At 39.0% G+C, this 144,179-nt stretch overlaps 1 protein-coding gene across 3 annotated transcripts; it reads right to left on the bottom strand.

Moving 5' to 3' along the window:
- Positions 1 to 128,416: 128,416 nt before the first annotated feature.
- Positions 128,417 to 131,844, bottom strand: LOC108995873. Of its 3 annotated transcripts, none has more exons than XM_018971515.2 (6): positions 131,668 to 131,844; positions 131,508 to 131,578; positions 130,222 to 130,270; positions 129,994 to 130,100; positions 129,229 to 129,311; positions 128,417 to 129,084 (listed from the first exon to the last, which is right to left on the bottom strand). In XM_018971515.2, the coding sequence occupies exons 1-6, from the start codon at positions 131,714 to 131,716 to the stop codon at positions 128,799 to 128,801; spliced, it is 645 nt and encodes a 214-aa protein (XP_018827060.1). In that variant the 5' UTR covers positions 131,717 to 131,844; the 3' UTR covers positions 128,417 to 128,798. The 3 variants fall into 3 exon arrangements, with proteins under 3 accessions (XP_018827060.1, XP_018827061.1, XP_035546412.1); XM_018971516.2 differs by having other exon boundaries at positions 130,222 to 130,309; positions 131,668 to 131,843; XM_035690519.1 differs by lacking the exons at positions 131,508 to 131,578; positions 131,668 to 131,844 and adding an exon at positions 131,017 to 131,460 and having other exon boundaries at positions 130,222 to 130,309.
- Between the last annotated feature and the right edge of the window lie 12,335 nt (positions 131,845 to 144,179).

Genomic DNA, 144,179 nt, shown 5'->3' with positions numbered 1-144,179 from the left:
GCAACCTGCAAGAGGGAGGGTGCTACAGGAGATTGACTTGTTGATCTGAAGGCCCCACTAGTAGTGTCCAGCTCTCAAGTGCCCGTCGGCATAGTAGGCGTAATATGCGGAGGATCCTTGATCTCCTGACAGAAAAGACATCAACAGACCACAAAGGATATTGTTTGGGAGAAGGAAATCAGAAAACCACACCACATTAATGGCACCACTACCCGGGCTACACGCCACATTAATGATACCATCACAAAGCCACGCTGCATTAAAGGAATCTGACACAAGGAACAGTACGAAGGATGCAGACTCCATGGGGGCAGATACGATCTGTCTTCCAAGCTTATAGTATAAATAGCAGCTCCCAAGTACAAGAATAGTCTCTCTAATCTCTAGACTCTTTAACTTATTTACAAACTTCCAAGAATATTTACTAACTTTGGCATTCGGCACTCCCCGACCCCAAGGTCATCATCTCCTAGTTACCATCCCTCCCATCTTTTGCAAACCCATTTCGAAAGACCTGAGTTGTCGGAGCCTGCCCCAAAGGTGTGCAAAAGACGACGTTAAATTCTAAATAATTACAATACAGATAGTCCAACAAAAAAAAAAAACTGTAAAAATAATTAAAATATGACTACAAGCAAACTTTCTTTACAACTAAAACTATCTTCAAGCAATAAAACCATCAAGCCCCAAAATTCCAAACCTCAAGTGACTAAACCAAGTCCACTTTGGAATCTTTGGCCCAAAAGCTATCACCTTAAAAGAATGGACTTTCTACAACTCTGGAAAAAAAAAATATAAAATGAAGTGGTGAGCTGTCACATGCTCAATAAATAGCAATTTAATGGGGGTGTGGGAGTGTACCATAATCACACAATATTCCTTCACCAACAGTCACTCGGAACTTACTTCGAGACCATTACTATCCATTAACTTCTACACTAAAAAAGATCTCACTTAACTCTAAAACATCCTTAATAACATGAATTTAAACTTGTCCCAAAAATTCTCCTCTAAAATTGATAAATTCCAAATTTCTAGATTGCAAGCATACTGCTGGACAACACGTATACCAACCTCTATTCCCTTATTATTTCAAAGTAAATAAGGTCTAAACTAAACAATACAACAATGACATAAACATGGATTAATTCTAAGTAATACCCACCACTAACACTAGAATATTAAATTCATCTTCAACACACCCTAAATGCATAATCAATTAAGTATATTCTCAATAATTTAAAACACCAAATCTTAACTAATCTCATATTCAAAATTCATTAAATATACAACTAATTATGAGGTAGAAGATTTTACCTAATATGTCGTTGGTGGTGATGAAACAATAAGAAGCAGTGGCTACGGGTTTTATTAAGGATATGGAGAGGATACTTATTGTAACACCCCGCCAAAAAAGGCCATTAAGACTTAACCATTAGTTTCCTTAATCTTAGTTAGAGGGAGATTGTTATTATTATTGGGAATTCTTTTTTATGAGAATCACATTTTTTATTTTAGTTTTATTGGAAGGGTACTAGTATTATATACTAATTGCTAATAAGTCAATAGTGGAGTGACACTTGGCATTTTTATTGGGCTAAGCAAAAAGGGCTATGTATGGATGGATTTAGGTGTGAGCCCAATAGTGCTTATCTTCGGCCCTCAATCGTAAATGATGTGATGGGCCAAGGATAGATTCTATAAGCCAAGACCCATGTGGATTTAAGAAGCTTAGACCTTTCTTGGCAAGTGATGATTTGTATAATTTCCTATATTTTATCATTTCTAAATTTTAAATTTTAGTCTAAATTTATTTATTTTTGTTAATTTTAGGTTTTATTGTTGTCATTTATATTTTATTTCAGATTTAAAGAAAAAGAAGACCCAAATTTTAGCAGTCTATCGTTTAAGAACTCTTTCTCATGTAAATGAAGATTTATCTCAATATGAGGGCTGATTATTGGAACTATTTTGAGGATAAAGATCAAAGTTGAAATTAAAAGTGAAGAAACGTACGTCGCTGAAAAGAAGTGCAACAAAAAAATTGGAGGACGTTGAAGGCGAAAAGAAAAAGAAAGGAAGAGAGGCTGAAGCGTGCTGAACGACAAAAATAGAGGAACGTTGAAATTCAAAAACAAATATTTGAAAAAAGGGATGTGGGGAGGATTCTAAAAGCTGGGGGGGGGGGAACGCAAACCAAAAAAAAAAGAAAAAAAAAAGGATAAGGCTGAACCTAGAAGAGGTGACGAGATGGAAAATTGAAGAAAACGTGGACGATGCTCAACTGCAAGAAGTATTTTTGCAGTGTTCATTTTCTTTATTCTCTTGGCAAAATTATGGTGAATTTGTTGATATTGAATTTAATTTTCAGTATGAACTAAATTTTCTTTATTCTAAGAAAACTATGTAATCTAGCTTCAAACTATGCTTGTTTTTCCATACTAATTCGAAGTAATTCTCTTATATATCTATATTTGTTTGATTTATTCGGAGTTTATTACTTCTAATTGACTGGCTATTAATTAGATGATTCTAATCTTGTGATTTGCTATTGAAAGAGGAAATTATAGGATAGAACTTAGATAATTCAACATAGGTAAATATAGAGAACGAAAGATTTATATGAACCTATGTAGTATTAAAATTGCTGGTCATAATGCTTTATTGTTTCATTAATTTACAGCAAGCCTACATGAGACCTTTGGGCCTAACTTGGTGATGGCAAAGGCCTTTAGCCCAACCTTAGAAAGACATACCATTTTGACCCAATCTTGGTTGACCTTTGAGGCCTTATATGAGCCCCCAATCTGGACATAAGGTCCACTCATTAGCCCACACCTAAAGCTCACAACCAAGAGACTTACACAAAGGGCCTTACAAACCCGTCAAGGTCTAAAAGCCTTGTCTTCGATTTTCACACTTCTAGTTCAAGCCCACATACACTTAATCATAATTAAGCTTCTAACATGAGTTAAGAGCATTAATCAACTTACACATGATTAGTGACATCTAAACCTTGTTTTAAGATTAATGTTTCTTCAAATTATTTCTCAAATTTTTTATCTAAAATGTATTGATTTTATTATTGACTTTCATTAATCTTATACTAATTTAGAAGTTTAGACTTGACCCAATAGTCAACACATGTCAATAGAAGCAAAGCTATGTCAATACCCAAATGATCACTAATAGGCACCTTGATGCATCGCCATGTGTACTTCATCCAATCAGCCCCTAGCCCATGCCATTTCCAGCATAGTTTCATTTATAAGTTCACCAATCACATACCATCTCATCACTTATGAACCAGACCAAGTATTGGTCGAAATTCCTCAAAGAAACCGAACCAAAGTCCAACCATTTCCTTAGGAAAACTAGTTGGAACCAAATCGAGTGCCTTAGTTGCTTCAAGATTTCCCTCCAATCCCTTAGAACTCCCTCAAATAATTATGGGATTTTGACCAAGATTTCCCCCAAACAATTGCCAAAACCGATTGGCAATGGTACATTGAACCACTTGGCAACCTACTCACTTACTTCCCTTCCATGAGCTATATACACACATCATCACTTGGCAGCCAATCGCTCCACCTTCCACCAACTAAAAAGGCCATCAAGAAGTGTCATCATACCTGCACAACATAGCCATGGAGAAAGGACAAGAAGATAAGGTAAGCAAGTGATGAAAGCTGGATAATTTTTGAAGACCCTACCCAACGACAATCTAGCATGATCTCACTTGCCATTCATTTCATTTTTGTTTTGTTTTTCTGAACCAAACCAGCCCCTGCAACCATGGCCTCATTGCAGCACCTGAAAATGTAGAAATGATGGGAGCTTGAACACTATTCACCTGCACAAGTGATGACTCAAGCTAAATTTTTCTCACCACAGTCCACCGCCCACTCAACCAATCACCAAGCACTTTTTAATCCAAGGCCAACATTCCTTCCCCTCTTGAAGCCTATAAATACCTCCCTCACTTCTTCATTTCTCCACTTAGTGTGCATAAGAGTGAAACCGAGTGAGTTTTGAAGTGATTCTTGAAGTGAGTGTGTTTGGGAACTTTAAGGGCCACGACTGTTGTAAGTATTTTGCTTATCCTTTGCTTAGTGTTAGAATGACATATTAGGTTTTAATTTATGCCATGAGAATGATTTTTATTTCAGTTTAGTTGAGGTTGCCATGCATAGTTCAAAACAGAGTTAATTGGGATCATTGATTTCATAAAATTGTTTTTTAAGTTGAGTTTTTAGTTATGGCATGTTGTAGAATAATTTTATGTGATTCAATAATGTCTTAGCATGAATCTTGAAGTTTTAATTTTGAAGTTAAAAGTATTTCATAATAGGTTTTAATTTTGTCTTGTGTTGATCATCTAAGCATGCATCGGTTTTGATTAGTTTATGCTTAACTTATGGAAGTTTTGATTAATTTACCTAGGCTTAAAGAATGTGCATTTAGAAAAGTCTTATGATTGGGATAAGAGTGAAAAAACATGATTTGATTAAGTTTTTGAACTATCTCTTGGTGAATATAGCTAGAAACATCATGCATGCTTAATGGACGATTTAGTGGTGATTAAGATCTTGAGCCATGTTTAAGTGTCGGGATGAACTTGTATGACCTAAACCTAAGTTTTTAATTTGTCATTAAGGTTGTAATTATTGGTGGTACTTGATGAAATTGAGTACACATACATATCCAAGGGGTTAATTAGTTAAAATCACACTTAGGCATTAATGGAATGTATGCCACGAGTTGGGTGTGATTAGTATAGTTGCACATTGATTCTCAAAATTATAAAGACATAGATGGTTTTAGAACATAGATAATATGAGCTTTATGAAATTTGGTTAATTTTGCAGCTCATTCTCAAATAGTGAAAATTTAGGGCTTGAGTGACAATTTTGAAAAATTTAGAAGTATTTTTATAAATATCAATTTTGAACCCTTTTTATAATGAACATATTCCTTAGAAGTACAAATCCTAGTTTGGTATAACCTTATTTACAGCTGCTACGATTTTTTTCCAAACTCGGACAGTTTGTAAGTTCACCTCTAACTTACACTTTGATAATTTATTTATGATTTATTGATAAATGTCAGATTCATAATATAAATGTCATTTGAACATGAAACATAATGTTCTATAATACATTGAGTATATGACTAGTTGCTTACAGATGTGCAATTTTTGTCATTTCCGCATGTTATGCAAAATTGTCATTTTTACATGAAGCATACTTACAAACGCATGTCATGAAAAATATTCTCAAATATAGCATGAAAACTTAATTTTGTCATGACCCCAAAGGTTAGGATAGGGATTTATCCTAGTGGAACTCATCTGTCCACTTTGGAGTGAGTAAAAATAGAGTTGTAACCCCTGGGTTGACGAAGATCAATCAATGAGTTTCGAATGGATTCTTTTTAAACAATGTCTGAGCAAAGTCAAAATTTTTATAAACCTTTTAAGGAGGTTCTGGGACATAGGTCTGGCTATTCTAGAGAGCTAGGCCACTCTGTTATGCCGGCATCATCTATAGTTCCTCGAGTGACAAATGAAGAGTATGAATGCCTTACTGAGGAAAATCAACAGAATCTGAAAAATGCAAAGTATTACAAAAACCGGATGTTTGATATTGAAGGTGGTTTCGTTGCTATGAGGGACCATAGGAGTATGAGCAACATGTCAACATTACAATGTCAGGAGGACACAATTAGAGTCTCAAAGAGAGACTCAATCCATAGATCCTTAGCTCCAATATATGTCAGCAGTTACTCATGAGTATTTTGCATTTTGTATTTTGACCTACAGCTACACTTTTGATGAAGGTGTCATGGGGAGATCAGTAGAAAAAATACGTTTGTTCGGCACAGGTAGGGAAATCTTCTATTGATGGAGAGGGTAAAGAAAAATAGGTAATTTGGTAATTCCTCTATCTATTACAAATTCTATGATGTGTAGAGCATGACTTTTATTTTCCATTTCAGCGCAGCTAGTTTATGACAAAAATAATGGGTAGAGTGTGGGATCGATTAAATAATATGTGGGGTTTATGTTAGTGTTAATGATATGCTCTGTAAGCTGTGTGAGAGTAGCATGATCTGGTTGCACCATAAGGGATTGACATTAGAATTAACATAGTTATAGTTAGAGCATTTTTGGCCTTACATTCCTTATGATGTTGGGGAAGTTAAATTTTTTATCATGTATCACATTAAAGTAAGCTTTGTTTGCTAAGAATAAAAGTGAGCATACTGCTCATGTAAATGATGTTCTGAAGGTTTGATTAATAGGAAACGTTTTTAATAATCGAATTTGTTAAGATAAGGCATAAACGTGAGGTTTTCAAGTGAGGCATGTTAGCAGAATCATTGAATTTATTATATCAGTAATCTCAATGTTGGATAATAGGGACAACTTGTTAATGCACAACGAGAAGTATGAGCGCTTAAATATAAAGAGCACTATATTAGTAAAAGAGTTTATGGGTTATTCATGAAAAACCATGCTGAGTGGACTAAAAAAAGAGCTATTGCAGGGATGAGGAATCTGACACTTAAATGGAATATGTGAATCTAATCTAAATATACTAGCATGGAATCTGTGAGCTTAATCTATAATTATTTTATTGCATGTTAATTAATTTTATGGGTGGTAGGTAAAATGGCCAGTGAATGATTGTGGACAATTTTTGAACTCATAAGTTTTTCCTCATCTAAACTGACAATTCCATTGGGTGCTATTCATGTATGTTTGTCTAGATGATTTCTTTGGATTGCAAGTTTTTTCTCATCAGCTTCATTCCATCTAGTTAGTAGATATATCGTGTAATTACCTTTTTCCCCATCTATGTTATAGTCAACATCGAAAACTAACTATTGTCATATATACACATGTTTGTTCATGGACCTACTCACAGTACAGCATAAAGAACATCTTACCTTATGTGAAACTTCAGAAATTTCATAAATAATATGGATAGAGAAAACAGAAAAACTTACTGCTGACTTTATGCATGTGTTGTATATTGCAATAGGTCAAATCACCTTCCAAGGGTACCCTACCTGTAGTGCTGATTTTGTTTTGCTCTAGCCAAGACCACAACAACTCCCAGACCCGAAAGATTTTCTCATGTGGAGTATCATGTACATGCATGTAGAGATTTTGACATATAGATGAGTACTACTGGCATGTATAGATAGTAAGTATTTAATAAGAACTAGCTAGTGTGAGTGCTAAATTAGTAAGTAATTGATGTGTTGAACTCATGAGTTCAATACATCAATTACTATGTACTAGAAAATGAGCAGTTTATATATGTGTAGTGTTGTCTCAAGTCTTCATGAAGGCAATCGGGTTATTTTGCATGAATGCTAGAATTGTGATATATGCAAAATGTTGTAGATATAATTATATTGCTAATGACATATATTTGTATGCATATGCAAAAAGTAACAATTATATATATAGACCAAATTCATAATGCAAGGGATTATGTGAAAACCCTATATATATATATATGTATATGTATATATGTACGTGTAAACCCAATGATCATCTAGAAGGAGCAGATTATTTCTACCCAAATAGGCAAGGGATAATTAACGTCACAAACAACTCATGAATCTTGTTTTTATGGTACCTTGCAAATTGAAATGTAATGAATCAATTAGGACATTTGTTACTAATGGATCCATTATTTCTAAATTATAATCAATCAATTCAGTAGTACCCCTCCCCAATTTTACGAACAAACACCACTGCAAATTATATTGGCAAAAATGATGATTTTCGGTGCCTATTACGTTCTACGGAATACCCCTAACAGTCATACTGTTTAATATTGGTCAAAACCCAATTTTCGACAACCTCTATTGCGCCGAAAAACCCAACAATTTCGAAGAAATTGAAATTCCTCTCGGTGCTTCCAATCACCGTAAATACTTGGTATTGCGATCTAATCTACAACTTCCTTCACTTTCTCTCAGCATGTATGGAATCGTAGCTACGTTTCCTAGCGTCTCTTAACTCCCCGATAAAAATCACTTTCTACGATGAACCAATCCCCCAGGCACCACCACGGATATTGCGGTGGCATAGTCGATTGGGCCCAAAACATTTTGCACTAGCTATGGGTCATCGTTGTTTCAAAGGACAAAATCGTTGAGAATTGCCTCTGTATTTACGGAGGAGCATTGCAGCGAAAAAAGTGGCTTATGTCAGGCTCGAATAGTAGCTATTTATCTGCGCTCGATAAAATGCCGCGTTTAATTTTTTACGGCGATTCTGATGCTTATAACAGTGACATATGACCACCACAAAAAGTGTATATTCTTGTAGTGATATTGTATATTAATTGTCATTAACGGGAGTATGTAACTTTGTATTGCATGTCCCGACGCTCTTAATCTCTGTTCTACTCCAAACAGAGGTTGAGGGTATCACACTTATATATGTTGGTTTAATTGTCTCAATTGATCGAGGTTGAGGGTCGCTCTCTGCTATGAGGACTAATCTTGGATTGTAGGTCTTTTTGGGTTTTCATTTTCATGTATTTTGCATCATGTGTCTTTTCTAACTAGATCGTTACATAAAAATCATTCTTTTATTAAAAACTAAAATATAAAAAACATCCAAAGATACAACTACTAAGAATTTATTAGGAAGGAAAATTTTCAATATCCTGATATGCCAACATTCAAATTATTTATGTTCCATTCAGATGATTGTTGGACGAAATTTAAATATCATTCCAAAAAATATTTTACGTCTAGGGATGATTTTTATTTCGTCCAAGAAAAAATTGGTGTAAACTATGAGAAAAGCGTAGAGCCGGTCAGGTGTTTAGCTCTCTTTTACACCAACCAAATAATATCTCAACAAATATAAGACGTATGTGATTTATGGTGTATACTAGTGTACTAAATCAATTCTCTTTCATTTCTCTCCTCTCTCCCCCGTCTCCTCTCCCCTCTCCTTTCAGTGAAACTCTTCTCTTTCCCCTCCTTTTATCTCATCTCTACCCATGCCCTCTCCTGGAAAGAACCCTTCTAGTAAGTTTATTCTAGCCTTTTAGGGTTTGATTTATTCATGGTCATGCAATTTGTGGGTTCGAGACAATAACTTGGCTTTGTGGGTTCGATTTCTGCAATTTTTTGTGGGTTCAAGATAGTAGATCAAACTTTGTTTTGTGAGTTCGATTTCTTCATTTTTTTGTGGGTTCCAAACAGTAGATTAAACTCGATTTTGTGGGTTCGATTTCTCCAATTTTTTTGGGTTCACCACAGTATATCAAACTCAGTTTTGTGGGCTCGATTTCTGCAAATTTTTAGGGTTCGGTTTTATTCATGGTGATGCAAGTTCTCTTTCTTGAATGCATATTTGTCGCCTTGAGAAAAAAGAATTTTTTCGAAGAGAATGTCGAGGAGTAATTTTGTTATTTGATTGTTTCTTTTGCAATGGCAGACTATTTTTTGCAATGGCATATTGATCAACGGACAATTCATTAGAGATGTCATTGTTTGTTTGATGGATAAGCCATTATGCAGGACAAGGACAAAATAGTCTTTGTGAAGATTTTGAAATTGTTGAGGGGGGGAGCAACAATCGGAGAAGGATTATTTGCTTAGAGAGAGAAAGAGAGTGTATTTTGGAGAGAGAGAGAGAGGGGAGTAGGTGACGGGGGTGGAGAGAGAGAGAGAGGGGGGGGGAGATCACATAAACAAAACAAAAAGTCGAAGATCACCTGCATGCAGATGTAAACTTGATATTGCTAAAATGCCTACATGACAGCTCCTGATTGGCGGGTGTAAAAGGAAACTACACACCTGACCGGCTGGTAGCTTCTCCCCTAAACTTATTCCAAGGTTACTTATCTCTGAGGGGCTAGTTTAATATGACTAAACTCGAACAATAAGATCAATCCCAAACAATTAGCAATTCAACCATCAAGTTTCATATGCCAAATATCAAACCATGCAAGCTAGCTGCACGCGGTTAGCTCTTGCATGGACATACTACATACAGTGATGTGATACATTGACCTATTTTGACGTGGTACGTTGAATCTACCTTACAGTGTAAAGATATTTATAATCTTAACGTACAACATTAAGATATCATGTCAGTTTGTGAATTTATTTTGTACGGTTCATCTATACATATGAATCATTTCTCTTAATTTAATGATGGATTTTCTGTTAATAAATGTTATTTTCTTTAATTTCTTCCTCCAAGTGAAGATGAAATGTTTTTTTTTGTCCTTCCCCAGCAACCTTTACTTACTGTTGTTTCATCAAGGAATCTAGGTACCCGGCCCATTAAACAAGAGAGTAAACGAAAGCTAATTAAATAGCACCCGGCCCATAAAGATATGGAGCGCACCGTTTAATGTAGTTCAATAGAACGAGTCGTCTAGTATTTTCTGTGATTTTCTGTTATTGAGAGTGCCATATTGTCCGTGTCTGTTAAGAGTGTTGGTTATTCACAGATAGAAGGAATATATTACAGCAGGGAGAGGAAGAGAGGAAGGTTATCGAATATCTTGTATGAATTTGGCATGAACACAGGAAAAAAGAACAAAGATCGCCGTTCATCACCAAGAAAAGAAAGGCCGGCTTCCCACCTAATTTATGACCCAATTAAGAAAAAGAAAGGTTGAAAGAAAAGCATTTCTACCGTTTATGACCAAAGAAAGAGAAGGAAAGAAAGAAAAGGCTCTCTATTTATGGCCTTTGATAACCTTTCGCCCAATGACGCCGGCGCCGAGCAGACAAAGCCATTCCCATGGAGAAAGAAAGAAAAGCGTCGACGCTGGCGTATTGAACCTGTTCTTCTGTAAGCGAAACATCATCCCAGTTGGTACTAATCCCAATCTCCTGTGGTATGTTCACGTCCTTGAAACCCAAAAGACGATCGGCCAACTGCTCCACCTAGAGATCCCCACTCCAACCCAGCAACTTCACCTCGTCGCGAACATCAACGAGATTCGAGACTGAAAGGTGGTGCTCGGAATCGAGGAGCGTGCGTGGCTCTTTGTGGTCAAAGACGCCGATGAAGGTGTTTTTGTGGTAGGACAGAAAGCGTCGGAGGGCGAGCGGGACAATGGGCACATGTTGTATGTGGAAGATGAGGCAGTGATGGCCAACGCAGAGCTGGAGAGTTGCGGCAGAGTTGAGGTAGGGACGCCGCTGGATGCCAAGGCCAATGAGGCCGCCGCGCTGGTTGTTCTGTTTGCCTTTGTACCAGAGAGTCGCTCGAATCCATCTACGGACGATGAAGGGGTTAGAGGTGAGGGTGACGTTAATGAGGTGCCTCTCAAACAAGCGGACTCTAAACCTTCGGAGTTTGTCAGGGTTTGGGATGTCGATCGTTTCGATGGTTATGTGCTCGTCATTCATGGCTGCAAGAAACAGGTTCATGGGTTTGAAGTGGTTTTCTACGTCTGTAACTGTAAACTACTGTATGCACGGAGACGATGGATGAGGCAGGCTGCAATAATAGCGAGAAAGAGAAGGGGGTGAGGATCTAACTACGCGTGCGTGTATATATATATATTATAGAAAATGTTACTTTGAAACTTCATATATTTTAATTTTTTTAGTTAATAGTTAAGCAAATAATTATTAATGTATTAAAATTTTTTTCTATTTTTTAAATCTATTCGAAATAATAAAAAAATATGAATAAAAAAATTTAAAACAATTGAAAAGATAAAATTGTGGCACGTCTAGCTATCAATGTTAGGCGGCAGCCTAGCACTACTCATATATTATAAGGATAATGATAGGGTTACTATCCTCTTACTACCTATTTTGTAACACCCGGGCCTAGCGCCAAGCATATTATTATTATTATTATTATTATTGGATTAAGAATATTTTTTATGGGCCGAAAATATTTTTAAGACAAGTCGCAATATTATAGAGTTTTGGATCGAAGCCCAAAAGTCAGAGGAAAAGCCCATTTATCGTGTCATACCCATGAGCCCAAATACATGGAATGAACCAGTAAGCCCAAGCCCGTGTTACCTTATTTTTAGACTCCACGATTCTACACGTTTTACGTTGATTTTATCCCTATTCATGCACACGCATGTCTCCTTTTTTTCTCTAGGGTTTTTCGTATCGCCCTTTGATATATATTTAAGCACTTATCATCACATGCAAGTATGCCTTTATTTTCTCCTCGTTTCGTGTTTGTTTTGTTTCAAACATCTTTTATTTCGCACGTTATTTTCCTCGTATGTTTTATTTTTTTTCTTTTCGTCTATATTTCTTAATTCCCGTAAGTCTTCCTCTCGTCCACTCTATGCACGGACACGACATAGCCTTTCATCCGCGCACACGTCTCTCTCGGCTCTCTAGGGTTTTATTTTTTTTGGTCATCCATTCATCTATATATTTGTACGTTCTTCATCCTCAACGAAAACCTAGAGTTGTCGCTTCTTCTTTTTCACGCCTCAGCCTCCATCACCCACTATACCCACTCGTTGCTGCTGCACAATTCATCCACTCTCCACTGTGAACCTCAGTCCAGACCTCACCACCATGCCCACTACCTAGCCACATGAAGCTGTCGCCTACCATCCCGTAGCCTCTACTACAAGCTTCGGCTTCCTCTGTTTTTATATCCAAAAATAGAGTAGCGTTCAGCCACCATAAACCGCTGCAATACCCTCCACTGAGAGCCCCACCACGTTGTGACCCCACCTCACAAAAACCACCACGGTTAACTCTACCGCGAGCCACCCATCTCACGGAAAACCCAGTCGTTTATTCCCCTGTTTTTCCACCCGAAACAGAGGTTAACCCATTGAACCACTGCACCGCACCGCACCGCACCAGCCGCACCAAGCCGTCGCCACCCGCACGGAAAAGGGCACTGAACACCCTCAGGCCACCTCAGCCCGTAGCACCCCCTCACGGTGAGTACCTCCCTCGGTTACTCCCTCATTGCTCTTCGCCCTCTCTTGCTCAACTCTCCCTCTCCTTCTCTCGTACTTAGCGCAGCTCAACGGAAGCTCCGCCGCACTCCTGCTCTCTTCCGCGCCACCATAGCCCCTCCAGCCAGTCCCGTCGCGCCTTACCCCTCCACGCGTACCTCAGTTTCCCATGGGTAAGCTCTTGCCGCCGCATACTTGCGTTATTCCGTGTGTTTATTCATTCAGTCTCGTTCTTATAAGTTTTATACGTGCATAATATATTATATATATATATATATATATATAATGTTAACCTAATAGCTTAGTACTATTACCAATCTACCTTAGTGTACTTTTCAGATATTTGTTTTCGGATTATAGGTCTTTTTGGTTTATGTACTTTAAATGGGTTGTATCTTAAGTTTCATAAAATATTATTTTTGTAGAGATAATATTTTAATAATATTGTTAATTAAAGGAAATAAACCTATTTTTTAAGAGAGGAGTTTTTCATGGCGTATTTTATAAGATTTTTAAAGTAGTCTAAGTATTCTATTATTTTATAATACGTTGTCGGTACTTTAGATATTTTAAATATTACTTTTTATTGAGTTCCGTAATTGTCTTAACACTTGTTCGATTAAATCTCTTATTCGATACGAATTCGATTAAGTGGATATTGATGGTTTTAGAAAATGATTGTATTTTAGGAATTATGAGAATTTTAGGTTTTGAGGATTTAAAATAGGTTCCTTTAGCAATTTAGGTTTAAATATCGAAATAAATGATTGATTGGAATTTTCAGGAATTACGTGATTTTTATAGGTGACGATTAATATTTGTTCGGCATTTTGAGGAAATTTTTAAAAAGCTAAAAAGTCTAGGTAAGTGGGGTTCCTATGCTAGACTTTGCATTAAAATAAAATGAGCTAAGGTTATTTTTGGAAAATATACATATTTGATTATGAAAAGAAATTTGAACTATCTCAGTTATTTGTTCTGCATTACTAATGAGATTCTGTTTAAGAAGAAATTATTTTCTGTCATGACTGGTGTAAACATGAGCTTATTTTTGACATTTTGTTTCTGAACTTTGAAAAGAGAGCGAATATGAAATTTTGTGCATAAATTATGTTGTGATATGATTTTTTTCTGTTCTGAAGATTTTCTGTACTCTGATATGATCTGATGTGATTTCTGAAAACCTCTAGCATAACATTTTGTTTCTGTTTTTGTTCCGTTTGACCTTACCACGGGTGTAAAACTGTGGCCTCTGTTCAGGTTGGTACCAACTTTTCTGTTTCTGGTGCACTCACTTTGGAAACAAAGTGGTTTTCTGCGTGGTCTTTCCTATGTGCACATTCGGGGCTCCGAGAATGAATAAGGGAAGATTCACATTCTGTTTCTACTTGGTTATCTACCAGGATTTGCATAACCCTACTACGAGAGTTAAACATGGTATTTGTTCTGATATGATAAGATAAGATGTGATGTTTCGGTTTATGTTATGCCAAAGGGATTTTGATTATGAATATTTTCGAACTTTCGCTCTGATATTTTTTATAACATGCTCTTACACTGCATTTTGAAAACAATATTCTGATTCTACATTCTGAAAGAAAATATTTTGTTCTATATTCTGAACTCTATAAATGTTCATGTTTACACACTAATATATGTCCTCTGTTTACTGAGTTGTTGATAACTCACCCCTTATCTCCAAATATTTTTCAGATAATTTTGATGGTCCAGCTGGAGAACAAGAGTAGGAAATTTTAACAATGTGTGATGATCATAGTGGAAGAAGTGTCTGACGGTACAAACACTTATTTGAAAGTCGTAGTAGTAAATTGAGTTATTTTAGGTTATTTTGATTTGATGAATTAAGGATATTTTTGAGTTTTTGGAGAGTTTTTAATTTATGTTATTGAGAATTTCTTTATTGTCCTTATGAAGGAACAATGATTTTTGGATTGAGTAAATGAATTGATATTTTTTGAAAGTTTATGGATTTCATAATTGTGTTATTGAAGTTGATATTAAGTATTAAGAACTAACTCTCCGGACTTTTGGGATCGGGGCGTTACATATTTACTACTTATAGTTTATTTGAAATTTATTATTTTTTTATTATTTTCTTTTAAAAAGATTTTTAACATCCTTAATCATTAAGAAAAAAATTAAAATAATATATATAATTTTATTAATAGTCACTTTTTTAATTATTAAGTAAAATTAAAATTAAAAATTTTAAAAAATAAATAATAATAAATAAATAGTATGAGGATAGTAATACTGTCGTTATCCATATTATAAGTAGAGAGTTTCTTATGCTTTTTGAGGGTTTTTACTTTTTAGTTTTATAGCCATGCATCCTTTGATTGTCACGCCAAAATTTGGCAAGGACCTCTTATCTCAAATCACTTTTTTTTTTTTTCAGTTTTAGAGCCACGCATACTTTTCTTGTGTAGTTGATCATGGTTACGCTGCTAGCACGGATTAACCTCTTTAGAATTGGCTACACTGCTTTTGCCTTATCGAAACAAAAAAACAAGTCTTGATGATGAATTATTAGTTAGAAATGATGGATGGGCTCAATCGACTAGGACTATTCATTCCAATCCGGATGCGGATATTCAACTGTATCTAGGTATCTATCCGACATAAACCAACCCTATTTCGGGCAAATATCCAATTTACTCAAGTATAAAAAGCCGAATATCTTGTTACCCTGATGGTAATTGGATATTTGGTTTAAACTAACGGTTCATACACACACTATCTTTTCCTTCTTTTTGAGAACATTGACCAACACACTTAACTCTGTGTGCGAAATTGTACACTGGTCCCACGTCCCGCTGCCCAAGGGGAGTTACTGATAGTATTTTGGCATACTATGGTAGACCACGCTTGAGTCTGTAACTTGCACATCCACCCTAAAATTACATTGATACCATGCATCTGAATAGACATCTAATTAGTTGTTCTGAACTTATCTTTCACTTGATCTTATAAAAGCTTACATGTCTTATGCAACGTGAGATGCATGATATGCATAATACATACATAATAATAATATGCGAAATGAAACATAATGAATGACGTGCTTGCAAATATCATGACATGCGTGGTACATAAATATTAGCTTCCAAAAGAACTGGCTTTAATAATAATATATATAACTAGCTAACATATACTAATCTTAATTTATGATCAAATTACTTATCTTGTAGTGTTGCTTCCTAAAATATCTCCCACAAAATCGATCACGGTGCGATGGAGGAACGACAGTGGTTGTGAGTAGAAGATGTTGGCTTTGACGTGTTTTATGGTGGGGGAGATGAGGTTGCGACAGGCTGAAGATAAAAATTGATGCACTTACTGTGCATCAGTTTTATTCATAGGATGGTATGAGTTGGGTTTAGGGGTTTTAAGGTGAAAAATATTTTAGAATTGTAATTCTAGGGTGTTTGAAATTAAATACATGCTCTAGTAGTTCATTTAATGTAGGATTGAGAGTAACTGAGACTGTGTAGGAAACTTCAATCGGTGATAATTTTAAATTGAAATAAGTTTCTAATAGCCGATCATTAAATCCTAAAAGGAGTCTAACTCATTCAATAAATAATAAATAAGTTTTTAACATAGTCATTGAGCCCAATGAAAACTCCTAATCAAATAATTTATCGTTCGTGGGCTTATCCAATATATCTCATAAAATATAATTTAGACCTAATAAGAATTATAAATATTCTGACTTAAAATTAATAGGCTAAGTTGTTACAAATTCCCCTCCTTATAAAAATTTCATCCTCGGAGTTTGCTAGACCTCAAATAACTTACACACTTATGTGCCACATGCTTTTCATGTCTCTTTTACTCCCTAAACATTTAGTCAAACATAATCTCTGAAAATTCAAACTGTCCCGCATTTTAGCCTGATGCCTTACATGTTTACTAGTCCTTTAGGCATACATGTTAGCACGTTATGTGTCAACCATCATACACTCCAAATTCAATTAAGTCTAAACAAGTATCAACCTTAACAATGGGATCGATTTAAAAGCCTAATAATAATTTCACCCAACAATTATCTTAGCTCCACATACAACAGTAACTAACAATCTCCACATAAATAAAACTCTCCACATGAAGTAATAATAATATTCTCCAGCTAAAATAATAAGCTCAACAAATTGTAACCTAAAACTCTCCAAAGTTTGGATCCTAAGTCTTACACCTCGTTCTTCGCTATAATAAAGTCGTGTTACTATAAGATATTTACTGCCCATCACCATGAAATACCATACGCCATACATAAATCTATGTCATGACTTCAAAAACCCTCTATATTCATTCCTAATTTCTTTAGATAAAAATCCACAACATATAAGAGTATTTCCTCATGAACATATGCACCACTAATCTTAAAAGAAAAACTTCCTAACCTCACCTTAAAAACTTCCATATCTCATGCACTAAAACTCTTTCATGTAGTACGTGCATGCATCTAAAACTATCTTTGAAACTTAATTATAACAACACAGTAATAGTTCAAGATACTTACTGCAGAGTAGGACATGCTTTGGGTACACTTTGGCCAAGATTTGTTTTTTGGAAAAGAATCTTTCTTTGAAAAATTTTCCTATTTTTTTATGATAAGTCTTCAAAATCTTCGACCTGGGCTCTGATACCAACTGTAACACCCCACTCCTCACGGTTAAGAAATATGACATTTTTTTTATAAAATCACAGGAGCCGAAATGCTACTACTGAACTTGACTTAACAATATTTTGTTTATATTCCAAAGGAAGTTCAAGATACAAAGATTTTATATAGTAAATAAAGTCATTTTATATTAAAATACTAAAATCATATATGAGAGTGCGTTAAAGTATTTATTAAGAATTTCTCAAAGTTTGTGCTGTAAAAATCATAACTTAAAATTTCAGTACATAATCTAGGCCAATGTCACACCTTCATAATATTCTGACCTGGGTAGTTTAAAAATATAAAATAAACTAAAATGAGTCGATGACTCAGTAAGAAATTCATCATAACATAAACATACTTAACGTAAAATTTTTTATAAAAGTTTTCATGTTGAGAACTTAAAATCATGATCATTCATACGTATGCTTATGGCATTCATGACCTGTCTTGAATTATCTGAATTAACTCATTGATGTGACTGGCCAACACACTTAATTCTGTATGTGAGGTTGTGCACTGGCTCCACATCCTGTGGTCTCAAAGGGAGCTGCTGATAGTATTCTGACATATTATGGTGGACCACACTTGAGTCTGTAACTTGCACATCCACCTTGAAACTGCATTGGTACCATGCATCTGAATGACCATCTAATTAAATGTTATGAACTTATCTTACACTTGATCTTATCAAAGCTTACGTGTCTTATGCAATATGAAATGCATGATATGCATAATACATACATAACTATAATATGCGGAATGAAACATGATGAATGACGTGCTTGCAAATATCATAACATGCATGGTACATAAACACTGACTTCCAAAGAACTGTCTTTAATAATAATATATATAACTAGTTAACATATGCAAATCTTAATTTATGATCAAACTACTTGCCTTATAGTGTTACTTCCTAAAATTTCTCTCACAAAATATATCACGGTGAGATGGAGGGACAACGATGGTTGTGAGTAGGAGGGAGGAAGAGAAGATGGGGGCCTTGCCGTGTTTCATAGTGAGTGAGATGAGGTTGTGGCATGCTGAAGGTAAAAGGAGAGGTAAAAACAAAAAGTCTAGGCTTGAGGAGGTAGGTGCACATACAATGCATTAGTTTTATTTATAGGATGGTATGAGTTGGGTTTAGAAACTTTTAGGTGAAAAGGATTTTAGAATTGTAATCCTAGTGTGTTCGAAATTAAAAACATAGTTTAATAGTTCATTTAATATAGGATTGGAAGTGACTAAAACTGTGTATGGAACTTCAATCAGGGTTAATTTTAAAAATTTCTAATAGCCGATATTTAAATCCTAAAAGGAGTCTAACTCATTCAATAAATAATAAATGGGATTTAATTTAGTTATTGAGCCTAATTAAAACTTTTAATCAACCTCAATAATTTATCGCTTGTGGGCTTATCCAATATAGCGCATTAAATATAATTTAGGTCCAATAAGAATTATCAATATTTCAACCTTAGAATTATTGTGCCAGGTTGTTATAGTACGGCAAGTTCAAGCCTTCCCAAAGAGCCATCATCTCTAATTTCATGAAATCCCTTTCATCTTCATCATTCCAAAATAAGGTTGTTCAATCGGGTAAGGTTTTTCTCGACCAGGTTAGGGTTACTATTTCTGACCCGGGTTAAACACAGTGCCTAGTTTTAATAAAAAAAAAATTAAAGCCTTCAGTCGAATCAGACCTAACACCCCACCCCCAATCTTTTTATCTCTCTGCTCTCTCCTATCTCTCTCTCTCTACTCACTCTCTACTCTTTGCTCTTTGTGCTCTCTCTCTCTCTCTCCTCTCTCTCTCTAATTTATACTCTTTATTTCTCTCACTCTTGCCAAAACTTTGAAACCCTAGCCTTTGAGTTTCTGCCACCATCTCTGTTAAATCTTTCAGAATATGGCCATTAAGGTCCTCATCAATTAGGGTAATAATAGAAGAATTAAGAGAGGAATTACAAATGAAGAAGATGAAGATGGTAAGAGAATAATTTAATAAATTTCTGGTGATTCGAGGCAACCCAATCCTCCATAAGGTTTTGACAAAATATTGTAATAACATATTGAATTCCCTCCTTTTCTCTCCAGGCCTTAATACTCGCAAGCCTCTAACTGACTTACTATGAAAAGACTAAAATAGCCCGCTACAACATTGCACCCACAACCACCCAAACACAACATTTAAAGTAAAAGAAAAGCCATGTCGTTTAAAGCTTACAAAGACGATGTCGTTCAAGGCTTACATCATTTTCAAAACTAATAAGACCCTCTGATGATCAGATGCCTCTTTGGCTCAACTTCTTCTTTATTCCCCTTATCTTCGTCTTCCTTAGAGCATGCAAAAATCCTTCCTTTATTAATCTTCCTCTTCCTTCGAGTACCGTGACAATCACCCCCAGTTAAAGTACCTTGCCACAAGGTGTGGGTATAAAGTCTGAAGTTTCCATAGAACTGTTGTCTTCCAAAGAAGCTCCCACCTATTTGGCCAAGACCTTAGTCACTAGTCAATGGCCATGTCACTTGAGACGGAGCTCCAAAAAACCTTTTGGCTCCAGCAGAATTTCCCACAAATTATTGGTGGGTGGTAAGCCAGGAAGGGGCTGCATCTTTTCTTCTTTAGGCATAACACATGAAAGATCATGTGGATCTTGGAGGAGGAAGAGGGAAGGTCGAGATTGTAGGCCACAAATCCAAGCCTCTAGGTCACTTGGAAGGGCCCTTAGAAATGCGGGGCAAGCTTAAGGTTTTGGCGCACAGTTATTGATTTATGGCGACAAGGTTGGAGACGAAGGTAAATCCAGTCCCCTTCCTAAAACTCCCTTTCTGTTGTTTTCTTGTCTACATAAACTTTCATTCTATTTTTAGCCAGTTTGAGGTTTGCCTTTAAAAGATTCAAAATTTGGGATCTGTTATCTAATATTTGGTTCATGGTCTCGTTGGAGGAGATCGTAGGGACGTAGGTAAGAAATTCTTTTTTTTTTTTTTTTTTTTGGGGTGATACCCATATAACGCCTCAGAAGGTGTAACTTGGTGGAACTATGGTAGATGTTATTGTACCACCACTCCCGCCAGTGGTAGCCAATGGCTCCATCCTGTGGGCTTATGGCCTACATAGCACTTGAGGTATCCCTCCAAACATTTTTTAAGGGCCTCTGTCTTGTAACGCCCGTCCTTGAGGTGGGACTTTTATAAAATGTTTTAAAAAAGGATGACGGGAATTACCGTTCGATTTAAAACTTTTTACTTCCATACCCAGGGTGCAAGACTCTACATTTATAAAATAAAAAGTACTTTGACAACAAAAGAGGTTTACAGTAAAAAATATTAATTTTTACAATAAAAATGCCTCATACATTTAAACTCTCATGCCTAGACTTTCGTGCTCTTCCCCATGGGCCGTGTCCATCCTGACGTGTACTTCTCACTCAGTCCCAGTGGGGGGAGGGGCATACATAAAAACTAAAATGAGTTGATAACTCGTAAGTATTACTTCATACAGTTAAAATATAAAAACATAGGTTTTCAGTCATGCATTCATCATTCATACATACTATACATACATGCATACATGCGTTTTTTTGAAAACATCACTGGATGGGATTTTTCATCTAAAAAGGACTTTCTTTGCGTAAAACGTTTCTCCCGTCAGTGCCTTCATTTCTTCAAGAGTTCGTACATTCATACGTTCATACATTCATTCATTCATTCTCATCACTTTCTTTGGCCGGTAAACATTGTTACACCCCATGTGTTGGGGTTAGCGGTCTGCCTTTGGACCCGGACTCCGTCCATGGCCACGGGTTGGGAATCCCTTTTCAGTCAGGGGGCAGCACTAAGTGCACTACCAGTACTACTTACCCAACATTACAATCTGCCCATTCATTGGTACCCTTTTCATTCATTCATGTGGCCATTACGTATTTTCATACATTAAACGTTCAATCCTTTCAGTTCAATCCTTTTCATTTAATTAGTTCTTTCATGAAAAAAATATATTTTAAAAGCATGAGCTTAAACATCGTCTTTCGTGGCATCCAGAAGCATCAGTTCATGGCATCCATAAAAGCATCAATTCATAGGAACATTTTAACGTCAATTCATAGGGACCATTTTACAACACTTTCTTCGCATCGGCCAAAGCATCAGTTTAAAGCTCGAAGCACAGGCCTCAACATTTCTTTTCTTTTCTTAGAAAATACATACAATAAATATAGCGTATAGTCATCCATTCATTTGCGTACAATTAATACTTTAGTTGCGAAAAAAGGGGTTGCCAAGGAGGGCGGCCGTTACATACTTATACGTTTGAACACATAGCATTTTCTTTCTTAAAGCCTCATAAAGAGTAAGCGTTTCATTTTCTTTCGTAAAGCATCATAAAGGAAAAGCTTTCATTTTCATTTTTGTATATTTTAGAAAACTCTAGAAGAGTATAAACGTAACACTTACCTGGACTCCATGCTACTTGCGTATCATGCAGTCCATTTATGTGCGTGTCAGATGGCAACCTACATGGATACACATAACCTTAACGTCATTCTCTATCTAGTACACAAGCAACTAAAACTAGAATAGAACTACACTTCACTTGAAAACACTCTTCTTGTATCTCATGCACTTACATGCCCTTTACTATGCTAAAACCTTCGGGATCTACTTAAGGTCACCACATCTTCCAACTCAAGGTCTTGCCTCGAGTGCTCATCCACTAAAGTAAACCCATGATTCACCTTAGGATTAAGACACTAAGACTTCCGTCTTACTCTTCCTACTAACCACATTCCGACGCATGATTCCGACCAAAGGCAATCACGCATCCCGATCCTAGACAATACACCCGTCACTGCCTCTATGCATCTTAGCCCATACTAAACCCTCGTTCCCATCCATACAAGCCACATGGCTCTAAGCCAACTCTGAAACTTAAGCACTATGTAACTATGCTTAGGACATATTACCCATTACATACGATGAATCCGTCAGGCACATGTGTCTCACCAGATTACACATGTACCTTACCTTTTTATCACGTAAGACCAACATATAACACGTTGATCACATGCTTGTGTAAACAAACACCATACTCCGATACCAACCATCTCTTAACCTGGCTAGCATGACTCTTCATGCTACCTGTCCCATTTGACAGTTCATCCCAACACTTAGCACGACAAAAATCCTTTCATAACTACACCTTACGTCATGTCGTATAGCCCGAGACTATTCCCAAGCTACACCGTGACCTTGTCACGTCACCCAACATTCTGCTACGTCAACTCCTAACTCATCGTGAGTACGATCCTTCACGTACTCCTGTCACAACGTGACATCTTGTCACGTTCCTGCTACGCCATTCCTACACTTACTCCTCACCCATCATAATCACGACTGCCAATAGTCATGTCACTTCATGACATTCCCCAGTCATGCTTCTGCTGCGCACTCTTACACTCGTTCTACTAATTCACCCATACTTCCAGCCATAAGTGGAATACGATGACACCCGTCACCTCAGACTACAGGCTACACCATACCTACTTCGAGACAATGTTCCACAGTTCCCGACACTACTCATCACGCTCTACACCCATCAACCACACAATCATCCTTATCTCTGCGACACGCCACACGGTGTGTCACTACACCTCTTGGAGTACACTCATGTGTACTCCTTCTCACACGCTACACCACATTACCACTATGGCATACCCGCCATATGGTGCATCATTCTACCACATGGGGTGCACTCCACGTGTACTCCTTTCACACACGTTACACCTCACAAGTACACTGCACGTATACTCTTCCCAATCCACACAACGCCACATCATCACTACAACACATACTTCACAGCACAGTTCACAATACTTTAACGCACACTACATAGATATGCCCAACACTTCACATACACAGCACATCACATTTCCACACTACATAGCAAACTCCACAAATACCAATAGCACACTCCACAACCTAACCAATCAACTAACCAACATATAACATAAATAACAAGGGAGAGAGGGTTATACCATCGACGAGATAACTCGTGCATTGCTCGCTGATCGTCACAGTCGATGACATCGGAAGGGTCGTACATGTCGGCTAACCTATGTACGATGGTTGTCCACCATATAAAGTGGCGATTTGGACTTAGGGCTAGGCTAGGGAAGGCCAAGGGAGGCTAAGGGTGGTCTTCATGGTGGTTGGGGTGTTGGAGCATAGTGGATCTGGCCGTGTATAGTGCACCCGAGTGGGTGAGGGCTAGTGTGAAGCTACGGTCGGCTTGGGACTACAGCTGAACATGGAAGGGCTTAGGAAGTGCCGTGGAGGGGCATGGTGGCGATGGAATGACGGCACGGCGGCCTATGGCGGCAGATCTAAGCCAACAGGTGCAAAGGAGCCTTGGGAGAGTGGGGGTGCGTGTGTAGCCTAGGGAGCTCTATTGGGCATGGGGAGGCTACAGGGAGGTCAACGGTGGAAAGGGAAGCCGTTGGTGGTGGTGCAGTGGCCTGGGTAGCCACGCACGGCGGCACAATGATGGCAACCCGTACGTGAGGGAGGGAGAAAGCCTGTGCGGTGGAGGGAGCCTATGGCCTCAGGTCATGTGGAGGAGGAAGGGGGATGGATGGGGAAGCGCATGGAGGTGCTTGGTCGTCGTGGGTGGCCAAGTATGGCGGCGCAAAGAGGAGAAATGGGTTAAAAATCTATTTCAGCTACTTACCGTGAGGAGAGAGAAAGGGCCGCGCGTGGGGGCTTGGCTCCAACGGTGGGAGGTCGCCGGCATGAGGGGAGGCTAGTGGCGGTGGCAGTGAGGCCAGGCGGCGCACGGCGGCATCGGTCTGAGCAATGGAAGAAACGGCTTGGAGAGGGGCAGCGTACCCAGTACGCGTGAGCTGAGGGAGGAGAGAGAGAGGGGGGGAGAGAAAATGAGGAAGAAGGAAAAGGGGTCTGGGTTTTAATCCTGATCCCTTCATCTTGGGATCTTCAAAATGATCTAACGGTGGAGGATTAAAACACTGATTTGAAAATACGTAAACATTAACTTAATTAAAAGTACTTAGAGAAATTAAGGTAGAATATTATTTAAACGAACTTTAGTTTATAAAATAATATTCCTTCATCAATAATAAAATGATGAAGTCTTATTTAATATATTTAAAAGAATAAATCCATTTAATTAATTAAAGCTTTCAACATAATTTAAATCTTATAATATCTTAAATAGTTAAAATGATTTCTGACAATTATAATATTTTTGGAGCTCTTTAAGAATATTATAATTGTCGTATTTAAAATCAAGCTTAGTTCAATAACACTAGAAATACTCCTTATAAATATTTCCAACACATTTAAAACACTGGGCGTGCCTTAGAAGTCACATAATATATTTGAAAACAAGCCATCGAGGTTCAGCACGCATGACGAGGCGCGCAGTCGCTAGATAGAAGGCGCAGACAATCACATAATTTCTGCCCTCGGAATTTGCTTACGTCAGAAATAAGGAACGTATGTCAGAAAGAATGAACGTACATCAGAAAGAAAGAACGTACGTCAGAAGGAATGAGTAGAGTGTTACATGTCTAACCGTCGCTCTGTGGATGATAGATAGAGCTATAGTTGAGTGAGGTGACTTGTAGGTTAAATAGGTTATTCCAAAAGGAGCTTAGGAAAACTAAATCCCTATCTGGCACTATTGATCTAAGAACCGTGTAGTTTAAACACTGAGGCCCTAAACACCTGGGCCACATCTTGAGCTGTGTAAGGATGTGATAGTGCCATGAAATGACCATATTTGATAAACCGATCTACAACTACATAGATAACATTGAACCCCTTAGAGTTTGGTAATGCCTCTATAAAAACCATAGAGATATTAGTCCAAGCTTGTTGAGGTATATGGAGTGGCTACAACAGCCTTACTGGGGAAGTTGTCTCATACTTATTCACTTGACATATGTCACACTCTCTTACCCATTTCTTAATTTTCCTCTTCTTGTCAGCCCAATTTAAGTTCCTTTTGGCTCTTAATAAGTTTTAAGGTATCCTGAGTGTCTAGCCATTGGGTTTGTGTGTATGTAATTAAGAATCTTGCCCTTAAAGGGAGAATCAGCCACCACCATGAGCCTCCCTTTTTTAAAAATTAGCCCTTGCTGAAGAGTGACCCATTAGGAACCTCTTGTTTGTCCCTGAGTTTAGCAAGCAAATATGTCATCTCAAGGGAAACTAGGTAACTTTGTTTGAGTTCATCGATCTTGTAGAGAGTGGGAAAGGTGATATGGGCGAGCACCCCTTCCATGTTTTCCCCACACAATCTTCCTTCCTAACAAGAGCATTTGCAACCTTGTTTTCCTTACCCCTCTTGTACTCAATTTTAAATTCATACCCCAACAATTTTTGTTGTGCTTTAGTTCCCACCCTTTGTTCTAGGAGAAACTTCAAGGCTTGTTGATCTGTTTTAATTACAAAAGGCTACCCAAGAGATAGGGACACCACTTCTGTACAGCTGTTACCAAGGCCAACAATTCACTTTCATAAGTGGATAGGAGTAGGGCATTTCCCTTCAACATTTTGCTAAAAAAAGCTATCGGTTGTCCCAACTGCATTAAGATAGCTCCAATCCCTTTTCCACTAGCATCACACTCTATATTGAATGGGCATGAAAAACCTAGGATTTTAAGCACTGGGGTTGAGTAACAGCCTCTTTTAGCCTATTAAACACTTGGTCAGCTTCTTGACTCCACACAAACACATTTTTCCTAAGCAGATTGGTTAGAGGGGCTACCAACATACCATAGTTCTTAATAAACATTTTTTAGTATTGGGTGTTGACCATTCTAGCATAGAATTGATCTTGGTAGGATCTGCCTTCACCACTTGGAAGAGATGATGGGACTGAAATAATCCACTTTACTCATCTGAACCTTATATTTTGATAGCATAGCATATTGTTTTGTGGTGTTGCAGTAGCTTCAACACCTGTCTAAGGTGGTCTAAATGCCCAGCCTAGCTTCTGCTATAAACTAATATATCATAAATAAAAAACAAAACAAATCTCCAAAAAATATGGCCTAAATACATCATTCATTAACCCCTGAAAAGTGGAAGAGGCATTAGCGATCCCAAAGGGCATCACTAAGAACTCATAATGCCCTTCATAAGTTCTAAAAGTAGTTTTTGATTTATCTCCAAGCATTATCGAGATCTGATAGTACTCAAACTTTAAATCCAATTTAGAAAATATCACTGCCCAAATAGCTCATCCAGAAATTCATCTATCACTCGAATTAAAAATTTCTCTTTAACAGTTTCTTGATTAAGTGTTCGATAAGCAACACATAATCTCCAACTTCCATCTGCCTTATACATAATAGCACAGGAGATGAGAAAGGCTAGAACTAGGCTTGATAACTTCAATTTTTAGCAAATTCGTCACTATTTTTTCAATCTCAAATTTTTGGTACTATGGATATCTGTAAGGTCTAGTGAAAATGGGTTGGGTACCCTCTTTTAGTACAATTATGTGATCATGGCTTCTATGTGAGGGTAATCCCTTTGGTTCTTCAAAAACATCCTTGAATGTATTTAATAATTCCACAATTTCTTAATTGTCTACCACACCATGCTCGCCCACTCCCTCTTGACTTATCTGTAAGAACAGTCCCTTCCCCTTGGCTATAGAGGCCAACATAGCCTTGTTACGGCTTGTGGCACCCCTAGCCCCCACTTGAGATTGGACGGTAACTAAAGCGCCAAAACAAGTAACTCAAGCCTACATATCCCCATACATGACAGTTAATACCAATGCACCTAATATCTTACCAGCAGTATGTAGTAATCGCAGCGGAAATTCATAAATAATCTAAGTAAGGTCATGAGCAATTTCAAAAATCATAGTACCATTTAAACTTTAAAAATCACAAAAACATAATCGTTCAAACTCCCAAGTTCACCACCCTCAATGATACATAAAAAGACACCACTTTCTCGTGGGACATGGAGTCCCAACTGATGGATCCCCAAACTATGAGTGACCCTCTAGGCTTCCATCATATACTCCCAAGCTTGTCTTCTATAACCAGTTACATTGTCCATCCGGTCTCCTATAGTGAAGACTCCCTCAAACTCGAGCGGCTCTTGTGATGTATGATCCTTATTCAGAATGTCTTGTATTTCGTTAAGGTAGCGTGACATAGTCCTCAAGCTGGTAATAACAAAATGGAAATGGGCCTCAAGTGTGAGCTCATCCTGATGAGGTCAAGCAATTCGTCCATGTTGACTGGAATCTTGATGTCTTATTACAATTTCTATCATTCTAGATGGAGAATGGTAGTAGAAACTACCACAATGAGATTTCGAGAAATCTCAATAAGTTAACACATAACATACAAGCAAGTAATATCAGCATATAAAGGCAAACCATGAGGATGTATGCATGCACATGTACTTGACCCGAAAACTCAACTTATGCATTATGTCACAGAAATCGATGACAGAAAATCATGCTTGACTTTTTGGAGAAACACTTTCCTTCTTTTCATAACACATATTATTCATAGTCATATAGTCCCTGTAACATATAGGTGGACACCTCACGGCTCCCCTACACACAGTGAGCTCCCTGCTAGTTACCGCATCACTCTCGGCCCCCTTGACCGATGGTGACTACGTCAGAATTCTTATCATTATGCGGCAGTTTGTATTTCTCATTCACCACATCCATCTTATGGCACCCACTAGCGCTAGGTGCTACCTTGCCCTGAAGTCCTTCAAAAAGAACCCATTTGAGGTCCGTCGACTGTGGTTCATCGACCTAAGGGTTACTACTTATAATTTATACACTCCAGAGTGGACAAAGGAATTCCACTAGAACATACTCCCATCCCAGCATTTGGGGTCGTGACAAATTGTTTAACAAACTTTTCTTTTGAAAACTATGCACAACCCAAAATGAATGGGACATGTACTTAGGACTCTTTTTTTCACATGTAACTTGAAGATGTAGATGCCATGTACTATGTAATCATGTCATCTTATCAAACAACACATCAAAACATCTCACGTTACGGCTTGAAAGCATTAGAACATGCAATTTACTTATCACAAAAATATGGGCAATATAATCGATGTTTATCATGGCAAGAGAAAATTTCCTAATCATGGAAACTATACATTGCCGAAACATTTCAAGCATGTAGACATGGCAAGAATCATGTGAACAGAATACAAAGCATGTTATACCAAAGATCTCTTCATTTATGAGCTTTAATAAACAATGCCAAGTTTAAACTATACTAATCAACAATGCAAGGTTCACATGTCATACACAAATATTATCTAAGAGTAGGTTAAGAGTCAACTTACAAAAATCCGAATTAAAATACAAGTATCGTGACCAAACAAGTTGAAAATGTAGTTTAAACTATTAGACTTAGTGACAACACAAAACCCTAGTCCGAGTACGTGTGTGTGTGACCTGTTTAGGGTTTACTCCCTTACGGTTGTAAAGCTTTTCCCATGGCTAGAATGGCTCTTCACGTGCTCGGCCTAAAAGAAGTTGCCCTAGGCAAAATGATGTTCACACCTCCTTAACAAGGCTTGGTCATGGTATTTCACTAATTGTGCATAACGTGTGGGTGTATGTGTGTGTAGCGTCATGCATGGTGTTTCTTCTCTTAGCTGAAACATTTTCAAAAGAAAATCCTAACTCAACCCTAATAGTGGTCGGTTCTCTCATCCTCCTTAAGGTCTCTTTTTGCTCGTGTTTGGCTAGTGAAGGTTCAGTTCCCCTTCTTGTGAAAATCCTAGTTTCCTAAAGATGTCTTGTGCAAGTTAACACACAGATTTAACCATACGCCCCTTTCAAAGTCATGGCAAGACACTTAAAATTCAAGCCCCTCTTCACCCTCCATTCTATGCGGCCGTGTGTGTGTGTGTGAAGGTGAAATGGTCAAAGTGGAGGCTCGAGGGGTTCTTACCAAGCGAGCTCCTCCTCTTTGGATGGATTCTCAGCTTCCTCCCTTCACTTGTGGGGTTGGTTGGATGGAGATGTGGGAGACATAGGTGGTGTTTTGCTTGTAAGAAAATGGATAGGTGAGCTCCCTTCCAGGGTGGTTGTGTGAGAGAGAGGAGGAGACACAGAGAGAGACAAGTAATCTAAAAATGAAAAATGGCAAAGTGACACCTTGGTGTTCCCCTTTGGGCGCCGACCCTTAAACTTTCCTTTATACAATTCCCTGAGTTTTCATGCTAGTCCCATTTTCCTATGACATAGAGAATCTCAAGAGTTTGGATGCATGAATGCCAAGTGTCACAAGTCCTCTTGCCTTGGCCAAAACCCCTTCCCTTTCTTCTTCATGATTGTTTTTCCTTAGGAAGTCCAAGTGATCCTCACATATGAGTGACAAGTGGCTTATCATCTTGCTTAAAAATCTGAAACCCTAATTGCCTCTAGGGAGTGTTTCACTATGTGGTCCAGGTTCATTGAACCTTAGGGGCATATTTGTCTTTTGATGAAACCCAAATTCTAGACTAGGTCATCTTAGGCATGTGCATGCTTGTCATATGACAAGTGGCGTGTGAGTCTTGCCCTAACCACCAATCTCTTGCTCTTCCCCTCACAAAGATTCTTCTAGAGCCTTAGTGAGTGTGTGGGAGTGTGCCTTCCCCTTGCGTCTCTTCCTTTTCCCCATGCATATCTTCTAGGAACTCTCATGCTTTCCCTCCATACATGACAAGTGCCAAAAGGATGGTTGGCTTTTCATGTGAGGCATGCAAACTCGATGGCCGATGCCCTAGAAATCTCTTGGAGCCTTGTGCATCTAATTTGTAGTGTCCCCATGTGTCTTTTCTTTTCTCAAATCATTGCACATTGTTCTTGGAACTCTCCAAAATCCTATGGGTGGCGTGGGGGTCCTTTGGCTTACCGAAACCGTAATTTCTCTCACTCCCCTTACCCACTTTTACATCTATATACAAAGTAACCCAGAAGTGAGTTGTGCATGTGAGACTCATGGCATGTGGTTGGTGAGAATGGCGTGTACCCTACGTGTGGCCAAGCCATTTCTCTTCTCCCAATCTATCTTCTTCTTCTAGAACCTTAGGTGCATGTTGGCCAAGTGTCAATTGTGAGATAATCGAGGTGCCACTACCCTAGGTCTTCAAATGATGAGATTCTAGGGAAACTAAAAAGTCTTCTCCCACCATGTGGCGCCTCGCTTCTGAACCCTAGACCCCAATTAGGGTTTCAAACCCTAATCCCTTCTAGTGGCCAAAAACCCAATGGGCCTTTTGGGCATTCTTGTGGGCTTGGACTCTCAATGCACTAAGAACAAGAATAAGACCCATGGTCCTAAGTTTACTCCTCCTCTCTGCTGGGCCCAAAGATTAAAATTAGTGGTGACTAAAAGATATGAGAGGACTTGGCTAAGTCCGGGTCATCACACGGCCCTCATAAGTAAGTTGCTTAAATTTGAGTTGCTTAAGCTCTATCATCTTCTTTCCACTATTAAACTCCATTGAAAGTTTGAAAAATCCCAAATGATGGGCCCCAATGTTTCCAACCTATTGACTCCCCATACTATATCACATCCACCAAGATTAAGAATGTAGAAGGAAGGAAAGAATTGGTTACCTTGTATTTTGATGTTGACAGCATTGCAGTAGTCTTCACTTTGTATCACTGCCCCATTAGCCACTCTTAGTGAGAGTTTAGCTAGCTTATCCACCATTAATTTGGTCCTTTATGCCACAGATGGGTCTAGGAAGCTGTGTGCGCTTCTAGAGTTCACCAAAATGACAATATGCTCTCGACCAATCTTCCCTATCAACCTCATCATGTTAGGGCTACGGGTTTCTGCAATGGCATTTAGAGAAATTTCAGGTTCATCTTCACCGGGCTCTACCACCAATCCCTCTTCATTTTGCTGGTTTTCATAATTAGCCTTTTCTTTTTCTTCTTCTCCAGATTCATTACATCCTTGTAAAAAGTAAATCTTGGGGGTTTTGCATATGTGGGCTACGTTTCATCTTTCATCACAATGGTAACAAAGGCCTTTTCTTCTTTTCTCATCCATTTGAGTTGAAGAGATCTTTCTTGTAGGTACAAAGGGTTTATGCCATTTACTCCATCATTGGAAGAGCCCCCATGCATCGAATTGGCAGCTGCAGGTAAAGCCACATTGTCTCCCCCTAATTTAAAAAATGTTTTTGGTGCTGATTAGGTATTCTTCCTAGATTTTGGCTAGTCGAAAAGGCGCATTTAAACTAACTGGTTTTAACATCCTAATTGGTAGGCGAATTTCATACTTTAGCCCACTAAGGAAGTAACTGAGTTTTTGCTCATCAAAAACACCCTCCAGCCTGTTTGAGAGAGCCTCAAACTAGGATTGTAAACCACCACTGTGGATGTTTGTTTCAACCTCATCAAAGTCTCCATAGGATCGTCGTAAGCAGTAGGACCAAATTTGACTTGTAGAGCTCGGGTGATGGTTTCCAATTTATTCAAGTTGCCACTATCCCAAGCATCTTGATACCAGATGAGTGTTTCTCCTTGCATGTGGTAGGATGCCATCAATAATCAATGGGCTGGTTAAGTGGTGAGACTCAAAGTATTGATTTTCTTTAAACACCCAACCTACTGGGTTGTCTCTTCAAAGTGTGGAAAAGCTAACCGAACTCCTCTTGTGAATGCTCTTCTTGGGTCCATACCTTAAGATCTCTTTCTGAGTGGGCTTCCCTGTTAACCATTTGGGTCTAATTCTCAAAAAGGGTGCACATCATGTCTGCCAATTGCTCTAGACAATCCTTGATATTTTGAATGGTCACCTCATGAGCCTCCACTTGTCATTGCATGTTATCCTACTATCGTTTGAACCTGGTGCCGTCAACAATCTGGATTGTAGGCTCTGGGATACCACTTGTTAAAGCTCTCAAAATATGTCCATTGAGCTCCTCATCGATTAGGGTAATAATAGAAGAATTAAGAAAGGATTTATAAACAAAGAAGATGAAGATTATAATAGAATGAGCCAGAAACCATTCAAACTACTCAGAACTCGCCAACCTGGCACCCCTTGCCACCTCGCATCATTTTGGTAAGTCTACACTAAGATCTCCCTCCTCTTTCTCCTTTCCATCATGGTTCATGGTCTATCAAACCACAAAATTTGTTTTTTCTCTCAGTGTTTACAAATTCATCCTCTCTCTCACAAAAGTTTGTGTTGTCGTCGACCTCGACTCACCCAAATCTATTGCACATTTCTCCTTTTCTCGATGAGTTCCCAATATTTTTGTGTCGCATGACTATATTTTCCCCATGTGTGTGTGTCTCGGCCTTTGTCTCTTCCAAGGATGTTTATCCCACTTAAACTGAAAGTGGGCCCCAAGGCCTTAAGCCCGTTCGGCTAGGTGCCTTGATTTCTAAGAGGGCCGCTTTAAGAAATTAGTATATCATTTTAAATGGGCTAATATCTCATGTGGGCTTGATGTTTAAATTGTGTTGATTGTATTTTACAGAAAACCATTGTGTTATACTTTACATGGGCTTGATTTTTAATTGAATAAATATGTTAGCCCATAGACATAGTTTTAGAGAAAATATTCAAGGGATTTAAAGAATGTTTTAAAGTATATATTAGTAAGTATTAAATTTATGATTAGCCTATAATATTATTGAGTCTATTTTATGAAGTTAATATTTACATTATTTATTTGTCAGATTTTGATGAAATTATTATGTTATACTTTAAATAGAAAATTAAGGAATATGTTATGAGTTTTAATTAATATTATTATCTATTAATCTTAGTATAATTGAATATTTATTACAACTATTTCCATCGTATGATTTTAACCAATTAGAATGCTACGACATGCTTTCCTACAAATTTAGTAACATTTAGTAATTCATATAGGTAACAAACTACGAAGTGAGATTTTGGAAATAGCACTACGAAGTAAATAACATGATCTTAACTTTTATGTGTGTTGTAGTTATTATATTTTGCTTGAAAAAGGTTTGTTCACCTATGCTATGCTATGTTATGAAATGCTTACGTTATGTATGTTATGTAAAAATTCATATTAGCATGCCATGATCAATGTTATGCCATGCATGAGTAAGATATGGCATGAAAGTCATGAAGTCAACATGTGCATATGCATTACGATAAGATAACTAAGAATTCATATGAAAGATAAGTAAGTTAAGATTGGCCTTATGTTTTGGGTGGATGTGCAAGCCACGGATCTAAGCATGCTTCAACATATGTCATGTTATGATTCATGCGAAGCCGATCCAAGCATGGATTACTATATGATTTATGCAGTGCCACAAACCTAAGCGTGGTTCCTCATATGTATGTTATGATTATAGGTTGTCACGGACCTAAGCGTGGTTCACCATATGATTTATCTGCTCAATGACAATTGGACCAATGTATGTATGTTATGATGTCCACTAAGTAAGTGAAAGACAAGATCAATAAGTTATGCACAAAGATAAGAAATGCGCAAAGTCAATCATTCATGCATCCATGTTACATGTATTGCCATGATTATTTTTTATTCCTTCCCTAGTTACCACATGACCGAAAAATCTTACTTCTTGTAACCAGAACTCATACTTACTAAGCTTAGTGTACTGTTGATGATCCTGAAGGGTCCTCAAGACTATTCTCAAGTGATCCTCATGCTCCTCAGCATTTCGGGAATATATCAAAATGTCATCCATGAATACTACCACAAATAAATTAAAAAATGGTCAGAACACTCTATTCATAAGGTCCTTGAAAGATGTTAGGGCGTTTGCCAACCCAGAATGCATTACAGTAAACTCGTAATGACTATACTTGGTCCGAAAAGTCATCTTAGACACATCGCTTTCCCTAATCCTCAATTGATCGTATCCTATCTTGGGATCGATCTTGGAAAAGACTGCAGCTCCTTGCAGTTGGTCAAATAAGTGATCTATTCTAGGTAAAAGGTACCTATTCTTAATGGTCACCTTATTCAATTCCCAAGAATCGATGCACTCCCTAATGAATCCATTTACCAATAATTCCTGCAGTTGACTCTTTAGTCCCTTCAACTTCGTTGGACCATCCTATAGGGTGCCTTATGAATTGGAACAATCTCTAGTTCTAAGTCAATTGCAAACTCTATTTTCCTGGCAGGGAGCATCCCTGGCAATTCCTCAAAGACTCTAGAGAATTCTCTTACTACTAGTATGTCCTCCACTTCCTTATGCACTAGATAAGCCTCAGCTCCTTTTACCAATTCCTTCTAAGCTTGCTTTGATGTGATAACTTTCGCATCATAGTTTACTTCCCTTAAAGACCCTAGCTTCCATACCTGGCACTTAAGAAGCTACAATCCTCGAATGACAATTTATACTCGCAAAGTGCCTCAATAACCAATCTATCCCAAAATAAGGTTGAAACCTAGTGCACCGAGCATAATTAGATTGGCCTCCAAAGTTACTCCTTGTACTTCCAATGGACATCCCTTAACTACCTTAGTACCGAATATTGTTTTCTCATTTGGCGAAGCCACCTCGATCCCTTGGCTTATTGGTTGTGTTGGAAGGCTATCCAGTTTAACCAATATCGAAGATACAAATGACTAGGAATATCCCGAGTCAAACAAAGCATTGGCATAGATGTGCAACACTCTAACCCTTCTTGTCATAATTACCACTACTTACTACACTCAAGGAATTCCTACAAATGATATTGACTACGGGGAGTAAAAACCTTATACTTGTGATGATGCCAACTTCTTGTGCTACCATGACCTCCTCGTCAACTTCTCTCAAGATAAGTGTGGTACACTTTGGCTTGCACAAGCTACCTTAGACCTCCACATCCTCCTCCTAGCATTGTTCATTGCATCGAGGGTGTTTGGGGACAATCCCGACTGAAATGTCTCATTTGACAACATATGTAGCACACATTTCAGGCCTGACGACAATCTCCTTCATGAGCTCTATGACAAACATTACATACTGGCATCTTGGAACGACTGGTGATCACCCACCGACTCTAGATACGGACTTTTGCAGGGCTTCTGAACTACTCCCTTCACCTACACTCATTCTCCTCTTTAGAGTTGGGGATACAGCCAACGAATTTCGCTGCTCCTGTTCAGTTATGGATGGCTTATGAATAAGTTTTTGGGAATTTGTAATTTCTAGGCAAGCTACTTGCATCCTAATATTGGATTGCAAAACATCCTAGAATTGTTCTGCTCTAATGGCTTCTGTAGAAATAAGGTGAGGGACAAACCTTCCTAATTCCATAAATTTGGCAACGTATTGCTCCAATGTCATATTCCCTTGGGCCAAATTAGTGAAATCTTTGGATCTCTATTTCGTTATAATCTCTAGGAAACAACAATCATCAAATTCTTTCTTGAACATTGCCACGAGATCTGTCCTATGGCTCCTAGTTCCATGGTAAAGAGTTACCTCTGGATGTCCCACCACAGAGTTGCTTCTCCCTAGAATAAATAGCTCACATATAGCACCTTCTGGTCATTGGTGCACTCGCACATCTCAGACGTCCTTTCTATATCGGATATCCATCTCTTTGCTCTCACCAGTCCCCCGTTTCCAAAGAATCTCGTGTAGTGATGAGCCAAAAATCTTTCTTACATACACCCCCTCCTTCTCTAAAGGTTCCTACTGGCTGGACTTACATATGTTGGGAACACATCTCATATTGTTGTTCCAGCATGTCTAATATCCGATTTAGTACCTTAACTTAATCTCTTCCTTCATCAAACAATCCTCCTTCAAGGCCACTTGGTGTTCACTCTCCTTGCAGAGCTCTGGGTCGCACCATTGTTAATTCCTGCCATATAACCCAAGCCTATTACATACTATCCCACCTCACCTTCCTAAGCATAGATCAAGCCTAGTCCTAGAATATATAACTTATCATGCTATATCACTCCTATTTTCTGATACCAAGTTGTGGTGCCTCGCCCCTTATGAAAGACTAAGTGAGGTAAATGGTGCCAAGGATGTTGGTTGATTGGTCAACACCCAGAAGAATGGTTAGGCATGTAGTAATCCAGATGGAAGTACACGTGTATAGAATTCAGTTTAAGACAATGCAACATAAATATAAATGGAACATGTAATAACAATGTAAGCATGTATGTACCAAAAACTAACCTCCATACAAAAAGGGCTTCTCAAAGCATTACATCATTAGGGATACATAAGGTTAGTAGTCATAAGCAGCCGACTAAGTTACAAACGAGCACTCGGCAGAGTTATGAACATTCTACAAAAAGGGCACAGAGTGGTTATGACAAACACTAGTACTAAGACGGGTCCTAGTCTCCTTAGTCAAGATTCAGGCAGAATTGACTCATCTTCCTCAAGCGTCATACTGGGATTTGAACCTATATCAAAGTCTATGATCCCAAGAACAAAACCATTGGAAGGTTAGGCAGCTATGACAAGATTGTTAATAAAAGATAATGCTATCAAAGATGCCATGAAAATATTTCAAGTAAATATTGGAGAAACGTGTATGTGCATGAGAGGTATCACCCTCTCTCTTGCAGTTTTGTGCATCCTCAAGACCTGGGGAGGAATCACCCTCTTGGCAAAAACACATATTGTAACACCCCATTCCCATAGGATAGAGATGTTACTAACATTCATAACATAATGCCCGGTAAAGAGAATCATATCCTGAAATACCTCATTTATTGAAAAGCGATAAAATGTTAAAACTGATTTGAACATAATCCTCTCGAAAACTGAACGTAAGGTAAAATAACATAAACTAGTCCTATGAATGACATAAAAGAGATCTAATTCTTGTGTGAATATCACTTATTCCTTCCTAGTTCTTTGTACTAAAGCTACTCCTGGCCATCCAGCTCTGCATCGTCATAAACATCATCTGTAAAAATTAGACATGAAAGAAAACAGGAAGACAAACAAAAAGGAGTAGAATACTCAATAAATAGCACATCATACTGTAAAACTTAATCTGGCCTAGCATAGATTTAGTTTCTGAAGACTCTTAACAAAATACATATAGCATCACAAATTCCCAATCATACACGTAATATATCTTTCTGAAAAACTTCAAATATATACATATATCGTCATATATCCACATAGCATATATATATTCATCATCATGAGCATAAGCATACATAATCAGGGCAAATATGTAATGTGAATGCATAATAACTTGTTTATCTTGTCTTAACATGGAGTGAAACACGCTTGAATCCGTATTCCACTTAACTGAATAACATAGAGTGAAATACAGTTGATTCTGTGTTTCACTTAACTGGGTAACATGGAGTAAAATACGCTTGAGTCCGTGTTTCACTTAACTGAGTAACATGAGGTGAAACACGCTTGAGTCTATATTTCACTTAACTGAAATACGTGGAGTGAAACACGCTTGAGTCCGTGGCACCGTAACATTTCTTATCTTTCTTAATGCATGAGAATTTATTAGACTTCATGAACATTTTTAACATGGCATATTCTTGTACATGGCATAGCATAACATGACATATCCTTGTACATGGCTTAGCATAAGATGGCATAGCATAGTATGGCGTATTCTTGTACATGGTATAACATGACATATCATAACATGGCATTTTCTTATACATGGCATAGCATAACATGACCTGACATAACAAGCTCTGAACATTTTATGACATTCCATGGCATACATGATCTAAATACTATATGAACATGACATACATGATTTAAGTACTATATGAACATGGCATACATAATCTATGTATTATATGGACATGGCTTGTATAATTTGACTATTCCATTACATGGCATACTTGAATTACTACATGAACATCTCATAGCTTTCATATGATTTTAGTAACATTCAATCAATTGAACAACAAATTCATTCATTCAAGCATAATCTCATATTTCATAAAAGATCGTAAGAGGAATCTAACCTTGACTTGCCTCTTAGCATAGCGTAATCAACAATCATAAGCACATCATATTTTCATACAAAACAATAATAATCACAGTATGCATGCATATTTATATGATCAACTATTTACCTTTTAGCGCTGCTTCCTGATTTCCAACTTGTAGTGCATTACCTATACGAGGTACTAATCGTCACTAACTTTTCTAAAACAATGTGTCATAGCATTCTAAATACTTAAAATCATATATAATAATAATATTCAAAACTCATAACATGTTCTTTAACTTCTATTTAAATTATGACTTAATAATTTTATAAAATCTTAGTTAAAAGTCTATTAGAATATTAACTAAATAATGAACTCAAAAGATACTTTAAAAAAGATACTTTAAAATTATGCTTCAAAATCCCTTAAATACTTATTTATAAAAAAATAAGTATATGACTAATAATATTTATTCAATTAAAAGCTTCGGCCTACTTAATTATCAGCCCAGTTGAAACCTCAGGCTCGCATGAAATCAACCCACTTAACCTAATACTATAGTTTCTGAAATAATTCAAGTCCAACCAAATTTATAAACCAGTCAAGTTACAACTAAGCCCAGCCCCAATAAAACTCAGCCTAGTAGAAAGGGTATTTTGGAAAAACTGAAGCAAAAGAAGTAAAACGAGAAAACAGGCTTACGGGAGAGGGGGGTTGTGCGATGCTCACCGAGAGAGAGCTAAGTGCGACGACGGCTCTAGGTGGCTGGGAGTGATTGGCGACGTGGCTAGGGGGGTCCCTATGGTGGTGCGACACCGATAGAGGGAGAGAGAGAGAGAGTTTAGAGAGAGAACCAACAAACCGAAAACACTAGGGAAATAAGTTAGTGGCCGACGGCAATTGGCTTACTGGAAGGGAGTGGGTGCGACGGGACTAGGTTGGCCGGCGTTTTCTGTGGTGGTGTGGGAGGTGGTCTGTCGAGGTGACTGTTGGTTGCTGAGAGGGGCTACGGTGGTGCTTGCGGGAGTAAGTTTCCTTTCTCTGCATGAACGAGTTTTCACCAGGAATTTTTTTTTTTTTTTGTAATTCAGAGGCTTTGTGGGTTTCTTATAGGCGATGGGAGGGAACAACGTGAACCTTCAGGAGATTGGCTGAAATTTGAAGTTGCCTAGACTTTAGGAACCTATTCCTACGAGGATACAGATTCTGGCATGATTTGAAGAGTTTGAGTTGGAGTTAGTTTCAAACTGGAAACCGAATCTAATACGGGAACTTAATGGATAACCTATACAAAGGTTTTGATAGGGAAGGAATCACTAATTTAATCTATCTATTAGCACATTTTCTAAAATGATAATAAAAATATAAAGACAAAAAAAAATAAATAAATAAAATACTAGTTTTAAGCCCTAAATTTGGACCCGTATGTTACATATGTACATAGGCATGCCGAGGAATCACCCTCTCAGGATGTAGCCCTCTCTTTATGCAAACTAGATAAAAGCTCAATAGTACTAGTATTGCAAGGAGTTACCCATCTCTATATAATAGAAAACCTATAAAAACTAGTATTGGGTCAAGTATTATTCTTTGCTAAGAGGCATTCATTTCCACCATTGCTCATAGTCACACACTGAAACTTGTTACCCTGGGGATACCACTCAACCCGATTGCAACCAACTTGAAGACACCAACATGTGATATGTCGAGGGATCCCACATCCCCACTACTAGGTGAGACCAAGTACGACATCGTTCCACTCAATTCCCCACGTGACATTCTCTATCTCATGTACGTAGTAACGCTTCGCAAAATGGTCCCAGAGAATTCTTCGTCTTGTACCATGATGCTAGACTCTTGCTGACTCCACAAAATTACAAACAAGCGCGTGCACACACACTGACACACACACATGTATATAAGGCATCCAAACAAGATATCTTCATCAGTAGCAAAAAACAGTTAAAAACATCCAAAACATTGAAAGCATAAAACATCAGCGAGTAAATATAGCTGGAAACATAGTGCTGAAAATATTTATTTATGCTCATATAAAAAGGGAGAAAGATTACAGAAATAATGCAATATTTCTCACACACAATATTCACCCCACATTACCCAGTACTATCTTATAAGCTAACCTACTTTCTTACATCGAAAGTTCTCTCGTTGTCTCCTTGCTCCTTGCTTTTTACAGTAGTTGTCTTCTCAAACTCTTTAGTAAATAAGGTCTTAAAAGTGAGATCTTGTCCCATGTCTAGGTCCTTTAAATAGAGTGAGAATGTTAGATATCTTTTCTAACATATCATTGACTCCAGATGTAACAGCACGCCCATAATGATAGAGCCTAGGATTTTATAAGACATAGCCCAATGTAAATGCTAAGCATAATCAAACCCATAGAAGCCCTAGTGGATTAGTTCTAGCTCAATAAACCCAAGGTCCAAACTCAATCTACAACCAAGCCCAACCATATGGGCCGAATATTCACAAACGCCCAAAATCCATTTCTAGTCCAACCCACCATCCAAAATCTAGGACTAAAGGAATTTCCAATTTATGAAATCAAGTTGGAAGAAATTACAAAAATGCCACATTAGGAAGTTTCCTAGAAGGCGCCTAGAAGGAAGATTTCATTGGACTTCTTTATTTCACAAAACTTCCAATTTTACCCTCACTTGGTTGGTCATAGAAGTCAATTCCATCAAGGCACTCCACTTAGGTTCTGTACTCCTTAAGCTCCTTATTTATTTGGAATTAGATGGGATTAAACCATGGACAAACCGAAACATGACTTATCCTTATGCCATGTATGGTCAAACCTCACGCTCACTTTGTATTAGTCATAATAGCACAATTAAATGTGTCTTTCATAGAACTACACCTAAACTACCTAGTATCTAAGAGCCAATACAAAATCCCATGACAAAGACATGACTCACACGCATAAGGCCATATTATATATCACATGTCCATTTCGGGTAACACATGTCCAAACATAACCAAACTCCATCTCCATCTTACTTTGTCCAAATTAGACTAAGAAGATGTGCCACCAACATAGAATAACACTTGATCAGATAGGAATTTGTGGCCAATAGTAAAAAGACAAACAAATCATAGAATACAAGACATGCCCTTATGGCATGTCACTACAATCCATATTTGGACCTACCTACAAGCCAATGGTTGGAAGAAACTCTTTCCCAAGTCTTAGATGTTGGCCCCAGGCTAAGAATAGGAAATTTCCTAAGCCCCACTTAGGAAATCAGATTTGGCCCCACTTAATCAAAGCGTCAAGAAGCAAAAACCAAAACCACCTAAGATACCTATTCAGACAAACTGTGTCCCTTGAAAGCAAAATAAAATTTGTCTACCTCTCACACGTTGATAGCAGAAGAGGTTTTCATGAATTCCATCATATATTCGTATTAGAGGTGTTGTGTATTTATACACATACAAAGGGAATCAATTCTGTTACAACAGAAACAGACGGATAAAGCTAATACAGCTAATAGAGTATTTCTAGAATATTCTAATCCTATTTACAGAGAAATGACTTTATACTTTAATACGCCCCCTCGAGTCAAGTGGGTTGTCAACAACATTTAGACTCGATCGAAAAGAAACAAACTTATCAGAAACCAAAGGTTTAGTAAACACATCAGCAAGTTGGTCTTTTGAACTGCAGAAAGAAACTTGCAGTGCTTGAGCAGCAACCCTATCCCTTACAAAATGATAGTCGATGTCCATGTGCTTTGTCCGTGAGTGATAGACTGGATTCGCAGACAGATACGTGGCGCCTATGTTATCACACCAAAGCAAAGGAGGTTTAGACAATGGAATTCCCAATTCTTTGAGCATTGTTTGCAGCCATATCAACTCAGCTGCAGTAGATGAGAGTGACTTGTATTCAGCTTCCGTACTTGATCGAGCCATAGTCTTTTTCTTTTTGGAGCTCCAAGAAATAATATGATTGCCCAGAAAAACAGCAAATCCTCCTGTCGAGCGTCTGTCGTCTGGGCAGCCTGCCCAATCTGCATCAGTGTAGGCTTGCAGAAAAATATTAGATCGTGACTTAAAAAATAAGCCATGGTTGATTGTGCCTTTAAGATACCGTAGTATTCCTTTTACAGCAGTCCAGTGAGGAGCTTTTGGGCAGTGCATAAACTGACATACCTTGTTCACAGCAAAGGCTATGTCAGGTCTTGTGAGGGATAAGTATTGTAACCCTCCTACAATACTCCGAAACAATGTACTGTCCTCAAACTCAGGAGAATCATATTGAGAAAGTTTGATGGAAGCTGTCATTGGTGAGGTAATGGGTTTTGAATGAAGCATATTGCTTCGGACTAGTAGCTCTTTAATGTACTTCCTTTGAGATAAAAAAAGACCATTGCCAGAATAGTCCACTTCAAGGCCAAGAAAGAAAGATAATCGACCAAGGTCTTTAACAGGGAAAGCAGCAGACAAATCACAAATCAGTGAATCAATGGCACTTGTTTTTGATGAAGTAACAACAATATCATCCACATAAATGAGCATGAACATCTTTAAGTCACCATTATTTAGAACAAATAATGACGGATCTGTTTGAGATGCAGAGAACCCATATCCAATCAACCAGGAACTAAGTTGAGCAAACCAGGCTCTGGGAGCCTGTTTTAGACCATAAATGGCCTTGTGTAATTTGCATACATAGTGTGGAAATTTCGAGTCAACAAACCCTTGAGGTTGTTGCATGTACACAGTATCAGATAAATCACCGTGCAAAAAGGCATTCTGAATATCTAACTAGCGGAGAGGCCAGCCATTTGTAACAGCAAGAGAAATAACCAAACGAATTGTAGTGGATTTCACAACAGGACTGAAAGTATCAGTAAAATCAAGACCAGATTGTTGATGGTAGCCTTTAGCTACTAATCGGGCCTTTCTTCTTTCAAAAGAACCATCAGAGTGAAATTTGGTTTTAAAAACCCATCTACAACCTAAAACATTAAAGGAGGGTTGAGGAGATACCAGACTCCATGTATGATTTCGGATTAGGGCATGATACTCTTCAGCCATGGCTTCTTGCCATGCAGGGAACTTGCTTGCCATTGAGAAACTGGAAGGATCATCCGGAACAGCAACCGTGGTAAGAAGACAGTGACGTTGTGGGTAAAGAATCGTGCCATCCGTGAGCATTCATGGTCGTGAGTTGTTGGTTTGGCTACGAGTACTGACAGGAGAGCGAGGAGGATGAAGTAATGTTGAGGGTCTGGAAGGAAGTGTAGAGACGGACTGAGAGTTAGAGGACGAAGTGCCAGAGTTAGGGTTCGGAGTTGGAAGAATATTTGGAGAAGACGAAGAGATTGGGGAAGATGAATTCGAGGGATTGGGTTGAATTGGGAATTGGGTAGAAGAAACAGGAAGTGACGCGGAAGGGAGAGATGGGCCTGAAGTAGGGCCTGGGCCTAAGATAGAGTGTTGAAATAAAGGAAGAGAGACGTGGGTGGTGGACGAAGGTGGATCAGATGGGTTTTGAGAGATGGGCTTCGGCCTAGAGAGGGGAAAAGACTCCTCATTAAAAGTAACATCTCTGGATATATAGAGTCTTTGAGATGTTAGATCCAGACACTTATAACCTTTGTGACTGTTACTGTAGCCCACGAAAATACAAGATTTAGACCGAAACATAAGTTTATGTTTGTTGTAAGGTCGTAAGTTAGGCCAGCACTCACAACCAAACACTTTCAAGAATGTATAATCGGGTTCCCTTTTATGAACCAAAAAATATGGTGATTTATTTTGAAGAACTTTGGAGGGAAGCATGTTAATTAAATGAACAGCGGTTTCAAAAGCTTCAACCCAAAAATTTGTTGGAAGAGACGAATGGGCTAGAAGAGCAAGCCCAGTTTCGACAATATGTCGATGTTTGCATTCAACAAGTCCATTTTGCTGGTAAGCATGTGGACAAGAGAAGCGATGTGTAATTCCAAGTTGTTTGCAAAAAGATGTTAGTGGTGTAAATTCACCACCTCCATCAGTTTGAAGCACAAGTAATTTAGAATTGAATAGACGTTCAATGAAAGGTAAAAATTGAGAAAACACTGTGATAACATCAGATTTTAATTTCAAAGGGAAAAACCAAGTGAAACGAGTAAAGTGGTCTACAAAAGAGACATAATATTTGAAGCCATGTCTAGAAAGTACAGGTGATGGACCCCAAAGGTCTGCACTGATTAGCTCTAAGGGCCGTGTATAGTGGGCTGAGCTAGAAGAATAAGGTAGACGATGGGCCTTGGCTAGAGGACAAGCAGAGCATTTGAAACCGTCGTCTTTGAGAGAAATCGGCAAGCACCTGGAGTGCAGAACACGAGACACAAGATCCAGTGAAGGGTGACCAAGACGCTTGTGCCATTGTGAGAGAGAAGCTTTCTCACCAAGATGAACCGATACAGGCGACGAGTTTATTGGAGGGAAGACGTAGAGCCCATTACGGGTTGGACCGGTGAGGAGGGATGTCCCCGTCCGATTGTCCTTCACAGAGAAATGACTGGCATGAAACTCAAAGAAACAACCATTGTCTTTACAAAATTGAAGAACAAAAACGAGATTCTTAGTAATATGGGGAACATGAAGCAGTTTATGCAAAAGAAAGGAAGATGAGTTAGAGAGAAAATTTGAGTCACCGATGTGCTGTATTGGAAGACACGATCCATCACCCACACGAATTCCTTCATTACCAGTGTACTGCTCGCTGGATAGATTGAGATGAGACAAGTTGTTTGTGATATGGTGAGTAGCTGCCGAGTCAGGATACCAAGTGGTGTCACCCATTGAGTTTGGGTCTGAGTAATTTGTGGTGTAATTTGCAGAGAAAAATTGAGGGGCCTCAGTTTGGTATGAGTGGTCAAACCTATGGCGGCATTGAAGGGCTACATGACCAGATTTCTGGCAAACTTGGCAAGTCGGACGAGGACCACCACCAGGTGTTTGTTGTTGATTCCCAGAGAAATTTCCACGACCCCTGTTCGAATAATTTCCACGACCACGACCTTGTCTCCCACGAAAAGAAGATCTACCACCCTTCTGATTTCGACCTCCAGAGGATTGATGAGTGGTGTAGTTTGCTGAGGGTTCAAACGTTTGTTTGGAAGAGGATGAATGTGCAAGTCTGTTCTCATGGATGAGAAGCATTTGATATAATTCTTGAGAAGAAACTGGGTCAGACCGTGTAGTGATTGAGGTCACAAATGGTTCATAGAGAGAACCTAAACCTGTAAGGAGATAGGTAACTAATTCTTTATCAGGTAATGGATTACCTACGAAAGCAAGATTATCAGCAAGAGACCTGACTTTTCCAAAATATTCTGTGATGTTTTGATCTCCACGAGACAGGTTTGTTAATTGGAATCTTAGTTGAAATTCCTTAGCCTGAGAGTGTGAAGTAAACATAGAGTTAATGGACAGCCAGAGAGATCGAGAGGTAGTAGCAGATAAAACATGACCAATTACTGAGTCCGAAAGGGATGAGAACAGAACACTGAGAACCAGTTGGTCTGTTCTTGTCCAAGATGTAAAATCAGGGCTGATTTTAAGAGTTTCATTCGGAGCAAAAGGAAGAAATTTTCCTGGACAAGGAAAGGTGCCATCAACATATCCATAGAGATCTTGTCCTCTAAGGTAAGCTGATATTTGCACTTTCCATAGTAAGTAATTTTCAGTGGTAAGTTTGAAGGAAACCACATGAGAAAGAGAAGAAATAAGAGATGAGGAAGGTTGAGGGATGGGAGTGAGAGGCGTAGCCATGGATCGAGAGACTGCTAGTCGAGCAGCTCTGATACCATGATAGCAGAAGAGGTTTTCATGAATTCCATCATATATTCGTATTAGAGGTGTTGTGTATTTATACACATACAAAGGGAATCAATTCTGTTACAACAGAAACAGATGGATAAAGCTAATACAGCTAATAGAGTATTTCTAGAATATTCTAATCCTATTTACAGAGAAATGACTTTATACTTTAATAGCCAACACCCCCATCTTCTCAAAATATGACCTAGACACATCACTTTAAATGTTTAAGAGAAGTCGACCCATGTCAATGCCCCTAGCCAAATGTCAAATGACTTGAACACCACTCATAACCTAAAAACAAGCAACTGGGGTACCCCTAAGGAAAAACCAACGATTTGAGTCAAGTTTGAAAGAAATTTTCTGAAGATTCTCAATTCAATTAAAAGTCTTTAAGAGAGGAATCAGATCTGCAAAAAAGAAGCAAGGAAAGTGCTCTTAGGATACAATCAAATATGGAAATATTAGTCTAGCCCTAGCTGAATCTCATTAATGAGCTTTCTTCCAAATCTTCTACTATTCCCTTAACTCACTTCGTAGCCTTCAAGCCAAGATGAGATCTGAAAATTTTCATCTCCAAATGACATATAACCATGGTTTGAAACCACGGAAGAAGAAGAAAGAATCAAATAAAAACAAAGGGATAGCCAAATAGAGTTCATCGGCTTTAACACCTCACCCCTTCATATTCAAGCCCTTTCATCACTTACACAAGTGTCTCATCTCATCTTCCTCTCTCTATCTCTCACTTGTCTTATGAAAGAAAGAAAATCAAACAAACTGCCATGGAATCTAGGACAAACCACCATCAGCCATGGATTGAAGGATGCAAAACCTAGCATCACTTAAACCAAACCATGAACTATTCATAAATGTTTTTGCTTGCCTCCCATGTTGACTTTATTTCAATTCAAAAATTCTAGGATTGAATTCTCTATTTATTTTGGATTTTTATAAGTTTGAGACAATTATATTAAATCCTACTATGGTTTGATTTCATTAAGCTATATGATTGTGACATAAACAATTGTTTTCATGTCATTGATGTAATCTTTTACTATACTATTGTTTGTGAACATAGTATCGTCTTTAGATCTGATATTCATTTTTATATATGAAAACTGTGATTTGTAAAGGGATAATAGATTGTAGAATTAAATTTGAGAAAGTAGATGAATATAATGTCATATCTTTCAATTACAAATTTGGTGTTATAATTCTTAATTGTTTATATAATTAAGATTGAAAAGGTCAGAGTATTGGATTCGGTTGATAAAAGCCTGAAGCTTTACTTGTCTTTTTATCTGTGCCCTAATCTCATTTTAATTGCGTGCTTTAGGTAGAATTTTCATATTCTTGTCATATTGTCATTTAATTTTTTTCCCTTAATCTTGCATATTGTAATGTTTCTTTCAACTCCCTATGGATCGACACCCTAAACTATAGTATACCACCATATAATAGTTTCAGCGTAATCAAATTTTGGCGCTGTTGCCGGAGAGTACAGTGCAAGAATCGATACAAGGCATAATTTATTGCAGCAGCTTGTAAAGGCGATAACTTTGTTCCCTCTTTTCTTGTGCATTATTTCTTTCTTTCTTTCTTTTCATAGTATTTTTAGTTTTTAGTATTTTTTTACCTTACATGCACATATATAGAAATGTCTTGGGTAGGTTTACTCATAGGCTTGTGCAAGAGTTAGGCTGCGTTTGAATGTTGAACTGAGCTCAGCTAAACTCAATTCTTTATGAATAGTAGTAAGTTGAATAGTGGTAGGAGTTATGTGTGACTCATTTAAACTGAGTTTAAAATGTATTTGGATGTTAAGATGAGTTTAGTACTTTTTATGAGAAGTTGAAAAAGGTTGAGTACCACGTATAAAGATGTATTAAGTTGAAAAAGGTTATGGGTCCCACGTGTAAGGAAGTTTTGAGTTGAGATGCTTTAGTAATTTGAGAGTTTGGTGTTTGGATGTTAAACTCAGCTTAAAATTAGACTGAATTCAACTGAGTCCTGCAACCAAACGCAGCCTTAGAATCAATTTTTTTTAATCCTTTATTTGACAATCCATCTCGTCTCGAAAAAATGAGTGAAGACGAAAATCAACCCACTAGAACTCTTCAGGATTACTTCCATTCTACACACGCAATCACACCATCATGCATCATGTTTCCAGCCAACACTCATCAACTTGATTTTAAACTAGGGATGATATAGCTACTTCCCACCTTTTATGATTTAGAGAATGAAAATCCTTATTTGCACATTAGGGAGTTTGAGGAAGTAGTTGCTACTTTCCATAGTCATAATACTACAGATGATGTTGTGAGACTTAAGTTCTTTCTTTTCTCTTTGAAGGATTAAGCACAGAACTGGTTGTACTCACTAAGACCACAATCAATAGGACCATGGAATGAGATGACAGGTCTTCTTTAACAAATATTTTTCCCAACATAAGACCAATGTTTTAAAGAGGCAGATATCCACCTTTGCCCAAAATGATAGTGAGACTTTGTATCAAGTTTGGGAAATGTTTAAGGAGTTGTTGAATATGTCTCCTCACCATGAGTATGAGAACTGAAGCTTAATTAGTTATTTCTATGAGCGACTTACACCTAGAAAGCGTCAATTCATACAGATAATGTGTAATGGTGAGTTTTTGCAAAAACAATTCAGATAAGACCATAGAATATCTCAATAATTTTGCTGAAAAAGCTCACATTTGGACCGAACCTAGTGCTAGTGAGAGTACAAATAGGTCACGGCCTAGTGGAAATTCAAATAATGGTGGAATTTACCATCTTAAGGGAAAGGATAACCAAAAGCTAAAGTTGATATGCTTATTAGGGAGTTAGAGATGTTAAGGATTAAAGCCAGCACACATGGTTACTCATGTAGATTTCTTAGAACTGTGTTTTGTGTGTAGTGGGGTAGATCACCTAGCTCAAGAATGTCCCGCATTTGTTGAAATGAGGAGAATATATAACGAACAATGTAATGCCTTAGATATGTACAAGAAGTCTTTTGCACTTTTCTCCGATACCAACAATCCGGGGTGGCGTAATCACCCAAACTTTAGCTGGAAATCTGAAAGCTAGCAACATGCACAGCCATCTAGAACTTACGCTGCATCATATCATGCATCTTCTTCTTCTAAGAATCCTTTAAAAGATATTTTACATGCTTTTTTTGAAGCACATGATAAAACTAATCAAAAGTTTAAGTCTTTAATTACGCAGGTTGTTGAAGAAAGAGCGGTGCTACTCTGCCGCCTGAGTAGCACCGCTCATTTTGACCGCTAGGCTAAAATTTTGTTTTTATTTTTTTTTTTAATTTTCTTAATCATATTTTTTTATCATTTTAAAACACTTTTAAAAAATATAAAACAAAAAAATCAATACACTAATTGTCACATCCTTAACTATTAAGTAAAAAAATAAAAAATTAAAATATATGAGGTGTCAAAAAGATAGGCAAATTGAATGGGCAAAGTAGCATTTTTTTTAAGAAAACAAAGAGATAAAGAGTCATGTATCCAAGTTGATAAGCTCCATGAGTGTGAATGAGCATGCAAGTTCTCTTCTCAAACTCAATCCACACCCTAAGATCAACATATGGCCCAAGCAAATTTGAAGAATGGCAATGTCATTGTGACACAAAGGGGTAAAATCCTTACACATTCCAACAACTGATAAGTCTGAGGATGTTGAAGAGAATCAAAGCAATAGTGGTTCCGAACTGCCCAAGGAAGCCGAGGTAATAAAGAGCCTAGTTAAGGTATCATTTCCTCAAACTTTAAAATTGAATATACGAATATTGGATCCTAGCAATGAAATCCTGGAGAACCTCAAGCAAGTGAAAATTAACCGCCCTCTTTCGAATGTTATTAAACAAGTTCCTACTTATGCAAAAGTTTTCAAATATATGTGTACAGTTAAGAGAAAGCACCAAGAAGTTAGGTGTTACTGTGGTGAAGAATGAATTGGAAGAGTTAGTACCTACAAAGTTTGTGACTTGGTGAAGGATGTATATTGATTATAGAAAATTGAATGCCGCCACCCGAGAAGACAATTTTCCCCTCCCTTTTATTGATCAAATTCTTGAGCGTGTAGCTAATCACCCATTATATTATTTTTTGGATGGTTATTCTGATTAGTATCAAATTGAAATTATATTAAAAGACTAGGATAAAACCACTTTCACCTGCCCTTTTGGTACTTATGCTTTCCGTAGAATGTCATTTGGATTGTGTAATGCCCCTACTACTTTTCAACGTTGCATGATTAGCATTTTTAGTGACATGATTGAAAATTGCATGGAAGTTTTTATGGAAGACTTGACTATTTTTAGAACTTCTTTTGACGCATGCTTTCTGAATTTAAAGAGTGTTGACCCGTTGTGAGGAAAATGATCTAGTTTTGAATTGGGAAAAATATCACTTTATGGTAACTTCAGGTATTGTCCTAGGGCATATTATTTCTTTCAATGGGATATAGGTTGATCAATCTAAAACTGAATTAATTTATCAGTTACCTACACCTAAGACAATAAAGAATGTTAAATCATTTCTTAGTCATGCGGATTTTTATAGGAAGTTCATCAGAATTTTTCTACCATATCTAGACCGTTATGCAACCTCCTAGCTAAAGATGCCCCATTTGAGTGGACACAAGCCTATCAAGAGGCCTTTAAAACGCTAATTCGCAAGCTTACTTCAACACCCATAATACAACCACCTGATTGGGCTTTACCTTTTGAGATTATATGCGATGTTAGTGATTATGATGTAGGTGTTGTCCTTGAACAGCGAAGGGAAGGGAAATCCTATATCATTTACTATGTTACTAGAACTCTAAATAATACAAAACAAAATTATTCAACCACTGAAAAAGAGTTGCTAGCTGTATTTTTTACTTTGGACAAGTTTCGTGTTTACTTGATTGTTTCTCCTATTACAATTTTCACAAATCATGTAGTCCTTAAGTACCTTCTCACAAAGAAGGATGCTAAAGCGTGATTAATATAGTAGATTTTACTTTTGCAAGAATTTGACATCACCATCAAAGATAAGAAATGAGTTGAAAATGTAGTTGCCAACCATTTTTCGATTTGAGGACACCACCGACCACATACCAATTAGGGATAATTTTCCAAATGAACATTTATTGCCTATTTCTTCTTTACCATTTTTTTTTTTTTTTATGAAGAGCCGAGAATCACCTGTCCACGAGTGATCCCGTCCCGATTATATTAATTAACCCTCACTTATGGCGGAGGAAAACCGTGGTTACATACCAATACCTGGCGTTACAATATAAAAAATTCCGAAACCAGATATTTAAAAAACCTTGTATTTCTAGAGAAATGAAACAAAACAAATCCTCACCTGCAAAAAAACCATTAGCACAACAAGCATATACAATAAGATCTAACCAAACCAACACAACAATTACCATAATTTGCTTATATTGTGAATTATTTGGCTGTAGACGAGATACCGACAGATTGGAGCACACAAGACAAGAGGAAGTTCATGGTTGAGGTACACAATTTCTATTAGGATAAATCTTTTCCTTTTAAATATTGCCCTGACCAAATTATAAGGCATTGCATCCCTAATGAGGAGATAGTTAGAATCTTAGAATTTTGCCATACTCAAGCTTGTGGGAGCAATTTTCAATGAAAAAAACCACTGCAAAAATTATATAGTGTGGATTTATTGACCCACCTTGTTTAACGATACAAACATCTATTGTCACTCATGCGAAAGGTGTCAAAAGTTAGGAGGTTTGTTTAGTCGTAATATGATGCCCTTAAATCCGATTTAGTGATGAGAATTTTTTATTGTTGGGGTATTGATTTTGTGTGACCGTTCTCTCATTCTTTTGCATATCATTACATTATTGTAGTAGTAGATTATGTGTCGAAATGGATAGAGGAAGCAACTTGTAGGAGCAATGATAATAAGATGGTAATCAAATTAAATGTGTTATCTCGATTTGGTATACCACGTGCTATCATTAGTGATCGGGGAACACACTTTTGTAACCGTTCATTCGAGACTTTGATAAAAAAATATGGGATTCATAAAATTTCTACTACCTACCATCCTCAGACAAGTGGACAGGTAAAACTTGCCAATAGGAAAATTAAGTAAATCCTAGAGAAAACAGTAAACCTTGATAGCAAATATTGGTCATTAAGACTAGTTGATGCACTTTGGGTCCACCATATAGTTTTCAAAACTACCTTAGGTATGCACCTTATAGGCTTGTTTTTTGAAAGCCTTGCCACCTACCTATAGAGCTCGAGCACCAAGTTTATTGGATCATCAAACATTTTAATTTCGACCTAGAAGAGGCAGGTAAGTTTAGAAGATTTCAGTTGACCGAGTTAGAGGAGTTGAGAAATTATACTTATGAGAACTTTAAAATCTATAAAAGCTAAAATGAACATGTTTCATTATAAAAATATTCTTGGGAAGACATTTAAGCCTAATGACCGAAAATACTTACATGATTCTGGACTTCACAAGCACCCAATAAAACTTCAATTTAGGTGGACTGGCCCCCTTATAGTGAAACATGTTTTTTAAAACGAGGATGTAGAAAAAGAGGACCCTAGGAATAACCAGATCTTTAAAGCAAATAGTTAAAACTTAAAAATACTTATTGATAGACAAGTCTCTGAAGTGGAAGACATTCCACTTGCAGACCCAGTCTATCAACCTTGACCCCACCATGCAGGTATGTTTTTCTTTTCTTTTCTTTCCTTTTCCTTCTGTTTATTTTCTTTTATTTTCTTTTCTTTGCAAGATAGTGTGATTTCATCATTTCAGTTTGCCATCTCTTATGCTTACCAGGCTGTCCACGTCACACATCAGGTATATTCTACCTTCTTCAGTTACTATCCATTCAGTTTTGATTCCTAAACATTGAGGAAAATGTTTCTTTTAAGTTGGGATGGTGCAAATTATGTATTTACAAATGCTTGTTGGAACTCTGTGGCACTTTTACATGTGACATAATTTGTTTTTAGTTAGCATCACAGGTACATCCTTTCACATGTGTTCATTCTCATATATAGTCATTTTAGTGAATTCAGCAAACTTATCTTGATCATTATACTAAGGTATTCACAGGATATCTAATGCACTCATCCAAGTTTTGTGGTAAGATAATAATTTGACACATGTATCTAGAGAACTCTTTTGCTTAAGTATTTATGTGTGAGTTTTGGAAATGATTGAGGGCCAACAAATGCAGAAAATTGTGATAAGCGTTCATTGATTTTTTTTTTTTTAATTAAGCACTTCTTTTGAGAATATCATTGCATTGCTTATGATGTGAAGGCGGATATACTTGGAATATGATGAAGGTCAACTTAGAATTAACGTTTGAGCCTTTCAAACCAACCATTTCAAAAAACAAATAGGTTTTTTTTCCTTCATATACCTACATTCTCCATATCTCTCCACATTGGAGAATAACCTATACAATGATTTTTCCTATGCTTTTTACTTCCAAGTGTGTACTAGATATTGAATTCTTTTTTTTTGCTAAAAATAAGAATAAAAGGAAGAACATGAGTTACTAGTTCAAGTGAGTTAGTTTCAAAGACAAAAAAACCAAAGCTGAGTAGAAATAGCAAAATACCAAGGTGACATATAATGGTTTCCAAATTATAAAAAAATAAAATAAAAAGAAAAAAGAAGAAAATACATTATTCGATGATTGGAAAGGTTGAAGAATAGATCAAGTGAGGAATGTGGTTTAAATATTTAATAAGATTCCTTAGGTATATACTTGAAAATTTTTGAATCATTTTCTTCCATTCTTTTTTTTTTCATAGTCTAACCTAAACCACATTACAATCTTTTGTTTTGACCGTTCTGATCCCAAGTAAGCATGTGGAAATAATGGTTAAATTCTCATTTGCTGGTGTTCATATCATAAGATCAATGCTTGTTTATTGCTTGTTCATAATTATCTAAATCTCTATGTGATTGTGTGTACACCACTTGTCAACTCCATAAAGAGAGCCCTTACACAAAACACTATTATACCCGTAAGTTATGGAATTGAACCTTTTGTTTGAGACATTCTTGATGTTTCAGGTGTCAATGTTAATGGTAACATGGTTATAGCTTGGAGAACACACTCTGTGAATTTCTCTAAAAGGATTGATCTTGATGGGTTATTGGATTTTTTAAATTGTTTCGATATGTGAATCTGAAAAGTGTGAATTGGTGGCCTATTTTTGTGATTTTCTTGTCTCATTCATCTCTTTTGCATAAAAATTACTAGGGACTAACAATAAGCAAACTGGAAGGTGTGATGAGTGCACGAAAGTGCACTTTAAATATCTAATTATTGGACTAGAATGCTAAAATGTGAATAGAAATCATAAAAATTAATTTGTATTCTTGAATTTCATTTTTATTTACTTTGGGACACTCCTAAGTATATTTTTATGTTTAATTTCATAATCCAAAAAAAAGAGAACTAAAGCCTAGTCAAATTCAAATGACTTTTTGAATTGGAATAATTTTTAAGAGCTTTCAACGAAAAATGACTTTTGAATTGAGCAAAACTTTCGAGTAATAAAGACTCTTCATTCAACGTGGACTAACTTTTAATGTGGATAGATGTGTAGACTTTCAGCAAAGCAAGGATGCTTAAACATGAGAAGACTTCAACGTTAGGATAACTTTTCAAAATATCAAATAAAGAATAAATTCAAATAAGGTGGATTTGAAAGTAATTAGTATTAAGAAAAAAAGAAACAAATCTTAAAAGGAAACTGCAAGAAGTCCAAGTCAAAATTGCGCTAGAAGACAATCTGGACATATCTTACTATTTTGATCATAACTTTTCACTCACACATCTGATTGATGTGATTTTTAATGTGTTGGAAAGCTATTTTAAAGGGCTACAAATTTGTATCTAATAAGGATGCCTAAATTCTAACTTCTGAAGTGCATACATGGCTACCAATCTGATTACTAAAATTTAGGCGATTTTTTATGCAAGAATCAGGAAAACATTAGGATTTCTATTAGACCTAAGAGAAGTATATCATTGGAGGAGAGTTTTGAAAGGAGGATGGCACAGATTGAAGAAGAGAAAAATATCATTTTTATTATGGATAACTAAATATTAGGTAAAGCCTCGAGTAGAAATTGATTGGTGGAAATACTTTGACTTTATTTCAATTCATAGATGAAGTTTTATTACTTAAGATTCTAGGATTGAATTCTCTATTTATTTTGAATTTTTATAAGTTTGAAACAATTATATTAAATCTTATTATAGTTTGATTTCGTTAAGTTATAGGATTATGAATATATGATTGTGACTTAAACGGTTGTTTTTCAAGTCATTAATGTGATCTTTTGCTACACTATTATTTGTGAACGTAGTGTATCTTTAGATTTAATATTCATTTTTATATATGAAAATTGTGGTTTGTAATGGGAGAATAGATTGTAGAATTAAATTTGAGAAAATAGATAAATATAATGTCATATCTTCTAATTAGAAATTTGATGCTATAATTCTAATTAGAGTATTGGATCTGGTTGATTGAAGCTAGAAGATTTACCCAAGATTTAGTTCTCCATGGAAGAACTAAAACATAAAAATGGTCTTTTTCTCTTCTCCATAACTGTGACATCCTCCCTTCAAAACTCTCCCCCAACGATATGCTTTTCTCGGGTATAAAAGAAACCCTAACGTTATCCTGATTCCCACATAAAAAATAGCCTAACTTTTAGGACTCAAATTGGCAGCCGCATACGAGCTTGAGGAGTCAGAATTTAGACATCCTTATTATATACGAATTTGTAGCTCTTTAAGATAGATTTCCAAAACATCAAGAATCACATCAATCAGATGTGTGAATGAAAAGTTACGATCAAAACACTAAGATATGTCCAGGATGTCTCCTAGCGTATTTTGGACTTGGACTTCTTGCAGTTTCCTTTTGTGATTTGTTTCTTTTTCTCTTGATCTGAATTACTATCAAACCCGCCTTATTTGAAGTTATCATTTATTTGATATTTTAAAAAGTTATCCCAACGTTGAAATCTTCTCATGTTGAAGCATCCTTGTTTTGCTGCAACTCCACACGTCTATCCACATTGAAAGTCAGCCCATGTTAAAAATTAATAATCTTTATTACTTGAAATTCTTGCTCAATTCAAAAGTCATACTTCATTGAAAACTCTAGGAAATTATTCCAATTCAAAAATTCCTTTGAATTTGCATAGACTTTAGCTCTCTTTTTTGGATTCTGAAATTAAACATAAAAATGTGCTTAGAAGTATCCCAAAGTAAATAGAAACTATATTCAAGAATACAAATTAATTCCTATTATTTCTATTCACATTTTAACATTATAGTCCAATAATTTAGTATTTAAAGTACACTTTCATGCACTCATCACATGTCCAATAGATCATGGCCCTAAAATCTCCCACATCATCCATGGAACACTTTTGAAGAAGGTCCTTGCCAACCAAGCCATATCACCATGATTAAGAGTAATTGGCTAACCCATTATAACCAGCCCTAGTCTTCAATATAAATACAACTCCTAAACCTCACCTTCTCTACACTACATTCACAAGAATCCTCAAGTAATTGGTAAGTAAGAATTCTAGGCTGTGAAGAGAGGAGTCTAGCCATACTTTTTAAGAGAAACCCATCAGTAAGTGGTCATCACCTTGTAGTGAGTTTTGGTTCCAAGCATGCACACACTCGTGTATATATATAGCCCATGTCCAAAGAATCACCCACACATGCTTTGGGTATATGAAGGTTAACACAAGCTCACACACTATCTCGGGTTGATTATCATTACCATCTTGAGGTCACCATGTTTCACAATCCAAGCACATGCACCCGTGAAGATGAACATCACCAACATGCATACCACGGTTTATAGGGTTAAGTAAGGAATTTTTTTCAATTCTAATACATGAAATACATTTCTTAATTTCAGCCACTTCAAACACTCAAGAGTATTGTAAGTTGGTCTCAAATCTACTTTTAGATAATATCTATATGATGATGTATAAACAAAGCATTCATGTATAAATGTTTATTTTGAGCAAGAATTACATTGCATTTATCTAATGAATATTCAGATTCTATGAAGCATGTGATGTTTTTATAAACTTTTACATATTCAAGCATTCTTACAAATTGAGATGTTTAAAGTTATGATATTCATGCAAAGTTTGATTCTTAAAGCAAAAGCACATGTCATTCAATATGTTTATCATATGCATAGCATGAAACAAATGTTTGTATCACTGCCCCAAATGCTAGGATAAGGAAGTATCCGAGTGGAACTCCTCTGTCCACTATGAGTAAAAATGGAGTGATAGAACAATCAACAGGCAATGGCTGGATCTTCTTTAAAGGATTCCAAGGTGATTGTCATATGTAAATGGTACCTAGGGCTAGTGAGTACACCTATGAACGAAAGTATGAAAGTTTAACTGCGCAAATATGATGTAATAAATCCAATAGGTACTTACAGTTCAAAATGGGGATTTGTGATGTTACCATATGTTAAGCAAGATGTTTTGAAAAGAAATGCAAAACTCTGTTGCTCTGAACAAGTGTTCTCTGTAAGAAAATGTGTTATGTTTATCTGAAAGTTATTCAAAACATGTTTCTACAAAGAAATCTAGACGAAATAAAGAAAAGTATGTTTTCTACATTCTTGCATTTTAAGTTTATTATTTATCATGTTTATATTATCTCATTGTAAGTTGGTTGCTAACTTACTAAGATTTCTATGAAATCTCCCCCCTTTATTTTTCTAAACTGTCGTGGCAAAAGTTGTAGCAGGACCATAAAATGGATATGGACGTGAGTCAATTGATCTGGACCATAAAGAATGAACTAAACCTGGATTAGCAGTTAGAGATGATGCTCATGGTTATAGAGATGGTCCTACGTATTATTCAACGCATTATACAGATGCTCTGAATAAGAGTTTTATGAAGCCCCTCATAACCAAAAAAGGGATAAGGAGATATATGTAAATCTCCATTTGTTAATGTTTAAAGTTTAATGTGTAAACGTTTCAAACAGTCCTACAATTATGAGCTTATGTTTTAGATATTCTGGTGCAAAAGTTTTATGTGTTTGATTTACTACTACAATTATTGCATATTACTAAATTATCAGTAGATTACATTACATGTAACGAACGAGAATGTGTGACAGTGTATTGCATATCCTAACGCTTCAAAACTCTACCAAACCACAAGCTGAGGTTGGGAGTGTCACACCAGATATGCTTGGATAGGAGTCTTTCACCCTTGTCCTATCATCCTATCTTGTCATACTACAGGATGACAGAGACAGATGACCAGGGCATGGTCCGCACACCCTATAGTTTGCCAACTCATTAGTTCTCCTTTGAACGAGAGTTCACCATGTAACATCGGGACATACTTCTAAGTTCTGATAACACGACTTGTCGAGCCTTCACCTTTAATTGCAGAGCCACTCCAAATGTGACCTTTCAGATAGAGTGTAGGCTTCTGCACTCCTTGCTGACACTTATCCAAACTCTTCCATGTTATTCTGAGAAGTTCCCATGGCAAGTTGTGTCCATAGTTCCTCTTTGGCGAGTAATCCTTTCTTGCCTTGGGCGGTTAGTGAACTTGCCCGAGCTCATGTGTCCCTCCAAGTCCCCGTTCTCTTCCTCACGGGAGATGACTTCTCTAGCTCATATGTCATGACCAAGTTCCTCATCTTTACCTTGCTCTGAGACATGTCAGCCGTATTGCCACATGGTGCCTACTCGACCAGATGTTGGACTAGCTGCGCTAGGTGCCTCCTGCTTCTCGTCCCTAAGACCATTGGAGTGCTTCTCGCCTTTGCCTTTCCTTCAACTCTACAATGTTCCGTCCCCTTTTGTGTTAGGTAGGACCCTCACATTATGTTTCAAAAACGGTTTTTCACTAAACTATAACTCTTTTTCTCCAGTAATTATACTTACAAGAACATAAAATATGAAGGTAATTAAATCATGAGATAATGATCTTGTATGAAAATCTTTACTCTCATATATTTATTTAAATTGCACATAATTATGGGGCCCACAATTCTACATGCTCATAGTCCACTTATAAGTTTCAAATTGACATAAAAGTGTAAATAATTGGTTCATCTTCCATTTGGTGTTCCTCAAGATGCCCTTTTTTCTGGCATCTGTTTGTATCAATCTTTCATTTATTAGGAAAAAAAATGTGTTTTTAAACCAAGAAGAAAATGTATAAACTCAGAAAGCAAGGGCCAAGGACATCACATAAACTTGCATACAAGGTTTTAGTGATACTCATTTCTGAATAGGTACTAGTTATTTTCTCAACCCAAAAAGATAGAATGATTTCCCTCACTTATGCCTTTTCTCCATCCTTTTTGGCTCATCTTGATTTGAAATCGAGTAAAAGATAGGTATATAGAAAGAATGACATAATGTGACAAGTAATTGACTAGTATATGTTGTTTATAGATAAATAAATTCAATCCAATAACCTATATACTTTTTTCTCATTGAATCTAGTCAAATTCACAGGTGCCACAAACCTCAGTGGATCTGCGCACCAAAGCTTTTATCAAATAGACTCACACTACATTGAAAGACCTAGTCTAATACATATTTAAATTAGTTTCAACTTAGATGTGAAACACACGTAGTAAGTATAAATTTTGAGATAAGCTAAAGTAATGCCACCATCATCAATAATTCAATATGCATTAGGTTAGGAGAAGGCTATTGGTACTCCAACTATCAACTCAAAGCAGCATTTACAACAAAGCATTATAATATAATCTATACAAGGAAGTAAATGATCCTACCTTCTTCTCTTTCTTGGTTCCCCTGCTTGTCCTACATTGAGCAAAATGGACGCAAGTAACATTTAGATACTTTTGCATATTTGGACTCAATGCCTCTGCCCATCATATACTTTTGCATCCGCCATTGCAGATCAATATCAAGTAGCTCAATTAAATTGCACCTACCCCTTCAACTGCCAAAAGAGAATTTCTGTATAATCTCAGTTTAACTTAATACCAACAACAAAGAAAAATTACTGAAGAGAGAACGCACAGGACAATCCAACATCTTGAGATACCCAAACGCATGCGTGGTCATACATAAAGAATCTTAAGGGCAGCAACAGAGGTGTTCCTATATTTATTAATTCATCCCATAAGGGGTGGTTATATCATTTGGTTTTCAGCAATATATGAAAACAAGTAGTGTGCAACTTATAACGCACCACCAAAGGATGCCATATGTTCTGCAGAAAAGTCACGCTGAAGTGGAGTCCGTCATCCATCCCATTAAGGGGTGGGCAATGTTTGGAAGTGAAAATGCACTTTCTTGAGGAAAACCCATAATGCACTTCATCAATACTTTCAAAACAAACAATTCACATAGGAACAACATTTAGAACAATAATTTTCCCGAATTTCTTAAATTAAGAACTACAACTGACGAACATAACTAAATCAAAACAGCAAAACTGACAAAAATTAATTACTTATACCAAAAGCTATAATGCCCTAAGGGTTAATTTCTATTTATCATGGCCAGCAAACACGCGCACAATTTGCATTAAAAAAATGGGGAAGGGAGGGAAACCCATTGTAGTAGCGCTAGACAGAGGGGCAAGGCGGATGGTGGTGGCAATGCCACAACCTAAGGGAGAGGAGAGGAGAGAAGAGAAAGTGAGAGAGAGAAAGAGAACTGACAGGAGTGTGGTGTGAGCGGTGCTGGGGTGCAGAGGAATGCGAAGGCGACAATGCCCTTGTTACACGCCCAACTCAATAATTGTTTTAGTTATTTGGTTATGCAATTTGCTTTATTAATTGAGGGTATTTTCTGTTATGTATGTCCAGCAGACTTAGTCTATGGGATGTTATGTCGTGGGTTAAGTTGAATGGGTCACGCACCAGTCCGTGCGAATTAAGTGGGTCATGCACAGTCCATGCGTAGTAGTTTCCTTATTATTTGCACCTGTTCCTTATTTTTTGCACCTGTAAAATGCCTATTAAAGGCCCAGTTGTCATGAATGAATTATCAACTATTTTATCAAAACACATTGCCGTGAGCAACGTTGGAGTGGCTGGCTACTTGAAATTGCCAGATTTATCACATAGGTTCCTGGTCATAACAAAAGTGGTCTCAGAGCCGCGTTCCTGTGACATGGCTGAAGGAACACGACTGTCACAGTTGTCCGAAACAGTAAATAATTTACAAGGAAGTACAGCTGCACTGAAGGAGGAGCAATCCAGACATGGAATGCTAATAGAGGGCGTGCTACAGCAGCTCAATAACTTGGCATCAAGCTATGACAGCTTGGTACAAATTACAGCCAAGCTTAGTTCAGGGGAAGGAAGTTCTAATAATACAAAAATAAATGCTAATCCCTTGTTTGTTGGACAAGGGGACATCCAAGCGAGATCCCTCCGGTTGGACTTTCCTCGCTTCGATGGAGGAGATCCCAGTGAATGGATCTTGAAGGCGCAGCAATTTTTCAATTACTTTGAAACTCCGGAAGACCACAAGCTAGAAATTGCCTCGTTTCACATGGAAGGGAAGGCACTGACTTGGTATTACTGGCTGAAAGATTCAAGTCCAATGGCAAAATGGGATGACTTCTTGGAGGCTCTTCGCACCAGATTTGGGCCTTCGGCGTACTAGGATCCAGTAGGTGCATTCACCAAACTAAGACAAACAACGAGTGTGGAGGAGAGTACCAGACAGCTTTTGAGAACCTATCCAACAAAATAAGTGGGGTAAGTGAAAAGTTTTGCATAAGTACTTTTCTAAGTGGATTAAAAGATGAATTACGGATCATTGTTACCATGTTCAAACCAAATACCCTTGCTGCTGCCTTTGGTTTAGCTAGGCTACAAGAGGAAGAAGTAACTAGAAAACAGTGTTTTTTCCGAAATCCCCAAGCCCAAAATAACCATCATGCACCCTCTTTTAAACCCGCACCACTTAGATTACCTGGACAAAACACCATACCTAGATTACCAGCCCCAAATCCAATACTTAGACTACCAGTCCCTCAAAACCCGAGACCCCAACCACCATTTCAAAGAAGAAATCCTTATCCCATACAGCGTGTAAGTCCCAATCAAATGCAAGAAAGAAGAGATAAAGGTTTATTCTATTTTTGTGATGAAAAATATCACCAAGGACATAAATGCAGTAGGCCTAAACTTTACTTACTGGAAGGGATGGAATTTGAAAGAGAAGGAGAAGAAGAGTTGCAAGAAGAAGAGATTTTAAACCAGCTAGAGACAGAAGTCATACCTGCTGTCCAGCAAGCTGAATTATTGGGTATATCCTTGCATGCTATTGTTGGAGCACCTTCTCCCAAAACCATGAGGTTAGTTGGGAAAATTGGCACTTGCTCAGTTATTGTTCTTATAGATACCGGTAGTACACATAGTTTTGTTGATGTGAATGTAGCAAAGAGGGCTAAACTACCAGTGGAAGAAAGCCACTTGGTAGTCCAAGTCGCCAATGGAGACACCCTTCCTTGCCTTGGTTGCTGTAAGGCAGTTCTTTTAAGATGCAAAGCTGTAATATTTTAGCCAACCTGTTTCTATTAACATTGGGTGGCTGTGATGTTGTGTTAGGGGTGGATTGGTTAAGGAGTTTGGGTACGATTCAGTGGAACTTTGCTGATTTGAGTATGAGTTTCTTTGTGGAAGGGGTGAATTTATTTCTGCAGGGCTTGAAACTACCCGAGAAGGCCATAGAAGAGGAACACAGCTTGAGCAAGGCTGCCCTCACAGAAGGAAGAGGGATATGGCTGCAGTTTATGGAGATCAAGGACCAGCAAGAAGGAGTACCAGTAGAACCTGCCATACAAGCTGTTTTAAAAGAATTTAAAACAGTGTTTGCAAAACCTAATGGACTCCCACCTCCTAGGAGTCATGACCACCAGATCCAACTACAAGAAACAGCCAAACCAACATGTGTTCGACCTTATCGGTACCCATATTATCAAAAAGAAGAAATTGAGAAGCTGGTCAGGGAGATGCTCAAAGTTGGGATCATCCAACCAAGTCAAAGTCCATATTCTTCACCGGTTCTCTTGGTGAGAAAAGCGGATGGGAGTTGGCGGATGTGCATTGATTATCGAGCTCTCAACAAAGATACCATTAAAGATAAGTTTCCCATCCCTAATATAGATGAGTTGTTGGATGAATTAAATGGCGCTGAACTCTTTTCTAAACTTGACTTGAGATCGGGCTATCATCAAATCAGGATGAAACCTGAGGATGTGCCAAAAACTGCCTTTCGTACACATGAGAGACATTATGAATTTTTAGTGATGCCCTTTGGGCTCACCAACGCTCCATCAACCTTTCAAGGGTTGATGAATGGGATATTCAGGCCATATCTCAGGAAATTTGTTTTAGTTTTTTTTGATGACATACTTGTATACAGCAAATCTGTTGAGGAACACGTGGGGCATCTTAAAGCTGTTTTAGAAGTTTTAAAACAGCACCAGCTGTATGCTAAAGCTTCAAAATGTGTTTTTGGTTGTCGAGAGGTGGAGTATTTGGGCCATGTAATCTCCAAAGAAGGAGTTAAAGCAGATCCACTAAAAATTACAGCAATGATGGAGTGGCCTGTGCCTAAGAATCCTAAAGCTTTAAGGGGATTTTTGAGTTTAACAGGTTATTACAGAAAGTTTGTAAAGGGATATGGAAGTATTGCAGCCCCTCTGACTGCATTACTCAAGAAAAATTCCTTTAAGTGGAGTGAGGAAGCTAACCAAGCATTTACAGCATTAAAGTTAGCTATGGTGACTCCACCCGTACTCGGATTACCAGATTTTTCCAAAATATTCATAGTCGAATGTGATGCTTCTGGAAATGGGTTGGGAGCTGTCCTAATGCAGGAAGGAAGGCCACTAGCTTATTTAAGTCAAGCCTTAAAAGGTAAAAATCTGTTTCTATCCACTTATGAAAAAGAATTTTTGGCTTTTGTGTTAGCTGTTCGGAAATGGAGACATTACTTGTTGGGCCACAGCTTTAAGATAAGGACAGACCAACAAGCCCTAAAATACCTTTTGGAGCAGAAAGTTGGAACACCTTTTCAACAAAAATGGCTAACAAAGCTGTTAGGCTTTGATTTTTGTGTTGAGTACAGAAGTGGCAAAGGGAATAAAGCAGCAGATGCTCTTTCCAGGCTGCCAGATCAAGGCAACAATTCAGACCAAGAGGTAGCCGTAACTAACCATGGGGAAGCCAAGGCAATAAGCATGGTGATGGTTAATTGGTGGGAGGACCTCCGTCAAATATATCTACAAGATCCACAGCTGCAGCAGTTACTCAACTACTACCATCAAGGTAAACTTGATTCCCTCAAATACCAGATTAGAGGAGGATTCCTCTTTTATAAAGGGAGGCTACATTTGGGGACTCTCAAGAGACAGCAGGAGCAAGTCATGCAGCAATTCCATAGCAGCCCCATGGGAGGGCATACTGGTTCACAGAAGACTCACTCCAGACTCAAGAGAGAATTTTTTTGGCATGGCATGAGAAAGGACATCAGGAAATTTATAAGAGAATGCGAGGTATGCCAAAGAAACAAAACAGAGAATCTCAAACCAGCTGGGGCTCTACAGCCTCTGTCGATACCAAGTAAAGTGTGGGTGGATATCAGCATGGATTTCATAGAGGGACTGTCTCAATCCAAGGGATACAATGTCATTATGGTGATAGTAGACAGATTCAGCAAGTACAGTCATTTCATACCAATGGCACATCCATACACAGCAACAATAGTGGCGAAAGCATTCATGGAAAATATTTTTAAATTGCACGGCATACCATAGAGCATAGTCAGTGACAGAGATGCAATATTCACAAGCAACTTTTGGAAGGAAATCTTCCATCTAAGTGGAACCAAGTTATTGATGAGTTCGGCATACCATCCTCAAACGGACGGGCAGACTGAAGTGATGAACAAATGGTTAGAGGGTTACCTCAGGTGCTTTACCAGTGACCGACCCAAAGATTGGGCTAGTTGGTTAGCTCTAGCCGAGTGGACATACAATACCTCAAAGCATTCCTCCACCGGGTTTTCCCCCTTTGAGATAGTCTACGGGCAAGAACCTCCACGCCTACTCCCGTATGAACCAGGAACCATGGTAGTACATGCCGTTGAAGACGGGATGAGGAGCCGAGACCTCATCCTCACGTTGGCACGGGAAAACCTGCAAGAAGCTCAAAGGAGAATGAGATATACGTAGATAAGAAAAGAACAGAAAGAGAATACAGTGTGGGGGATTGGGTCTACTTAAGGTTGAGACCATATAGACAAATGACGGTAGCAGTAAGAAAAAATTTGAAACTTTCACCAAGATATTTCGGGCCTTTTCAAATCATTCAAAGACTCTGGAAAGTTGCTTATAAACTCGATCTACCCAAAGATTCTAAGATCTACCCGGTATTTCACATATCTTGCCTCAAAAAGAAGATTGGGAATCAAATAAACCCTAACCCTAGGTTATCGACAGTGATGGAGAATGGCGCCATGGCTCCCGAACCCGAAAAGATAATAGAGAGAAGGCTCAAGAGAAAGGGGAACCGAGCAGGGGTTGACTTCCTGGTTCAATGGAAGGGGACCAACGAAGAGGACGCAACCTGGATGGACTCGGAAGAGCTGCGCAGGACATATCCCGAACTCGTGGGCGAGTTCTTCTGAAGAGAGGGGTTGTGTTACACGCCCAACTCAATAATTGTTTTAGTTATTTGGTTATGCAATTTGCTTTATTAATTGAGGGTATTTTCGGTTATGTATGTCCAGCAGACTTAGTCTATGGGCTGTTATGTCGTGGGTTAAGTTGAATGGGTCACGCACCAGTCCGTGCGAATTAAGTGGGTCACGCACAGTCCATGCGTAGTAGTTTCCTTATTATTTGCACCTATTCCTTATTTTTTGCACCTGTAAAACGCCTATTAAAGGCCCAGTTGTCATGAATGAATTATCAACTATTTTATCAAAACACATTGTCGTGAGCAACGTTGGAGTGGCTGGCTATTTGAAATTGCCAGATTTATCACATAGGTTCCTGGTCATAACAGCACTAAGAGACAGAAATAAAGAATGAGAGAGGGAGAGAGAGAATCTGAGAGAGAGAAGAGAAATCAAGGGCCAGGGAAAGTGAGATCGAGAGGGAGACATATCGGTTGTGGCATGCAATGGCGTGGCAAGGGTCAGGAAAATTCCCCGCTTTTTTCTCTCTCCTAAAACACATTTCTCTCCGTAAACATGCGTAATACTACGTATTTGGTTTTTCTTCGTTGGTGTTTTGTTAATGGCGTAAGAATATTACAGCGATTACTGTAAGGTCTAAGAGTATGAGGGGTCAATATACAGAAGTGGTGATTGAATCCAAATGTTTTATTTTGTCAAAACTTGGAGATGGTGGTATGCATGTAACAGAGAGAAGATGGAAAACAGAGCACTCGGTGGTGCTGGGTTTCTCTTCAATCTAGTGGCTTGTGAAGGTACGTGAGGAGTGTTTTAAGCAAGGGGAAAGAGGAGGTTTATTCAACAACAAGGAATGGATATTGCAGCATTATAGCACAACGATGTGTCAATAGAAGAGGGAGATTTATTGAAATATCAGAGTATAATCAGGGGGGAGGAGGAATATTATTTGCATTCCTGAGGGTGAGAATGGATGGGGATGAAGGAAGATGAGGGAGATGCTGAGAGAGAAAGGGAAGGATGGCTTGAAAGTGGGTGGTTTGAATGGAGGAGGGTTTCGGAGTCTCGGGTCTGGGGCATTGAGACATCAAGAACAGTCGTATAAGGAGGCTTTGCTTGTGAATGTTAACCTGCGTGATGGCGATGTGAATATGCGTGATGGTGGTGAGAGAGTTGCAGGTAGAGGACAAAGGCCATGGCATCAGGAAGGAATGTTGAATCAAAGTGGTGTGTCGAGCCATTCTATGTGTCAGGAGTCGTGGGAAGTTAGAAGGAGATTGATGGAAATGCAGGGTCAGCTGAGTTCTATGCAGAGGGATGTGGCTGTAATAGTAGAGTTTGCTGGTTCATTTAAGGCAATGGAGGACACGGGGGTTCATAAAGGGAAATCCAAAGTTATGGATCATGGGCCGGGAATCACACAGAATAAGGCCCAGGAAAAATTAAAAACAGATAAGGGTTGGGCTGTGTGGAGAAAAAAGAGTGGGCCGTCGCGACCTAAGTTCAATTTACAACGGGCTGATGGGGCAGGGCCTTCTAGGCCTATTGGTCAGATCCTAAATGGGCCTGGGCCGTCTCTGCCCAGGACACAATCCAGACTCGGGTCAGCCTAACCCGATACTTCGGATGCAAGCCGACGCCAATTTCCACCCGAGTTGCACAGCCTCGAGTTTGTGCCAGATAGCCAACCAACGGCGTTGGGTCAGCCGACGGTAGCACAGACGGCGTTGACGGTGGCAGAGGATGCCACCAATGAGGTGCTGCCAGCGTTCAGTGCGCAACAGGCTTTGGTGGGTTTCGAGGCTCGCTTTTCTCTGCCAAACGAGGGACAGAAACTGCCGATGAAGGGAGGTGGGTTGTTTCCGAAGGATGCCGCCGATCAGGGATAGAAACTGCCGATGAAGGGAGGTGGGTTCAGTGCGCAACAGGCGTTGGTGGGTTTCGAGGCTCGTTTTTCTCTGCCAAACGAGGGACAGAAATTGCCGATGAAGGGAGGTGGGTTGTTTCCGACTTCGGTGGACCTATCTGTGAATCACTCGGAGGAGTTTGAGGTGGCTGAGGAGGAGAAAGATTCAGTTGACTTGATGCACTTCGTGGAGGATGAACTTTTCATCCCTGAGGCTTGCGGGTTGGAGGAGCTTTCGGTTGGGGGAGGTTTTCAGGATAATAAATTGGGGAATCCAACCCCATTGAACTACTATTTTCTTGACCAAGTCTCAGATTGGGTTATACACAAAGCAAAGGAAATCCAAAATGTGGTAGGGATTGTTTGCGATGGGTATGAGGAGCAGTTCATAGCTTTGTTAACTGCTATGGAAGCTGGACATCGCCAAAATAAGAAGGGGGAATCGAAGAAAAGCCGAGAATTGAAAAGATTGATGTGGTCTTTGAATTCGAAAAGTAGTTCTAGTAGGAATAGGGCAAAAGGGAAGGGGTTGACGGTTTCCCAATGAAGCCTAAGATTGTTTCTTGGAATGTCCGGGGTCTCAACGGGATAGAGAAACGTCTTCGGATTAGGCATTTAATTCATGAGTGGAAAGCGGATATTGTGTGCTTACAGGAGACGAAACCGAAAATGATTAGTAGGAAGATTGTGTGGAGTTTATGGAGCAATATGTATGTAGACTGGGTATACTTGGCCTCATCAAGGGCATCGGGAGGAATTGTGGTGATGTGGGATAAGAGAGTGGTGGAGAAAGTGGAGGAGTATATAGGGAGATATTTGATAGCATGCTCTTTAAAATGTGTCTCAGATGGTTTTTCGTGGGCATTTGCAGGAGTGTATGGGCCAAATCAAGATATAGATAGAAGAATGTTGTGGGATGAGCTTGTAGGGGTGTATAGTTGGTGGGAGCTCCCTTGGTGCATTGGAGGGGATTTCAATGTGGTTCGTTTCCAAAGTGAATGTTCTGGAAGTAGAAGATTGAGACCAGCAAGTTTGGAATTCTCGGAGTGTATTTTCGACTTAAATTTGATCGACCTTCCACTTGTTGGGGGTGTAGCAACATGGTCCAATAATCAGACTTGGTCCCGTTTGGATCGATTCTTAATCTCACCTGAGTTGGAAGGTCATTTTCCTGATATCTGGCAAACACGTTTGGCACACCTAGTTTCAGATCATTGGCCAATTTTGCTTGATTGTGGAGGTATTCGCAGCGGTAAAAGATATTTTAAGTTTGAGAATATGTGGTTGAAGTCTGAAGGTTTTGTGGAAAGGGTCAAACAATGGTGGAATTCGTATCATTTCGATGGTACACCCAGCTACATTTTTGCCAATAAGTTGAAAGTGTTAAAAAGAGACTTAAAGGTGTGGAACCAACAAACTTTTGGCAATGTAGAAGATAATAAAAATACTAAGTGGGAGGAAATACAGGAGTTAGAAAGACTACAAGAAGGGAGACCATTTACTAAGGAGGAACAAGCACATAAAACTATGCTAGTAGCAGATCTTGAGAGAATAATTCTTCAAGAAGAGATGTCGTGGTGCTAGAAATCAAGAGCTCTCTGGCTAAAGGAAGGGGACCGGAGCACAAAGTTTTTCCATAAAATTGTAAATTCTCATAGAATAAATAATACCATTGAGATGCTGAAAATTGAGGGGGTCGAGTGTAGAGAAGAAGAGGTAATAAAAGATCAGGTGGTAAGTTTCTTTGGAGAGCTTCTCACTGAACAGGTGGGGTGGAGGCCTACCTTGAATGGTTCGGTTTTTTATACTATTGAATTGGAGGAAGTCGCAAGGATGGAAAGGGCTTTTGAAGAGGAAGAGGTCTATGATGTAGTGAAGAAAATGGCAAAAGATAAGGCCCCCGGCCCTGATGGTTTCTCCATGGGTTTTTACCAAGACTGTTGGGAGGTGATAAAGGTGGATCTTATGAAGGTGTTTCAGGAGCTTTTCTTGGTAGGTAAATTTGAGAAAAGCCTTAATACCACTTTCCTTGCTTTAATCCCTAAGAAGGTAGGAGCTTTTGAGATTTCCGATTTCCGGCCAATTAGTCTTGTGAATGGTACATATAAGATCATTGCTAAAGTGCTCGCTAACCGTTTGAGTGGGGTCTTGGGACAGATTGTTACTAAGCCTCAAAATGCCTTTGTGAAGGGTGGACAGATACTTGATGTGGCTTTAATTGCTAATGAGTGCCTGGACAGTAGATTGAAGGCTGGCAGCTCAGGGCTTATGTGTAAGCTAGATATGGAGAAGGCATATGATCATGTTAATTGGGATTTTATTCTATATCTACTGGGTAGGTGTGGATTTGGAGAAAGATGGAGGTCTTGGATCAGATGGTGTATCTCCACAGCAAGATTCTCTGTGTTAATCAACAGCAGTCCAGAAGGCTTCTTCCCGAGCTCTCGTGGCTTGAGACAAGGGGATCCATTATCTCCATTACTTTTTGTTATTGTTATGGAGGCATTAAGCATGATGGTTTCAGCCTTAGTGATTAATGGTTATATTAGTGGTTTTCAGATTGGATCGCCGAGTAGGGGTATCACTACCATTTCACATTTATTGTTTGTAGATGATACGCTTATTATGTGCGAGGCCGATTCAGATCAGTTGAGGACTGTGAAGGCATTGTTGCTTTGTTTTGAAGCAGTGTCTGGTTTAAAAGTGAACTATGATAAATCTGAGTTGGTGCCTATTGGCGAAGTACAAAATTTGAGGGTGTTGGTTGGTACACTGAGTTGTAAGATAGTGTCTCTCCCTATGAGCTATTTGGGATTACCATTGGGTATAGCCTCAAGGGCGCTTTCTATTTGGGATACTGTGATTGAGGAAGTAGAGAGAAGATTGGCAGGTTGGAAGAGAATGTATTTGTCAAAAGGGCGCCGGATTACGCTTATTAAAAGTACGCTTTCTAATCTACCCACTTACTTCTTATCCTTATTCCCTATACCGGCAAGTGTGGCGGGTCGTCTTGAGAAGCTACAGAGAGAGTTTCTGTGGGGGGGTCTAGGTGAAGAGTTTAAATTCCATTTAGTCAAGTGGGAAATTGTGTGCCGTCCTATATCCAATGGTGGGTTGGGGATTAGAAATTTGAGGATATTCAATCGGGCACTTCTTGGCAAATGGTTGTGGCGTTATATTAAGGAACCAAATGCCTTATGGAAGACTGTGATTGAAAACAAATACGGTGGTTTAGAGGGGGTTGGTCTACTAGAGAAGTTCGAGGGGCCGCTGGAAGGGGGCTATGGAAACACATTAGAAGAGGATGGGTGGTTTTCCATCAACATACAAGATTGCAATTGGGTACAGGTTCAAAGATCAGATTTTGAAAATATGTTTAGTGTACCAATAGTACTCTACAAGACTTGTTTTCTACACTTTTCGTGATTGCAAATGCTAAAGATGCAATGGTGGCGGAGGTAATGGAAGTCATAGGTTTCTACATTCACTGGAATATCAATTTCAATCGGGCAGCATAAGACTAGGAGATGGGGAGTTTTGTAGATTTTTATAGTCTTTTGTATTCTTGTCGCCCGAATATCCAACATGCAGATGATTTTTTGGTGGAGTCCAACAAGGAAAGGGGTCTTCACTGTTAGCTCATTTTACAAGGTACTCATACAAGTTCCTGACATACAATTTCCCTGGAGAAAGCTTTGGCGTAATAAGGCTCTTCCAAAAGTTTCTTTCTTTGTGTGGACAGCGTCTTTGGGGAAGATTCTTACTACGGATAATCTAAGAAAAAGAAGCATAATTATAGCAGACTGGTGTTCTATGTGTAAAAGAGAGGGTGAATCGGTGAATCATTTACTTTTACATTGCGAGGTAGCTAGGACTATTTGGGATGCGGTGTTTAACAGAATGGATTTAGCGTGGGTTATGTCGAAAACTGTGTTGGATGCTTTGGCTTATTGGACCTCAATTAGAGGAGTGCGTCAGATCAACGCGGTTTGGAAAATGATTCCTATCTGTATTATGTGGTGCTTGTGGCAGGAGCGCAATGAGAGGATTTTTGAAGACAAAGAGAGATCAACGGCGGAGCTAAAAATGTTCTTCTTTAGGACTCTTTGTACTTGGGCTATTGCTGTGGACTTTAATGACATGGAATTTCATGAGTTTTTAGTTTCTAATGCTCCCACCTAATTAGGATGGGAGCTTTAGAACTTCTTTTTGTAATTGACAGTTGTGGATGAATATATACTTATTTTACTTATTTGACAGTTCGGGATGCAGCGGCGCAAAGGGAGAGAGTAGAGAGAAGAACTAGAGCGCGACAGGCATTCGGGATTGAAGAGGCTGGAAAAGGGAACTCAGGGAAGGAAATAAACAACAAGGGGTGGTAGGGCTTTGTCCCAAAACGACGTAGTTTGAAGATTGGGTAAGGGAGGGCTGGGCTTGGGTATGCACGGGCTTGGACTTCCTGACAAGGGATGTGGGCACAAGAGTGTACCTAGGATTGTTCATCCGACCCAACTCAGGGGTATTCCGTTTGGCCGAATGGCCGATTAGCCGAATACCTGACTTAAAAATATTTTCGGAAAACGGGTATTCCGACTCGACCCGACCTTTTTTTTATTTATTTTTATTTATTTATTATTATTTATTTTTAAATTTTCTTTTAAATATTTTTTTTATATTACCATCCTATACAAAAATGTTAGAGGGGGTTAGAGAAAATCATCCACCAATTTAAAGATGCATGAAGATTAAGAAATAATGCTAATATTTGACCAAGAATGTGCCACGTCTCCTACTAACCGGGTTACTTTATCAAATCCCCTCCCTCCTAACCATATCTCTATTACCCTTCTCTCAATATTTCTTTCTGCTATTGTCGTTCTCTCCAAATCTATCTTTCTTTAAAGAACCCTTGAAAAGGACGTTAAAGTTCTCTGCTTCGATTTGCTAAGGATGGAAAAATTTTAGAAATATCCATTATTAAAAAATTTAGACACTTATTTGCAAGAATTTAAGTTTTCGTTGGGAAAGCTTCTTGTTTGCAACAAATTTTAACCCGTACCAAATAATTTTTGGAATGATGTGTGTAAATATATATAAGTCCCAGCCCAGCCCAGTTTGAACGAATTCCCATACCTAGTCGAGTCTGAACGAGATTACCACTTATTTGCAAGGATGTAAATTTTCGTTGTAAAAACTTGTCATTTGTAACGAAACGAAGTTTTCATTGCAATACACAAGGAACTTGATATTTGCAACAAACGAAGAGAACCATTGCAACACTACACAAAAAACTTGTTATTTACAACGAAATGAAGTTTTTGTTGCAAAGACATGGGGAATACTTGTTATTTGCAACGAAATAAAGAGAACCATTGCAAATCCTACACACTTATTTTGCAAGGATTTGAGTTTTCGTTAGGAAAATTTATTATTTACAATGAAATGAAGTTTTCGTTGCAAATACGTAAGGAAAACTTTTTATTTGCAATGAAATGAAGAAAACAGTTGCAAATACTATACACTTATTCGCAAGGATTTAAGTTTTCGTCGGAAAAACTTGTTATTTGTGAAATTGAGAGGTTGCAAATATTACACCAACAAAAACTGTTATTTGCAACGAAATTAAGTTTTGTTGCAAATACATAAGGAAAGCTTTGCAACTAAATGAAGAGAACCGTTGCAAATTACACACTTATTTGATATATGTATCACCATTTCCAACGAATTTTATTCATCCAAAAGAGAAAATAATATGATCACCGAACGTTCATCGCCAACAAAAGAAAGGCCTTTCCACATTTATGACCCAAGAAAAAGAAAGAACGAAATTAAAGAAAAGCACTTCCACCATTTATGAGTCGCCATGCACCCAAGAATGGAAAGAAAAAGAGAGATTTCAGGCCCACACTTTGAAATGCATTCCAATGCGGAAAGAAAGAAAAGCGTCTACGCTGGCGTACTTAACCTGTTCTTCTGTAAGCGAAGCATCATCCCAATTACTTTTTTCAATCATCATCGACTTTTTCACGCCCTTGAAACCGAAAAGACTATTTGCCAACTGCTCCAACGACAAAAACCTACTCCCCAAGGTCTCCGACAAGTCGCGAATATCAACGAAATTCCTGACGAAAAGCTCGTGCTCGGAATTGAGGAGCATGCGTCGCTTCCTGTACTTAAAGAAGCCGACGAAGGTATTGCTGCGATTGGACAGAAAGCGTCGGAGGGGGAGCATCACCATATTCGCCTGTTGGAGTTGGAAGACGAGGCAGCGGTGGCCAACGCAGAGCTGGAGAATGGCTGCACAGTTGTAGTAGGGAGACGACTGGACGCCAAGGCCAACGACGAGCTTGCGGCCACTGTGGATACGTTTGCGTTTGAACCAGGTAATCTTTTTAATCCATCCACAGACGACGAAGGGATTAGAGGTGAGGGTGACGTGAATAAGGTGCCTCTCATAGAAGTGAACCCTAAACCTTTGGAATTCGTCAGGGTTTGGGGTGTCGATTGTTTCGATGGTTATGTGCCGGTTGTCCATAATGGCTGCAGGCAGCAGGTTCTTGGGTTTGAAGTGATTTTCTTGATCTGTAAGTCTAAGTGCATTCGTGAAGCTGACCATATATGGAAGAGAAGATGGATGAGGAATACAGTAAAGTAATAGCGAGAAAGAGAAGGGGATTTAACTACGTATATAATGTTAGAAGGATTAATTTTGACGCTTTTTGGGGGGGTTTTTATAGCGACGCATCTAGCTGTTTGGAAAACTTTTTAAGCGTGCGCGCAAATATGTAGTGCTGGTTTTGACACCGAAATTATCTCACCTCATCTCATTTCATTTCATTTTATCATTATAATTTTTTCAAATTTTCATATAAAATATAATAAGGAATTGAATTTTTTCAAATCTCAAAATAATAATAATATTAAAAAATAATATTTTATACAACTCATATAAAATTATTTCATCTCATCTCACTATCCAACTGAATCCTTAAATGTATTCGTCATGATTGCCTATCCTTCGAGATAAACGGCTAAGCAAAAGTTTGAAAATTGAACTCTTAATTTAACTCTACATTGATTTCGATTCTAGTCCGATTTTTTTTTTTTAGTTTTTTAGTTGGAATCGAAGCTATCACTAGATCGACTCCAAGTACTATTCGATCAGATTTGACTTCAATTCCGACTTTGATTTTGTCATTTGATCTCGAGATTGTACATATGTTACAAAAATTTGTATTTATCTACATATTGATCATATATACTAGTATAATTATATAGTTATATAATTAGGATTTATATAGTTAGATTCAATAATATACTAATATAAGCTATTTATTATAGAATAATATACTTATACTATAATATAAATAGATTAATAATATTTTAGTATATGTAAATATTATAGTTGTGAGGAAGGGGCCCATCCTAGAAGGGCCCAGGCCCGAAGAGGTCAAGTCATAGAACTCTAGGCCTAAAGACAAAACCCTCATGTGGGCTAAGAGTCTGGGCCGAAGGACAACGTGCCGAGCCCGTGACCGCAAACCTACCGAAGAAAGCCTTTTAGCACCGAGCTTGGATCTACCAATGGGATCGTCTAGGGGCTCAACAGCCTATCGAGCCCTACCGCAGAGCCCCAGACAGGACACCCAATTGCACGCAGATGACTGAACATGCCCGGTCATGAACTCGTCAGACTCAAGGCACACCGCATTCAATGCATGTGTCAGGAGACTCGGCACTCAACGATGCACCCCACATACGAAGGATGGCTCGCCCACAACCTGACACCCAACCCTGGCAGAAAGGTGGTAGCAGGACTGACCTAGCATGGCTGACACACCATGATCTCCCTCGACAGCAGAACCCGGATCAGATATAAATAACGGTCATTCCTTCTACAGGAGGGCTCTATCTTAATTTCGATTGTTCTTACTATTCTTCAGAGTTGTTCTTATCACTAGATGACTATTCACTGACTATGGCATCGGAGTGACCCCGGACGTCGCTGGAGCCATTTCCTCTCAATTGCAGGTAGCGTGAGCTTGGTTATCGTAGAAGTGCTAGGGCTGCAAAACACGACATCAACAGTGGCGCCATCTATGGAATAGATTTTTCATAAAAGCATGTACTTCGCATGCTGACAACGACACGGTCCCGAGCTACACGAAGGTTAGATGACGAGGAAGGGACGATGGAAGTGAGATTCGCAAGCATGAAGAAGATAGTGAGGAAACTAACGGAAGAAGCTGGGATGCTACAATAGGAGAATGCGGCCCTCAAATGCACCAACGAAGAGCTAGTAGGGGGTGCAGAACAGAGAGGCAACAAACACGAGGATTCACGGCGGGTCCCTGCGGACGCCGCATCGGAGGAGGAGAGATGCAAGATGCACGTCCAAATCTAAGAGCTTGGTGATAAATGCGCGGAGATGTCTAAGAAGATAGACACATCATCCACTGTTGACTAGCTACTCGTCAGTGCCACTTCCCCCCCAAATTCAGGGTCCCCCAGATGGAAATGTACGAAGAGTCCAAAGACCCACTAGAGCACCTAGAGTCATTCAAAACCCACATGACCCTGCATGGTTTCCCAGGAGAAATCGCCTGCCGAGCCTTCCCACTAACACTGAGAGGAGCCACCTAAACTTGGTTTGGGTCGCTGACATTGAGAACAATAGATAGCTTTGAGGAGCTCACCCGCCTCTTCATGACGCAATTCCTGGCATGTTGGAAAAGGAGATGTCCGGCAGCTTACCTCCTGACCGTCAAACAAGGTGATGGTGAGAACCTGAAGTTATACCTCTCACGGTTCAATTGGGAGCATATGACCACCGATGACCAAAACAATAAGATCACGTTGGCGGCCCTCCTAGGAGGAATCTAGCATAGATAGCACGAAAGACCCCTACTAAGGGAGTTCATGGACCGAGCAGACGGATTTATCAACGCTGAAGATACACTCGAGGCCCTGACTACCCCATAACGGTCCAAGATGGAGCGAAAGGGTCGGAAGGCGTTAGGCCCGCGAGGAGGCCGCGACCAGGGAGGGGGAAAGAGGGGAGCGCCAGACACGAAGAGTAGGGGAGAAATCCGGCTCGACCCCAAGGGGGAAGCCGCGCTCACACAAACTTGGCCGTGGAAGGGAACCGGCGCCCGAGCCCCTGAAGAGAGCACCCCCGAGATGAGAAAAACCACTCGTATTGTGAGTTCCACATGAATAACCGCACAACACTCAAGACTACTACGCCCTAAAGAGGATGAGGGAGGAAGACCCACCTATTCGGACACGTCGGCTGGAGGACCGCGTAGATCGATGTGGAGGAAGGCACTTGGGTCCCCGAGGAGGTGCAAGTCCAAGAAAGCAGGAAACAAGGGATGCGACGCGGATGAGTCCCCCGGCAGAGAACAGGCCACTCGGGGAGATCAGCACAATCACCGGGGGGTATGCCGTAGGTGGGGCTACTTCGTCAACCAGGAAAGCACGTGCCCGGAGGGTACAATATAGGGAAGTGTTCGCCGATAAAAGAGTTGCAAACAATCCCCTATTTTGCACCGAAGGCCCCTCGATAACCTTCAACGAGAGAGACGAAGAAGGCATCCTCCACCCGCATGACGACGCATTGGTGGTAACAATGCAAGTGGCAAACTTCAAAACCTAAAGTATCCTACTCGACAATGGTAGTTCGGCAGACATCCTGTTTCTGGAAAGCCTTTGTGAAGATGTGAATCAGCCTGGACCAACTGTGTCCTTCTCCAATGCCGCTCAAGGGCTTCACATAAGACGTTGTTCAACCAATAGGAGCCATCACCCTTCCAGTATTGACAAGGAAGGCTCCCAAAACTACGGCCACCATGTCTGACTTCTTAGTCATCAAAGCTCCATCCTCGTACAACGCCATATTGGGGCGCCCCACCCTGAATAGTCTGAGGGCAATAACGTCCACTTACCACCTCAAATTGAAGTTCCCCACTGACTTTGGAGTGGGCGAAGTCCGCGGCAAGCAGGTCTTGGCCCAGGAATGCTACGACTAAGAGCTAAGGCACAAGGTCAAATTAGTCGCGATAGTCGGAATGACAAAAGAAGTGCCCAAGCCAGGTTCACCTTCATCCCTGACGGAATGGGATGAAGAAATCTGTGATGAACAGGCTCTTTGGCAAACAAAACCCAACGAGCCCTTGGAGCTGGTTACAATTGACCAGCAGGCACCGAAGCAAAAGGTCCGGATCGAGACTAAGCTGGACCCGGAGATGAGAGCGGCACTAATATCCCTCCTAATAGAACACTGGGACGTGTTCACTTGGAGCCATAAGGATATGCTAGGGATCAAAAACTCCATCATTAAGCACTGGCTTTGCGTCAATCCAGCTGCTTGGAGAGTCAAGCAGAAACGGCGGAGCTTGAGCACCGAGAAGTATGGGGCGATAGCCAAGGAGGTGGACCATCTCCTAACGGCAAGGTTCATCTGGGAGGTCCATTACCCGGATTGGCTATCTAATGTAGTTCTAGTGAAGAAGGCCTGCAGGAAATGGCAGATGTGTGTCAACTTCACCGACCTGAAAACTTGCCCAAAAGACAGCTTCCCCTTACCACGCATTGACCTGATCGTGGATTCGACGGTGGCGCATCCTCTCTTTAGCTTTATGGACACCTATTCTGGGTATAACCAGATCAGGATGAACTTGGATGATGAGGAGAAAATAGCATGCGTAACAGACCGAGGCCTCTATTGCTACAAAGCAATGTCGTTCAGCCTCAAGAATGCGGGGGCCACCTGCCAACGGCTAGTCAATTGAATGTTCAACACAACAGATCGGCCGAAATATGGAAGTGAACGTAGTTGACCTGTTGGTGAAGAACAAAGAGCCTAGATAGCATTTGGAAAATTTACGAGAAGCATTTTCCGTCCTTCGGCAATATCGGATAAAGCTGAACCTGTTGAAGTGTGCATTCGAAGTGGAGACGGGTAAGTTTCTAGGGTTCATGGTCTCTAGAGAGGGATTGAGGCAAACCCAGAAGAGGTGGAAGCAGTGATAGGAATGCCTCCCCTCTGCAACCTTCACAAAGTCTAGAGGCTAGCTGGGAGGGTAGCAGCCCTGAACCGCTTCATCACTCGATCAACTGACTGGTGCCTACCATTCTTCAAAGTCCTGAGGAAAGCCTAGGAGTGGGATGAGACCTACGAAAAAGCCTTCACCGATTTGAAGTTGTACCTGAGTCGCCCCCACTACTCAGTCAAACAAGTCCCAGGGAGACCCTGACGATGTACCTAGCAGTATCACCACATGTCGTATCAGCCGTACTTGTCAAGGAAGCCGAAGAAGGGCAGCAGCCCATCTACTACATGAGACAGGCCTTCCGCTGAGCATAAGCAAGGTACGCCCGGATGGAAATGTTAGTATTCGCCATAGTCATGGCCAGGAGATTAAGGCCGTATTTCCAGGCCCACCCGATGGAAGTACTGACCGATCTCCCCTTCAAGGAGGTACTGCAGAAACTAGACACCTTGGGACGGCTTACCAAATGGACGATTGAGTTCAGTGAATTCGACATGGAGTATGTAACACCCCACTTAATTAATCCTTGATTAACCCTTAAGTACTCTAGATTATACTTTTAATTATGGGTTAATCACTTTCATTAAGGTTGATAGTGGGATTAGCAATAATGTTGGTAGTTAGTGTTAATGAGCTAAGGATTAGAGAACAAGCCAATTAGTAATTTTGGTGAGACTTTTTAGTACCCAAGTGCATTCATGGGCCTAGCCCAAGAAAATCTTGAACCACACCCTTAGGAAATCAAGGCTAGTTTTGGCCCAAGTATAGGAAGGCATAAGGCTTTTGGTGTAGATTGGACCCTTGGCCCTTTTCAAGCTCATATGGCCTAAAGCCATGTTTGGACTCATTTCACCATTCAAAGACCAAAGGCCCAAAACACTATACCATTGGTTTCCTCAAGCCCAAACCACACTCAAAGTACCTAATTAAGTTCTGAAAATTGGCTAAGGCCATTAACCATCATACTTAAGGTTAGTGCACTTTAAGCTATGCTTTGAAGCTTAATCATGCTTAATCTTTTCTTAAAATTTTTAATTCAAATTTTTTTGAATTTCTACTCCCTTAAACCATGATTAGACCATTAATACCCTAGCTAAATTATCTCACATGTAATTAAGAAAAATGACATAACAAGCCCAAACCATACTTCAATCGATTTTGTGCATTGCTCTTTGTAATGCTTGGACTGTTTTGCCCTTGGACCTAGCATTTTTGTGGTTTATTCTCAAGGGTAATATGGTCCTTAAATACCTCATGAGACCCTCCCAAATGCAGTTTGAGCCTTGGACGAAATTAGTTGCATCAACCAACACTAAGAACCAAACCGGGTGCACCTTGGTCTAGTTTGTATATGAACTGTTTAGATTGGATTTGAACCAGCCTCCTGCCATGGTTTGCACCACCACCCCACGCCACCTCCTTCTCCACCCAATCACCAAGAAGTCTCATGACCATCATGAAGGATTTTGACTCATTTTTGCTGCCCAAAAACATCCAAAACCGAACTGATTTTCTGCCACTACAAAACCACCTCCATCCAATAGTTTTCAAGGGTGGTTTAAGGGATCTTCTGCCACCCAAATGCTGCCCCACGACCTGGAGTCATCTACAGGACCCTTGCAACTACTGTGGAGGGGAAATGGTGGTAGTTTAGGGCACTATGTCATTCTGCACAAGTGACCTAAGCTCATGCAAGTAAATCTGGAAATGTTCCATATTTGAGCACCTCCCACTTCACCCAATCACCAAGCACCCAAGCCAACAGCCCTCACCCCTTGACCACCTATAAATACTTCCCTCCCCTTCTCATTTCACTTGGACCACAGCTCCAAGTATCATATTGAGCCTTGAGAGCATTTTTCCCTCTTAGAGATCAAAAGAGTGCAAACCGAGTGAGTTTTAGTGAGTTCTTGTGTAAGGCAGTCTAGAGTGCTTGGAATGCCACGAAATTTGTAAGCTTTCTTCCTTTTGATCTTAGCTAGCATTTTCGAGCTTTGTTTCCAAGTGTTTGAACGAAATTTGGTTGAGTTTTGAGAAGGTTATGATGCTTAATGCAAAACCGGGTCAATTAAAGGAAAGTTTAAATGATTGAATGTTTTTAATTGGAAATTTAGCTATGGCATGTCTTAAGCATGATTTAATATGATTTATCATTATCCTAACATGATTATGGAAGTTTAAATTTGTGGTTAGAAGCATGCCATGATAGGTTTTAAATTTATCTTGTTTTGATTATAAAACATGAATCGATTTTAAGCATATTGGCATTTAAGGATTTCTTAGTTTTGATTAAGTGTTGGGATGAACTTAATTACTCAAGGATTAGACTTCATAATGTCCCTAAAGATGTTAGTGATCATTTGTGATTAAGGAAAATTTCATATGCATGCATTCATAAGAATCAATAGTTGAAAATACACATAGGCATCAAGTAGGATGTATGTGTTGGGACTAATTGGACAAGTTCCACTTTGATATTTGAAAATCCAAGAGCATAGATGATTTTAGAATGCCGAAAATATAAAGTATATGAAATTTGGTTAAATTTAGAGTTCGTAATTAGTAAAAATTTAGGGCCTAAATGACAATTTTTGAAAGTCTAGGGATATTTTTGTAAATACCCAATTTTTTAAGCCTTGGATTTTGAACCTATCCATAAGAGTATTAACCCTCACTTAGTATACACATGATTTACACAGCTACAATGCTAATTTCAAATTTCCCCAGAAGTTTATAAGTTGGCCTTTAAATTACGCCTTGATAAATTATTTATGAATTGTTAATAAATGTCCATTCATATTTCAATTATCATTTTGAGCATAAAATATCATGTTATATGATACATTGAGTGCATACTTACAGGACATGTGATATTTCCACCATTTTTAGTATATTGCATATAAATGTCATTTTTCACGAAACTTGCTACATATGCATATGTCATGAAACATATTTTCCAAATCATTGCATGAAAATCATTTTATCATGACCCCGAAGGCTAGGATGGGGAATTATCCTGGTGAAACTCATTTGTCCACTCTAGAATGTTTAATAATGGAGTGGTAACCCCCAGGTTGACGAAAAACAGTCAACAGGCTTCAAATGGGTTTTTTTTTTTTTAAATGCCGGAATAAAGTCAACATGTTATGACACCTAACGTTGGTGGGTGTACACATTATGATTTTTATGATGTTATGTTATTTACCAATGCATTGAGAATGAGTCTTTAAACAATGTAATTTCAACGTAAGTTATACTACGGTCACCGGCAGGTACTCACAGTACATATGGGGAATTATGACATTACCACACGTTATGTTATTAATTAAGATAGTGATGTAAGTCTATGATGATGAAATTTTATGATAAGTTTGACACTAGTATTCAAATAAGTTTAATATAAAATGTTAATAATATATAATACTAATTTACTAAAATATAATAGCAAATAATTAGACACTAGAAAGTCTAGTATATAATTAAGTTAGAAATAAGTTAGGCACTAGTATAATAACAGGTAATACTAATATATAATAGCATGTAACTAGACACTTTGGTATAAGTCTAACATATAAATAACTCAGACACTATATAATAAGTTAATATCACATAAAAATAATTTATTAAAATATAATAACATATAATTATGTATTGAAAATAAGTCTAATATAGAAATAAATTAGACACTATTAACGAACTTGGCATATAAGACGCTAGGTAAATTTAAACCGCGTAATATTTTTACGTGAGCTCCTATTATATTTACTATTAATGCTTTTTAATAGTAGCTGAATTTTAAGCCATCGTTTGACGCAGTCCTCCAGCTGCGAAGCATGGCGCACCGGTTGGTCTCCATTTCCTCCCTATAGTCATCAGCGTCTCCGATAAGGAAAAATCCCCATTTTTTATTTTTTCATGTATACAATCCATATTTTTCCGACTCTTTGTCTACCATGTCTATTCATCTATTTATAGGCATTTGGACCGAGATTCTCAACCTCAATAGGTACTAGAAGTCTAGACATCTGGTTGAGTTTGAAGTAGTGGGTGGTACACTGGTACGGTGTGGATGGTGGTGTTTTGTTTTTGTTTTAATATTGTGTTTGGATGTTGAATTGAGTTGAGTTGAGTTGAATTGAGTTGAGATGATAAAATATTATTATAATATTATTTTTTAATATTATTATTTTAAAATTTGAAAATTTTGAATTGTTTATTATATTTTGTGTTAGAATTTAAAAAAGTTGTAATAATAGTGGAGATAAATTTACTGACCAAACGAAAAGTTTATTTAGTATGTATTTATTATTTTTAATTGACTTTATTTTTTGTTAATCCAACATCAATGGGATATGAAAATTAAAGTGATATTTGGATAATGAGTAGGAATGAAATGAGTTGAAATGAAAGTTAAAAATTGAATAAAATATTATTTTTTAATATTATTATTGTTTTGAGATTTGAAAAAGTTAAGTTAATTATTATATTTTTTGTAAAAATTTAAAAAATTTATAATGATGAGATGAGATAAGATGAAACATTTATTATATTCAAACCGGGCCTAAAATGAAACATAATGTAAAAAAAAATATTTAAAATTAGACTTCATCAAAATTGGACATTTATTGGGCCCAACAAGATGCAAAAATAGAAAAATAAGATCAAGGCCTAAGACTAGCGGCCCATAATGATGAATGGGCCAGAACTGAACCCAGACGGACGGACGTCGAACCGGCTGGTTTCCAGGCCTCTCTTTATGAACGGTTGGTTCAGTTTTAGTTTTGGTTCGAAATGGAACTGATCGGTTGGTTTCTCAGCCCTAGACCAAAGTCCTTATAATGCCCTCATATTTTGTTAAAATAATAAACTATCCCTTCACGTGATTTTCACATGTAGATCCTCGTTGATTAATTTTCATTTTATTCTCTCTCCATCCATCCCTTTCATGAATGCTTTGTTTTATTGTCTTCAAAATAGATTCATAGTAACCTTTTTGTTTGATTGTAAAAGAATTGCATATTGATATAATTATCAAGCGAAAATTGAATTTCAAAGTTCATCTCTATAATTATTAATCAAAATTATAATTGAATATTCCTCTCATTGAAGTAAAATTTATAAATTAACAAAGAAACCTAACACAAGGAAATAATGACAATGTTGTTACAAAATATTCATTCATTTTTATTATATATTTAGAAGGTTATTTATTTTTCATTCCTTTCTCTTAAAGCATCCAAATAAGAAAGATTCTATACATTCCATTTCTTTCCTATAGCTAGCCTAGTAGTTGGAGAGGAAGGATCGAACCCCAACCATAGACCTTATGGTCCCTATATTCCATTAGGCTCATTATATTCCTTTCAATTCTTTTACGTTTGGTTCGTTCCATTACATTCGTTATAAATTCCCAAACAAAACCTAAGGGGCTTAGACTGCTTATCATAGCTTGGTATTTTCCCGACTCGGTTTGAAACTTGGGTTTCGAAGGCGATTTTCGGCCTGGACCTTACTTGGACCAGAACCGCATTACCCACTAGCCCATACCTGAGGGCGGGTATTGTATCAAATGCAAAATACTTAGTGTTAAATCTGGTATTACAACCCGGTTATATTTTTTTAAAAATAACTTTATGTACAAAACGTCGTGTTTTGGTAGACCAAAATGATGCAGTTTTGATAATTGATAATTGTCTAAAGGCTTCTTGAATCCCACTACCAGCACTCACTCTCTCTCTCTCTGTGTGTGTGTGTGTGTGTAACACCCCGCTTAAAATGTTCCTTTAAGCCTTGACCTTAACAGCCTTAATCCTAGTTAATTAGGAGTTGAGCTATTTGAGAATAAAAACAATTTTGGATACTTGAGTTGTTAAAAAGGTCATATAGTTTGGGTTTAGTAGAATTATTAGAAAATTCTAGTGCAATATTGATTTTGAGGAAAGTGAAATTTTTGGAGCTTGATTGGTTTAGTAATATTATTTTGAAGAATTTTTAGTATTTTATTAATTTTAAAGATAAGAAGCTAAGAGGCCCATAAGGGAATGACACATGTCATATTAGAGGGTTGTCACATTAATGAGTTAAGTAATTTGGGTTAAATATTTGATGGATTTGGAGAAGGCCCAAAGAGTGGTTTACTAAAGGCTTAAGCTTTTTGTGTATAAAGGCTTAGGAAAGGCAATAATACTTTAGGCCCTACTCGATGGACATAAGACTTTAGGGCCCTAATGCACTAAGGATGTGATGAACTAAGGATAAGATGTTAAAAAGGCTTAGGCCCAACTTGGGAGATATTAAGTTTTACTTTTTTCTTGAAAGACACTAGAAAATAGGCCCAATGTAGGCTTCACTTGTTGGACACAACACTATGGGCCTAATTTATTAGACCCAAGATATTAGACCCAACTTAGTAAGCATAAGGCCATTGAGCCTAACTTAGTAAGATTTAAGACTTTGGCCCAATTAAGAAAAGACCCAAAGAGTAGGACCCAACTTAGTAGGCCTTTGAGTCCATGGATAAGACCCACAAATTTGGACATAAGGTCCATATAATAACCCACTCCAAAGCCCACATCCAAGTCTTGCACTTTTGGCCCAACAAATGCCCAACCCTTGAAAAAGCCTTGTCTTTTATTCATTCTTCCAATTGGAGCCCATATACACCATACCATTGGTTTCCCTCAAGCCCAAGAAGTGCCACATGCTCCTAAGGTTCCCACTTGACCATAATTAAGCTTCTAACTTGAGTTAAGGGCATTAATCAACTTACACATGATTAGTGATCTTTAAACTATGTTTTAAGCTTAATTTTTCTTCAAATCATTTCCCACATTTTTATATGAAATTTATTGATTTTATTATTGATTTGAATTGTTTTTAGACTAATTTAGAAGTTTAGACTTGACCCAACACATGTCAATAGAAGCAAAGTCATGTCAATGCCTAAGTCACCACCAATCGGCATCAAGGTGCACCTTCATGTGCATTGCACCAAATCAGCCCCTAGCCCATGCCTTTTACACCATTTTCTCAAGTTAAATTTCATCATTTACACCCCAACTTAACCCTCCTAGTTTAGTTCTAGCATTGGACGAATTGGCTCTAAGAAACTCAACTAATTCCATTAAAAGCCTAGTTGAAACCTAACTGAGTGGCCTTGGATTTTCATTGAATTTTCTGCTCTTGGTTGAGCCACTCCACACGCCACCACCTAGGTCCCTTAACCACCTGAAAAAACCACTCAGTGGTGGTAATAATGCCCCCAATTCAGACCAAGGAGAAGAGACAAGAATGGAATTAAAATATGGATAGTTTTTATTCAAAACTGTTGGCCTCCTTTGTGTTTTTCTCTTTTGATTTTTTTGGTTTTATTTTCTGCACCAATGTAGCTCCCTAAACCTATAGACTCACTCTTACACCTGACCATGAAGAAATCATGAAAATATAAGTCGCTATTCAGCTGACCAAGCATGACACAATGCTGAAAACTTCACTCATCACTCCACCTCTCATCTCCACCAATTCAAAGCCTCATCTTCATCCAAGGCCAACGTCCCCCTCCCCTATTGAAGCCTATAAATACCTCCCCCACTTCCTCATTCCTCCACACCTTTCCTTCAAGCATTCTCTTGAGTCTTGAGAGCATTTCTCCCCCTTAGTGAGCAATAGAGTGAAACTGAGTGAAGTTCTTGAGTGTTCTTGAGTGAAGTTGTTTTGGAAGCTTTATGGGCCACGATTTTTGTAAGTAATCTTACCCTATCTTTTACTAAGTATTATAATGACATGTTAGGTTTTAGTTTATGGCATGGGAATGAGGTTTTTTATTTATTTTAATTAAGGTGTAGCATGCTAATGTCAAACCAGGTCAAATTTGATGTTTTGATAAAAAAATTAATTTAGGTCAAATGTTTAGCCATGGCATGACTTGATATGATTTTATATGATTCACTAATGTCTTGGAATGAATTTTGAAAGTTTAATTCCTAGGTTGGAAGCAGGCCATAACAGGCTTTAATTCTATCTTGTGTTGATCATCTAGCATGCATCGGTTTTTATTAGTTTATGATTAACTTATAGAAGTTTTGATTATTTTACCTCAGCTTGAATAGTGTGCATTTAAAAAGTCTTGTGAATGAGATAAAAATGAAAATGCATGATTTAACTATGTATTGAAACATCTTTGGATAAGGAAAGCTAGAAACATCATGCATATGATTAATGGGTGGTTTAGTGTGAATTAAGGTCTTGACGCCATGTTTAAGTGTTGGGATGAACTTGTATGACTTGATGCCTAAATTTTAATTTATCCCTAATGTTATAATTAATATTGGTACTTAATGAATTTGAGTACACATGCATCCATAGAGGTTGAATAGTTGAAATCATATCTAGACCTTAACGAAATGCATGCCACGGGTTGAGTATAATTGGCATAGTTGCACTTTGATTCTTAAAATTCTAAGGTCATATATGGATGTAGAACATATAAAATATGATGTTTGTGAAGTTTGATCACTTTTGGGGCCCAATTACAAATAGTGAAAATTTAGGGCCTTAGTGAAAGTTTGCTAAGTATAGAGATAGTTTTGGAAATACTAGTTCTCGGGCGCCCTGGACTCCATGTTCCAGACTTGAGCGAGATTGAATCTTCTTCCCCAGGCATCAAGCCTGGGTCTGTACCTGCATCAAATTCTATGGTCCCAAGAACGAAACTATAGGTAGGTTAGGCGGCTATGACAAGATTGCTAAAGTTACGCACCTATTCAAAGCCTCGTGAAGAATCACCCTATCAGCAACACATATATATAGGCATGGCGATGAATCATTCTCTTGAGACATTGCCCTTTTTGATGCAAAATAGATGAAAGCATAGCAGTTGTATTGTGGCGAGGAGTTACCCATCCTCACTTTAGTAGAAAACCTGTAAAAACTAGTATTCGGCCTATTTCAGCCTCTTTATATACTTCCACCACACAAGTGCTCATCATATAGATATTTCCCACACAAGCATTCACATTCGCCACACAGGCTCCCATTCACCACACAGGTACTCACACACATCAATACTTGTTGCATCGAGGAATTTGCTCTACCTGGCCAACCAACTTAAAGACACCACCATGCGATACGCTGGGGGATCCCCCATCTCATCTATCAAGTGTAGCCAAAAATGACATTGCTCCACCTCACTCCCCATGAAACATTCTCCCTCTCGTATGATGTACGTGGCAACGCTTCGAGGAATGGTCTTGGGGAATTTTCCATCTCGTACACCAGAAGTTCATGCTACACACAACCACACACACTCACTCTCTCTCACACACCAATATCAAGGGTTTCCTCACAAGGATTCAGAGTCAAGTATTGAAGATAGTTAAAGCATAAAAAATTTTGAAGCATCAAAATCAACGAGTAAATATGGACTAAAACATAATGCTTGAATATTTATTCATGCTTGTAGAATGGGGGGAGAAGTTACAAAATAATGAAATGCCTTTTACACACAACATTCACCCCACATTACCCAGCATTGTCTTAGAAGCTAACCTACATTCTTGTGTTGGAAGTTCTCTCATCTCCTCTCTGCTCCTTGCTTTCTGTAGTAGTTGAATTCAAAAGCTTTTTGGTGAATACAGTCTCAAAAGTGAGATATTGTTCCATGTATAGGTCCTTTTAAATATAGTGGAATTGTTAGATGTCATTTCTGATGAATCTCTAACTCTAGGTATACTTGGATAAGAGTCCATACTCCTTGTCTAGTCATACTGCAGGATGATAGAGACACAACCAGGGTATGTCCGCACACCACTACAGTCTACCAACTCTTTAGTCTTTCCTTGAACAAGGGTTGGCGTTGGGCCATACTTCTGAGTGCAAACAACACGACTTGTTGTACTTTCCCCTTTCATTGCAGACCCACTCTAGATGTGACCCTTCAGATGGAGCATGGGCTACAATATACGACACTGACACTTTTTCGAGCCCTTCCATGTTATCTCAAAAAGTTCCCATGTTTGGTTGGTCTGTCTTTGACCGTTGCTCCTCTTGACGAGTGATCCTATCTCACCTTGGGTGATGAACTCTTCATCCAAGTTCATTAGCCTTTTCAACTCATCATTCTCGCCCTTATAGTAGACAAATTTTCTAGCTCGCCTACCATAGTTGAGACACTCATCTCCACCTCGCTCTGGAACATGTCATCCGAGCCTTTTACAAGGTGTTGGCTTGCCCAGATATTGGATGAGCTACACTTTACATCTCTCATTGCCTATTCCTTAGACCATTGGAGTCTTTCTCATATTTGCCTTTACTTCAACTCCATGAATGGTCTATCCCCTTTCGCATTAGGCAGAGCCCTCACAATGAAGTCAAAGAACATCCTCCACTCGCTATTTGACTTCTTTACCAGCACTACGTTGGACAACCATTCAGGGTAATGGATTTCTTGGATCAATGGAGTAGCTAGCAAACAGTTAACTTCCTCGATTATAGCCGCGTACCTATCCATTCTGAAGCTCCTCCTCTTCTGTCGGACTTTCTTGGTGTCTAGATTTACATAAAGACCATGCTTGATGACCTCATTGTCTATCCTGGGCATGTCTTCATGGCTTCATGCTTTAGTTGCCAACGTATTTCAGGCCCCAATCTAGTCTTTATTCTTACGGTAACTTCAGGATGATCTGGGTCCAGAGTCACTAACTCCAGAGGTTCGTTAGCCACTACTTCGTTCTAGTTTTGTTTGTTCCTTGTCTCCATCTCATGGTCAATAAGTTTTGGTAGCGGCGACGGTCGTGTTTCACCAAAACCTGAGCCTTTCGCTACTCGTACGTCCTTCCCTCCATTTTTGTTCTCTTGTACGTAGGACTCTCGTGCTAGTACTTGCTCGCCATGGACTTCCCCTATGCCGACATCCATCAGGAACTTCATCTTCAAGTGATAAGTGGACATCACGACTTTCAAGCTATTCAAGATTGGGCATCCAAGAATAACATTGTAAAAGGAAGGAGCCCTTACCACTCAAAAGTTGGTCATGGTGGTGGTGGTGCAAGGTCCTTTACCAGCAAAACCAAGCAGGCATATGGCACCCATGGGTTGAACCACGCCTCCTGAGAATCCCTTTAGCGGTGTGGGCAAGGGGCGCAATCAGCTTGGGTTAATCCCCATTTTTGTAAAGGCATCTCAGAGAAGGATGTCGGTCGAACTGCCATTGTTGATTAATACCCTTCTAGTGGTATAGTTGGCGACTAGCAGCATTACCACCAGTGTGTCATCATGGGGGTACAGAACCCCTTTGTAGTCTTCATCGCCAAAGCACATGGCGACCACCATCTAGTTTCTCACTTGTTTTGGGAGCCTCTATGTTGAGAACACTTCCTCTTATCTAGCCCTCTGCGTGTACGCCTTTCTACTAGAGGAAGTGGAGCCACCTCTATGGAATCCTTTGCTATCGTTTGGATCTCCCCTAAAGGGGGATTCTCCCTAGCCGGGTTTCAGTGAGGGATATCCTCGAGATTTCCCCTCGTGGTCCAGCATCTTTTTGGGCTTTCGCTCTAGTGTGGCCTCCAAGGTTACTCCATCTTCTGACTCAAAGATCGCCCTCTTGGCGTTGAGTGTTGGGTGACTAACCATTCCAACTCTTCATGTATGTGCCTCGCTTTCTGCTTTCATGTTCAAATTTGTGTGGGCAAGTCTAGAACTTTGATTCCTGGAAGACATGCCTTCGTCCTTTCTCTTGTCATATTGGCCTTTCTTGGCCCTTTCTGGTGCCTTCCCGTCGCTTGGCTTCTTGAAGCTTCTATCTGCTTGCTCCAACTTAGATTTTCTCAGGGTGGTTATAGCCTTGACAGTGTTTTTGACGTTAACGAAATCATCAGGCATATCAGGAACTCCCACAGCGTAGTTGGAGTTCTTCTCACCAGCACGACCATAAATGGGTTCATGGGCCACATGCCTCCCATGAGCGCAACGACCATGATCTTCATCCTCTTGTTGTTTAATGGTTAAGATGTACGCCGTAGGCGGCCTTCTCGTTCTACTAGCCATGAATTGCATCAAAAATTTCCTAGCAAGCTCTTCAAAACTATTAACGGAGCTCGATTGTAAGGCTCCGAACCATCCCTTTGATATGCTCTTTAGAGTTAAGGGGAAGGCTCGACAAGAGATCTCTCTAGGGAAACTGTGGAGAGTCATGTGAGACTTGAAAGTCTCCAAGTGTTTGACGGGATCTCTAGACCCATCATACAGTTCCATGTGTGAAACTCTGAATGTAGGTAAGAGTGGCACCATTATTATCTCGTTGTTGTTTGGCAAGTCGGTGTTGTTGAAAAAATTGTGAATAAAGGAAGACGTGCCGATCTTCCTAGCCATCCCTTCGTACTTCTCCATAAGGTGGCTTAAATCCAAGTGCATCTTCCTCATTGGGATTTTTTTTGCCCATGATTTGTGATTCTGCCTCATTTCTCTCGATGTGGCTTGGTGCAACATTTTCTACACTCTTTTGCCTTAGAGCTTTGTTTTCTCACTGGAGATTCTCCATCTCCAAGGCCGTCCTCTTCAACTTCCATCCTATTGTCTGCATGATTTCTCGTTGTTGTTGTTTCATGATTGCAGATTACTTGAGAGCGTGCTACCGCAAGCATATGAAAAGCACGTTGAGATATAGGAAAAGTAGATCCCACAAACGGCGCGAAATGTTGTGGTTGTGTTTTGTAGCTCTAACGATGATTTCTAGTAACTTGCAATCAGAACGTAGGTGGGGCTGGGTGTGGCTAGGGACACCTCTGATGCCTAAGTCACTATATATTTTGGATAGTATTTTAAGTATATGGAGTTTAGTAGTTACCTCATGCGTGTCCTTGGACCTCTATTTATATGTGATGGTGGTGGAGTGAGAAGGCTTGCCTTGTGGCTCTAGCTTCTCTAATCCTTGCTAGAATGCAGCTTGTTAGGTCTCTAAATCATCCATTACGTTGGGGAGGTTGGGGGAATTAATACCCTTGGCGAGTATCGTGGGCGGAGATCATGCCGGCCATAATCTTGCCTATTATGTTATCAATTAATAATTAATGACACTTAAAATTGAATTCCATACTTTAGCTGCTGATCGCGGGCCTTGGTCCTTTGATCTGCTGGCCTTTTTGGATGTGGGTTGGGCCCATTCTTTATGATGTTCCATTTGGCCCTCCACTTTGTAAGGTTGAGAACAATGAAAATAAAAATATTAATTTAGAAAGAGGGGACTTGGTGTTTAGGCACGTTAAGATGAATGCTTTCCTTATAATAGAATTATGTCACCTTCTAATTTGAGTATGCATTAAGTTTCTTGATAGTTTATTCCCAAGATATGATAATGTCAATTCTTGTTAATCTTCATGTAAGTACATACAAAAGAGGATTCTCGAATTCAATATAAAATAGCCCAAACTAAAAGAGAGAAGCAAAGACAAAAATAAAGGAATTCATTTTTTTTCTTCTAAATTTCTAAAGAATCTGAAGTGAGTAAATTCATAAATGCGGTCCCCTATTTATAGACAATTGATTGTTCTTCCGACCCGGTCTGAAAATGTGATGTTCCGATTTGACCCGAAAATACTTGATTCTGAAAAAGAGTAATGTCAAATTGGCTGAATTGGGCAGTTACCCGAACCAAAATACATTACGAGAAAATCGGGTTTTCCGACTCGGTTTTTTTTTTTGGGCAATGAAAAGCTGGAAAGAAGAAATCTTTCATTTTCCAATGTTTTCTCAACAACCAAACAGAATCTCAAACCAAGCGAAATCCTGTAAAAACTAATTTCAGCTCACCTAGATCGCTACGCGTATTGAAGAAGAGATCATGTGGACAAAATTGAACCATATAGCAAGCACAAACCTCCTTATCGTCCTAGTTAATCTCCTCGAATCCCTTACTCTCTTCCTCCATCAAATTATGAGCTAAACAATTCACCAAAGGCAAAATAAAAAGGATAATAAAAATGCAACAAAAGAGCCATTATTTGATTTCCATATTTAAGAAAATCAGAATAAAAAAAGAATGAAAATAAAAACCCTAAATGTACCCAAGATTTTCATACACGCATAAAGAAACATCGAATATTTCTTACACTAATGCCAGAGGAAAAGGGAGTTAGGATTTGATAGAATTATCTTGTATTTGATGAATGTAAGTAGGAAGTAATGGTGGAAGGTGTATGAACGATAATGTAATGAAATGAAATGAAAGTAGGGATGGAAGGTGTTTGTAAAATTGCTCAAAAGAGTCACTCTGTATTGATAATGGGATTTCTTTGAGGGAAACCCAACCTCACTACGCATGGCATGATGGGACTTGAATCTAGGTGTCGTTTCCCTTTTTGAGGCGTGTCAGTGCGCAGTTTTGTTTCCCTCCTTAGGCAAATCAACCGTCATTTCAACTGTTATTTAATGCCCATTTTCCCTCTTTTTTTGGTCTTCTACTTCCTTCACGTTTCTTGCCTATCTTTATGAGTTCTTGTCTTCTTCTTCTCTCGCGATTTTCTTTGATTCCTCCATTGCTTCCTCTTCTTGAAAGGGTGAGGCTGTGGTCCCTGCTTTAGACTCTTCAGCACCCCTCAACTCCTCTCCCCGAGTTGTCGTTGCTCCTCCGGCGTCCATTTTTGTGAGTTCGCGTTGGTCTTCAACCATCACTTCGCGCGAACTGGAGTATGCCCAAAATAACTTTAACATTCCGGACTCTGTCGAAATGAGGGTTCCTACTCCAAACCAAAAAGCTATCGACGCCAAAGGTATGGTCGTCTCTGTTGCCCTCTACTTTGCTATGTTTACCATGGTGCTTCGATTACCCTTCGTGCACCCAGCTCGCGACGTGTTAGACGTCTTAGGGATTGCTCTGGCTCAGTTGGTGCCTAACGCTTGGAGAATTTTGATGTCTTGCTGCATTTTGTGGCGACGGGTACTGGAACCCGTGGGTGATGAATACCCAGACCTAACAACCTGTGAGTTTCTGTTTTTTCATGGGTTTAGGCGTTTGGTGGGGAATCTTTACAGTTTTAGATCCCGTTGGGCATTGGTTGATTTAGAGCTTAAATATTCACATGTGAAGGATTGGACCAACAAAGTTTTCCTTATTGCTAGCTTTGGTTGGGAATTTCCCGCCGATGAGGCTCTTAATCGGGAATTTTCTATTAGAGCATGCTGGTCTCCTGTTCCCGATGGGGTTGACTCTGAAGTAATTCTTTCCCCCTGTGAGGAGGCCCGTGTAAGGTTGGTGGAGTCCTGGGCTCAGGCTCATCCCAACTTATGCTTCTCGGATGTGCTTTTAACCCCTAGCAATATTGAGAAGTTCCTGATGGTCCCCAATCAGGCCCACATATTAGGATGTGAGTTTTTGGGTAACCTCCCGCCGACAGGTGATTTGAGGAAGAAGAAACATTCTGGCGTAGGCGGGAAGAAATAAAGAAATGTTAAGAAGGCTTGTATCTCGCCTCGCTCAGATGAGTCTATTTCATCTAAAAGTGGTTTTGTACTTCCCTCTATGTCGAGTGGAGGTATAAAATTTGTACCTCCTCGAGAAAAATAGAGTGGGGCAACACTTCCAGCCATTGGTAATGTTAAGTTGAGTTCTTCTAGGGAGTTTTTGAGTAAAAACACCTCCCAAGCAGGTGGAAGCACCAAATTGGCCATTTCTCAGGAGGAAACGAGTGTTATGGCCACCTTTGTGGATTCACCAACTCTTTCTCTAAATGTGTCTTGTCCTTGGCTGAAGAAGATCTCGAAGACATAATTGCCGCGGAGGCGGCTGCCGAAGCTACTGCTCATTCCTCGATAGCTCTACCTGAAGATTTCTAGCAGCAAGGCGATAATGCTCCATGGAAGAGGATATTCTTATTTTGAATCTCGACCTCCTTATACTTTTGCGAGCTTCCTGCCTTTTGAGGCTTCTATGCCTTTACTGATTTTGCCCTCGCCAGTTGTTTTTGTGCCCTCTGATGTTTCTTCGGAACTTCCCCTATTGGAACAAGGCGAGGAGGGGAGTGTTAAAGAGTTAGTTGTAGTGTCTAGTTCCCCTTTGCCTCAACAACTTTGGGTGGGGTTACTCCTGACTTGGGTTTCGATTCCTTCTCCACCATTCAGTGTTTCTCCCCGAGGAAGTGACTAGCCATCTTTGATAGTTCCTAAGGAAAATCTTGGGATTATCAGGCTATGCCCTGCCAGGATGAAGTTGGGGCGAGATGGCGAGGGATGAAGCCAAAAACTGCTTGGGTCCTGCTATTGATCCACCTATCAGTGCTCCTTCGTTTGTTCCAACTGAAGTTGCTTTTCCTTAGGAGGACTTTGCTACTGCCTCCTCGCCAGCCATCAACCCGAGAAGTTCCTCAAGTTCTCATCCGTTAATTTCCTCGGCATCCCTACATACTCGCCAAGCAGAGGTCATCAATGCTTTTGTTCAACAACTTCGTATTGCTCCGATACTCCCTTTGTACTCGTTTTCCTTTTACTTAGTGCTTTGATTATTAGTTCTAAAGAAAAATGCATTCCCCTTTTCCTCTCTTTTTTTACTTTTTTTTCTTTCTTTTTAGGGAGTTGATCGCCTTGCTGCTGACTTGGCGATTGATAGGCTCCTCTTGAAGGATGAGAAGAACCAATTGGCTAACGAGTTGGCCCAACTTGATGCTCGTTCCGATTCATCTGATGGCGAGTTGGTTACCCTTCATACCCAAGTTGCTTCACTCTAGGAGGAGTTGGCAATTTCTACTATGGATACTGACCACTATCATCACGAGGTAGTAGTAATCGGGAAGGAGTGAGATGATCTTGCCACTTGCCTAAATCAAATAGAGGGAGTTGTGCAAGAAAGGAACAACTTAGCTGCTCAAGCAGAGGCTTTTAAGAAGGAATGAGATGAGTTGGCTGCTCGGGTGGAGCTTACCTTAAAAGAGGGGGATGACTCGGCTGCTAGCTTTGATCGTGCAAATGTAGAGATTGAAGAATTAACCAAGTCCAAATCCGACTATGCTTCTCGCATGGCCTCTCTCAGATACGAACAACGGGAGCTACTCATAAAGTTGTGGGCAGCCGAAGGGATGAAAGCTGAAGCTAAGAAAAACTTGGCCGAGGTTAAGGGCCTTCTCAAAAACAGTGACCATCAGTATCTTTAGCTTGATGAATTTGTTAAGTCTGCTAGGAAAAATATTACTATCCTAGAGGGAAAATTGGTCGAGTTGGGCCTTGCCTTGGAGAGTTCTCAGAACGACCTTAATCGGATTCTCCCCCATTTGGCTGTCAAACAACACCATGAGCTTCTTCTTCATCTTTGGGAACCCACAACTAATCTACATACTCTAGAGTAGAAGTCTATCCGGGCTAGTGAGGTTGCCCTTCATTTATGTGACTCCCTCGACCGAGCCGAGATGCTTGATATTTTTCCTAGCCCATCCTAACATTTGTATAGTTTGAAATTTTTGCATCCCCATCAGGATTTGTTTTGATTTTGTTTTTGAAACTTTGTACAACAAAAAGCTTCATAAGCCTTTTTGAGGCTATTGAATTTTGTAAGCCGTTTTGAGCCATTTGAACTTTGTTTGTTAGTTGTAAAGTATTTATTGCTATTTCTTGGTGACCTACATCACGACATCAACGTATGTTATTCATACCTTAGGTATTTGGGCTTATGTTGTTCAAGATCTTGAGCGTTACGTCGCCTATTGGCGAGAAGGTGTTAACGGAAGATTTCGTCAACCGCTTTAACCTTTTAAGGATTAGGCTAGTGGGAGAGTCCCTTGACCACATCACCTTTTGGCGAGGTGTTAATAACATATTTCCTCGACTGCTTTAACCTTAGGTATTAGGCTAGTAGGAAAGTTCCTCGACCATGTCGCCTATTGGCTAGAAGGTGTTTAACAGGAGATTTCCTCGACTGCTTTAACCTTTAAGTTTTAGGCTAGTGAGAGGGTTCCTCGACCATGTCCATTTTTGGTGAGAAAGTGTTAACGGGAGATTCTCTCGACTGCTTTAACCTTTAAGTTTTAGGCTAGTGGGAGAGTTCATCGACTACGTGATCTTTTGGGGAGAAGGTGTTAACGGGAGATTCCCTCAACTGCTTTAACCTTTAAGTTTAGGTTAGTGGGAGAGTTCCTTAACCACGTGACCTTTTAGGGAGAAGGTGTTAATGGGAGATCCCTCAGCCATTTTAAACTTGTAAGTATTAGGTTCGTGGGAGAGTTCCTCGACCATGTCACCTGTTGGCGAGTAGGTGTTAACCGGAGATTTCATCGACCGTTTTAACCTTGAAGTATTAGGTTTGTGAGAGAGTTCCTCGACCACGTCACCTGTTGGCTAGAAGGTATTAACTGGAGATCCCTCAACCGTTTTAACTTTTAAGTATTAGGTTAGTGGGAGAGTTCCTTGACCACGTCGCCTGTTGGCAAGAAAGTGTTAGCGGGAGATTTCCTTGACCGTTTAACCTTTAAGTATTAGGTTTGTGAGAGAGTTCCTCTACCACGTTACCTTTTGTAGAGGAATCCCTTGTTTTGGGTTGTCACAGGAATTAACAAGTAAATCAATGAAACATGAATTTTCAAAATGTCGCCATCTATTATTGGAAAGAAATAAATAAGTAAATCGATGAATAAGAAATTTTACATATCTTTCCCTTAGGTGTAATCTTTTCGTATGTGCTCTGCATTCCATGGATGGGGCAGTGCATTCCCAGCGTCTTTGAGGTGGTAAGTTCCTGCATGTAGTTACGACATAAAGGCCTTCCCATCAAGGGCCCAACTTTCCTTCTTCTCCCGTGGTGACTCCAGTCTCTTTTAGCACTAAATCTCCCATTTTGAAAGATCTGGGTCTCACTTTTTTGTTGAAATACTGCTCTACCTTCTTTTTAGAAGCTGCAACTCTGGCTTCTGCATTCGTCCTTATTTCCTCCAACAGATCTAAGTTTTCTTCCAATCTCGCCATGTTTGTTTTTGGGTCAAATTTTTCTCTTCTATGGCTTGGCAACCCCACTTCTACAGGAATCATGGCCTCGCTTCCGTAAGTTAGGGCAAAATGTGTTTCTCCCGTTGAGGTTTTTGGTGTAGCTCTGTAGCCCATAAGGTTTTTGGGAGTTGGTCGGCCCACACTCTGTTTCTGTCGCCCATCTTCTTTTTCAATATTCCTACCATGGTTTTATTGGTTGTTTCGACTTGCCCGTTCGCCTGAGGATGGCTTGGGGAAGCGTACTTGACTTTGATTCCTAGCTCCGCACACCATTGTTCATAATGTTCGGAATCGAACTGTCTTCCAATATCATAAATGATACACTGAGGTATCCCAAACCTACACACTACTGCCTTCCACACAAACTTTGTCACACTTTGGGCGGTTATGGTAGCCATTGCCTCAGCTTCTGTCCACTTTGTAAAGTAATCGACGGCTATGATGATGAACTTGGTTTCTCCTTTGTTGGGGGGCATAGGACCTAACAAGTCTATTCCCCATTGGGCGAACGATCATGGAGACGTTATGGACCACAGCTCTTCAGGAGGTGCACCTGAGATTGGTGCATGAATCTGGCACTGGGCATAATTTTTCGTGAACTCATTTGCATCTTTGAGTGCAATTGGGCAATAGTACCCTACCCTCACAATTTTTGCGGCAAGTGATCGTCCTCCTGAATGACTCCCGCAAATCTCCCTACATACTTCCTTCATCACGTACTCTGCTTCCTCTTTTGTTATATAAATCAATAATGGGTTTGAAAAACCACGCCTATAAAGCACTCTGTCAACTATAGTAAACCTGCCCTACTTTTTAACTTTCTCACATCTTCCCGAGATGAGGGAAGATCACCTATCTCCAAATACCTTTTTATATCATCAGCCCATCCTCGCGTACTTTCTCCAATCTGCAAACTTTCCTCTCCTAGTGATGGACTAGCCATCGTTTGTAAATCAACTTTCCATGGCAGTGCTTCTTCTTGCTTTGTTGAGGCCTTCGCACCAATCGGTCAGCTTTGAAATTGTCTCCTCGAGGTATCTTCTCAATTCAAAAGTATTTGAGGCCTTTGCACTGCTCCTAGACTTGGTTAAGGTATTTTATTAGCTTGGATCCCTTTGCCAAATACTCCTCGATGATTTGCCCGACTATTACCTGTGAATCAGCTCTCATCTTGACTTCCTCGCCTCCTAATACCCTTGTTATTGCTATACCGGCAAGTACAACTTCATACTCAGCTTCGTTATTTGTTACTTTGAACTCCAATCGTACTGCATGGTAGAACTCTTCCCCCTTACTCGTTACTACCTACACACCAACTCCTCCCCCTACTCGGCAGGTTGATCCATCCACATATACTTGCCATGGATTCTTCTCAGGTGGTTTATGGACTTTTTCTCTGAAATTAGAAAATTTTACCACAAAATCGGCCAAGATCTGTCCTTTCACAATGCTTTTTGGTATGTAACTGATGTCATACTCACTCAGTTCAATTGCCCATTTGATCAGCCGTCCCGAGGTGTCTGGTTTCTGCAACACTTTCTGTAGAGGTGATCACCTTTATCAGATGGGCTTGGAAATAAGGCCGTAATCGCCTTGCTGCCTACCACCATGGCGAATGCGACTAACTCAACCTTTGGATGTCTGGCCTCAGCTCCTCTCAGGGCTCTGCTTATGTAATACAACGGCTTTTGTTCCTTCCCCTCCTCTCGCACTAATGCAACTGACACTGCGTCCGGAGTCACAACTAGGTACAACGATAATGGCTCTCATGGCTTGGTGTGATTGAGAAATGACGGCTTAGCCAAATATTCTTTTAACTGGGTAAATGCTTCCTCGCATTTGGCATCCCAATCTTGTGCTTTCTTAAGCACCTAAAAGAAAGAAAGACTGTAACACCCCATCCCTTAGGTTAGGAGTGTCACATGTTTTTCATAAAATAAACCCTACAACAGATCTCATATTTAATAAATGAACTTAGTATTTATTTTGTAGAAAAAATGTGTAATAAAATGTCTTCCAAAAATATTAAATGAATAAACTAAATAAAATTTATGTCATAAAATCAATTTTTTTTCTAGAAGGTCTGAAGCTAAATCAACTGCTCATTCTAATCTTGGTTTGCCTGCTGGTGTTAATCATCCTCACCTGGGTTGTTAAAAACATGAAATAAAATAAAATGAGTCAAAGACTCAACAAGAAATCCATCACAACGTAAACATAATAAACATAAGGTTTTTAGAAGAAGTTTTCATGCTGAGAGATTAAAATCATGACTGTTCATACTGATGCTCATGTTATGCATGACTTGATTTATCTGAATTAACTGAATGATCTGACTGGCCAAGACACTTACTCCTGTGTGTGAGGTTGGGCACCGGCCCCACGTTCCGCAACCGAATGAGAGCCGCTGATAATATTCTGGCATACTAGGTGGACCACGCTTGAGTCTGTGGCTTGCACATCCACCCTGAAACTGAATTGCATTGGTATTATGCATCTAAATGGTCATCTGATTAACTGATATGATCTTATATTGCACTTGAACTTAAGATAGTTTACATGTCTTATGCACATGAGATGCATGACATAATACATACATAATTATAATTTCTGAATCTGAACATGATGCAGAATGACATGATCGTATGCTATGTTGGATGACATGTTTGCATATGATATGAGTGGTACATAAAAAATGGTTGTCAAAGAATTGGCGCTAATAATAATTTATATAAGCTGAACTGTGATGATCCTAATTTGTGATCAAATTACTTACCTCACTGCGCTTCTTCTTGAATCTCACTTCGTAGCTCGTCACCTATCTATAGTATTAACTATCACTAAATTTGTCTAGGAACAACATGTACTAATATCCTACTTAATTAAATTCATAATCTAGAAGATAGTCAAATAAATATTTTGTTTAACATCATAACCAATAAATCTTGATATTTTAAATTACTTAAATACTAATAAAATAATATAATTGAGTAGAATACTTTGGCTATTTTAAATAAGTCATAAAAACCTCAATTCTTAAAATAGGTTTTCTTTCTTAACATAATTATTCAAAACTCATAACATATTCCTTAATTTTTCTACTTAAAGTATAACATAATAATTTTATTAAAATCCTACTAAATAGACAAAGGAAATATTAACTAAAATATTAGGCTCAATAGTATACTTTAAAATATATTTCAAATTCTTTCAACACTTTCTTATAAAAATGAGCCTTTGACTAATATATTTGTTTAAGTAAAAACTCACCTTTAAAATATTAAGCCCAACCCAATATGAAATAAAATACTCAAGCCCATAAGTGTCCAAGCCCAATTAAAATTACAAGACCCTTTAAAAGTAAGCTCTACATTCTTTGTCTTAGGAAAAACACTGGCCGTATGGGCTTAGGGTCCAAGGGGCCCGTTATGAATCGAAGGGTCAGGAGATAAAAACACACGGAACAAAATAATGAAGGAAATGATGTGCGTAAAGGAAACAGAGGGCTTAGGAAAGGGAGAGACGTGTGATACTCATTGAGAGGAAGCGGCACGATATGGCGGCTCTGTGGTGGATGGAGTTGCTGGCAACGCAACTGGGTTCCTCTGAGAAGGGTGGTGCGACATCGAGAGAGGGAGCGAGAGTCAGAGAAAGGGTGCAACGCTTACCGAGAGAAATATAGGGAGGTGAGGGTGGCGGACGACAGTGGGCTTACTAGAAAGGAGTCGGCTCGACAAGGCTGACCCTGTTATGCCCCCAAATTCCGCTTGGGATCGGACGGACATTTGAAGGGTCGAGACATGCAATACAAGGTTACTTGCCCCCGTTCATGACATATAAGATGCAATGTTCTTAACATGCATCTAGCATTATGCAATATTTGCAGCGGATAATAAATTTTTTCTTTTTTTTTTCTTTAGCAACACTATGCACCAAACTGAAATATCCCAAATACTTAAAACATACTTCATACTTAATGACATACTAAACAACTAAGATCACAATAATAGTCCATATGGTTGTGATCAAAAGAGTGCTAGAGATTGAACTCCACAAATACAAATAGTAATCTGAGGTAACTATTGTACTACCATCTACGTTGCACCGTTGCTTAGTCGACAATTTCCAGTTGGTCGATTCTCGGTTCTCCTTCAGATCCTATAACAAACTCTGTCATTCGAGGGGAATGGTAGTTGAAACTACCACAGTGAGATTTGATTACAAATCTCAGCAAATTAATAGAAAACTTCCACACAGGTTAATGATGCATGCATGGAAGTAAAAACATGAATGCATAATCAAATCATAAGTAATCATAACATAACTTGACATACAACATAACATAACTAGCATAACTTAAACTTAAACTGAAGCTTAGCATGAACGTGACTTGAAACATAACATGGACTTGAAACATAGCATGAACGTGAACTTGAAATATAACATGGACTTGAAACATAACATAAACGTGAACATGCATAATTTGAACACGAACTTGAACATGACATAACATAAATGTGAACTTGGAACATAATGTAAACATGAGCAAAACATAACATTAACTTGAAACATATTCTTGTCTCATGGGATTACCATGATTGCGTGAACGTAAACTTAAACATAACATAATGTGACACATGACTTGAACGTGAAATGCATGAACTTTGAATCTTATTCAATAGACTTAATCATTAAAGTGACTATATGGGTGCTACACAAGTCCCCTTGAGCCGTGTGTCCCTGCCGATTACCACATCACATCACAGGTTTCTATACCAGCTGTGAGTGCATTAATACGTACTCCACAGTTGCGTGAACGTGTCACAATTGTTGTGTCTCACGTAGTGTATGCTCCACAGTCGTTGTGGCCCCATACTTATGCTCCACAGTTGTTGTGGCCCCATGATTTATTTGTTTGTGCCACACTTGTTGTGGACACACGTAACATAAAGTGTGGCTTCATCGGCATTAGTGTCTAGCGCGCTCCGGTGACTAGCTAATTAGGCCTCATTCGCAACCTGTTGACTGTACTTTGTCAACCCAGGGAATTTCACACCTATTTAGACACTCCAGTGTGAACAAAGGAGTTCCACTAAGATATTACCCCATCCTAGCGCTTAGGGTCGTGATTAACATGAATAACTTAACTGGCATACATGACATTTTGTAACGTGACGTAACATGAACGTGACATAAAAGACAGAAATCCTGATGTAGCATAACGTGATATGAACGTAAGACGACAGACATGACATACTTCAAGACATAAATGTAACAGTGTACATTTCATAACATGGCATATATGTAACATGCAACATTTCGTAACATGACATACCATATAACAGACAACATTTCTTAACATGACGTAACATGTGACAGTGAATATTACGTGACATGAACTACATGTAACAGATGGCATACTTAACTTAACATGACATACTTGCAATGTATAGCAATACGTGACAGAACATCTTGTGTAACAGATGAATAATTCATGACAGAATAAATTATGTATAACAGATAAATATGTAATGACTTAACATGACACATATGATAACATGCATACATACAATTTAGTTCCCTTACTTATCACTCATACACATTAAACTGATAGTAAGTTAAAAGCTAACTTACCTCGATCATCGCGTCCTATGAGTGTAAAGCGCGAAACACGAGTAACTGAAAGAGGGTATTCTAAAAGTTAGAAATTAATTACTAGCAATTAGAAAAGTGAAGAGGGACAACATAGAGTAAAATTGTCATTTTACCCTCTACATGTGAGAAAATGACCATTTTACCCCTAATTTAAAAATTTCACATCCTAACTCCAAAAATTACCAAAATTTACATTTCTCATGTAAATTTTGTCCTAGACTCAAATAACAATTCAAAAAAATTTAAAATCAATCACAACTATGGAAAACTCACAATGGCTAAAACATACATAGGCCATTTCTCTTGATTTTGGTTGCAATTTCTTCCATCTTCAAAACCTATGATTGAACCAAAATTTTGTAACAAGGATCTTCCTATCCTAAGTTTAAAAATACACTTAAAATATCCATTAAGAAAAGCTAATCATCAACACCAAACTTTATGTAAAAAGACCCAAACTTTTTAACAAAAAGTAAACCCTTAAATCACAAGTTTTGACCTTAATAAAAACATCTCCAAGAATTCCAAAAAATCAAATCTTACCTCTAACATATTCATAACATCATCCTAAGATCAACCATGCTTTAAATCATCAAACAAAAGCCACCAAAAATCACAAAACAACACTTGGAGTTTTTGGTTTTGAACTTAGTCCAAAACAGAAACTTTTCTCTCCACTAACTATCATCAAATTCTTGATCCATGGCTTATACACATGTGATCTTCAAACTAAAACATCTCATGGTTTACAAATGTGTCCTAAAGAAGATCTAGCCATCAAATTTAAACTCATATGGCTAAAACTCAATAAAACAAGGATCTAACCCAAAAACATCATATCTTAGGCAAAAACCGAAATCCTCTTGCATAGAAAATCATATCTTTAAAACTAATACTAAATATCTTTGAAATACCATCCTAACATATAAATAAGAGGCTTAGGATCATCATATAAAAATATCAAAACCTTTGGAATAAGATTAAACCACGAAATATTCAAACCTTCACAAAACAAAAACTATTTTTCCACTTCCAGTTTTCAAGTTTCTAAATCTAAGGAAATCTATCATCAAAAGCTTTATTCATGCAACAAAACCTCAATGAAAATTTACAAACACATGCTAAAAATAATCCATAAAATTTTCGGACCAAGATATGTCCATTAGCTTGGTCAAAAATTCCAAAACATATCATACTCTCCACTTTCACGCCCAGAATGACCTTTACATGGTTAAAAATACTTTTTACCAATCAAATGAGCATGGAATGAGACTAATAAGATATCCACGGAAACTAGACTCAAATACAAACAACATTTATGAAGGATTCATCATGAGATAATACTTACAAAGGATCGAAAATGGCCACGCAAAAAGACCCAGAAATCTTACCGAGTGAACTCTTTTGGATTTCTCTCTAAGAACGGGGGAAAGAAGTGAGAAAATGGGGAGAAGTGTGTCTTGCACGACTTTAGAATTCTAGAGGGGGAAGTTATGGGCTTGAATGACCCTTGATTGGAGGTGGCTATGTGACATAAAGTGGAAAATAGAGAGAGGCATGGACTGCCTGCAGCAACTGTGAGAGATGGAGGTTGATGGAGTGGACTTCTCTTCACATCAAGACACTAATGGGTTGCAGCCAATGGTAGTGGATGGTCTTCCATGTGGGGGAGGAAACTTCTCCAAGAATATTTTCCAAGGTGGCTAATTTCGTGGGCTTTGGTGGGCCCCAACCAAGTGGGCTTCAATTTAGGGTTTAAAGGGGGTTTGGTTAGGGTTTGAGATACTATCAAGCCCAAAACCAAATTTTCTTGGCCCAATCAAATTCCCAAGGTTTAAAAGGTTGAATAAAGACGTCATAACAAGGATTTGATTAATTAATAGCATGTGGAAGTGATTTAATCAAGTGATTAAACACAATGCTAGAAATCGGATTAAAAAGGGTTTGAATGCCAACTTTAGGGTTTCGGAAAACCGTTTAGGGTTTTAGTTTCAACCAAGCTTTTGGGGTTTCAATTGGATTCCAACCATTTAGGGTTTTGCTAGGGTTGAAACCCTCTTTGGTTTGGCACAATTTGGTTGATCAGATGAAACAAAGCTTTACTCAGGTGACATGATCTCACACCTTGACTTCCTTCACAAATCCATCTAATGGTTCCTCATGGTGCCAAGTGTCTAATACTATTCACTATGTGTGGCTAAGATCTTGCCAAGTGTCCAAATAAAACTCCTCCAACCTAATTTGGACATTTCACACTGTGATTTTGAAAACACTGCATTGGGTACGCTTATCGAGGTTACTATTCACTCAAAAAAAATACATAATAAACTTAGTACTGAAAAATTTTAAATATTCATATTAACTTATAGTGAAAATCGTTTACCGAAATTCAACCTCGAAGTGCCCCTAAAAATAAATTTCACAATTTCCAACAGAAGTTTCGTCCGAAATTATGAAAATAGGCTATTGCGCCATAAAATCTTAAATAATCCACTGAGTCTATTGGCGTAGACCATAACACATTCTGACACTTTTAATTATCTCAAATAATTAAACTCATAAATCTAGCACCATAGTGAGTGATAACACTAATTATGATGACAGACTAAAACCTAAGCGATTGGTCGATTCATAAAAACTTATGGGTCTTTCACGAGATTCCTAAAGTTAATAGAAATTCCACCAATGAATTTCTAGCGGGCTATTATAGAGCTGGTCGGCGATTTTCGTGGCCGTGGAGAGGTGGTCCGTCATGGTGGTTGCTGGTTGCTAGGAGGGAGGCTGCGGTGGTGCTTGCGGGAGTGAGTTTTCCTTTTTTGCGTGAAAGAGTCTTTATCCAGGGATTTTTGTGTGTAAAATTCTGAGGCTTCAGGTTTCTTATAGATGATAGGGAGCATATATGTAGGGTTTTCTTATATGAGTTGGTCTCCCATTAGGATTTGGATTTATCAATTAGGGGATAAGGATGAGGCTTATCGGTGGAGATAGGAAGAATAAGGCTTAAATTCAAAAAGAACTCTAGTGGCTATTGTAAAATCGAGTCATACATAAAATACCAATAACAATATGATAATAATCCTATTAAACTTAATAAATGTAAAATCTGATAAAATAATAATAATAATAGAATATTTATAGTTTTATAAAAAAAATACATAAAACTTATGGCCTAATTTTAGGATCGGGTTGTTACAAAGACATTTATCTATTGATCGGGATACAAATCTGTTAAGAGCTACTATCTTGCTTGCCATCTTCTACACCTCGTTCAAGTTTGTGGGCGACTTCATCTCTATTATTGCTATGAGTTTCTCGGGATTTGCTTCGATTCCTCTTTCTGACACCATAAAATCGATGAATTTTCTCGATTGCACTCTGAATGCACACTTCGTTGGATTGAGCTTCATTTGGTACAAACGTAAAACCTAAAAAGCCTCCTTAAGGTCTTCCACATGTTGGTCAAACTCCATGCTTTTCACTAGTAGATCGTCGACATATACTTCCATATTTTTTCCGATCTGGTCTTTAAACATTTTGTTCACCAACCTCTGGTAAGTTGCTGATGCATAATTTCTTATATTTTATCACTTCTTAACTTTAAACTTTAGTTTAAATACCCAATTATTGGAGTAAAATGCTAAAATGTTAATAGAAATCATTGGAATTAATGTGTATTCTTGAATTGAGTTTCTATTTATTTTGGGATACTCCTGAATAGATTTTTATGTTTAATTTCAGTGTTTATAAAGGAGTAAGTCCAAACCCAATCGAATTCAAAGGACTTTCAAGTGGGCAAGACGTTGGAATAACCTAAGAACTTTTAATGAGTGTAGGACTCTTCAAATAAGGATAATGATGGGGTTTGAGAGTAATTCGGATCAGAGTCCAAAACGCGCTAGTAGATAGCATGTATACACTTTAGTATTTTAATCATAACTTTCTGCTCTAGTATCGGATTAATGCAATTATTGATGAGTTGAAAAGCTATCTTAAAGGGCTACAAAGTTGTCTCTAATACAGATTTCCAAATTCGAACTCCTGAAGAGCATATATGGCTACCAAGTTGAGTCCTAAAATTCAGGCGATTTTGTGTGCGGGAATATGAAGACATTAGGGTTTCTTTCCTACCCTATTTAAGCATATCATTAGCACGAAATTAGAGAGTTTTTCAGAGGAGCATTTCTTTGAAGTTTTTCATTTCAGACGCTACCGCTAGCGAGGGACGACACTGCGGACTGCGTGAAGCATTTTCAGAGTTCATATTCTTTTATTCTTCTCTCAGAAAAATTATGGTGAATTTATTTATGTTGAATTTAATTTTTAGCATGAACTAAATTTTCTTTATTTTAGGAAAACAATATAATCTAGTTTCAAACTATGCTTGCTTTTGTATGTTAATTTGAAGTAATTCTCTTCTATGTTTATCTGATTTATTCTAAGCTTATTGCTTCTAATTAACTGACCATTAATTAGATGATTTTAATCTTGTGATTTGCTGTCGAAAGAGAGAATTATAGGATAGATCTTGGATATTTTGGCATAGGTAATTATAGAGATCGAAAGACTTGTATGAACCGATGTAGTATTAAAATCATTAGTCTTATTACTTTCTTGTTTTATTAATTTGCATACTCTTATGTAAAATGATGAACAAAAATAATTTCCAATTGACTATCGAAAGAAGCTTTTGGATGTTTGTGGAGATTTTCTAACAAACAGAGAGAATTAAATTAAATTAGTTAGATGAGTAAGGCATAGTGAGGGATTAGGTGAAATCGATTTCCTATAAGTTTTCTTTCCCATTGATTTGATCTTCAAACAATATATTTCTTTTCCTTTGAGTATTCTCATTGAATTAATTTTATTTTAATTTGCAATTACAAAAATCTTAGTGACTTTTCTAAATAAAGTCAAGATTAGTATAATTTCAGTATTTGTCAAAAGTAAGTTATCAATCCCTGAGGACGATACTCTTCTCATCACTTTACCATAAAACTATGATACTGTGCACTTGCAGTTTTGCACTGATCAGTTGCCCAAGCGTTCTTCAAGCCGAAGGGCATCACCTTATAGCAGTATAATCCTTGGTCAGTTATAAAAGCGGTTTTCTCTTGGTCAACCTCCTTCATCCTAATTTAATTGTATCCTGAATAGGAATCCATAAAACTTAACATTTTATGCCATGTTGTTGCGTCTACTATCAGATCTAGCAGCAGTAATGGAAAACTGTCTTTTAGGTAAGACTTGTTGAGATTGGTGAAATCTATGCACATTCGCCACTTCCCGTTGGAATTTTTCACCAATACCACGTTGGACAGCCACTCTAGATATTGTTCTTCTTTGATGAATCCAGTTGCTAATAACCGATCCACCTCCTTCGCGATTGCTTCGTACTTCTCGGTGCTGAAGTTTCTCTTCTTTTGCTTTACTGGACGCACCTTTGGGTCTACGTTCAACTTGTGTTTGATGACCTCCTCACCTATCCTGGATATATCTTTATGACTCCATGCGAAAATGTCTTTACGGTCTAGAAGGAAATCTATTAGTTGCTGTCCCTCTTCCTATTCTAATTTAGTCTCAATCTTCACATGGCTCTCAGGCTGATTATGCTCAAGAGTGACCAACTCCAGGGGCTCATTTGCCTCCCCATGCTTTAGAGCATCTTCATCTCTAGTCTCTAGCTCTGTCATCATTACCTGGGGTCCTAGCTGGAGGTTTGCATGTTGTTCAGTATCCACAACACTGACCTTTCCTTGCCCCTGTCAGAGTTCCTACACATAACATTCTTTGGTTAAGACCTGCTCGCCGCGCACCTCGCCTATTCCAGCTCTCGTTGGGAACTTCATCTTTAGATGCTAGTTCGAGGTGATGGCCTTTAAAGTATTCAACATGGGTCGCCCAATGATCACATTATATACTGACCGAGTTCGCACTACTAAAAACTCAGTCATGGCCGTGGCGACATAAGGGTCTGCGCCTACAGATATTGGCAATGTAATGGACCCTATCGGTTGTACCGTATCTCTAGTGAACCCTTTCAACGTAGTTGGTGCTGGTTTCAACTGATCTTCGCCGATTCCCATTTTGCTAAAAGTGTCCCAGAATAGGATATCTGCTGAACTTCCATTGCCAATTAATATCCTCCTGGTGGTAACATTTTCCACAAGCATAGTTTCCACCAAAGCATCATCATGGAGATATACGACCCCTTGGCAATCCTTGTCGCCAAAAGATATTGTGGGGGACACCTATACTCGGGGCTGTTTGACAGGTCTCTCTTATTTATAAACTTCTTCATATCTTGCCCATTTTACATAGGCCTTTCTTCCTGAGGAAGTTGGGCCACCTCCTGCATACTCGTCGGCGATCGTGTGTATCTCACCCAAAGGTGGGTTTCTGCGGTTTTCGTTCGCTCCTGTTCTTTGGTCCCAAGGTTCATTTGACCTCCTCTCCCTTCTAGGCGGTCAAGCATTCCAACTCGCAACTGCCCCTCATCTCTTCTACTTTTTGTTTCAAGTTGTAGCAGTCCTCGGTTTTGTGTCCCCTTGTTTTGTGATAAGTGCAGTACTTCTCAGTTTGTCGCTCGCTATCGTTGATTGTTTTTTCTTCATTTGTTTTGTCGAAATAGTGCACATAACCGCCATTATGCCTTCTTAAATTATTATCCCGCTTTAACTCCTATTGGTCTCTTTTTGTCTTTTGACCTTCATCTTGATCTTTCCTTTGTCCTCCTTTTAGTTCCCGTTCACTCTTTCTTTCTAGTTAGATGGTTAAGGCGATCAAGGTGTCTTCAGCATTAATAAAATCATCAGCCCTATCCATGAAATCTCATAAAGTGGAAGGGGTTTTCTTGGCTAGCTCAGCCATAAAAGGGCTCTTTGGCCAAATACCTCCCAGCAACGCTGCTAGCATGATTTTCTCATCTTGATCATCGACTGTCATCTTTTCTTTATTGAAGCGTGTCAAATACACTTTCAGACTTTCATCCTCTCGTTGTTTGACAATTAATAAGTATGAAGCGGGCCTCCTGTGCCTTCTACTCGCCATGAATTGGGTCAAGAACTGTCGACCCAGTTCTACAAAAGTTTCTATGGAATTTGGTTGTAGTGCACCAAGCCATCCTCTCGCCGATCCTTTTAGAGTCAAAGGGAAAGCTCTGCACGCAATTTCCCCTGGGAATCCGTGAAGCGTCATATGGGCTTTGAAAGTCTCAAGGTGCTCCATAGGATCTTTTGAGCCATCATACAGGTCTATCGACGAGACTTTAAACTTCGCGGGCAAAGGCATCATCATAATTTATGCAGAGAACGGTAGATTTGTGCTGGACAACAACTGATCGACCGAAGAGGATATTCTTATCTTTTTAGCCATCTCCTCATATTTATCCATCAAGCTACGTATGTCGTGGTGCAGCCTTTTCACTTCCTCGTCCTCTTGATGGCCTTTGCCCACACTGTTTGCCTCCATCTCTACTCTGTCAGCTTGACTGGGTGTCGCATCCTCTCCTGACGACCCGTTTCGTGACTTGAGAGTCTCATTTCCTTTCGTAATGAGTCAACCTCTGTAGTAAGTTTCTTTATTATCTCCTCCATTTCTGCAAGTCTCTCCTCCATGTTTTGTGAAGTTTCTCCCTGATCTCTAGTTGCTTGAGATCGAGTGGTGATATAGGCATGTGAAAAGCACGTTAAGTGTGAGACTTAGGAAATCCCACAGACGGCGCCAACTGTTGTGGAACCTCACAGTCACCTGCAACCAAAGAGTAAAGAGCTTGGGGGTTCGAGGGAACGCCTCCGATGCATAAGTCAATGACTTGAGTTATCTTTGTAATCCGATCCATTTACATACCTGGGTTCTTCCCTTATATAGAGTTCCATGAGTTATCTTTGTTCTCTTATCTGATAATGATTATCCTTTATTTGAATTCAAATTTGGAAATGAGGGCTCATCTCTTAGTAAATTTGAATGATAGTCGTTTCTATTATTTGCCACTATTAGATAGTTATCCAGTCGGTATTGGCTATGGGCTGGATTCTCTTGGTATTGAGCTGGGCTTCTTGATAATGACGCATACTTTGGTCATAAGGGCCCAGGCCCACCTTAGGGGCTAACCGGTTAGGATGTCCTCTCCACCTCCATTGTTCTTTCTGTAATGTTCTTGATTTCAAGAACACTACTGCACTGCCCGTAACACCAGAACATAGAAGAATTCACAAGAGAAGAGAAAAACATAATTACACAACGAGACAGAAACTGGACTTCAATGTAAGATTCCCTTCGTGAATCTTGACAGAGATTTTTCGAGGAATTCCCAACCTCCCAATAGTATTAAGCTCAATGATCAAAAGTATCAAGTTTACACAGGCCATGCACTGCTTTTATACACACATAGCATGAAGGAATACCAAAACGCAAGGACTCAAAGCATAAAACGCACCTTATGACTCATAAAGACAAAACGCACCGTTTAACTAAAAACCAAAACTCAGGACTTCACAAACAAAATGACACCAATAACCCTCTATTTATAATACGCAGCATATCACTTAAACCAAAACTTCCCACTTCATCCCAATGGCAGTTAAAGTCGTTGCTGCTTCATCCCCTTCCTGCTACCCCTCTTCACAGCAACACATCCCTTCAAGAACCCACCCCCAAGCACCCGTGACACCTTCCTTCCACTATATTCGACTCTCTCTCTCTCTCTCCTACAGACTCTTAACAAACTTCTAAGATTGATATCCTGACCATGTGAAAATAAAAGAGATCCCAGACAACTAAAATGTACAAGAACACTAAAACGCACCGTTTGGTGCTTTTAAATCCCAAACACTGTGCTTTACAGAACACTACATACTCATAAACATTAAACGGTGTGTACATGTTAGGGACCTCGGTCAAGTCCCTAAACACTATGTTCTCCACGCCAATGGTAGTCTTGAGATGACCGAAACCTTGTCCTTCTCTTGCTTGGTCCTCGATCAATGATGGTCACAATGGCCAATTTGGGATGGTGAGGTTAAGTGTTTAGGCTAGAACGAATGTTTGGAATGGTGGAAAAGATCAAGGAAGTGTATGGCTAGAATGGTGGTAATGGCACACGGCACTAGTGTGGAACTACGGTTGGCGCCACTTGGAAGTTAGGGTTTCGAGTATGGATGATGGAGTTGGGCGGCTAAGGTTTAGGTTTAGGGTTTGGTAATGGGAAGCTAGGGTTGGACGGCCACAAGGAATAAGATGGTCAACTAGGGTTCCTCACATGTAGGAACACTAATTATGGTAAGTGAGGTGGGCGGCTAAGGCAAGTCCCAATAAGGCAAGTGGTTGTCGAATTGGGATTGGATTTGGCAAGGATGTGGTGTTCGGCTAGGGCAACAAAAGATGAGCAATCAACTTATGGAAAGTTGACTAACACCTATGTTGGTCGACCACTAGGGCAAAAAAGATTTGGAAGAGCAAAAATGTGAAAAACTCCAAGAACAAAGATGAACACTCAAGAACAAAATGCAAAACACTTATGAACATCAATGAACAAAAGCATTAACACTAACAATCCAATACTTGATTCACGAATTGCACTAGAATTGAATAAACCTCATGTATTGGTAAACACAACTTGGATTAACGAATTGCACCAAGTTTCAAAGAAACAAAATAAAGGGATTACACCTATTCAATGAATTGCAAGGTGTAATCCTCTCTTTGGGATTCACGAATTTCACCCAAAAAGCCCAAGTGCAAAGGCACTGAAAATGATCTCTCAAACAATAGTTCTCTCACTAAGAGTTTTGCCAAAAGATCCTAAGGCAAATACATAAGGTTCTATTTATAAGCAAAACAATTTGGAAACCCCCAATAGGTCCCTTGAAATTAATTAATTAAATAAAATGAAATAAATAAAGTAAATGACATGATAGTAGTCATGGACCAAGTCTAGCCGTGGCATGCATGGCCCATGATGGGCTAGGTTGGTGCATGGTGGTCTTCGGGCTGGTCCATGGTCAAGTGGTGCGGCATGGCATGTTGATGGTGAGCCATGGTGGTGCGCTGCATGGCCCAAGCAGGTGGTCTAGGCGCTGACTGCATGGCATGGGCTGGAGCCATGCGTTGGATGGCATGCCTAGTGGGCATGCCACTGGCCTGCTCCGCATGGCACGGGCTGGAGCCTTGCGCTGGATGGCATGCCATGAGGCATGCCACTAACCTCACTGGTGTACGGCAGGATGGAGGACATGGGCGTGCACTGGCGTGCAGCTGGATGGTGGGCATGGGCGTGTGCGCGCACTGACTGGGCTGGCTGGGCTGGTTGTGCGGCACATGGATGTGCGCATGGCCTTGCGGCACTTGGGCACGCGCAGGGCCATGCGGCCCATTAGCGTGGGCGTGCGGCACGCTGTTGCGCTCCATGCCATGCGCATGGGTTGTGCTGCGCGCTTTGCTGTGCCGCATGCATTGCGGCACGCATGGGCGTGCGGTGCTTGGTTGTGCGCCTGGGCAGGCCCTCAATAGCCTCGCTAGCCCGCATGCTGGGCGCCCCGTGAGTGCCATCGCGCGGGCCAAGGCATGCATGCATGCTAGGCGCCCCGTGCATGACCTCCCACGAGCCAAGGCATGGTTGTGGGCTAGCCAAGGTGTATGTTCCCACCATGACTAGGGCATGTGCGGCATCTCTAGAGGCAACTCAACGTGGGGGTCTAACAATCCCTCTCTCTCTTCAAGTATATCCTTGTCTTCAAGTATATCCTTGCCCTCAAGGATAAATTCAGGAAATATCACCCTTATATCATCATAATCTTCCTAAGTAGCCTCTTCTCTTGGAGCTTTACTCCACTTGATCAAAACTTGCCACACACTTTTCCTTTTTCTCCCCCTTGGGATAACCCTATAATTAAGAGCCTCTTTTGGTTGCAAGAGCATACGCCCTTCATCATCAAACTTGGGAAGCTCTTCCACAATAAGATTAGGGTCATCAATCCTCTTCTTGAGCACGGTTATATGAAAAACTGGATGTAATTTGGAAGTCAGAGGGAGTTCCAGCCTATATGCCACTTCACCCAATCTCTCAAGTACCTTGAAAGGTCCATAATATTTGTTGGCCAACTTCAAGTTAAGTTTCTTTCTCAAGGTCATTTGGTCAAAGGGTTGCAATTTTAAATACACATAATCTCCCACTTCAAATGCAACCATTCTTCTACCTTCATCATAGTACTTCTTCATTCTTTGTTGAGCTTTAGCAAGCTCTTTTTTTACCTTCACTAGGATCTCATCTCTAGTGATCAATTCTTTCTCAACTTCATCATTTTTTGTTGTGCCCCTCTCATAATTCACCAAAATTGGTGGTGCTCTTCCATATACCACTTCAAATGGACTTCGTTGTATGGAAGCATGGAATGAAGTGTTATACCAATATTCAGTCCAAGACAAGTACTCCCCCTACTTCTTTTGTTCTTCATGGCAAAAACACCTCAAGTATTGCTCAAGTGTTCTATTAACCAATTCCGTTTGCCCATCAGTTTGTGGGTGGTAAGATGAACTCGCCATCAATTTGCTCCCTTGGAGCTCAAACAACTCCTTCCAAAAGGAGCTCATGAATACTCTATCACGATCCGTGACAATGCCTTTTGGAAATCCATGAAGCTTCACTACATGATCAATGAAAGCCTTGGCCACACTCTTGGCCGTGTATGGGTAAGTAAGTGGAATGAAATGCTCATATTTGCTCAATCTATCAACCACAACAAGTATCACCTCAAACCCGCCACTAATAGGTAGCCCTTCAACAAAGTCCATGCTCAAGTCTTCCCAAATCAAATTAGGAATAGGTAATGGTTGCAACAACCCGGATGGAGGTCTTGTCTCATACTTGGACTTTTGGCACACATCACACTCGGCTACAAGCTTCTTGACGGCCTTCTTGATACCTTCCCGATAGAAAAAATGCTTCACCCGAATGTAGGTCCTTAACCACCCCGAATGTCCACCCTCTTTACTATGATGGAAGTGATCAAGAATCTCCTTTCTCAAGTTCGGCACATTAGGAACATAAACATACTCCTTGTAATAAATAAGGCCATCCCTTACCTTGAACCCGATGATTCCATCTCCTTGAGCTTCTAAAAGCTCCACAATTTCAATGGCTCTTGTATCTAACTTTGTTGCTTCCCAAATTTTATCCCATATCCTCCATTCGGCCCCACTCAAGGCCATCAAAGTAGCTTCATCTTCTTCATGGACTTGCCACAACAATGAACTTCCCTCTCTCCTACTAAGAGCATCTGCAACCTTATTTTCCTTTCCTGGTTGATACACAATATCATACTCAAAGCCCAAAAGCTTTACAAGGAACTTTTGTTGCTCGGGTGTTACAATCTTTTGTTGCAACAAATGCCTTAAAGCTTGTTGATCTGTGACAATGGTGAATTTCCTTCCCAACAAGTAAGGTCTCCACACCTTCACGACATGCACAATCGCAAGCATCTCCCTTGCATAGGTACTCCAAGCTTTCTTCATAGGACCAAGTGCCTTGGAGATAAAGGCTATTGGCCTTTTTTCTTGGACCAAAACCACCTCTATCCCCTCACCACTAGCATCGGTGTAGACTTCAAAAGCCTTCTCAAAGTTTGGCAAGGCTAACACGGGAGTGGTAGTCATTGCCCTCTTCAATTCATCAACTTCTCTTGCTTCTTGGGTCCATGCAAAATTGTCCTTCTTCAACAAGGAAGTAAGTGGCTTAGCAATAAGCCCATAGTTCTTCACAAACTGCCTATAATAGCCGGTCAATCCCAAGAAACCCCTCAATGCCGAAACATCACTTGGCAATGGCCAATCAACCATGGCCTCAATCTTTCTTTGATCCACTTTGACTCATTCACCCGAAATGAAGTGCCCCAGATATTCAAGCTCTTTTTCCATGAAAGCACATTTAGATGCTTTAATGAAAAAGTGGTGTTCTTCAAGGATCTTCATCACCACCTTCAAGTGTAGCTTATGATCTTCCATGGTCTTAGAGTACACCAATATATCATCAAAGAAAACCAATACAAACTTTCTCAACAAAGGCTTGAAAATAGTGTTCATGGTGGCTTGGAATGTTGAAGGAGCATTACACAACCCAAACGGCATCACAAGGTACTCATAGTGGCCATTGTGAGTTCTAAAGGCCGTCTTGTGCACATCTCTTTCCTTCATACGGATTTGGTGATAACCCGCCCTCAAATCAAGCTTAGAAAAGATACTAGCCCCATGCAACTCATCCAACATTTCATCAACGGTAAGTATGGGAAACCTATCCTTGATGATGGCTTCATTCAATGCTCTATAATCGGTGCAAAACCTCCAAGTGCCATCCTTTTTTCTCACCAACAAGACCGGTGAAGAAAAATGACTATTGCTAGGCCTTATCAAGCCTCCTTTCAACATTTCTTCAACTTGCCTATCTATTTCTTCTTTTTTAAAATGAGCATACTGGTATGGAGGAACATTCACCGGTTTGCTCTCATCTCCCAAGGCAATGGTATGATCAAAGGCCCTAGTAGGTGGCAAGGTAGTTGGCATCTCTAGAACCCTCCAATGGTCTTTCAAGACCTCTTGGACCTCCACGGGAAACAAGGACAAGTCTTTCTTCTCCCCCTTTTCTTCACTCTTTTTGACTTCAAAAAATGCCTCTTGCTTGGCTAGAATAATGGCAAAGCAACAAGCTCCACCCTTGCATAGTTTTTCAAACATCATAGCCTCACAAGACTTCACTTCCTTGGATATCAAAGCTGTCCACAACTTCTTTTTAGACCCAATCCGAAATTCCATAGTCATCTTTTCATAATCATTCACCATTTTGCCAATGCCTTTTAAGCCAAGCATTTCCCAAGACGACATCAAGTCCCACTAGTGACAAAACATGCAAATCCGCCACAATTCTCACTCCTTGGACATTCATCTTGACCTCTCTCACAAGGCCTTCGCACCTTAACTTATCTCCATTGGCAACTTTCACCTCAAACGGTTCAATAGTGCTCGGTTTCAATCCAACCTTGGTGACAATGTTGGAATTGATAAAATTGTGGGTTGAGCCACTATCCACCAATAAGGTAACTTCAAATTTCCCAATCCATGCCATGACCCTCATAGAAGTGGGCCTTTGAACTCCGGACATAGCATTAAGTGACAACTCGACATCCTCCTCTTCCTCACTAGGTTTGGCTTCCTCTTGTTCGGATTCACCATTTGAAGACTCTACATTTTCATCATCTTCGATCATTACATAAGCCTTACCCGACTTGCAAGAATGCTCCTTGCTCCATTTATCTCCACATTTGAAGCACAAACCCTTCTTGATTCTTTCTTGAACTTCCTCTCTAAAGATTTTCTTAACCTCATATGGCTTAGGTTTAGAAACCTTCATCTCCACCTTAGTTTTCCAAGGTGCTTTGGTTTGCAAAGTTTTTGAGGCTTTACTCCCCACATCCTTGGAAAACCTTTTCTCCATGGTACTACTTTCTTCAAGGATCTTGGCCATCCTCATTACCTCTTGAATTCTTGTAGGTTGCTTCAATTTGATTTCCTTGGCTAACCAAGGCTTCAAACCATCAATGAATGTGCCAACAAGTGCTTCTTCGGACCATCCTCTCACAAGCGTTTATAGTTGCCGAAATTCCTCTATGTAGTGGTGGACCTTTCCCTCTTGTTTTAATTTAGCCAATTGCCCATGATGATTAATGGTGGGCAAAGGGCCAAATTGTAGCAAAAATTCCTTCTCAAACGCAGTCCATCCCAATCTTTTCTCATCTTTCTCATATTGATCTCTAATCCATCTCCACCACTTGCTAGCTTTACCCTCCAAGTAGAAACATGCCGTTGATACCCTCTCTCTTCTCGGCACCTCATAGGTGTGGAAATAATGATCCACTTTGTCAAGCCACTCATATGGATCCACCCCATTGAACTTAGGGAAATCCACCTTAGGTCTCTTGGGTCCCCAGTCAATAGCCCGGTTTCCCCTTCTCTCCTCATGGAATTCATCATCAAACCTTCTTCCATGATGGCCACCATTTCTTTCATAGTAGTTGTGCCTTCTATCTTCATGGTTATCATGGCCCAAAGGCCTCTCATCTTCATTCTCATGTTCGGCTTCATGGTCCTCACCATATCTAGGCATCTCATACCTCACGTCTTGGTGTCCTCTTCGATTGCTAGGACTTCTATGATGGCTTCCACCACGAATCCATCTTTCAACCGCTATATAATCTCTTTCAACACGTCCACCTCTTCTCAATTCTTCTCTTGGTGGTTCATACATAGAGTCAATTACACTAGTCTCAACGCCATCCGCAAAAGCATCTTGCCTTTGTGCTTCATACTCATGCCATGGGGCTTGGCCTTCTACTAGTCTTCTCTCAATTCTTTCAATAATTTCTTGTGTTTCTCTTTTCATAGTCTCCACGGTTCTTCTATGCTCTTCACTATCACGAACGGTAGTATTCAAAGCCATCCTAAGTTTGGCCATAGTGGTGTTGACCTCACTTAGAATGTCCATGACTCTAGTGTTGTGCCCTTCAAGCACCTCCCGGTTGGAACACATGTTCCTCTCGGCTTCTTGGTTGCTTGTAGACATGATGCTTGCAAACTAATCTCTTGAAACTCTTGCAAACTAGCCTTGCAAACTGAAAATTCTGGTTGGTGTAGCTTTGGACAGCAACTTGCACTTCTTTGGGCGGTAGAAAGGGCTCACAAGTCCAACCTTGAGTTGTCCACCTTGGTGGGTGGGCAACCCCTCTTGCACAAGCAAATGTCCAACCTTAGATCCTCCACCTTCTAGGGTGGTCGATCCCTTCAAGAACACTACTCCGACCTCTACCTCAACGCCCAAACTTCAATTTCACAATCAACAAAATATATGGGATCCAACAAGGGTCTCCCCCAACCAATTTACAAAGTTTTGACTTAACGCGTCGTTTACCTCTTGGAGAAGTGAGTACTTCTCAAAATTCACCAAACAAGAATCCTCTCAATGAAAGCACCAATTAATGTTAGGGACCTCGGTCAAGTCCCTAAACACTATGTTCTCCACGCCAATGGTAGTCTTGAGATGATCGAAACCTTGTCCCTCTCTTGCTTGGTCCTCGATCAATAATGGTCACAATGGCCAATTTGGCGTGTATGTTTGGCAAATGAGAGTACCTCAAGTACTCTCACTACTATTCTTTACTTTATTATTACTTTTTACCTACTTTTTAACTATTCATTACTTTTTACCTACTTTTTACTACTATTCAATATTTTATTATTACTTTTTCATTACTTTTTCACTACTATTCACAAACATTCTCAACACTTCTCAACACTTCTCACTACCCAAACGTTGAATGTTTGGAATGGTGGAAAAGATCAAGGAAGTGTATGGCTAGAATGGTAGTAATGGCGCACGGCACTAGTGTGAAACTAGGGTTGGCGCCACTTGGAAGTTAGGGTTTGGAGTATGGATGATGGAGTTGGGCGGCTAGGGTTTAGGTTTAGGGTTTGGTAATGGGAAGCAAGGGTTGGATGGCCACAAGGAATAAGATGGTCAACTAGGGTTCCTCACATGTAGGAATACTAATTATGGTAAGTGAGGTGGGTGGCTAAGGCAAGTCCCAATAAGGCAAGTGGTTGCCGAATTGGGATTGGATTTGGCAAGGATATGGTGTTCGGCTAGGGCAACAAAAGATGAGCAATCAACTTATGGAAAGTTGACTAACACCTATGTTGGTCGACCACTAGGGCAAAAAAGATTTGGAAGAGCAAAAATGTGAAGAACTCCAAGAACAAAGATGAACACTCAAGAACAAAATGCAAAACACTTATGAACTTGAATGAACAAAAGCATTAACACTAACAATCCAATACTTGATTCACGAATTGCACAAGAATTGAATAAACCTCATGTATTGATAAACACAACTTGGATTCACGAATTGCACCAAGTTGCAAAGAAATAAGATAAATGGATTACACCTATTCAATGAATTGCAAGGTGTAATCCTCTCTTTGGGATTCACGAATTTCACCCAAAAAGCCCAAGTGCAAAAGCTCCGAAAATTATCTCTCAAACAATAGTTCTCTCACTAAGAGTTTTGCCAAAAGATCCTAAAGCAATTGTATAAGTTTCTATTTATAAGCAAAATAATTTGGAAACCCCCAATAGGTCCTTTGAAATTAATTAAATAAATAAAATGAAATAAATAAAGTAAATGACATGATAGTGGTCATGGACCAAGTCTAGCCGTGGCATGCATGGCCCATGATGGGCTAGGTTGGTGCATAGTGGTCTTCGGGCTGGTCCATGGTCAAGTGGTGTGGCATGGCGTGTTGATGGTTAGCCATGGTGATGCGCTGCATGGCCCAGGCAGATGGTCTAGGCACTGACTGCATGGCATGGGCTGGAGCCATGCGCTGGATGGCATGCCTGGTGGGCATGCCACTGGCCTGCTCCGCATGGCACGGGTTGGAGCCATGCACTTGATGGCATGTCGTGAGGCATGCCACTAACCTCGCTGGTATGCGGCAGAATGGTGGACATGGGCGTGCGCTGGCGTGCGGCTGGATGGTGGGGATGGGGGTGTGCGCGCGCGCTGACTGGGATGGATGTGTGCATGGCCTTGCGGCACTTGGGCGCGCACAGGGCCACGCGGCCCATTAGCGTGCGCACTGGAATGTGCATGGGCGTGCAGCTCGCTGTTGCACGCTTTGCCATGCGCATGGTCTATGCTGTGCCGCACGCATGGGGATGCGGTGCTTGGCTGTGCGCCTGGGCAGGTCCTCAATAGTCTCGCTAGCCCGCATGTTGGGCGCCTTGTGGGTGCCATCTCGCGAGTCAAGGCATGCATGCATGCTGGGCGCCCCGTGCGTGACCTCCCACGAGCCAAGGCATGGTTGTGGGCTAGCCAAGGTGTATGTTCCCACCATGATTAGGGCATGTGCGGCATTTTTAGAGGCAACTCGACGTGGAGGTCTAACAGTACAGCCCTCAGCAACCAAGAATTCTCCAGAACTTCATTAAACTCCCCGTTTTGCTTTGCCTTCAAAATGTTGCACTTCACTTTATTCCTACGACGCCGTTTCCAGTTTACTTCATCCTCTTCACTTCAGTTCGACAATCTCAAACTTCACTCTCCCATTCAGTTCACCCTTTGTTTTCTAGGTTTCTTCCCTGTCACCGCTGGTTCTCTATCAGGATTTAATGGAAATACTTGCACCCATAAGTTTATCTAGCAGAGCTCTCTAGCGTCCATGGTGTAATGGACCCAAGCTTGACTATTCGAGAAGTCACTCTCCAGATTGAAAGAAGAGAAGAAGAATGAAGATGAAGAAAGAAGAGAGAAGTCTGCACTGAGTGAAATTATCCGTTGGGTGTTTTCCCCCCAACTTCTTCTATTTATAGTATTTGTTGAACAAAACGACAGTGTTTAAGCAACACTTATTATGATTCTCGTAAATGAAACGACTGCGTTTACAATTAATAAGAAGAAAAGACATTAAACAGCAACGTTCTATTTAAAACTGAAACTAATTATACGACGTCGTGCTCAGTTGCTCCTATCCAACTAACTGCTCTCAACGAACTTCCATTCTGTCTTATGCACATCAGGCCAGCCTTCCTTTGTCTGCACCTTGCCCACAACGCCCATAAGCAACTGTCATTCTTCCACTCCAGCACCTCTGCCGTCCATAACACACCCTTCCCCTTTAAAGCACCTTGCCCACAAGGTGGGGAAATTGCTGCCGAAGCTGCCAGTAAGGTTCCCATGTGCAATCTTCCACTCCAGCACCTTCCCATTGGATCAAGACTTCCACCAATGCTCTATTATCTTTCTTGACACTTCTCCTCTCCAAAATCTTCTCAGGCTGAGGCCTTAACTCTCCTTGTAAGTCCACAGGAGGTAAAGAAGAGATAGGTGTAAATTGATCCCCAATCTTTTTCTTCAAAACAGAAACATGAAAAACTGGGTGTATGAGTGAATCTGAAGGTAAACATAAACGATATGCCACTTTGCCAATTCGATGAGTGATCTGAAATGGGCCAAAATATCGAGGTGAAAGTTTAAGGTTCCTTCTAAGTGCCACAAATTGCTGTCTATAGGGTTGAAGTTTAAGATAAACCCAATCCCCCACAGAAAATTCTCTGTCAGTTCTGTGTTTGTCATAATAAAACTTCATTCTATCTTGAGCCAAGGACAAATTGGATTTGAGGGTAACGAGAAGCTGTTCTCGAGTTTGCAAGAGCTGGTCCACTGTCTGATTAGAAGTCAAACCAGGAATATAAGCCTGCGGTTTAGTTGGAGGGACCCCATAGACAGCTTCAAATGGAGTCAGCTTTGTGGAAGTATGAAAGGTGGAGTTATACCACCACTCAGCTAATGAGAGCCAATCCACCCATAGCTTGGGTTTGTCACCAGAGAAAGACCTCAAAAAATGTTCAAGACACTTGTTGACAGCTTCTGTCTGGCCATCACTTTGAGGGTGATACGCTAATGAATAAGACAGATTAACTCCCTGCAACTTGAAAAGTTCTCTCCAAAAAGAACTAGTAAATGTTGAGCCACGATCAGAAACAATGGTTTTAGGCAAACCATGTAACTTAAAAACATTATTGAAGAACAGTGAGGCCACTTCAGCAGCTGTAAATGGATGCTTTAAAGGCATAAAATGAGCATATTTTGATAATCTGTCTACTACCACCATAATGACAGAGTACCCTTTCGAAATGGGCAAACCTTCAACAAAATCCATTGAAAGGTCAGTCCATATTTGGTCAGGAATAGGTAAGGGTTGTAAAAACCCTGCTGGAAGAACATTCTGGATCTTGTTCCTTTGACATATGTCACAGTTCCAAATGAACTGCTTAACATCATGTTTAAGACCAGGCCAAAAAAATTCTAATCTTGCTCGATGCAAACATTTGTGAAAGCCAGAATGGCCAGCAGCAGGACTAGAGTGCAAGTAGTTCAAAATCTGTTGTTTCAAAGGGAAGGAATCTGGCACATATATTCTGTCTTTCTTAAACAAAAGACCATGCCTCAGTTTGAATGTAGAATGAGAAGTAGGGTCAAGTTGCAGAGCAGTGACTAACTTCTGTGTGTTCTGATCTGTGCCATAAGCTGCTTTCAATTCTAAGATCCATGTTGGTGTGGGAAATGACAATGCTGCCAACTCTCCAAACTCATCCACCTGATCCTTCCGAGACAAGGCATCAGCTACCTTGTTCTCCACTCCTTGCTTATACTCAATAGAAAATTCATAACCAAGAAGCTTAGAAAGCCATCTTTGCTGAGCAACAGTGCCAATCTTCTGCTCAAGCAAATATTTAAGGCTATGGTGATCAGTTTTGATCACAAAAGCACTTCCTAAGAGATATGGCCTCCATTTCTTAACAGCTAGCACTAAGGCTAGAAGTTCTTTCTCATAAGTGGAAAGAGTTAAGTTTTTTCCTTTTAAGGCTTGACTGAAAAAAGCTAAGGGCCTTTGGTCTTGCATCAGAACTGCTCCTATGCCAGTTGCACAAGCATCTCACTCAATAACAAATGCCTTGGTGAAGTCAGGCAAGGCAAGAACAGGGGGGCTAGTGACAGCAGCTTTCAGTGCATTAAAAGAGTTTGTAGCAGAATCTGTCCACACAAATGCATCTTTCTTCAGCAAGGAAGTCAAAGGGGCAGCAATCTGACCATAACCTTTAATGAATTTTCTGTAGTAGCCTGTCAAGCCTAGGAAACCCCTCAATGCCTTTAGATTTTTTGGTATTGGCCAAGTGACCATAGACTCCAATTTTTTTGGATCTGCCCTCACTCCCTCCTTAGAAATCAGATGGCCCAAATATTCAATCTCCTGACATGCAAACTTACACTTTGACTGCTTAGCATAAAGTTGATGGCGCTGTAAGGTTTGCAAAACAGTAGAGAGATGATCCAAGTGAGAAGACATGTCACTGCTGTAAACCAGTATGTCATCAAAGAAAACAATGACAAACTGTCGAAGGAATGGCTTGAAAACTTCATTCATAAGGCCCTGAAATGTTGAAGGGGCATTGGTGAGACCAAAAGGCATGACAAGGAACTCATAATGCCCTTCATGAGTTCTGAAGGCAGTTTTAGAAATATCCTCATCTCTCATACGTATCTGATGATAACCAGCTCTAAGGTCCAATTTAGAAAAAATTGTTGAACCAGAAAGTTCATCCAAGAGCTCATCCACAACAGGAATGGGGTACTTGTCCTTAATGGTGGCTTCATTTAAGGCCCTATAGTCAATACACATTCTCCATGTACCATCAGACTTCCTGACTAGCCACACAGGAGATGAGAAGGGTGACTGACTTGGCCTAATAACCCCAGAGTTCAAGAGCTCCTTAACAATTTTTTCAATTTCTGCCTTTTGGTAAAAAGGATATCGATAAGGTCTAACACTGATAGCAGAAATGTCTTGTTTCAAATTGATCTTGTGGTCATGAGACCTATTGGGTGGCAATCCAGTAGGTTCATTAAAAACTTCCTTAAACTGCTGCAGAAGTTGCTGCACCTGTACATTCTGCAATGATGGAAGTTCAATGGAACTGCAAGCCACTATCTGCAGGAAGATGCCTTTACTGCCACAACCAAAAGTCCCAAAGGATTCCTCATTATCAATAAGATTTGACTGAGGTACTGTCAAACCTTTTAAGGAAATTTCCTGACCATTATATTGAAACTGCATACTCATATTGACAAAGTCCCAGAGAATAGGACTCAAGGTAGATAACCACTGAATTCCAAGAACTGCATCACATCCTCCAAGGGAAGTGTAAAGAAATCAACTGTGAAAGGTATGCTCTGAATTGACAAAGGCACAGCCACACATTTACCCGTGCTCTCAAGGAGCTGACCATTAGCCACTTTAACATTAATAGTCTGGCCAAGTTGTACATGTAATTTACATCGAGCAGCAGCCACAGTGTCCACAAAATTATGTGTGCTACCAGTGTCAATTAAAATTATCAACTTCTTCTTGCCAATACAAGCCATAAGTCTCATGGTCTTAGGTCCTCCTCCCCCTACCATAGACTGTAATGAAATAGAAGCCATCTCAGCCTCCACTTCAACAGGTTCAACAACCAACTCACCAGTAGGCTCAACACATTCTTCACCACTTGACTCACCAAATTCCATACCTTCTAGTAAAAATAACTTTGGCCTTGCACATTTATGACCTGGTTGCCATTTATCATCACAGAAATAGCAAAGGCCTTTTTTACTCCTTTCCAGCATTTGAGACTCAGACACCTTATGATAAGGAAGCCTAGGTAAAGGAGAAACTCATGGAGCTCCTAACAGTGAAGGAGTTTGTCCAGATTTAAACAAATTCGACTCTGGACTAAACTTACTCGAATCAGTAAGTGAATTTCGCCAAGGTTTCCTTATACTCACCACATACTGTTCCTGAATTTTGGCTAAACCAAAAGCATCATTCAAGGATAAAGGATTCAACATCCTAATAGGTAATCTGATCTCATCTCGCAGGCCACTTAAAAAATAGCTCAACTTGTTTTTCTCAGACAAGCCTCTAATACGATTGGAAAGGATTTCAAACTCAGATTTGTAATCATTAACTGTATTAACCTGTTTGAGTCGAGTAAGTGACTCCATAGGATCATCATACGGCATAGATCCAAAACGGATCTGAACAGCCTTGATGAAGTCCTCCCAAGAAAGAAAGGTTCCAGCCTCACTAGCATCCTGGAACCAGATCAAGGCTTCATCATCCATGTGGAAAGAAGCAATGAAAATACGTTGACCAGGAGGAACCTGGTGATACAGGAAGTACTGGTTCGCACAATAGATCCATAGTGATGGATTACCACCACGAAATCTAGGAAAGTCCAATTTAATACCCCTGGCAAAGCCTCTGTTCACTAGCTCTCTTTGATTCACGTCCCCTGTGTCATCCTCCATATCTTCATGTCTGTGCCTCATGTGTTGATCGTGATTATCTTGGCGTCTATTACCAGGATCTTCAGAATCGTGACGAGAAATCTTAGAGATTTGTTGTAAAACCTCTTGAATTTTTTTGTCTTGTGTTTCTCTTTCCACCCTCGCCGCTTCTTGCTGCTGCAACAACAAACAAATCGCATCTTCGACTGCTTTTGCTGACGTTCTTGTTGTTGTCGTAAGTGATTCATTGAATCTACTATTTGAGCATACGAACGCGTTCCTTCTGCCATGGCTGATACCAACTGTAATGGACCCAAGCTTGACTATTCAAGAAGTCACTCTCCAGATTGAAAGAAGAGAAGAAGAATGAAGATGAAGAAAGAAGAGAGAAGTCTGCACTGAGTGAAATTATCCGTTGGGTGTTTTCCCCCCAACTTCTTCTATTTATAGTATTTGTTGAACAAAACGACAGTGTTTAAGCAACACTTATTATGATTCTTGTAAATGAAACGACTGCGTTTACAATTAATAAGAAGAAAAGACATTAAACGGCAACGTTCTATTTAAAACTGAAACTAATTATACGACGTCGTGCTCAGTTGCTCCTATCCAACTAACTGCTCTCAACGAACTTCCATTATGTCTTATGCACATCAGGCCAACCTTCCTTTGTCTGCACCTTGCCCACAACGCCCATAAGCAACTGTCATTCTTCCACTCCAGCACCTCTGCCGTCCATAACACATGGCTAAAGGGAGTGTTTTGATGCGAGATTGATGGAACTACAAATCAGAGAGGGTTTTAGGGCTTTCTTGAGAACTGATGGCTCTCTTCCTTTGTGTGGTGTTTGGGGATCGGTGTGCGCGAGACTAGAACTGCGAGAGAGAGAGAGAGGGAGAGAGAGAGAGAGAGAGAATGAGAGAAGTCGTCGAGAGGGAGAGGCCGAGACCGATGGATTAATATATGTGGGTAAAAGCAAAACTTCGGTTATATGGCCGGCTAACGGGTAATTACCCGATCACAACCGATTAAAATCGAAAATCGAGTAAAAATCCTGAAAAGCAGTGAAACGGGTCAGGTTTTTTTTTAAACCTCTGATGAATAATTTATAAATGGTAGAACTTAAGTTAATTGATATGTGTGGGATATAGCAAATATAAAGTGGGAGATTTTTTGTAAAGATTTTAGTGGAGTAAGGGAAAATCTTGGAACCTAAATCAAAATCATACATAATTTGATACTCTTAATGCCTCGTTTGTAAAGATTTGATTTGTTTATTTTCGTAGATGAGATAAAATGAGATGAGATGAATTGAGATCAAAATTAAATAAAATATTATTAAAATATATTTTTTTAATATTATTTTTATTTTAAAATTTAAAAACAGCTAAATTGTTTATTTTATTTTATATAAAAATTTAAAAAATTGTAATAATTAAATAAAATGCAATTAAATGAGTCTAGAAGAATGTGAAAACAAACAAGGTAATTTGATAATCTTGGGATATAAAGTGGCCTTTCGAATTAATTTCTTGAACCTCCAAAGAACTTTTAATTTGATACTCTTTAAATTGAGAAAATAAAACAAAAATTAAGTTTGAACCGTATGAATAGCATCCCTCTACCGTCTCAGAGTGGAACCAAGCCCTTCCGCTGCACAACCAACCATGCAAGTTCCTCTTTTTTTTTTCCGTCTGTTTCGATTTCTATTTTTAGAAGCTGGCATAATAATATTGCATTCATGAGCTGACACGTCTAAGGACCAAACGAGTTTTGAAAAACTTTACAAAATCAAGTACTACCTTTACTACCTTCTAAAATCGAAGGTTCATTTCTGCTCCCCCCCCAAAACAAACAAAACAGGGATCCATTCGACAGTGGACCTGACTTTCAGAAGGGTGCGGACCAATTCCTGAAAAGTCAGGAAATCCAACACCTGGCTGTACCGCATATAGCATATATCCTAACGTTGCTTTGTCAATGCAGTCCCGACCAGACAGACAGTGAAGATGTTTATAGCGAGAAAGAAAGCAGATTGTACTTATCATTGAACGGGATATAGCGTAGCACCAATAGATATGGATTCACAAATCAGTCTTCATCATCATCAGAACTTGCATATGCTAAGCCTAGTAAACTCCTAACAGGATTTTCAACAATGCCACCTCCCTCTGCTTTATTCAATCTTGTTGAAGACCACTCTTTCTCCCCATGGTCAGCCTCAGGCTGCCCTTTCCCCTTCTGGTGAGAATCGGGCACGAGATTCTTGGGACTATAATCACTTGAAGCTGCAGTTAATTGATTACCACCAGAGGTGCTAGAAGTTCTAAGCCGTTTGGGTTTAATTTCCACCACCTTTCTCAAAAGATCATGCTGTCTACAATCCAGATAAAATACATATATCAGTAAAAAAGGCAACTAGACCAGAAGTCTTTTCTTTCACAAGAATAAAAAAAAAAAAGTGCAAAGATTGTAGGTGATGTGCATATTTTGCATAGAAAGGGAGGAGATAAAGAAAGACCTGATTCCACTCTTTGGTTTGGGCTCAACTCGAAGTGGCAGGGGGACTGATGCAGGTGAAGAATCTGCTAAACTCGCTGCTTTGTGTTCATTGGTTAAGGAAGATACAAGGGGAGATGCACTAGGAACAACATTGCATGTAGATAAGGGTTTTTTCAGCCTTTACCAAGCAATGCTCTCCACAGGTGTCTTAGACACCAGATCAAAATGTCAATATTCATAGCATTTTAGAAGACTAGTTTGTGAAGTAAAATGTAGCTAACACCAAAGGTTATTTAAGCAAGGAGGAATTAAACATACCATAGCTTATTTCAATGGTATTAGCTGGGAATAAAAATTCCATACCGACACAAGGTCACAGAACAAAAAGAATCATGCATTAATTTGGTTTTAACTGTTGAGTATTTTGGAGAAAAAAATTAAAAAAAGGGAGAGGAAGAAGGATGAGAATAGGAATCAACCAAACATCATTTGCAAAAAGGCCACCTAGATCAACTCCATTTGGATGACATTAAAACTTATCAAAATTGTCACATCTGATGCTTCGATCAAAGATATATAAAAACCAGCAACACATGACACCTTAAATTAAACATAAATTGATAAATCAAACAATAAGAGCAAGGTCCCAGGGATAGCATACAAGATCTAAAGCAAGATTAGCCAATTAGCAGTAGATTAAGGGCATTACCCACATCAGAACATCACAAAAAATTTCATTCCAGACCAAGCCAACTTCTCCTCCTTCAAAATAATAAAAGGATATCTTAAATGCAGCAAATGCCCGTTTCTCAGTACGACGAAGGAGGCGTTCTGCATCCTCCTCTGCTTCCATCTGCTCCTTTAGATAGAGTAGATCATCACTGTCCAAGGCTACATACTCAAATATAATGAAGTTCAAGAACTGAAAGGCAGAAATAGAAAAGAAATAACACACAAACACAACAGCGCATGCACACGCACACGAAAGGAGAAGGGGGATGAGGGTGGTTACCGCCACGCCCATGCAGGTAGCCTCCACGCTCTCCTGCAACCTCTTGCATCTGCTTGCATCAATCACCCGGTAAAGGAAGCCAATATCCCTGCCGGGGCAAGTTATCAGAAAATTTACCTCAAGGATTTGCACAAAATAGCAACTTGCAGAGGAAGGTGGACTAAACTACAGAACACCAGAATAAAATGTAGTGCGGCAGGATCAACTCTTTCTACCCTAAATGTTATCGTTCAGAGTCAATACTAACAAAATATTACGAACCCTCACCCACAATTGGCGCTTTACTGCATAAAAGTCCTTGATGGAAAATTTTCTAATTACTTCCTAACATAATTAGTTCAATAAATTCATTGAAAATAGAAAAAACCTTCAGCAGGTGCTAAAGCACAAAAGAAAGATTCCAGCAAGTGGTATTGGACTACATTCTATATGCACTATAACATCATTTCTTTCACAATACTTTTTTTGATAAGTCAAACTTTATTGATTAGAAAATTCATAAAATCTGGGTATGCAGGGACTATTTCCTTCACCCACCAACTACACTTGCTTTTCAATTTGCACCCTAAACTGCCAACGTTTCAATTTATACACGAAACTAACTATATTTTTCAATTGACAGATTCTTAATGATTAGATCTTCACTAAGGGTGCAGTATGAAAAATATTGTTACGCTAAGATTTAAATTGAGACTTTTGAACTTTGTGCAAAGTGATATCTGGGTGGTAATTAGTGGGTGAAAAGTGTAATACCTTCCAAAAAATAAGACAATAATAATAACAGGGATAATTTACCTACAGCAGAGCTCTATTGATAAATTGTTTCACCAGCACTTAGAAAGGCTACGTGTAGCCAAGTTGTTTCTGGAGAATTAAAACAACTGTTTACCACAACTTATTTACTCGAACAAGTCGACTACGATCCAGTCTAACAAAATCAGCCTTTAAGGGAAGAAGGCACCCATATACAGTTATTTCAAGCGCAGTGCTAACCGAAGAAATGAGCATCGACATAGGGTCAGCTGACAGAGAGTGTAGAAAGAGTAAATACAAGAACTCGGACAAAATCTTCGATAGCCCAAAGAATAAAGCAACTAGTGTTTGTGTAATTTCACTCTGCTCCTCATATATGCAATGATTTGGTTATCCAATGAAAGTGAAATTAACTAGTTTTATGGAAATCCACAAAGACTCTTTCTCAAATAATTTTCTGGATTTAAAAGAAATATAGATAAGTAGAAAGGAAAAGAAAGAGCGGTGTGGAGAGGGTGAGACAACGCGCTAACCTTTGCAACCATGCGCTGGAAAGTGATATCTTCATCATCTATCTTCTCCTTCCCTTTCCCCCATTTCTTATCTGTAACATTAACAAAATTCACGTTTTTAATGAGGAACAAGAAGAAAATCTACCGTGTCTGAAATGACAACAAAGAAGAAGAAACATACCTTTGGGGTCGGTGAGATTGGTGTATTCGCGTACCTCTCTTCCTGCCATCCTATACCTCCTCGAATCAGAGTTTCAACCACCAACTATACGGACTCGAAAATCGGAGTGTGAAATTTAAGAGTTGTGCCCTAATCAATACTACTTATGCACCAACCCAATCCATGCATTGTGCGCTTTTTTGGGCTTGGCTGCAAATACATGAATGTAACCGGTCAGTTGGGTTTGATTTTGAACATATTTTAAAATGAAATCGAAATATATTGAATTTAAATTTTGAAAAATTGATACTGTAATAGTTATATCTTTAAACGAGTACTTTCAATTTTATCAATTTTAATCCAATTCGATCCGATTTTTTCGATATATTATATAGTATTCGATAATAGATATAATATAATATATTATAGTACATAATAATATAGTGATAATATATTATAGTATATTATAATATATATTATAATTTTATTATAGACTATATATAGTGATATATTATAATATATATTATAATATATAGTAATATGGTATTACTATATTACTATAATATATAATATAATAATATACTATATTACTATAATATATAATAGTGATATATTATAGTATATTATAATATATAGTAATATGGTATTAATATAACTATTAATACAATAGAATATGGTGATAATATATAGTTATTTATAGACGATTTTAAAATTTAATATTATATTAATTAGTAAATTAACATGTAATACAAAATTATTTTATACATATTATATATTATATATAATATAAAAATCATATAAAAATATTTTATATAATATAGAAAATTAAAATATATATATGAACCGGTTTGGTCCGGTGTTAGAAAAAGAAAATCGGAACCGGATTGATTTTGATCGGTTTTGAGAAAAATGAAACGGGTACCGAACTGAACCTACCGGTTTTGTTCGGTCCGGTTTACTGGTTCACCGGTTTTTTTTTTCACCCCTGCAAATATCTGTTAAATAAATCAACATTGCTTAACGTGATATGTTATATTGTAAATTTTTTTATTTTAAGAAAATTATAACATAAATCAAGAGATCAATTTATTTATACATATTATATATTATATATAATATAAAAATCATATAAAAATATTTTATATAATATAGAAAATTAAAATATATATATGAACCGGTTTGGTCCGGTGTTAGAAAAAGAAAATCGGAACCGGATTGATTTTGATCGGTTTTGAGAAAAAGGAAACGGGTACCGAACTGAACCTACCGGTTCTGTTCGGTCCGGTTTACTGGTTCACCGGTTTTTTTTTTCACCCCTGCAAATATCTGTTAAATAAATCAACATTGCTTAACGTGATATGTTATATTGTAAATTTTTTTATTTTAAGACAATTATAACATAAATCAAGAGATCAATTTATAAGTTTACTTTTAGTAATTGTTTTGCACTTATATTATGGTTTTAGATAATGGATATTATATATCAGAAAAGCTCCCAGCCGGTCGAGTGGCTACTCCATTTTTACACCAGTCCATTAGACTCTATCACGTAAGAATTGCAGTAAATTAGATTTTACACCCACATGCAGTAGATTAGCCTTTTTTTTCTTTACGATCTCCCCCCCCCTTCTCTCTCTCTCTCTCTCTGCCCCTCCCCCACCCCCACCCTCATTGCCTGCAAGCCCCCCCTCAACCTCTCTCTATGACACCCCCAACCTCCGCTTGGGATGGACAGAAACTTTGAGCGTTGGAATGTGTAACATGAGGTTATATATCCCGTTCATGACAGTGAATATGCAATACATCCTATAAATGCATCTAGCAATATGCAATAACTGCAACAGAATAAGGGTGACTAAATAAAACTTATGCCAAAACAAACTAAAACATCTCAATGTCATTCATAACCATCATAAGTTCAAATCATAAGATAGCATAATCTTAGTACAATTATTCTTGATAATAACTAATAAGTCTCTATGACTAAATCAAGTACTTCATGCATTCTAATGCATGAAATGTTAGGGTTATAAACATCAAGATGAGGTCTAATATTTTGTCGAGATTTGGCTCCTCTTCAATCAATCAGATCCACTAGTCCATCTAGTTTGTTCTCGTCGGGTCATGACACAACTTCTATCATGAAATGATAGTGGGTTCATAAGGGGTGAGATTTACTTGAAATCTCAGTAAGTTAGACAATCAACGTGCACAAAGATAAATTATGTATGATGAATGATAAATCTGAAATGTGTGCAATGCATAAAAATCAATATATGTCTCACATCCAGATTCCTCAACATTTTCAGAAAAAACTGTATTTTCTTATAGAGAACATTTTTCACTTCAACTGTAAAAAAAATATACTCCATCATAACGTTTTATCATTATTTGAAATTCACATTTAATCATAACATTAACATCATAACTTATGGTATCGTCACATTTCTCCATATGCACTGAGTACCTACTGGTGACCGTAGTATAGCTTATATTGAAACTATGTTGTCTGCAGACTCGTTCTCAATGTATTGGTAACATGACATAACAACATCATAACATGTACACCCATTAGTTTTAGGTGTCATAACATTTGACTTCCTCGACGTTCTTTAAAAAGAACACATTCGAAGCCCATTGACTATTTTTCATCAACTCAGGGGTTACCACTCCATTTTTACTCTCTTCAGAGTGGATAGAAGAGTTCCAATAGGATAATTTTTCATCATAATTCTTCATCCTAACCTTTGAGGTCATGACAAAAATTCTAAAATGATGAAAATTTCACATGTAATATAAGAAAGTAGTCATGTACTCAATGTATCATATAACATGATGTTTCATATTCAAAATGATAATTATAACATGAATGTGACATTTATCAATAAATCATAAATAACTTATCAATGTGTAAGTTATAAGCATAAGCCAACTTACAAACTGCCTGTGTTTGGAAAAACTAGGAGCTGTAATCAAAGTTGTACCAAATTAGGATTTGAACTGCTATGGAAGATGTTCATAATCAAAAGATTTCAAAAATGAGTATTTACAAAAATACTTCTAAACTTTCAAAAATTGCCACTAAGATCCTAATTTTTTACTATTTGCAAATAAGCCCCAAATTTAATCAAACTTCATAAACCTCATATTTTTTATATTCTAAAACCATTTATGTCCTTATAATTCCAAAAATCAAAGTGGAATTAGTCCAAATACATTCAACCCATGACATGCACTCTAGTTGATGCATGCATGTAATTTCAACTATTGATTCTTATGAATGCATGCATCTTCAATTTCTTTAATTACAAAATTACTATAATCCTTAATGACATGTTAAAAGCTTAATCTTAGGTGAACAAGTTCATCCCAATACTTAATCATGGCTAAAAACCTTAATCTCTATTAAACTAGTCCTTAGGCATGCATGATATCTCTTAGTCTTTTTCATCAATAAAAGTTTCAAAAACTGGAATTAAACCATGCATTTCCCTTCTTATCCCAATCACAAGGTTTTCTAAATTCTCATTTTTCAAGCCTAAGTAAAATAAATCAAAATTTCATAAGTTAAGCATAATTTAATCAAACCATGCATGCTTGGATGATCAACACAATATAGAATTAAAACCTATCATGGCATGCTTCAAATCTCAAAATAAAACCTTCAATGATCATTCTAAGACATTAATACATCATATTAAAATATTTGTCTTCCTCATAATGGTAGAACGCATTGACACGCTCCGCCAATCTCCTCCACTATCGAATCTCCTCACTTTCAAGCCAGGGATCTCCCTCCTCAGAGAAACGAATGGGACTCAATGAGGAGTAAGAAAAATATGATGTGTCTAGGGGAGAGGGGTCAGGAAATAGTGGCTCCTGCTCAACCTGACACTGCTCGGCTGCCTGGCTTGACTCAGGCTGATCTGGTGTAGCTAGAGGAGTCGATCTAATACGGCGTCTAAGCCATTGGACCCTAGTCTTTCCCACCCACCTGATGGGGTCATAAGGTTGGCACCCTTCATGTGGAAGGGCTCTCCTAATACAAACGTTACCTCTCCCGTCATGGTCAAGGATGTGAGTCCTATCGTACTCCAACCTCTCCTGTTGAGTCCAAAATGTGTCAATCATATGGTCTAGTCATCTACGTCGCTGCTCAGCTCTAAGCCTCAAGAGTCGACTGGCGGTCATATATGTCCGTTGGGTGACTCTACCATTTTTGGCCATGGTGCAACTGTAAACGAAGAGAGGAATGCGGGTCACAGGATGAAATAATATGGATGCCATGTGTGCATGAATGGATGCGAATACCATGATGCAGTGTGATGCCACACAAGTCACAAGCCAAATAGATAGGGGTATTTGTTCCTCACATCGACTTCCTTCTCCCAAGTAGCTTTCTCAACATTGTGATTCCACCATAGAACCTTACCCAGAGGATTTTTCCGATTCCATAGTTCCTTATCCTTCCAATCTGTGATCTGAACAGGAATTTCTTCATAAGTTAGGTCGGGTTGTAGCGAAATATCCTTCGTATCTACAACTGTTGGTGTCTGTTTCTCAAAGCTCTTTTTGAGGGAAGATACATGGAATACGTTGTGAGTTCCTTGGAATTTAGTGAAAAGATCTAGTCTATAATTGACCGCTCCTACTCTTTCTCTCGTATGGTCCCACGTATCTTAGACTTAACTTCCCTTTTTTCCCAAACCGAAAAACTCCTTTCATGGGTGATACTTTGAGGTAGACACAATCACCAACTTGGAACTCGAGGTTCCTTTCTTCGATGTTCGTCATAGGTCTTCTGTCTGTCTTGGGCAACCTTCATCCTTTCCTTTATTATCTGGATTTGATCCTTCATTTCTTGAAAAATGTCTACACCTTAAATATTTCCCTCTCCTACTTCATCCTAATATAAGGGAGATTTGCATTTCCTTCCGTTTAAAGTTTCATAGGGTGCCATCTGAATGGTGGCCTGGAAGCTATTATTGTAAGCAAATTCTGTTAGGGGCAAATGTTCCTCCCAGGCGCCCTTTCCTTGTAGAACACATGCTCTCAAAATATCTTCTAGAGTCTGAATTGTCCATTCAGTTTTCCCATCAGTCTAAGGGTGTAGGCACTATTGAATTTCAATTGGGTGCCTAAAACGTCCTAAAGGCCTTACCAGAAACGAGAGGTAAAACTCGTATCCCTATCTAATACACTCGTTTTTGGCACTCCATATAGTCGCACTATTTTTTATACAAATCACTGAGTTAACTTCTCCATAGGGTCGGTATTTTTCACCGGCAAATAGTGAGCACTTTTTGTTAGGTGACCAACCACGACCCAAATAGAGTTATTTCCCTTTGAAGTTCTTGGTAGCCCGAGTAGAAAGTCCATGGATATATCCTCCCATTTCCATTTTGGGATTGGAAGTGGCTGCAACTCACCAGCGGGTCTCTAATGTTCTGCCTTGATTGTTTCTACAAATAAAGCATTTATTAACATACTCCGCTACATCCTTCTTCTTTACAAACAGAACTGGCGCATCCCAAGGTGATGAACTAGGCCGAATGAATCCCTTTTCCAGTAGTTCTTCTATTTGCTCCTTCAGTTCTAAAGGGGCCATACGATAAGGTGCCTTATTGACAAGGGTTGTAGTAGGTCCTAACTCTATAATGAATTATGTTTCTCTATCAGGGGGTAATCCTGGTAGATCGTCAATGAAAACCTCAGGATATTCCTCAACTATAGGTATCCCTTGAATATCCTTACTACTACCAAAATCTTCCACTACGAATGCTAGGTAGGTCGTAGCACTACTAGTGATGCACTTTCTTGCTTGCAAAGTCGAAATTAGAGAAAGGTTAGCCTTCACAGTCCCTCCTGCATAACGAATTTGCCCATCTATGGGTGTTTGTTCCGACAACCTATCCTAGCATAATGTTTGGATAACCAGTTCATCCCTAGTATAATGCCGAATCCTAATAGGTTGAAGATGATCAAGTTGGCTTCCATCAATCTTCCTCCTCGGCTTAGTGAGCAGTTTTTCAACACGCGGTACAGGTGATCGTGCTCTCATCAGGAATTGACACTACTATAGCTTGAGTCGGTAGGTTACATGTGCATGCAAATGCCATGGACACAAAAGACCTCATAGCGTCGGAGCCAAACAAAGCGCAAGCCATATATTCGTATAGCATGATTTTACCTAAGGTGTAATCATCTACCAAATACTTAGTAGCTAAATCATAAAATTTAATTTCTAAAGAGGGGTACTTAAAGTGAAAATACCAATGATGACTCTCGTCTCTTCATCTTCGAGAATCTCCTCGTTTATCTCTCTAGGGGTGATAGCGTGCATGCGAGCTTGGGAAGGTGACCTCTTATTGGGTGGATTTTTAGGAGCGTTCCTTCCGCCTTGTGCATTCTGAGGGCACTCCTGAATCATGTGTCCTGACTGACCACACTGGAAACATACTCCTAAACCCACTTCACATTCTCCACCATGATTATTTCTGCACTTCTTACAGGTAGTAGGTGGGGTTGACATAATGCCTTTGCCCTTGTTGGCTCCCTGAATAATCCTCCTTTTGACATTATTCTCTCCTACAGAGAAAGAAGAGGCCCTTTTTCACTCTAGCTTAATTTGGGCTACAACACTTCATTGATCCGCTTCTATTATTGCGGCCACGTTAATTAACTCCTCACAATTGTTGATGCAAAACCCAGCTACGTAACTATAAATCGGGGGTTACAGTCTTCCTTGGAACATCTGAGCCTGCATCTTTTCAATTGCAATCATATGTGGAGTGAACATTCCCAGCTTCATGAATTTCGCAGCATATTGTTCGACTGTGAGATTGTCTTGTACCGAAGTGGCAAAATCTTGAGCCTTCTGGGTCTTAATTAATTCCGGAAAGAATCAATTGTCGAATTCCTCCTTGAACCTATCCTAGTTCAAAACAACTATATTGCCTAATTCCCTTATCAACAGTTGCCTTTTGGTATCACACCAGATATCGGCTTCTCCCTATAGCAGATGCCTAGCATACTGTACTTTCTTCTCTTCTGTACAGTAGTTGATCTCAAAGGTCTTGTTGAGATCTAGTAGTTACTTGTTGTGATGGGAACCAAGATGGGCCTAGTCTTAAAGATCATTTGCAACTTTCAGATGGGCCAAGAAGATCAATGAGACAATATTGAATTTTATTTGTGAGTTGAGTTTTTTCCTCTTGTTCTTGATTGAACTCTTGAACTTATCAAAGGTAAATCACAACCTTTGTGACGTTCCTCCTTTGTAATCTGGGTTCTTGAGACGGGTTCTTCAACGGGTCTAGATTTTAATATAATCTAGGTTCTTGAAACGGGTTCTCATCGGGTCTAAATTCTCCATCATTGACTTGATTTTTGGCTTTCTTGGGGAGTTTTCAAATTGATTGTGGGTTCAAGAGAATTCATTCCCACAAGTTCATATCATTTGGTATTCAGAGCAAGGTTTCCAATCAGGTCTGATTCTATCTTTTAATTCTAGCATCCTTAAATTTAATTCTAGGGCTTCATTGTTCTAGGATTGCTTACAAAAAAAAAATAGTGGTGGCTAGCAGATTTCTTCACTATTGTTAGGGTTGCTGAAATTCATTGTTCTAGGATTTGTGTTGGCTGAAATCTCTTGTTCTAGGGGCTGCCGTATATCACTTGCCCTAGGGTTTTTGAGTTATTGTTAGGGTTTGCTCAACTGCTTATTCTTGATTGTGATCAAATCAGTTAGTGAAAGGAAAATAAAAGAAAAAAAAAGAAAAAAAAAATCATGAAAAAGAAAAAAAAAATCATGAAAAAAAAAATCCCGAGATTTTTTCTTCAGCCTTATCATCAAAAGGGGTGATTCTAGTTGGTATCTTGTCTTATAGTTACTGTTTCATTCATATAATTTCCTTGATTCACGTGCCATTTTTTTTTCATTCCTTCCGTGTTTCTCTTGTTCTTGTTTCTTTGACCTAATTACTAGTTGGGATAAAACAAGGTTGCTTTGTCTTGATTGAGTCAATTAGTTTTTAAAGAACTTGAGTGGGAAAACTCTTGAGGTAAAAGGCAAGAGAGTGTGAGACTATTATCGAAAAAAAAAAGTCAATTAAGAGTGAAACACTAGTGAAGTGTCATTATTCGAGTGTAAACATGTAAGGGAGTGAGTGTGTGAGGTTTACTTTTTTTTTTCCACTAACATTCTTTTGTGTAGCACCTGATACTGTCTCATAGGAGTAGCGCATCACCAAGGGGGAGAGCAGATAACTCATCCTTTGTGTTGCAAGCCATGCAACAACAGTTTGAGCGGTTGAACTTGGTGTTGGGTGAAGTGAGGGATAGGATGGATCATCAAGAAGCAGCGATTAGAAATCTACAAGGTATGAGGGATAGGAGGCGACGTGAGCATTGAGTTGAAAATCAGTATGAGAATGAAGGAGATGGTGAGGAAGAGGAAGATTTAGCATCTGACGTTGGGTCGAGTAGAAATAAAGGAATTAGGCATGAAAGAGGATGTGAGGGGAATCTAAGGGGTCGGGATGGTGTAGATAGAGACCTTGGTAGCATCAAAATGAAAATACCATCTTTTCAAGGTAGAACTGACCCTGAGGTTTATCTAGAGTGGGAGAAAAAAATAGAGTTGGTGTTTGATTGTCATAATTACTCTGAGGAGAAGAAGGTGAAGTTGGCTGTAATTGAGTTCACTGATTATGCGATTATTTGGTGGGATCAATTAGTATCCAATAGGAGGAGGAATCTTGAGAGGCCTATAGAAACATGGAGAGAGTTGAAAGCTATCATGAGGCGGAGATTTGTACCTAGCCGCTACTATAGAGACCTATACCAAAAACTACAAAATCTTACACAGGGGTCTAGGAGTGTAGAGGATTACCATAAGGAGATGGAGGTCGCTAAGTTTCGGGCCAATGTAGTGGAGGATCGGGAGGCCACGATGACAAGATTTTTGAGTGGGTTGAATAGGGAGATAGCCAATGTAGTTGAGTTGCAACATTATAAGGAGGTAGAGGATATGGTGCATATGGCTATGACGGTGGAGAGACGGCTAAAAGGAAGAGGTACATCAAGGTATACTTCGGTTTCTAGTACTCCTTGGAAACTAAAGTGGGACAAAAATGATCAAGCTGTAGCAAAGGGGAAGACCGAACCACCAAAGGGAAAAGATTTGGGTGAGGCTGAAATCTCAAGAAAAAAAAAGAATGAGTTGAAAAACAATTGTGAGGCCGAGAGTTCAAAAAAAGAGGAGACTGAAAGAAAAACAGTGAGTGAAAAGAACAAAGAGAGTGAAAGCAAAAAAGAGAATGAGGTCGAAACATCAAAAGAAAGAGAGAGAGAAAAAGAAAATAGAGAGGTGGTTGAGAGTCAAGAAAAAAGAGTGGAGCCACAAGAGGAAAAAGAAAGAGAGATTGTAGAGAGAAATAGAAAGACAAAAGTGAGTTTTTATGCTAACTAATTTAACGACTCTTTGCCAAGTGTTGTTGTTTCTTTGTTGTAGGGATATGAGGTCATGATTCCTAGCGGTATGTTTAGTGGATTGCCACCTATTAGGGAGATAGAGTACTACATTGATTTTGTGCCAGGTGCGACAATTCCTAACCGACCTTTTTTGAAAAAACATGAGTCATTGACACACTTAAAGAGACAAGGTAAGTTGTTGACTAGAATGCATGCTAAGCGGGAGGATTGTATTGAGACTTTTCCTCATGTATTCAAATACACACAAGGTATGAAAAATTTTGTGGTTGATGCTTTAGCAAAAAGGTATGTCCTTGTCTTCATTTTAGATGCAAAAATGTTGAGACTTGAATATGATAAGGAATTGCATGCTAATGATGATGGATGATGACTTTGCTAGTGTGTATGGAACATGTGAGAAAGTATCTTTTGGTAAGTTCTATAAACTAGATTGATACTTGTTTAGAAAGAATAGATTTTGTATGCCTACTAGTTTTATGCGTAAGATGCTTGTGTGTGATGGACATGGTTTGTTGGGTAACCTTGGTGTAAGGAAGACTTTTGTTGTGTTGCATGACTGTTTTTGGGAATATCATTTGCCATTCAAAGACGTGTTGCACGAACGTTTGTGGAAGTATCATTTGTCATTCATTGATGTATTGCATGAACATTTGTGGGAGTATCATTTGCCATACATTGGCGTGTTGCATGAACGTTTGCGGGAGTATCATTTGCTTTTCATTGAGTTTGCATATAATTGGAGTGGTCATTCTGGTGAAAATAAGATTTCAGACATGTTGCATGAAGGTTTATGGGAGTATCATTTGCCATTCATTGACTTGCTGCATGAACGTTTGCGGGAGTATCATTTGACATTCATTGAGTTTGCATATTGGAGTGGTCATTTTGGTTCGAGGAAGACTTTAGATGTGCTTCATGAACATTTGTGGGAGTATTGTTTGCCATTCATTGAGTTTACATATAATTGGAGTGTTCATGCTACTACTAAATTTTCACCAATTGAAATTGTTTGTATACTTAATCCATTTCCTCCTTCAGATTTAAAGTATTTACCAGTTGATGATAGGAGTAGCTTGGATGGACTATTCCAAATTCTTGAACAAATTAATGAAAATGCATATCTAATGGATCTTCCAGGTAAGTATCATGTTTCTACTATTTTCAATGTTACTAACCATTTTCCCTTTGATCCAGGTGGAGATTCGAGGTCGAATCCTTTTGAGGAGAGGGGAAATGATGGGAACCAAGATGTGCCTAGTCTTAAAGATCATTTGCAACTTCCAGATGAGCCAAGAAGATCAAGGAGACAATATTGAATTTTATTTGTGAGTTGAGTTTTCTCCTCTTGTTCTTAATTGAACTCTTGAACTTATCAAAGGTAAATCACAACCTTTGTGGCATTCCTCCTTTGTAATCTGGGTTCTTGAGACGGGTTCTTCAACGGGTCTAGATTTTAATATAATCTAGGTTCTTGAAATGGGTTCTCATCGGGTCTAAATTCTCCATCCTTGACTTGATTTTTGGCTTTCTTGGGGAGTTTTCAAATTGATTGTGGGTTCAAGGGAATTCATTCCCATGGGTTCATATCATGTTGGCTTTCATGGTTCGTTCGATTCCCATGAAACTAAGGTAGTTGTATATTAGAAATTTCTTGTACGAGGAACCTCAGCTCTCCTGCCTTTCAACCTGCAGGTGTGGCTGCTGTTGGTTTTGCCTCAAAATTATCTCCTATTGTTTCTTCATGATTTCTGCCATCTGAAGAATTGCGTTCACCAAATCGCATCCTCCGTTCACATAGCAGTCCGAATCTTGACAAGCATTGGACGCTTCAGGGTTTCTTTCCCTTCTTTCACGTGCCATTCTTCTTCAGTCTTCAAATCTTGTGGGGCACATGTATCAAATCCAGTTCCTGTGACAAGATTCAAGCCTACCTAATCTAAAGGTCAAAACCTATACTTTGGCATATTATTCCTAAGGAAATGTGATTTTACCCAGATACGTAATTGCTCTAATACCACCCTGTTAAGCCCAAACCTCCACTTGGAATGGAACAAAGACTTAGAGTGTTGGGACATGTAACACAATGTTATATACCCCTGTTCATGACAGTTAATATGACATACATCCTATAAATGCATCTAGTAGTATGCAATAACGGCAGCGGAATAAGGATGACTAAATAAAACTTATGCCAAAATAAACTAAAACAAAATAAACTAAAACATTCCAATGTCATTCATAACCGCAGCGGAGCTGCCTACCACCACCATCCACCGCAGGCTTCCCCTCCTCAACCCTTTGCCTATGTCGGATCTGCCACCCCTTCGAGAGAAACCCCACAGGTAGCCCTCTGCTCAGTCAGTTTCATAACTGCCACCACAGCCCCACTATGCTCCACCCCTCTAAATACCATAACATAAGTCTGTTTGCCACTCAGCTCGTATCTTATTTTTAGGCCGCACTTTTATCTGACTAACCACGGTTTCCATATGCGTAGTGACTCGTGCACATGCACACTCACTGTTTCCTCTTGATCTGAGAGGCACACTTTAAGTCAGTGCTTGCTTGATCATCCAATATTGCCTGTCTGCCTAGTAAGTAACTCTCCAGTACGACCCTTGATAAATACATGAAAATTATCGCTAACTTGTTGCAGTCTGGTTGTGCTGAGAAAGGTCTCCAACCCACAGAAGTGTTGGGATTATTTGATGTAGTTATTGTAGAAAATTGGGCCAAGGGCAGGAAGGAGGATGGGAAACGCGTGTAGTTGGGGTTTGTGAAACTATGGATTTGTGACTTCTATGTTGTTGTGTGTGATTGTTGTGTGCTATGCCATGCCATCCAATAAACTGTCTGTCATGCATCTACATATTACTGCTTTTGATAACTGCCATGATTTATTCAACTATGCTATGTTCTATGTTGTGCTGTGTAATCTCAAAATTGGGTTTTTTTAAGAAAATATATTTTTGGTGTGGGTGCGTGTGTATCACGACCCCAAGCCGATGTGGGGTATTATCTCGATAGAGCTCCTCTGG

Source organism: Juglans regia, chromosome 6 (genome assembly GCF_001411555.2).
Source record: "Juglans regia cultivar Chandler chromosome 6, Walnut 2.0, whole genome shotgun sequence".
NCBI lineage: Eukaryota > Viridiplantae > Streptophyta > Magnoliopsida > Fagales > Juglandaceae > Juglans > Juglans regia.
The sequence above is the reverse complement of the archived record's forward strand: the minus strand, read 5'-3'. Positions and strand labels throughout refer to the sequence as shown.

Bases quoted from the DNA above. Each gene is read 5' to 3' on its own strand.
- LOC108995873 (XM_018971515.2), bottom strand. From the start codon at position 131,716: ATGGCAGGAAGAGAGGTACGCGAATACACCAATCTCACCGACCCCAAA. The intron at 130,271-131,507 runs GTTAGCGCGTTG...TGATGCAAGCAG, and splicing joins TCCAGCGCATGGTTGCAAAG to ATGCAAGAGGTTGCAGGAGA. The intron at 129,312-129,993 runs ATATCCTTTTAT...ACCAATGAACAC, and splicing joins GGGCATTTGCTGCATTTAAG to AAAGCAGCGAGTTTAGCAGA.